The 141,982-nt window shown below is 40.5% G+C and overlaps 12 protein-coding genes and 1 long non-coding RNA gene across 14 annotated transcripts; 10 read left to right on the top strand and 3 right to left on the bottom strand.

Moving 5' to 3' along the window:
- The first annotated feature begins 51,703 nt into the window (after positions 1–51,703).
- zgc:162816 (uncharacterized protein LOC571260 homolog) lies at positions 51,704–63,725 on the top strand. Of its 2 annotated transcripts, none has more exons than XM_034138245.1 (10): positions 51,704–51,773; positions 58,564–58,719; positions 58,820–58,949; positions 59,968–60,118; positions 60,213–60,393; positions 61,021–61,139; positions 61,245–61,371; positions 61,764–61,826; positions 63,237–63,342; positions 63,431–63,725. In XM_034138245.1, the coding sequence occupies exons 1-10, from the start codon at positions 51,751–51,753 to the stop codon at positions 63,518–63,520; spliced, it is 1,146 nt and encodes a 381-aa protein (XP_033994136.1). In that variant the 5' UTR covers positions 51,704–51,750; the 3' UTR covers positions 63,521–63,725. The 2 variants fall into 2 exon arrangements, with proteins under 2 accessions (XP_033994136.1, XP_033994137.1); XM_034138246.1 differs by lacking the exon at positions 51,704–51,773 and adding an exon at positions 53,417–54,018.
- Positions 63,726–64,476: 751 nt separating this feature from the next.
- Positions 64,477–71,192, top strand: orc2 (origin recognition complex, subunit 2). Its single transcript, XM_034137158.1, has 16 exons — positions 64,477–64,559; positions 64,768–64,839; positions 64,970–65,125; positions 66,069–66,155; positions 66,284–66,373; positions 66,467–66,498; positions 67,125–67,182; positions 67,262–67,554; positions 67,648–67,757; positions 67,841–67,973; positions 69,295–69,391; positions 69,473–69,619; positions 69,692–69,863; positions 70,628–70,689; positions 70,786–70,904; positions 70,997–71,192. The coding sequence occupies exons 2-16, from the start codon at positions 64,770–64,772 to the stop codon at positions 71,078–71,080; spliced, it is 1,710 nt and encodes a 569-aa protein (XP_033993049.1). The 5' UTR covers positions 64,477–64,559; positions 64,768–64,769; the 3' UTR covers positions 71,081–71,192.
- A 681-nt stretch (positions 71,193–71,873) lies between these two features.
- Positions 71,874–74,023, bottom strand: cfap410 (cilia and flagella associated protein 410). The gene is made up of 7 exons (XM_034137933.1): positions 73,796–74,023; positions 73,627–73,645; positions 73,429–73,475; positions 73,053–73,282; positions 72,753–72,903; positions 72,556–72,655; positions 71,874–72,473 (listed from the first exon to the last, which is right to left on the bottom strand). Exons 1-7 carry the CDS (start codon positions 73,870–73,872, stop codon positions 72,309–72,311), a joined length of 789 nt encoding a protein of 262 aa, XP_033993824.1. The 5' UTR covers positions 73,873–74,023; the 3' UTR covers positions 71,874–72,308.
- Positions 74,024–74,242: 219 nt separating this feature from the next.
- Positions 74,243–76,265, top strand: rpl37a (ribosomal protein L37a). Its single transcript, XM_034137932.1, has 4 exons — positions 74,243–74,334; positions 75,064–75,192; positions 75,374–75,456; positions 76,124–76,265. The coding sequence occupies exons 1-4, from the start codon at positions 74,332–74,334 to the stop codon at positions 76,185–76,187; spliced, it is 279 nt and encodes a 92-aa protein (XP_033993823.1). The 5' UTR covers positions 74,243–74,331; the 3' UTR covers positions 76,188–76,265.
- A 2,006-nt stretch (positions 76,266–78,271) lies between these two features.
- On the top strand, positions 78,272–82,443 carry pecr (peroxisomal trans-2-enoyl-CoA reductase). The gene is made up of 8 exons (XM_034137931.1): positions 78,272–78,412; positions 79,296–79,429; positions 79,515–79,680; positions 79,936–80,017; positions 80,994–81,090; positions 81,177–81,287; positions 81,688–81,799; positions 81,890–82,443. The coding sequence occupies exons 1-8, from the start codon at positions 78,301–78,303 to the stop codon at positions 81,970–81,972; spliced, it is 897 nt and encodes a 298-aa protein (XP_033993822.1). The 5' UTR covers positions 78,272–78,300; the 3' UTR covers positions 81,973–82,443.
- Positions 82,444–82,803: 360 nt separating this feature from the next.
- On the top strand, positions 82,804–84,367 carry ndufb3 (NADH:ubiquinone oxidoreductase subunit B3). The gene is made up of 3 exons (XM_034138254.1): positions 82,804–82,901; positions 83,940–84,068; positions 84,156–84,367. Exons 2-3 carry the CDS (start codon positions 83,941–83,943, stop codon positions 84,304–84,306), a joined length of 279 nt encoding a protein of 92 aa, XP_033994145.1. The 5' UTR covers positions 82,804–82,901; position 83,940; the 3' UTR covers positions 84,307–84,367.
- Positions 84,368–84,453: 86 nt separating this feature from the next.
- Positions 84,454–95,095, bottom strand: LOC117489022 (UDP-glucuronosyltransferase 1-1-like). The gene is made up of 9 exons (XM_034138253.1): positions 94,466–95,095; positions 93,963–94,026; positions 93,741–93,889; positions 86,883–87,010; positions 86,129–86,222; positions 85,816–85,944; positions 85,645–85,732; positions 85,322–85,541; positions 84,454–84,925 (listed from the first exon to the last, which is right to left on the bottom strand). The coding sequence occupies exons 1-9, from the start codon at positions 94,985–94,987 to the stop codon at positions 84,655–84,657; spliced, it is 1,665 nt and encodes a 554-aa protein (XP_033994144.1). The 5' UTR covers positions 94,988–95,095; the 3' UTR covers positions 84,454–84,654.
- A 2,202-nt stretch (positions 95,096–97,297) lies between these two features.
- LOC117488616 (uncharacterized protein C22orf31-like) lies at positions 97,298–98,933 on the top strand. Its single transcript, XM_034137624.1, has 4 exons — positions 97,298–97,306; positions 98,042–98,149; positions 98,293–98,528; positions 98,645–98,933. Exons 1-4 carry the CDS (start codon positions 97,298–97,300, stop codon positions 98,871–98,873), a joined length of 582 nt encoding a protein of 193 aa, XP_033993515.1. The 3' UTR covers positions 98,874–98,933.
- A 7,853-nt stretch (positions 98,934–106,786) lies between these two features.
- On the top strand, positions 106,787–108,366 carry LOC117489040. Its single transcript, XR_004556562.1, has 2 exons — positions 106,787–107,182; positions 107,266–108,366. It is a non-coding gene; the product is annotated as an uncharacterized LOC117489040 (long non-coding RNA).
- Positions 108,367–110,656: 2,290 nt separating this feature from the next.
- LOC117488395 (C-X-C chemokine receptor type 4-like) lies at positions 110,657–112,556 on the top strand. Its single transcript, XM_034137254.1, has 4 exons — positions 110,657–110,949; positions 111,067–111,275; positions 111,368–111,651; positions 111,744–112,556. The coding sequence occupies exons 1-4, from the start codon at positions 110,935–110,937 to the stop codon at positions 112,337–112,339; spliced, it is 1,104 nt and encodes a 367-aa protein (XP_033993145.1). The 5' UTR covers positions 110,657–110,934; the 3' UTR covers positions 112,340–112,556.
- A 5,060-nt stretch (positions 112,557–117,616) lies between these two features.
- Positions 117,617–128,733, top strand: mcm6 (minichromosome maintenance complex component 6). The gene is made up of 18 exons (XM_034137253.1): positions 117,617–117,836; positions 117,989–118,135; positions 118,887–118,997; positions 119,135–119,222; positions 119,326–119,487; positions 119,803–119,968; positions 120,082–120,230; positions 122,385–122,535; positions 122,638–122,779; positions 123,257–123,398; positions 123,477–123,584; positions 126,147–126,302; positions 126,440–126,568; positions 126,666–126,830; positions 127,406–127,529; positions 127,650–127,865; positions 127,957–128,096; positions 128,194–128,733. Exons 1-18 carry the CDS (start codon positions 117,739–117,741, stop codon positions 128,299–128,301), a joined length of 2,502 nt encoding a protein of 833 aa, XP_033993144.1. The 5' UTR covers positions 117,617–117,738; the 3' UTR covers positions 128,302–128,733.
- A 561-nt stretch (positions 128,734–129,294) lies between these two features.
- si:ch73-71c20.5 (DUF4748 domain-containing protein) lies at positions 129,295–130,877 on the top strand. The gene is made up of 3 exons (XM_034137252.1): positions 129,295–129,382; positions 129,502–129,745; positions 130,377–130,877. The coding sequence occupies exons 1-3, from the start codon at positions 129,340–129,342 to the stop codon at positions 130,546–130,548; spliced, it is 459 nt and encodes a 152-aa protein (XP_033993143.1). The 5' UTR covers positions 129,295–129,339; the 3' UTR covers positions 130,549–130,877.
- A 37-nt stretch (positions 130,878–130,914) lies between these two features.
- Positions 130,915–140,156, bottom strand: tmbim1a (transmembrane BAX inhibitor motif containing 1a). The gene is made up of 12 exons (XM_034137251.1): positions 139,891–140,156; positions 136,281–136,634; positions 135,528–135,604; positions 135,352–135,416; positions 135,213–135,266; positions 135,077–135,127; positions 134,949–134,988; positions 133,583–133,620; positions 133,405–133,492; positions 133,215–133,310; positions 133,081–133,134; positions 130,915–132,972 (listed from the first exon to the last, which is right to left on the bottom strand). The coding sequence occupies exons 2-12, from the start codon at positions 136,627–136,629 to the stop codon at positions 132,823–132,825; spliced, it is 1,062 nt and encodes a 353-aa protein (XP_033993142.1). The 5' UTR covers positions 136,630–136,634; positions 139,891–140,156; the 3' UTR covers positions 130,915–132,822.
- Between the last annotated feature and the right edge of the window lie 1,826 nt (positions 140,157–141,982).

The following is a 141,982-nucleotide window of genomic DNA, read 5'->3' as shown; positions in this document are numbered from 1 at the left end:
ATTATATTCAAATATTGTATTACCATTTTGCATAATCAATACTTCAACTTATTGTACTTTCAAGTTCATTTTGATGCTAATATCTTTGTACCAAAACGTTGAAATTGTTATTTTCTAAAACATGAACTGTATAGCTAACGTGAATGAATGGCCACTTCCGAGGTTTATCCACTCATGGACACCGTAAGAGTTACGTGACCACAGCTCTCGAATCCGTGTATCTACGGTCCATTTGTTTTTCTTTATTAAACAAGTAAACGGAAGAGCGTCTGCGAGGCGTTTTTGCTTTTTGCTTTTTACCTTACTAAATGGTCAAATGGTCCTTGGAGCGAGGGGCGGGGCGAAACTCACGGAAGTGATTTCAAAACAACATGAGCAACTCTCATAGGAATGAACGAGGCCCCGCCTCCCACGCTGTATCCAGTTCTTATTATAGAGTGGCGAAGTCCCTCCCCTTCCGGTGGACCTCCATGGGACCTTATTTCGGAAAAATTATGTATTGAAGTCAATGGAGAGAGAAAGATTATCTTTCGATCCCGTTTGAATTGTGCCACGAATTACACATATGATGTTTGTCAATTTAAAAGATAATTTTGCAAGTCAAAAAAATAAAAATGTGTCGTAAAACTGTGAAGTAACACATTTGTTTGTGTGAAACGCTCAATGAACTACATCTCTGGTCAACAACACACGTCACCAAGATGGCCGTCACTACTGTCTTGTCAACAAAACGATTGACTACCCTCACTATCACCACAATGAAACACGTCCAGAAGAATGTCATGCAAAGCTGCCTGCCTGCCTTCCTTTGATTCTCTCTGAACTGCCTGGTCGTTTTAATGTTTAATGTCAACATGGGCGTAGGAAGCATCCTGAATGTGGGGGGGACATTTTTAACGGGGGGTGTGGGGGCGAAAAAATATATAGATTTCCTGTATTCTGGTGCATTTTAACAGGTGGTTTGATACTTTTATGTGGCTATACTAGCATGAGGAAAATGATGGGTACATTTTGTAATTTCATCCAGTAGTAAAGAAAGGAAACATATTTGATTATTAATTCAGAGCTGTCTTTTTGAATTAATAAAAAGCAGTTTAAATGTTCATTTTTTGTAGATTTATATACAACAATAAATATTTGTGAGTGCATTGAGAGATATTGTTGTGGAGAGTCATTTATATATAAATCGCAAAATACATTTGTGAATCCTTCTGTGAGCATTTATTAATATTGAGACTGATCTGACTCCATACAGATGTTAAGTTCACCTAGGAATGGTATCATTGACTTAAATGTTAAAATAAATGTTGCTCTTCTGTCTATATTGGTCATATGATGCCCCTTGACTGAAATGTTTCCTGTTCAATATCCCCACTGATTTCCTTAAAATCCTGGGATGAGAGTCCACATCACAATTTACTCTCAACTGTCATTTCCCTTTCATCACTCACCTCAGCAATGGACCTCTCTCCACTGTCCCTGTATTCTGCCTCTGACTCACTCTCAAGTGCCTAGATGTCAAGAGAGGTGGTGAAGTGATAATTATTTATTGAGCAGTATACTCTTTCACATTGAATCATAACAAGTCATACTGAATGTAAATACAACTGACTCTAAAGTAAGTCCCAGTCTGTGACATTGGACATTTTGAAGACTCAAATTCCCAAGCAGTAGGTAGAATATTAGCTAGTAATGTGCACAGAAAATAAATAGTTAACTGAATACTGGGATGGAAATAGCCTATAAGCACTCAGTAAAACATAAACACACACAAAAAGCTTCTGAATGATAAGAAGTATAATTAAAACATAATGCACATTACCATTTTGAGAGAGAGTACCTAAGTTAAAGAACTCAGAAAATAATCTCTTATCGAACTGAGGCTCCAGTAAAACACACTGACTGCGTCTCTACATGGACATCAGTAAGCCGTTTATGAGTATTATCCCGGTTATGATCATATTGGGGATATGGTGTTTACATGAGCACAGAGAGATCGGGTTATTCATGTTCCCTGTTTACATGATAAATATTAGTAACCTGGCATTTCGATGCCTTTTCTCATCTAAACTATTCAGTATTTGTATCTCTCTATCATGACATAAAGACGAAATTCCTCTCCAGAAGTGAGACGCCGCCATCACTGTTAACTGATTAACTGCTACCAGCTGATGACTTACTTTCCTCTTCTTTGAAAAAAATGTTCTTATGTCCATGTTGTCTGGGGGAGAAAACATATCAAACCAAGAGATCGTCAGCTTTGATTTTCGCTGTATTAACCATTTCCTGAACATTTGGTCTGTGTGCCTTACCTCCGCTACCGGCATCGCTTCATACAACAGATCTGAGCTGTCCAACTATGACAACACTCCTTGAACATGCGCGCGCTATGTGAGAATCTGCCTTGGTACAAAGTAGCAGTGAAAACATGGTACGGAGTTTAATTGATTTGGGCATTCTCTCAATAAGCAAGTGGAATGGATTTCATTTGATAGTGAAGCACTGACACAGCGCTCTACAAAGTGCGGCGAGTGGATAGACCGATTCACGGACTTTCCACATAGTAAAAGTGGGGGGGTCTAAACTAATCATTTGAAAAAGTGGGGGGGACTTTAATGGCTGCGACGCCCATGAATGTCAACCATTTGTGCAGATAGCATGAAGTAGAAAAGATCGTCGATGCTAGCGTTAGCGTTAGCATTTCTCCCCCGGGCTTAAATTGTGTATTATAGAATGATCACACCGGTGACAGTACTCTTCAAAGGGTTCACGAAATATGACTACTACTCTTACTGTTTAACATTTTGGGTTACTTAATGTTACTTCATGTTAAGGCTAATAAAAATGACAAGGCTGTAATGCTAACTAACGTGCTAGCTACTAGCTAGCTTGATTCAGACACAAAAAAATGTGTCGTAAAACTGTGAAGTAACACATTTGTTTGTGTGAAACGCTCAATGAACTACATCTCTGGTCAACAACACACGTCACCAAGATGGCCGTCACTACTGTCTTGTCAACAAAACGATTGACTACCCTCACTATCACCACAATGAAACACGTCCTGAAGAATGTCATGCAAAGCTGCCTGCCTGCCTTCCTTTGATTCTCTCTGAACTGCCTGATCTTTTTAATGTTTAATGTCAACCATTTGTGCAGATAGCATGAAGTAGAAAAGATCGCCGATGCTAATGTAGCGTTAGTGTTAGCATTTCTCCCCCGGGCTTAAATTGTGTATTATAGAATGATCACACCGGTGTGACAGTACTCTTCAAAGGGTTCACGAAATATGACTACTACTCTTACTGTTTAACATTTTGGGTTACTTAATGTTACTTCATGTTAAGGCTAATAAAAATGACAAGGCTAAGGCTGTAATGCTAACTAACGTGCTTGCTACTAGCTAGGTAACTAACTTGATCCAGCCACTCCTGGTCCTTTCATCAGACGGGAAGCGAAAGAACGAGCAAGACCCATTGCTGGTATGATAACAACCTGGTACTAAGCACACAGGCATCTTGTTAAAGTTATCTTATCTTAGCTATCTCTTATTTAGTGGAGGAAAACAATTGTGACATCAGTTATGACATCACTTACGCAACTCTGGGATTTGTAGTCTTTCTAGTTGCGTATTTTTCATAGTCTTATATTTCAACAGTTTTACGACAAACTGTGACTTTTTTGACATGGACATGATTTTTTAAGATTGACAAACATCATATGTGTAATTCATGGCACAATTCAAACGGGATCGAAAGATACGTTTTCTCTCTCCATTGACTTCAATACATAATTTTCCCGAAATAAGGTCCCATGGACCGGAAGTAGATGGGCGTGACTTCGCCACTCTATAGAGTTTAAAAAATAATTTCCATGTCAAAAAAGTCACAGTTTGTCGTAAAACTGAAGTAACATTAAGTAACCCAAAATGTTAAACAGTAAGAGTAGTAGTCATATTTCGTGAACCCTTTGAAGAGTACTGTCACACCGGTGTGATCATTCTATAATGGCGCGTTTCCACTACACGGCCTCGCTCGGCCTCGCTCGGCCTCGCTCGGTATGGCTAGGCCTCGTTAGGACTGGCTCACTTTATGGCGCATTTCCATTACAGTTTAGGAACTGGGCTAGTATCTATAGTAACGCAGTGTAGGCGGAGCCGTGACGTCATCTTCAATGAGAACCCCAGAAAAACAACACAGCCGTTAGCTGTTAGCACTCAGAGCTCACAGCTCCTCATATATGTTCAGAAACTAGACAAAAGTTAAACAAGTACAAACCACAGACTGCCTGTGTCATGGCGAATACAGTCGCTGCTTTATTTATGTCTGTATAGGCCGTTGTTGTGAATGTGGACGGTCGGAGCATATACTGCATTAGCTTAGCCAATCTCCATTTAGAAAACACGCATTTTAAAAGGTTTTTCGCCTGCCGTCTGTCTGCAGACTTGTCAAAGCATTAATTCATGGTTTTTACTAACCGGTATCAGTATGTTGTTACTTCGGCATCATTTTGAAACGTGTATTACAATTAAATCACGGTCAAATATGTCCATCTTGTTGTAGTTGTAGCCCCCTTGCCAGCGATTCTCTCTCTAGTTTAGCATACTCAGCCCGACTCAGCCTCGTTGTCTCTGGCCCTAGACCCACGATTTTATGAGGCCAGAAAAACTGTGAATTAGGACCCGCCGGCCGGTACTAGGCCAAGTGGAAACGCAACCAAAAACGGGCCGCTGACGTCACAGCCCTCTTAAACCGTGCTCCGCGCTGTAGTGGAAACGCGCCATAATACACCATTTAAGCGCAGGGGAGAAATGCTAACGCTAACGCTACATTAGCATCGGCGACCTTTTCTACTTCATGCTATCTGCACAAATGGTTGACATTAAACATTAAAAAGATCAGGCAGTTCAGAGAGAATCAAAGGAAGGCAGGCAGGCAGGCAGGCAGGCAGGCAGGCAGGCAGGCAGGCAGGCAGGCAGGCAGGCAGGCAGGCAGGCAGGCAGCTTTGCATGACATTCTTCTGGACGTGTTTCATTGTGGTGATAGTGAGGGTAGTCAATCCCTTGTTTGGCAAGACAGTAGTGACGGCCATCTTGGTGACGTGTGTTGTTGTGCGAGACCAGAGATGTAGTTCATTGAGCGTTTCACACAAAAAAATGTGTTACTTCACAGTTTTACGACACATAATTTTTTTTTTGACTTGCAAAATTCTCTTTTAAATTGACAAACATCATATGTGTAATTCGTGGCACAATTCAAACGGGATCGAAAGATAATCTTTCTCTCTCCATTGACTTCAATACATAATTTTTCCAAAATAAGGTCCCATGGAGGTCCACCGGAAGGGGAGGGACTTCGCCACTCTATACATCCATGGCCCCATGATCACAAAATGACCCCTCTAGAGTGCCAAGGACCTCATATTATGTATGTCAGACTCATTAATGTTACATCACCCATTATAACAATTTGTTTTCCTTTTTTCTCTTCTCTTAACTGAATAGCCCTGTCTTTAAGTATAATACAATGTAAAGTCCTTTTCCTGCACCATTTTAAGGCTTCAAAACAGGCATTTTTACTGTATGTGTTTGGAGAAATTACAATAAATGGCCCAGAATTGTACTTTATAAACTCTGAATCTTGTGGTGCTTGAAGAAATACACACTGGCTAAGCCGGCCAGGTTATATACAGATGTAGCAGCTTATTTCAGACTCCAGCTTACAGCTTCCTGCCTGCTACCTGCCAGCTACCTGCCAGCTACCTGCCTAAGACCAGTATCTGGGAATGTTAAGCCCGCCCACTATTTTCCAAGAGGGCGTTGCCAGATTTTCAATTTCAGGATTTAACCAGGAGATGGCGCTTCATTCACAAATACAGAAAGACAATTTTTCATGGACTTTCAGTTTTGTTTAGAAGAGCATTTGAACACATCAATATTTTAGATCAAATAAAGTATATCTAATCTTGTAATTCAATAATATATAGTATTTATATATTAAATAATCATAATAATAATGTAAATGTTTACATTACACTTCTTTATTTGTCATGCGGTCTACCTACGCTGTAAAATGTATTATCTCTTCGATTTACACACGGCATCTATTGCACTTCTGTCCATCCTGGGAGAGGGATCCCTCCTCTGTTGGTCTCCCCGAGGTTTCTCCCATTTTTCCCTTTGAAATGTGGGTTTTTCTCTGGAAGTTTTTCCTTGTACGATGTGAGGGTCTAAGGACAGAGGGTGCTCATACTTATACTGATATTCTGAACAAACTGTGCTGTTGTATTTGCTGTAAAGTGTCTTTACTGTAGGGTATTTTTATTATATGTACAGCACTTTGGCAACAGAAGATGTTTTTCTTTAAATTGAAGTTAAATGCATCAATCTGGTGCACTTTGAGGGCAAAATTAAGAGATTTATGGATACAGCTCTCAACACTCATATGAAACAGAACTGTTATAATAATGATGAGAAACTATGAAATAAGAAATGAATCAAATTAAAATGTAATTATCATATCATATATTATATAGTGTATTGTATTATTAAGTAATATCATACATTAACCCCATTATAGCAGATGCCACATTGAATGGATGAACACATTTATGCATCAATAATTATAACAGAGTATTTCTAAATACAAGTTGTAATCTAATCCTCTTATTTTACACAATTGACAGAAGTAGTGTTACCAATCCCGCTTCAATCACATTAGTATGCATAAAAAAGTGACAGGTCACACCTTCTAAGTCCCGCCCCCTAATTATGCTAATGAGCCCCCTTTGATATGCTAATGAGTCCCTTTGTTCGAGGTGTTATCGCGTACAGGTGTTACATCCTCCCGGTAGCCCCCACCCCTCTCAGCCCCCACCCCCCCTTAGCCCCCACCCCTTCTCAGCCCACCCCCCTCCCCCTCACATACAGGTGTTACATCCGCCCTGTAGCCCCCACCCCTCTCAGCCCCCACCCCTCTCAACCCACCCCCTCCTCTCCCCTTACAGTAGGCGTCACATCCTCCCTGTCGCCCCCCACCCCTGAAGATAGTGAGGGGGTGGAGTCAGTCATAAAAATAGAAATCTATGCAAAACTAGATAAAAGCCAGTCATTTGAGCTTTGAAACAAATTGATATGATTCGATATTAAACCAACTAATTATAGTAGATTAATTAACTATTCAAACGTGTACAGTAATTTACAATAACACGGGAATAATAAACGGGTCAGCAACAGCGGGTCTCCCCCGTCAGATTAGACTTTACTAGATTAGACTTTACTAGCGTTTATACCCATATCGATCAGATCTAGCTAGTTCTAGCTAATGATATGACTACCTGCTTATTAAAAGACACCTAAACAATAAGCGTGCAATGCAACGGGGTGAGGCCACAAAGTATAGTACAGCATTATGCATTTTGTTTACATGCCCACCGGAACCCCGAGGCATTACCAACAGATCAACGCGCAATCAACCCATACAGGACATCTCTTGCTACACATTATGTGTAGACATTATAATTGACTATTCTTGTCTGTCACATACTCTTTTGTCTGTCACACACTATTCTTGTATGTCACATAAGTGGCGCAACTGATGCGGTATTGCGCTAAAGGGGGCCAGTCAAGAAACGGGTGCAGTATCTGTGCCGGGTTCAGACCCTCCGTCTGAGGCTCTTCATGAAAAATGGAGTCTGGGTGTGTGAGACTGTCTCCCCTCATAAATATATGTTTTTTAGATGCTTTACTTTTTGATTTCTTTCATATTATTTTAACACAACATTACTTTTTTCATATTTTTCAACATACATATATATAACATATATATATTTTTTTTTCTCTCCATTATATTTTTGAATATACAGTGATTTTTATCAAAATACAACATGCAACTATTACATTATACAATATTACGACTTTTTGCGATATTTTCAACACAATATACCTTTTTTTTTTGTAGGGCTTCAGGATATTTGGCATGTCATGCCTAAAACCGGTGTCATCTTTCCTGAAACTGACGTGCTGTCCGTTTTACAAACAAGTTATCTTTCTGCTTCTTCCCCCTATGAATTTTCCTCCCCCGTCCCTCTTACTACAGCCATCACAACAGCAACCAAGTCAGATCTGTGAAATTAAACACCTCTTCCCAAAGCGTGACTTCCCTATTGAGGGAGTGGGGCAGTGGGGCCTAACCCGCTTTGGCCAAATATACTAACATGCAGAACATATGGTATGTTTGAAAAAAGACTAACCATCTATCCAGTTCAAGCTGTCTTTAAGATGTGACATTGCGCTCTGACTTTTCCCCGTAAAATCGTGACAAACTATTACTTATTAAATTTGACCTCATGCTGCTTGGTTGAAAATGATAGATGAGCATTTACCAACAGATCAACGCGCAATCAACCCATACAGGAGATCTCTTTCTACACATTATGTGTTATCACTATAATATCATGTCATTATTTAATGTTGTTTTGTTTGTGTGTGTGTGTACAACGAAGTCTCTTTGAGAGGAAAATTATAATTTAAAGATCTTAATACCCCCTTATTGTTTAATTACTTCACACAACTATTAAAGAATCCCTATATGAAGTTACATGAGGCTACATTTACTGGTGTGCTTCCCTAGATGATGTAAATAGTCTAAGTGTCATGTTAGGGGGGCATTACGGACCTCAGGAGTCCGCCCTTGGAGGCTTGGAGAGCGGATAAAGAGAGGTGTATTTACTGGGGTTGAGCCCTGGATGATATAAATAGTCCACGTGCCATGGAACTCAGGAGTCCGCCCTTTGAGGCGTTGTTAACATTAATGCTTTTTGCTTTTGTTTTTGTTACTAAGATACTTTTTTAGCCTTATGATAGGATGAACTTAAGCTGTAGTCAATAAAGACATGTTTAATAGAGTGTTGCTGTTAGAGAACATACCTGCGCAGCACTCCACCACGTCTTGGCTTTGGCTTCATGGCCTTCACTGTCCTCTCCCTTTGAGTTTTTTCAAAGGCTGGGATACATTTTTCCAAATGATCACTTGTTACATGGTGACAAACATATGGTTATATAACCTTAAAGAACTAACAAAAAATAATTAAGTATTTGCAATGCATAAACATAGAAGTTATCACTGTCAATATTATTCACCTGGGCATTAGTGGGCTTGAGGGTCTCAGGGAGCGTGGACAAAGTGACTTGTCTCTGTATTTGAGGATTCTCAGTGCAGGCACTAACAGGAAGCTGCTGTGCATTAGTGGAGAGTCCTCTGAAGGCAGCTGTTATTTCATTCACACACTCATCTGCTACCTGCTGACTCCTCATAGTAAGTCTAGCCAAGTTAGCTGTTAAGTTGTCCATACCATCGCTTGATAACTGGTAACTTTTGATTGACAGTCCAGCCATGGCAGCTGCCAACTCGTCCATATAATTCTTAAGAACGTGGTGACAATACTACAAAAAAAGTGTATATATTAGGTCAGTTAACCTTGAAGAGCTAAACAGTTCAAGTGGTAAGTAACTAAGTATTTGCAATGAATAAACATAGAAATTATCACTGTCATATTATATAATCACTTAATATGTGTAAGGTTTTAGTGTTTGTCTATCTGTCTTATTGTGACATGACTCTGCTCTATCTTTCCAGGTGTCTGCACTTCCTGTCTTTGTGTGTCACCGGTCAGACTGATTGTTGTTCCCGCCCCTGATCGTGTCCACCTGTGCCTCATTACCTAATGTGTGTGTGTGTGTATATATAGTCCTTCTCTCCCTTTGTCTTGTGTTGGTTCGTCTTGTCTCTTCATGATATCCATGCTGTTACCAGAGACTTTGTAAATACCTAGTTGAACCTAAGGATTCTTTGGAAATGTCCTAGTAGATCCTAGAAAGACTTTTGAAACGCTTGGTGATCTTTATGAATAAAGACTATTACCAAAGCAAAGGAATCGAGCATCTGAGTTCTTAAGGAGCCCTTCGTGTCAGAACGAACCAACCAAACAAGATGGACTCAGCCGATTCTACTACAGTGAGAACGGCCCTGCAGGCGCAGGGTACACGCCTTCATCAACATGAGGGACAGCTGTCAGCAATCAACCAAGGGGTCCAGGATTTACATGCTCGTCAAGACAACTTTCAAGCTACGGTGACGACAGAAATAAATCTACTGGCTGAAAAGATGCGGGACATACTGACTCACCTCGTGGCAAACCCTGGTGTTCCTGCGGCAGAGTTTTCCGGTTCAGCGGGGGTCGGGTCTGCTGATATCCCCGTTCAAGTACCCATGCAGTCACCTACGATCCGTCTCGCTTCGCCGGAGAAATTCTCCGGAGACTCTGGAAACTGTCGTCCCTTCCTGGTACAGTGCGATCTCCACTTCAAACACCAGCCCGCAGCATTTCCCACCGATCAAGCTAAAGTAGCTTTTATTGTCTCTCATCTGACGGGTAGAGCGGAAGCCTGGGCAACAGCGGAGTGGTCCCGGTGCTCGCCTGTTTGTCAGTCATTGGAACTGTTCTTGGATACCATGAGCAAGATCTTTGATCAGATATCACCCGGGAGAGAGTCAGCGAGAGCCCTGGTGAACATTAAACAGCGGCAGAGGAGAGTGGCGGATTACGCAATTGATTTCCGTACTCTGGCAGCGGAGAGTGGGTGGAACTCGGCGGCTCTCTTTGATGCTTTCCTGCAGGGGTTAGCGGATCCCATAAAGGATCAGTTAGCTCCATTACAGCTGCCTGAAGATTTGGACTCGCTCATCGCCATGGCTATCCGGGTTGATCAACGTCTAGCTGATAGACAGCGGGAAAAGGGAAGGAATGCAGTATCCACTCCACCTTTCAGACGGGAGTTACCGAGGGAATACTACACTTGGCAGAGGAATTCCCAGACTTCATCTCCAGAGCGATCAGCGCCTCCTATCGCCGCGGAGGAACAGATGCAGCTCGGAAGAGCCAGACTCACGCCGGAGGAGCGTCAGCGCCGTCTACGGGAGCGGCGGTGCTTCTACTGCGGCCAGCAGGGTCATGTTTCGGCAGCCTGTTCGGCAAAAGATCAGGCTCATCAGCAGGAAGGAAGACGCTGGTGAGCCGAGTGACTTCCTTCGACTCTCCAGTCAGAAAATTAATGCAGGTACGAATCAAGCTTGGGGATAAGACTGTGACTCAGGATGCATTAGTCGATTCTGGGGCTGATGAGAGTTTGTTAGACTGGGAGCTGGCTAAGAGTTTGAATTTAAAGGTTGTACTTTTAGATCAGCCCTTAGAGGCTAGTGCTTTGGACGGCCGCCTTTTATGTACAGTTACTCATCGCACTGAGCCCATGGTATTAGTCGTAGATCAGGAACATCGAGAGCAAATTAGTTTTCACTTATTTAACTCTGCTCAACATCCTCTCATTTTGGGGTACCCATGGCTTGTTAAACACAACCCTCACGTTGACTGGCAGACAGGAAAGGTGAAAGGGTGGGGGGTTGAGTGCTCTCGTTCATGTTTAACCAGTGAAACAGGGTTGAGTAGCAGACCTAGTAACTTTAAGCAGGGGTCAGGTAATAGCAGTGACATTTGTTCTAAACCTTCTGACTTTCCTGACTTGTCTAAAGTTCCTGGTTGCTATTCAGACATTAAGGAGGTGTTTAACAAAACACGAGCTACTTCATTGCCTCCCCATAGACCGTACGATTGTCCCATAGAACTTCTGTCGGGCTCTACTATTCCCAAGGGACGGCTGTACTCTCTTTCTGGGCCAGAAAGGGAGGCCATGAAGGCATATATCGATTCTTCACTCAAGACTGGGTTGATTCGGACATCTTCATCCCCAGCAGCGGCAGGTTTCTTTTTTGTGGGAAAAAAGGACGGGACATTGAGGCCCTGTATTGATTATAGTCCGCTAAATCAGATCACGGTCAAGAACAGATATCCCCTTCCACTCATCTCTACGGCATTTGAACTATTACAGGGAGCTAAGATATTTACCAAGCTTGACCTAAGGAATGCTTATCACCTTGTGCGCATCCGGGAGGGGGATGAGTGGAAAACAGGTTTCAATACACCTACGGGACATTACAAATATTTGGTGATGCCTTTTGGACTTTGTAATGCACCTGCTGTTTTCCAAGCTCTCATTAACGATGTGTTAAGAGATTTCCTGAATGTTTTCTGTTTTGTGTACCTCGATGATATTCTCATCTTTTCTCCAGATGAGAATACTCATATTAACCATGTTCATCTTGTTCTTCAAAGACTCCTGGCTAATCATTTGTTTGTGAAAGCCGAAAAATGTGAGTTTCATGTCAACTCAGTATCATTTTTGGGCTTTGTGATTTCCCCTAACAAGATGGAAATGGACCCAGCAAAGGTCAGTGATGTGGCAAATTGGCCTACGCCAAACTCCAGAAAAAAAGTTCAGCAATTCTTGGGGTTTGCTAACTTTTACAGACGTTTCATACGCAATTTCAGTGCTATTGCCTCTCCTCTCCATTCCCTTACCTCTCCCCATGTTCAGTTTGTGTGGAATCCACAGGCAGAGAAGTCCTTCATGGATCTGAAGAGGAGGTTCACCACAGCTCCTATCCTGACTGTACCTGATCGCAACCGACAGTTTGTGGTGGAAGTAGACGCCTCTAACGATGGCGTTGGAGCTATACGGTCTCAGATGTCAGCGGGGGACAATAAACTTCATCCGTGTGCCTATCTCTCCCGTAAGCTATCTTCTGCTGAGAGGAATTACGACGTGGGAAATCGGGAACTCTTGGCTGTGAAGATTGCTTTGGAGGAGTGGCGGCACTGGTTGGAGGGAGCGGAGCAGGATTTCCTGGTATGGACAGATCATAAGAACTTGCAGTACATCAGGAGGGTAAAGCGCTTGAACTCCAGACAAGCCAGGTGGGCTTTATTCTTCAACAGATTTAGCTTCACTCTGTCTTATCGACCTGGTTCTAAGAACGGGAAACCGGACGCTCTCTCCAGAGTTTTTGATCCGGAGCCAGTTCCCAAGACTCCAGAACCCATTCTGCGGTCAGACCGGGTGATCGGGAGTGTGACCTGGCCCATTGAAGCTAAGGTAAAACAGGCTAATGGAGAGAATCCTGTCCATAAAGGTTGTCCTCAGAATCGCCTGTTTGTTCCTAGGACACTTCGTTCTCAGGTGATTCATTGGGCCCATACATCTGTCCTTTCATGTCATCCTGGAACCAAGAGGACCCTTTTTATGGTGAAACACAGATTCTGGTGGCCTGCTATGTGGAAGGATGTTGCAGAGTATGTGGCAGCTTGTCCTGTGTGTGCTAGAAACAAGACATCTCGTCAAGCTGCGGCAGGTCTTCTCCAACCTCTGCCCATTCCCCACAGACCATGGTCGCACATTGCGTTGGACTTTGTGACAGGATTTCCACCTTCGGCAGGTAATACCACAGTACTCACAGTCATTGATCGTTTTTCCAAGATGGTACATCTCATCCCCATGTCCAAATTACCTACTGCCAAAGAAACTGCACAGGCCATGTTGTCCCATGTTTTTCGAATACATGGTTTCCCTAGTGATGTCGTTTCAGACCGAGGCCCACAATTCGTTTCACGTTTCTGGAAGGAGTTTTGTCGCCTGATCCAAGCCACTGTGAGCCTGACATCCGGATACCATCCCCAGTCAAACGGCCAAGCGGAGAGGATGAATCAGGAAATGGAGACATGTCTGAGATGCCTGGTGTCCCAGAAGCCTACCACCTGGAGCAAACATCTGATCTGGGTTGAGTATGCACACAATACCTTACCCACATCAGCCACCGGAATCTCTCCTTTCCAATGTGTCCATGGATACCAGCCTCCATTGTTCCCGGAGCTCGAGCAAGAAGTTACCGTACCATCAGCACATGCTCTGGTTCGCCGCTGTCGCCGGGTATGGAAGGGTGTTCGCCAGATGCTGCAGAGAAGTGCGACCCGCATGAAGAGTTTGGCCGACCGAAAACGACGTCCATCTCCTAGATACAAGGTCGGACAACGAGTGTGGTTGTCCACCAAGGACCTTCCTCTTCATGTCGCCTCCAGGAAACTGGCCCCCCGGTTCGTTGGTCCATTTCCCATTTCAAAGGTTATTAATCCTGTTGCTGTTCGCCTATGTCTCCCAAAGTCTCTCAAGGTCCACCCCACGTTCCATGTCAGCAAGCTGAAACCAGTTTTAGAAAGTAGACTGGTCCCCTCCTCCACACCACCTCCACCTCCTCGGGTCATCGACGGAGGTATCGTCTATACAGTGGAAAAGATACTGTCAGAAAGAAAGCGGGGTAGAGGGAGACAGTTCCTGGTCGACTGGGTAGGGTATGGACTAGAGGAAAGATGCTGGATCACGGGCAGCTTCATTGTCGACAAGACTCTGATCACGGATTTTGACAGACTACGGTCTCAGGTTTCAGGGACGTCTGGAGTCGTCCGTAAAAGGGGGGGTACTGTAAGGTTTTAGTGTTTGTCTATCTGTCTTATTGTGACATGACTCTGCTCTATCTTTCCAGGTGTCTGCACTTCCTGTCTTTGTGTGTCACCGGTCAGACTGATTGTTGTTCCCGCCCCTGATCGTGTCCACCTGTGCCTCATTACCTAATGTGTGTGTGTGTGTATATATAGTCCTTCTCTCCCTTTGTCTTGTGTTGGTTCGTCTTGTCTCTTCATGATATCCATGCTGTTACCAGAGACTTTGTAAATACCTAGTTGAACCTAAGGATTCTTTGTAAATGTCCTAGTAGATCCTAGAAAGACTTTTGAAACGCTTGGTGATCTTTATGAATAAAGACTATTACCAAAGCAAAGGAATCGAGCATCTGAGTTCTTAAGGAGCCCTTCGTGTCAATATGGAGATAAGTAAAACTGACACAGACAGTTTAAACTGCTTGTTAAAACGCTATTGCTTATTGTGTTTTCTCAGCACACTAACATAAATAAGGATGTATAATATAAAAAACTAGAAAACGATATAGTATTTTCAAGTCTTACTTTAGTATGGTAAAATTAAGAATAAGTCACATTAAAGTGTGTCATGATTTTCCGTAAAAAAGTCAAGTATAGTTTGTCAAAAGAATATGAAAAAATCATTTTGTAGAGTAGTATGTTGAAAATCTCAGTGTTTAACTGAACACACCTACATGTGATAACGCCTCGAACAAAGGGGTAATTAGCATACAAAGGGGGGTCACTAGCATCAGTGGGGGAAAGGTGCTACGGGAATGAACTTTGAGGAGGGGGAACTTGTAAGAATTTCCAGCTTTTGAAGATAATTATATGGTACCCGTCCTTACAGCTAAACAAATCCTATGCCAGGTATTCTACAGACCACAAGAAGCACAAGAAGCCCCAGAAAGTATTACATTCAGAGCTAATAATGGTGAAACCGAAGAAGAAGCAAAGCAGATTATAATCGTTGCGGGTGAAAGGATAGAGAATTTGCAAGTGATGTTAATGCACTTATCTGATATAAAAAAATGCATTCATTTACTTCCAAGAGACCCCTAAACATCTACTTGGGCAATGTGAATTGAACGATAAACCGATCACTGTAAATGAAACGCGGAGAGAAGCAGCAGTGCAAATCGTTAAGTCTATTACCTTGAATGCACTACGACATTAACTTGGTCAAATGTAATATGTCTTTCTGAAAATGTGGCGAATGGTGTGTTTTTCAATTAAGCAACCATAACAAATGAAAATGTGTTTTATTCTTGCTTTCATATATAGTAATAGTATTAACTCCTTTGACTAGACTGTACTAAAATAAGACGTTTCACTGTTAAATAAAAAAATGGAAGTAGAAAATCGAGATAATGATGAGGTTCGTTATGTATCCAGTAACTATGAACAGCAGTTGAAAATGTTATTTAACCCTTTAACTCTAATAGACAAATCTAAAATAGCCTCTAGCTTATCTATAAGTTTGTGATTTTAACACTTATTCACTGACACAAGGCAGATTTTGGCTTTTTTCTCATGCCAAGATACTTTTAGACACACTTTGAGGTATGCAAAACCTTAAAACTAGAAAATGAAGTACATTGTCTGATTAGATTTTTTCTTAAAGACTGTTTCTCTAAAAGGCAAGTTTTGTGATTTTTAACACTTATTTACTTTTTTCTCTCTTTTCTTGTGTTACCAAGATACTTTTAGATACACTTTTGATGTATGCAACACTTAACAAAAGGGTATAATATGAAGTACTTTGTAAGGAATGGGGGTTTCTTTAATACCCCGTTTTTTTATTTTTAAAAACACTTGTACAGTTAAATAATGTAGGTTTTCTCTGATATTTTAGTTATTTTCAGCTACCAAGATACTTTTTTGATACACTTTAATGTAGGAACATTTGGCAACTGGTAGAATGTCAATTATTTTTGTAATAAAATGTATTTTCTTAAAGACTGTGACTCTAAAAGGGGAAGTTTTTTTTTTTTTTTCTCCCGTTGTCTTTCACTTACTTTTTTGGATACAGTTTTATGTATGACAACTTTACAACTGGTAGAAAGTTAAGTACTTTTTCTGAACAGATTTTCTTTAAGACTGTGACTCTTAAAGGTAAGACAATCCAGTTTTATGGAAGTAACTTAAATTATTTTTTTTTGTTTTTTCTCCTACAAAGATACTTATAGTTACACTTTAATGGATGCAAAACTTTATAACTTGGTAAAATATTCATTATTTTGTAATGAATTGAGTTTTCTTTTTTGTTTTTGTTTTTCAACATACTATTGTACACAATGACTTTTCCATATATATATATATATTTTTTTTCAGACAAACTATACTTTTGACTTTTTCCGTAAAATCGTGACAAACTATTACTTATTCTTACATTTGACCTCTTGCTGCTTGGTTGGAAATGATAGATGAAAAAGCTACAAAGCTTAAAGAACTTTTCTAAAAACTCTCAATTCTACAGATGACTCCCCCCACTCAACGCAATAAGTCCACCCCCCACTCAGCAAATCATCTAAAACGAAGGACCCCACTAAGACGCCCGTTGAAAACTAGCCAGGGATCTGAGAAAAACCAAGTCTCCCCCCGCGAGATGCAGCCAGGAACAAACTCCTGGACTACTATCGTCCCCAGCATTGTGGACACCCAAATCTTGCAATACTACAGCTGCTGATGTTACTCCTGGGGCCAAGACGTCTCTGTTTTTGAACATAGTGAAATCGGAGTTGGTTGATATTCTGGAGAGGGTGCTGCATCGGTACAGAGAAGAAATCTGCAATGGATCCCGAGTCAGTCACCCCAGCCAGAGGCAACACGATTGTGTGAATGACATTCCAGAATATTTCTTCAGAAACAATTACAACGCGTTAATGAAAAAGACTTTGGCTCGCCGACTTCATTACTGCGATTGACCAGAGTCTTAATGATATAAACATTTACATAGCTGAATGAAGGATCCAAGGCGCTTCGGAGGCTTTTCTGCACAATCTCAAAAACTGCAGACGCCTCAAGGAGAGACTTGAAAAGATCCACGCCGAGCTGGATGGAGAGGAAGAAGACTAATAACCAGCGGTTGATTTGAAGCCGGGGATTTTTTCGATACTTTGACTTTTCTTTAAAGTAAAATAAAAATGGGTAACTACTATGGAAAACAATCTGTATTTATCTATCAGAATGCAGTCAATACCTGTTTAATAAGTGTGTTGTTGATGACGATTGAAAACAGAATGAGTAGTGATCCCCGTGTAAACAGAACGGCTGAAGTTTGTAAACTAGAAGACATTTTGGATATCGTTCATTCTGGCAGTACTATTCCGGGTCATTGGGAAACGATTGTAAACGAAACATTTAAAGTGGTACTGGAATCTTCATTTTCCGAAACATTCTGTAACATTACCGAAGAAATGAAACAAACACCAAAAGTGTATCATGTGCTCGCATTGTATGCTCTGTTTGTAGATGTAATGCATCTTTGTGTCAAAAACAGCATACACATGAATACTTTGGCCGAAGTGCAAAAACTCCATTATAATATTTCCCTTCATCTGGGGGATTCTATGCTGGAAAAGATCCTGGGGATGTTGCAATCAGTATAAATGTATTATTGATTCCTATGGGGTGAAAACAATAAATTGTAAATATGAAATTCTGCAAATAAAAAAAAGTGTTTTTTACATTTAAAAAAAACTTGTCTTCAAATCATAGTATAGTATTTCCTACATATCATTTTAAAAAAGAGTCACAGTGTAGAATGTCCAAACATTTAATTTAAAAGTACTAGTATAGTATGTTAAAAGTATCTTGAAAAAAGTCCAAGTATAGTATGTAGTTAAGAAATATATTATATAGTTTTGTCTGCAATGTCAGTATAGGATCTCTAATAAAAAAATAAAAAAATGAGAGAAAGTCATAGTATAGTTTGACAAAAAGATCCTGAAAAAGTCATGACACTGTGTGTTGAAATGGTTTTGAATAAACACATCAGTATTTTAAAAAGTAAAATTGTATCAAGTGCATCAGACAACTCAAATTACTCCATTTGAACCATATTATAAATAAGTAAAGAATGGTCATAGTATATAGCAGGGGTGTTTAATAGTTTTCTGTGTGTCGGTGTTTCAGTGTTTCAGTGTTTCAGTGTTTCTGTGTTTCAGTGTTTCAGTGTTTTGTGTTTTTGTGTGTCAGTATTTCAGTGTTTTGTGTTTCAGTGTTTCAGTGTTTCAGTGTTTTGTGTTTCTGTGTTTTGTGTTTCAGTGTTTTTTGTGTTTCAGTGTTTCAGTGTTTCAGTGTTTTTGTGTTTCTGTGTTTCTGTGTTTTTGTGTGTCAGTGTTTTCAGTGTGTCAGTGTTTCAGTGTTGCAGTGTTTCAGTGTTTTCAGTGTTTCGTGTTTCAGTGTTTCAGTGTTTCAGTGTTTTTGTGTTTCAGTGTTTCAGTGTTTTGTGTGTCAGAGTGTCAGTGTTTACAGCCTTTCTTTGCTCTGATCAATCCCCAGGGATCCTCCCCTGGAAGGAATATAGCAGGATGAGAGAAAAACATTTAAAAAAAACGTATCTTAGAAGTGGCTATAACATTTGATGCAATTCTAAAAGATAGTCAGATTCCTAAAAAGTTACAAACGGATGCTGGAAAAGAATTATTTGTTTCTTCAGCAAGGCTTCAAAAATCTTGTTAAATAATTCTTTTCCAAAAAACTTCCCCTTTTAGAGTCACAGTCTTTAAGAAAATACATTTTATTACAAAATAATTGACATTCTACCAGTTGCCAAATGTTCCTACATTAAAGTGTATCAAAAAAGTATCTTGGTAGCTGAAAATAACTAAAATATCAGAGAAAACCTACATTATTTAATTGTACAAGTGTTTTTAAAAATAAAAAAACGGGGTATTAAAGAAACCCCCATTCCTTACAAAGTACTTCATATTATACCCTTTTGTTAAGTGTTGCATACATCAAAAGTGTATCTAAAAGTATCTTGGTAACACAAGAAAAGAGAGAAAAAAGTAAATAAGTGTTAAAAATCACAAAACTTGCCTTTTAGAGAAACAGTCTTTAAGAAAAAATCTAATCAGACAATGTACTTCATTTTCTAGTTTTAAGGTTTTGCATACCTCAAAGTGTGTCTAAAAGTATCTTGGCATGAGAAAAAAGCCAAAATCTGCCTTGTGTCAGTGAATAAGTGTTAAAATCACAAACTTATAGATAAGCTAGAGGCTATTTTAGATTTGTCTATTAGAGTTAAAGGGTTAAATAACATTTTCAACTGCTGTTCATAGTTACTGGATACATAACGAACCTCATCATTATCTCGATTTTCTACTTCCATTTTTTTATTTAACAGTGAAACGTCTTATTTTAGTACAGTCTAGTCAAAGGAGTTAATACTATTACTATATATGAAAGCAAGAATAAAACACATTTTCATTTGTTATGGTTGCTTAATTGAAAAACACACCATTCGCCACATTTTCAGAAAGACATATTACATTTGACCAAGTTAATGTCGTAGTGCATTCAAGGTAATAGACTTAACGATTTGCACTGCTGCTTCTCTCCGCGTTTCATTTACAGTGATCGGTTTATCGTTCAATTCACATTGCCCCAAGTAGATGTTTAGGGGTCTCTTGGAAGTAAATGAATGCATTTTTTTATATCAGATAAGTGCATTAACATCACTTGCAAATTCTCTATCCTTTCACCCGCAACGATTATAATCTGCTTTGCTTCTTCTTCGGTTTCACCATTATTAGCTCTGAATGTAATACTTTCTGGGGCTTCTTGTGCTTCTTGTGGTCTGTAGAATACCTGGCATAGGATTTGTTTAGCTGTAAGGACGGGTACCATATAATTATCTTCAAAAGCTGGAAATTCTTACAAGTTCCCCCTCCTCAAAGTTCATTCCCGTAGCACCTTTCCCCCACTGATGCTAGTGACCCCCCTTTGTATGCTAATTACCCCTTTGTTCGAGGCGTTATCACATGTAGGTGTGTTCAGTTAAACACTGAGATTTTCAACATACTACTCTACAAAATGATTTTTTCATATTCTTTTGACAAACTATACTTGACTTTTTTACGGAAAATCATGACACACTTTAATGTGACTTATTCTTAATTTTACCATACTAAAGTAAGACTTGAAAATACTATATCGTTTTCTAGTTTTTTATATTATACATCCTTATTTATGTTAGTGTGCTGAGAAAACACAATAAGCAATAGCGTTTTAACAAGCAGTTTAAACTGTCTGTGTCAGTTTTACTTATCTCCATATTAAGTGATTATATAATATGACAGTGATCATTTCTATGTTTATTCATTGCAAATACTTAGTTACTTACCACTTGAACTGTTTAGCTCTTCAAGGTTAACTGACCTAATATATACACTTTTTTTGTAGTATTGTCACCACGTTCTTAAGAATTATATGGACGAGTTGGCAGCTGCCATGGCTGGACTGTCAATCAAAAGTTACCAGTTATCAAGCGATGGTATGGACAACTTAACAGCTAACTTGGCTAGACTTACTATGAGGAGTCAGCAGGTAGCAGATGAGTGTGTGAATGAAATAACAGCTGCCTTCAGAGGACTCTCCACTAATGCACAGCAGCTTCCTGTTAGTGCCTGCACTGAGAATCCTCAAATACAGAGACAAGTCACTTTGTCCACGCTCCCTGAGACCCTCAAGCCCACTAATGCCCAGGTGAATAATATTGACAGTGATAACTTCTATGTTTATGCATTGCAAATACTTAATTATTTTTTGTTAGTTCTTTAAGGTTATATAACCATATGTTTGTCACCATGTAACAAGTGATCATTTGGAAAAATGTATCCCAGCCTTTGAAAAAACTCAAAGGGAGAGGACAGTGAAGGCCATGAAGCCAAAGCCAAGACGTGGTGGAGTGCTGCGCAGGTATGTTCTCTAACAGCAACACTCTATTAAACATGTCTTTATTGACTACAGCTTAAGTTCATCCTATCATAAGGCTAAAAAAGTATCTTAGTAACAAAAACAAAAGCAAAAAGCATTAATGTTAACAACGCCTCAAAGGGCGGACTCCTGAGTTCTATGGCACGTGGACTATTTATATCATCCAGGGCTCAACCCCAGTAAATACACCTCTCTTTATCCGCTCTCCAAGCCTCCAAGGGCGGACTCCTGAGGTCCGTAATGCCCCCCTAACATGACACTTAGACTATTTACATCATCTAGGGAAGCACACCAGTAAATGTAGCCTCATGTAACTTCATATAGGGATTCTTTAATAGTTGTGTGAAGTAATTAAACAGTAAGGGGGTATTAAGATCTTTAAATTATAATTTTCCTCTCAAAGAGACTTCGTTGTACACACACACACAAACAAAACAACATTAAATAATGACATGATATTATAGTGATAACACATAATGTGTAGAAAGAGATCTCCTGTATGGGTTGATTGCGCGTTGATCTGTTGGTAAATGCTCATCTATCATTTTCAACCAAGCAGCATGAGGTCAAATTTAATAAGTAATAGTTTGTCACGATTTTACGGGGAAAAGTCAGAGCGCAATGTCACATCTTAAAGACAGCTTGAACTGGATAGATGGTTAGTCTTTTTTCAAACATACCATATGTTCTGCATGTTATGGCGCATTTCCATTGCAGCGCGTAGCTCGCTTTAAGCGTGCCGTGTCGTGCCGTCCCCTTTTTTGGTTGTGCTTCCACTAGGCCTCGTTCCGGCGCGGCACGGCGCGGGGCCACTTTTTCCCCTCTTTTCTGGCCCTAGAAAATTGTGGTTCTATCGGGGCCAACAAACAGGGCTGAGTCGGGCTGAGTATGCTAAACTAGAGAGAGGAGCGCTGGCAAGAGGGCTAGAACTACAACAAGATGGACATATTTGACCGTGATTTAATTGTAATACACGTTTCAAAATGATGCCGAAGTAACAACATACTGATACCGGTTAGTAAAAAACCATGAATTAATGCTTTGTCAAGTCTGCAGACAGACGGCAGGCGAAAAACCTTTTAAAATTCGTGTTTTTCTAGATGGAGATTGGCTAAGCTAACGCAGTATATGCCCCGACCGTCCACACTCACAACAACGGCCTATACAGACATAAATAAGGCAGCGACTGTATTCACCATGACACAGGCAGTCTGTGGTGTGTACTTGTTTAACTTTTGTCGAGTTTCTGAACATATATAAGGAGCTGTGAGCTCTGAGTGCTCACAGCTAACGGCTGTGTTGTGTTTCTGGATTTCTCATTGAAGATGACGTCACGGCTCCGCCTACACTGCGTTACTATAGTAACTACCCCAGTTCCTAAACTGTAATGGAAGCGCAGCATGAAGTGAGTCGGCCCTGTTAAGGCCCAACGCGGCCAAGCCGTACCGAGCCGTACCGAGTGTGGCCGAGGCCGACCGTGTAGTGGAAATGCGCCATTAGTATATTTGGCCAAAGCGGGTTAGGCCCCACTGCCCCACTCCCTCAATAGGGAAGTCACGCTTTGGGAAGAGGTGTTTAATTTCACAGATCTGACTTGGTTGCTGTTGTGATGGCTGTAGTAAGAGGGACGGGGGAGGAAAATTCATAGGGGGAAGAAGCAGAAAGATAACTTGTTTGTAAAACGGACAGCACGTCAGTTTCAGGAAAGATGACACCGGTTTTAGGCATGACATGCCAAATATCCTGAAGCCCTACAAAAAAAAAGGTATATTGTGTTGAAAATATCGCAAAAAGTCGTAATAATGTATAATGTAATAGTTGCATGTTGTATTTTGATAAAAATCACTGTATATTCAAAAATATAATGGAGAGAAAAAAATATATATATATATGTTATATATATGTATGTTGAAAAATATGAAAAAAGTAATGTTGTGTTAAAATAATATGAAAGAAATCAAAAAGTAAAGCATCTAAAAAACATATATTTAAAAAAGTAATGTTAGTCAAGTCAAGTTATCAAAACTGCATTGTTTCATCGAAACAGTGTTAAAATCACAAACTCTCCATTTAGAGTTTGATTCTTGAAGAAAACTCAATTCATTACAAATGAATGAATATTTTACCAAGTTATATAGTTTTCCATACATAAACGTGTATCTTACAGTTCCTTTGTGAGAGAATTACTCACAAATTGCAGTATTTTATCTGTTTTATGTGCACTGTTGGAGGAGCCTGTGACCTATGTTTTTCATTGACATATCTACACTGTAGCTAATGGGCATATGCCATAAAGCCTTGAAACTTGAAACTTAAAATGATCAGAAACTGCATTGTCTCACTGAAAACAGCTCTAAAGAAAACCCAATTCCAATAAAAGTTTTAGGTGACTTAGTGAATGAGAATTAACAGCTGATCGCAAGATCAGGAGGTGACAGGCAGGGGGGAGGGGAGGGGGTGGGAGGGGGTATGAGGGGAGACAGTCTCACACACCCAGACTCCATTTTTCATGAAGAGCCTCAGACGGAGGGTCTGAACCCGGCACAGATACTGCACCCGTTTCTTGACTGGCCCCCTTTAGCGCAATACCGCATCAGTTGCGCCACTTATGTGACATACAAGAATAGTGTGTGACAGACAAAAGAGTATGTGACAGACAAGAATAGTCAATTATAATGTCTACACATAATGTGTAGCAAGAGATGTCCTGTATGGGTTGATTGCGCGTTGATCTGTTGGTAATGCCTCGGGGTTCCGGTGGGCATGTAAACAAAATGCATAATGCTGTACTATACTTTGTGGCCTCACCCCGTTGCATAGTGACGCTTATTGTTTAGGTGTCTTTTAATAAGCAGGTAGTCATATCATTAGCTAGAACTAGCTAGATCTGATCGATATGGGTATAAACGCTAGTAAAGTCTAATCTAGTAAAGTCTAATCTGACGGGGGAGACCCGCTGTTGCTGACCCGTTTATTATTCCCGTGTTATTGTAAATTACTGTACACGTTTGAATAGTTAATTAATCTACTATAATTAGTTGGTTTAATATCGAATCATATCAATTTGTTTCAAAGCTCAAATGACTGGCTTTTATCTAGTTTTGCATAGATTTCTATTTTTATGACTGACTCCACCCCCTCACTATCTTCAGGGGTGGGGGGCGACAGGGAGGATGTGACGCCTACTGTAAGGGGAGAGGAGGGGGTGGGTTGAGAGGGGTGGGGGCTGAGAGGGGTGGGGGCTACAGGGCGGATGTAACACCTGTATGTGAGGGGGAGGGGGGTGGGCTGAGAAGGGGTGGGGGCTAAGGGGGGGTGGGGGCTGAGAGGGGTGGGGGCTACCGGGGGGATGTAACACCTATACGCGATAACACCTCGAACAAAGGGGCTCATTAGCATATCAAAGGGGGCTCATTAGCATAATTAGGGGGCGGGACTTCGAAGGTGTGACCTGTCACTTTTTTATGCATACTAATGTGATTGAAGCGGGATTGGTAACACTACTGACAGACAGTGTTATTTGTACGTCAATAGTCATATATTGTCATCACCTTTTTGTGTGAAATAATTAATATTATTATTATTTCCGCCCACTGTTTGGCGAGCTGCATGAGAAACTGACGGGCTGTCAGGAGAGAGAGAGAGGGAGAGAGGAAAAGAGAGGATCCGTTTCTCCCGTGTTATTATCCAAAGTTAATGTAAACTTTTGAATAATGTACTTATTATTATAGTGATGAACATTAAAAACAAAGCACGTTGGCTGATTTTGGACCCCCTCACTATTTGTTTTCACTACTTTAATTAAATGTTTGATAAGTGCATGCAGATCACAGTACAGTATGCTCGTTCAGTAAAACACGTACACAGATACATTATTTTGTATTCCAAAAATCAGGAAGTAAAGTCCCCTGGTTTGTGACAAGAGCCGCGTTCACACCAAGTACTTTCCTGTACTTAGTTCCGGCACTAAGAGCCCCGGCGCTTTTAACCCCAGGGCACTTAGTACAGATCGCGTTCACACCGGAGTACTTTTCCCTGAGGGAAGATTAGGCAAATGAGCCGCTGACGTCACTTCTTCTTCTTCCGTTTTGGCTTTACTGGCAGGCCACAAACCACTTCACGGCGAGTACAGTAGGTGGCGGTATGCACCTTAAAGTTGTTTGCAATCCGCTGCAAAACAAGAGAAGAAGAAGAAAAACTTCCCGCGTATACTGCGACGCCCACCCACTCGCTGTACATTAGGCGTCTGTTGTTTACCTTCCGACCTCAGACATGATGGAGATGGAGTCGACTGAAGTTGTGCTGTTTGTGCTCATGTTATACAGCTTTGTAACTGAGTTAATGCAGCCTGAGCAACTTGCGTACAATCACAAACAAGCCGAGCACGAGTGGTGGTGGAGAACGCTTTTGGCAGACTGAAGGGCAGGTGGCGGTGCTTGATGAAAAGAAACTACTGCAAGATGGACAAGATCACATTCCAGGTGGCAGCATGTTGCATATTACATAACCTTTGTGAAAGTAATGAGTACAGGGACGAATGGACTGCCTTACCGGCGACCCAGCTTTATGAGGCATCTGAACAGCGTGTAAATTGTAAACATTTTGACAATAAAGCTGATCTTTTGTACAGTGATTTTGTTTCCCTTTTATTTTCCAGTCAAGACAGGCAACATTACAATAGGGTACAGTGTGGCAATATAATAACAATAAACTGTGCCAGGTGTGTTGTATGCACAGTAAATAAGCTCAGCAGCAAACCCACCGTTATTATTTATCTTCCTGAGACCCGCTGCATCCGTCTGCCATAAACATACATGTTAGTTTCGGCCCATAGTGGACTCCATTTTGTGTTGTGTAAAATGGGGGGGGGAATTAAAAGTTTGCAAATCCCCAGAGGACAATCATAAAAACATTTAGTTTTAGGTCAAATAATATTTAAAATGATATAAATTATCATATTTGTGTATGTGCCCCTGCCATTCCTCCACAAGGTTGCAACATTGATGATAAATAAATGACAAATAAAGCTTTGCCAGTTTATAACCGATGAAACATGATGGTATCAGAATAATCACTTACATGTGATGTATAGGATGCTACGGTCACTAAAGATAAAGTGTCAGGAGAAATAAGCAAGCTACAGGATCTGTTTAACAATAAATAGAAGTTCACATTTTTTATGTAAATAAAATAGAAGTTGTACATGTAAATTAACATTATCAATATAAAATAAAGTGTCAGTTGTATCAAGACTATAATAACAGTAATAACAATAATATAAAATGAACTGGTGAGCATCTTGTCCTCCGTTTCCTGGGCCTTGGTGAACAGCACCATCTGATCCCCGTGCATAGACTCTTTCACCACGGCACGCCGGTCCTCCAACGCCTGGGCGGTGTCAAAGAAATTCGCATCCCGTGTCCGCTTTCCTATGAGGGGAAAATAAGCAAGATACAAGATCTGTTTAGTCGCCATGTAGTTTTACAACATACTAGGAATGTTTTTTTGGTATTTTCACAAATAGAATTAAGGTTTCACAAATCTGAAACTGTGTTATAAAGAATGTTTAGCCTCTCTGGGATAATCCAGTCCAGATTTGATGAGTCTAGGTATAGTGGTTTTAGATCAGGACCTGGTCTAATGTGGCCAGGATGCGAAAAAGCACTGAAATCTCCCTTTTTTGTATTTTCACAAATAGAATTAAGGTTTCACAAATCTCAAACTGTGTTATAAAGAATGTTTAGCCTCTCTGGGATAATCCAGTCCAAATAAATCGGCTATGCAGCGATTTAAGAGGTTCAAACACGGAGGATTGTGCTTCATGTATGCTTGAATTTTGTTTAATTTGTTGAGGCAAGTTTTCGTACCGGAAGTCATGTGACCTCTAGCCCTGATGTTTACAATGTTTGTGTGAGACATTTGTAAATGCCGGTCTTGGCGAATACGTTTTCACGCTGTTTCATAATTGTACCAAGAAGGAAATAAACATGATTGTGAACATCAGTTCGATGCGTAACGTTCTTTCAAGACAAAGTTACAGTGTGTGTACCTTTGCGTTTGGTTGCTGGTAAGGGGGGCGAGCTAGCGCTGTGATCTAGAATGCAAAGCTCGCTTGTTTCCAATCCCGAGAGTTGTCCATCCTCGCCTGAAACAGACGATTAGTGCCATGAGTTAGTGAAGCAAATTACAGAAACACTACACAGTTTTTCATAAGTCAAAACGTTTTCATACAGCCGAGAATATCTAGCTAGCTAGATGTAGCTAGCTCGGGGCCGGTGTTAGCCTATTCCGCCTAGCATGGCTAGCTTGATCTACTGAGCAAATAAAAGTACATCTGAGACCATTATTGTGCAGATTAAAACCCCAGTGCATGTAGTTGATTTTACCTTCGTCGTGGTCGTCATCGTTGGCCACTGAATCCGCCGTTTGTAGTCCTGCCCGAGTTTCTTTATTTTTAGCCGGTGTGTGCCGTGGGGCTGTGCACATTCCCAGGTCGAGTGAAAGCTACTGAACTGGCTTCAGTGCATTCCCTGGGTCGCGTCCTCGGCGTAGATCTCCAGAAGCGCCGACACCTCCTCATCATTTCTTGATACTTGCCATAACTGCTTTCAAAAACAAACCCAACGCTCCGTTGGGATTTTGTAGCGAGGGAAAACAATGGCGTCTCCACACAACATTTTTCACAGTTGTACGGGCGTGGTTTGCAATTCGCCCAGCCAATCAGCACTGGGGCACTTTTGGAGCACTTTTCACCCACAGAAAAGTACGCTCTCTGAGCTGGCTCTAAAAATGGGGGTAAAAGTACCCGAGATTAAGTACGATTTTTGGTGTGAACGCGACATAAGGGGTACTCACGGAACTAAAACGCGAAAAGTACGGTGAAAGTACTCCGGTGTGAACGCGGCTAAGATGTGAAGTCAACAGATAGTCACTCAGAGGGGGGTACTATTTCTTTTCAAATGCATATAGGCAATGCCATTCATTTACATGTAGGCAACACTGCCCTTCCAGTCAAGAATTTGAATTTGAATGGGATGGGGAGACGTGTATGATTAAAAATGAGTGGCCAAACTAGGATTTAGGCCCCGCTCACACGGGACCGTTTGCGTTTATGCACAGTATGCGTATTCAAAAAAGTCTTCCGTTCACATGCATTTGTTTCATTTAACGTGTCTGTTCAAACGAGGCCGCTGGAAACGCTGTAGTACATATGCTGGGACTGTAAGTGGCGCTGTAACTTCCGCCAAAATACACCAAAAGCCGCGAAGAAGAGCAACCGAGCAGCCCCGCTGCAATGTTGCCATGGCTACCCTTCTGTTTAAGCCCCAAAACTGAAACTGAAACTGAAAGAAACTGAAAGAAACCGAATCTGTGGATATTGCATCCCGGCCAAGAAGCACGTCTCCGTGGAGAGGACGGCTCAGAAAGAGAGAGATATTCTCTACAAACACCGGGTGAGATCCTCCTTTGTCAATATAATGGATCAATGCATGAAATCTGACTCTGTTTATTTTGTTTAAGGAGTATATTGGGCGTTAACAATTCTGGTTTGCCTTTTATAATATTATTTCATTCAAGAACCCCTTGTGCGTTTAATTAACACAGCTATTTTTGATAGTTGCTACAGCAGTGAGCAGGAGAGGTGGGGAGAGGCGGGGCTATCGTTATTTTTTCAGGAAATATTCGTATCGAGGTGATTACACGGACTCGGTTGACCCCCCAGAGCGTTTCGTTTGCAAATCTATCCACCTTGGGACCCGTTATTGTTTGTGGGGTCAGTTTCTATCGGCCTCGTGTAAATAATAGGGCTATACGCACGCGAAACTATGCAGATACAAGCAGTTTTCTCCTCGTGTAAACGGCGCCTTAGTTTTTCAAAAGAGAAAATGCAGATATTACACTCGGAAAAGAAATGGTAGACATATCAGTACTCTTAGTGCCAAGTTGTCTCAGACAATCTGCATTTCCTAATGTGGGACAGTTCTGTGCAAAAAGTGGGACACTGAAAAGTCTATGTTAAAAAGCCTCAGTCACCTTAATTCATGTAATGAAAACATCTCAGGTCAGTAACACTGAAAGCTAAATGTGCAATACCATGTTCAGCTATGTTACTATTTATAATGTTATTGTTGTTACAACAGAAGATGTTTTTCTTTATATTGAAGTTAAATGCATCAATCTGTGACACTTTTATTTTGTAAGATAGCAAGGGGGGGCATATTGTGATAACCAGGCCTGTCATAAAATGCACCCCACCCAAAAAGATGTTTGTATTAATCCCACCCTCAAGCATTTTTTAGGGTATAGTTGTAGGACTAGTACCAATGAATGGAGCAAGTTTCATGAATGTGACACTTTTATTATGTAAGATAGCAAGGGGTGCATAACGTGGCAAAAATATGCTGACAAAGACTATGTAAACATATATTTTGATTATTATATGACAAATATGTAGAATTAAACAATACATTTTAAAGCACGTGTATACAGACAGGACGTAACAATAATAACAAAAAAAAAAGATTAAAAAAAACAAAAACTGAAAAGGAAGTGACGAATGAATTTCGACACCACTACCATCAAATACGGAGCGAAAAGTTTAACCACAAGAATCAAGACTATATGAGCTACCACTAAACAACTCACAGTCTGAAAATTACCATTAATAAAAACCCTGAACGTTTACTTTTCGTTTTAAACATCGTTTTAAGGTGTAAACGTGTCATTTAGGAACTGCGACAGCATAAATATGCGAACACAAACCTACAGACTGCTGGAGAAGAGATATCACAGGGGGGGGGGGTTGGGACACACACATTCCGATGGCCAATTAGTTTTAAACAAAGAGTATACTCAACATAGGCCTACAGTAGGCAGGGGGGTGGGGGCTGGTGAACGGTATGTTCAATGTTTGTAAACACTGTGACATTTTGACTTTATTTGATCATTTCAGTTAAAAACTAACGTTCATATTTCTTTTTTTGAGTAGAGCAATATGAATATGTTAGTGGCTGACCCAGCCCCATGGTCTGTCACAGTAGTGCAGGAAAGAGAAGTGCACTGTTTTGCCTGGCTGGACCTGTAATTTACAGGAAAGGAGTGCGCGCTACTAAAGAGCATAGACCGTATATATAAAGAGACGCGCTACCATGGAAACCAAACAATGGTGTAGCTGTATTCAGGGCCGTATCCAGGATTTGCTAAATACCGAGGTCCAAACATGCTAGAGGGGTTCGGGGGTGTACTCCCCCGTGATTTTTGGGATTTTCATGATCTAGTTAGGTGCTTTTTAAGTCCTGTGGGGGGTTACAAATGGATAATATATTGATTTCAAACCATGTGAGTGGGCTGCAGCATAAATTATTTTTGAAAGTGTAATGCATAAGAATCAGTTGATTGTTACTATTAATGATCTGGACATGCAGAAGAGGCTAACATGATCCCAAAACATTGTCAACATTCATTTTTCATGTCTCTCTCCTTTCCATAACCTGCAGCCTCTCTTCCATCTTCTTTAGTCTCTCTGTCTTCTTCCTGTTCATTACTCTCTCTGTCCTCTACTCTTTCTCTTTGTTCAATCTCTCCCTCGTTGTTCACTTTTTGCTCCTCCTCACTTGTCGCTCCTGCCAGTGAATTAAAAGCAATTCAGCAATTTAGTTCATTTCACTTGTTTGCATTCTTTTTTAAATAAAAATCTGTTTTGTTTGATTCTCAAAAGAGAACAAAGATGTAAGCAAATTGTGTTTTATACAATTGTATGTTATTATGACATCATAACTGCAATAGATATGCCTATTGTCTATATTGTAAATGAAGATAGATAGATAAATAGATAGATAGATAGATGGATAGATAAATAGATAGATAGATAGATGGATAGATAAATAGATAAATAGATAAATGGATAGATAAATAGATAGATAGATAGATAAATAGATAAATAGATAGATAGATATATCTAGTTATCTTAATAACCCCATCTATCCATCTATCTATAGATAGATGGATAGATGGGGTTATTAAGCCTACATTCTTTTGTGTGACTGTACCTGCAGTTCCTCCCTGACTTCCATCACTTTCTCTCTCTCTCTTTCTCTCTGCCTGTCCCTTCCTTACCAAAGCTGAGCTTCGACTGACGTAGTCTTTTCATTATATCTGAGTCAGTGTAAAAAGAAAACAATACAATGTTATATCTTCAATGTTTTTACTCAAATTGAAATGAAAGAAAAGCATTACAACGTTTGTTAAAAGGTAATCCTAAATTCTGACATTGGATGAATGTAATTAACTTTAGCTCTCTAGCTAGTTTATTCACGCAATTTAAACCAAAGTAGCCTATAGCTGCAATATAAGTTAGTGTGCATATTGTCGGACTAACGTAGTGCGTTCACACAGGATCTGCTGGTCATATGATGTCCTGTGAGGAACAGAAACACAAGCAGCCCACTGGACTCACATCTCTAGACACCTAATCACTCCTCCGCTGCTCCGATACAAGTCCGGGGCCCTTTCTCATGTCTTCAAATGTCCCTCCTCGACTCCCCTCCTCGACTCCTATCCTCGAGACTTAGTCCCGCCCACAGGAGATGCGAGCGGAGGAGCCGAGGAGGGGAACCGAGGAGAGAGGAGGGGAAGCAGCAGGTGGTTAGAGAAATGAGAACTCCTCTCCTCTGAGCGGTCATTTTAAAGAGACGTCCATTAATGATGACAGGAGGCACAGCAGCCCTCTGTCTGATGGACAGATGTGTTCATGACGACTTATATATTTACTTTTAATTCATTCACAGTGCGGTATAATGAGACAATAACAGGCTACAGATGCGGACATACACACAGACACACAGACACACACACACATATATGTATATATTTATATAAATATATACAATTTCAGAATCAAACAGAGCACTCTCATAATAACGTAACACTATCAGAGACTGGATATATCCCCCCCCCTCTCTGGTCGCTACAATGAGGGAAATAAATGACGGGCCAAAAGTTTTATTTACAAGTATTACAAGTAAGCAGAGGACACCAAACCAACTGAGACCTGTCTGTCCGCTGCATCTACCCACACACTGTACCACACACACCTACACCACACACACGCACCTACAGCTCCTAAAGCATATCATCAGGCTACAGCCGTTGTGTATTTTATTATGTGAAGCACTAAATGGTTTTAGAAAAATATCGACTTTGTTTGTAGATATCTACTAAACTAAAGCAAATAAAGAGAGTAGGCCTGTTATACTGAGTGATATGATATATATTATACACACTGCTCTGCTTTCTGCACGGACCTCACAGCTGTTCTCACTGTAAACATCGCGTCGCGATGAAAGCAGTTAATAAAATAATATCCAGGGGATGCATGCAGAGCTGTCATTGGCTGAGATAAGTCCGGCCGTGCGTCTCGACTCTTTGAAACATCTCTGTTGCCGGAAATGCATCCACGAAGGAGCCGTGGAGGACTGTGGAGGACCCATCAGTGTATCCTCGGTTATAGCTCCTCCAGAGAGCCTCCTCGACGCTCGATGCTCGGTCCTCGATGTGCATTTCGAGAAATGAGATGTCCTTCAACATGGCGCGCTAAAATTAATTTCCGGGTCACTACCGGAGGACCGAGGAGTCGAGGAGTCGAGGAGGGACATTTGATGACATGAGAAAGGGCCCGGGCTGCGGTGGTTTGTTGATACATGTCTTCTTCTTCTGTTTGCTTTAATCGAGGCTACATAGTTATGCAGCGCCCCCCATTGTCAGTAAATGGAAGTACTACAAAGAACCCCGTTTAGTGCCGTTATTTCACAAGTTTTTTTATACGCAGCTCGGAAATAATTACCGAGGTCCGGACCTCGGTGACCTCAATGGTGGATACGGCTCTGGCTGTATTGAAGTCCGAGTGGAAACAGTAGCATTTGGAGCGTTATGTTTGAATGAAACAGCCAGGTCGTGACTCACACAAAAAAAGTGTTACTTCACTAAGCTTATAAGCTTGTAAGCTTATCACTAAGGCGCCGTTTACACGAGGACAAAACGGCTTGTATCTGCATAGTTTCGCATGCGTATAGCCCTATTATTTACACGAGGCCGATAGAAACGGACCCCACAAACGATAACGGGTCCCAAGGTGGATAGATTTGCAAACGAAACTCTCTGGGGGGGTCAAACGAGTCCGTGTAATCGCCTCTATACGAATATTTCCTGAAAAAATAATGATAGCCCCACCTCTCCCCACCTCTGCTGCTCACTGCTGTAGCATGGCCAGTAGCCATCTGTAACGATCAACTATCAACACAAACAAAATTAAACAGTCCGCTCTGCGATACACCAAAATTGTCTTTACTGCCTAATCCAGGCCATTATTGTTCATTGCTCCTGCGCCCGTCGGCGGCAAAAAGAGAAATGTTTGTAGGCCTATTCAGGCTATAATCCACACAAAAAAAGGAAACACAGGACCGGCGTGTCCCAGAGGAGCGATCTCACCCGGTGTTTGTAGAGAATATCTCTCTTTCTGATCGCGTCCTCTCCACGGAGATGTGCTTCTTGGTCGGTCGATGCAATATCCACAGATTCGGTTTCTTTCAGTTAACTTCCCCGTTGCATTTATCCATATATTTACATGCTGAGGAAATTACTATATCCCGCTGAATACCAGCAATCGCCACACACAAAATAACGATAGCCCCACCTCTCCTGCTCACTGCTGTAGCATGGCCAGTAGCTACTGTCAGTAGCTACTGCTAGTGCTACTGCTACTGACCATGCTACAGATGTTAGTGCAAAATCTACAGCTCCTCTACCACAACCATCAGCAACAAGTGGACATGGAGAATTACATGAACTACTACATGTTGCTAAATCCACCGCGGGGCATAAACAGAAGGGTAGCCATGGCAACATTGCTGCGGGGCTGCTCCGGGGTCTTCTTCGCTGCTTTTGGTGTATTTTGGCGGAAGTTACAGCGCCACTTACGGTTTGTCTACACAGCAGCGTTAAAAAAATCTTGAAACGCTTCTGCCCATTCACTTTGAATGGGGTGACGTCACTTTCTCTCACTTTTCGCCGAAATGCATTGTGGGCAGGCGAGCGGAGATTTTCAGGATTTTCAGGATTCAAAGTTGAACAATGTTCAACTTTTGAGGCTGAGGTGGAAGCGTCAGCCAATCAAATCCCGTGTACGCAAATCTGACAGTTCAAGCTCTAGCCAATCAAACGGCGTGTATGCTGGGAGAGACATACCGCAGGTCATTTCCTCATATTCCAAAAAATGGAGGAGAAATTAGCGGTAGCGAATCAATCACCCGGTGCTTTATGACCAGACCTACCGGGATATAAACCGGAGGAGCCAGGCATGGAGGGAGGTGGCAGAGACAGTGGTATGTTTTCGCCTGTTTTGGGGAGTTTATATCCAGTTTACTTCGGGCTTTTTTGCTTCGTATGTCGCGGGCGGGAGATTCATGTGATTGGTTGTTCGCAAAAAATCCCCAAGCTTCAGATATGCCCACCTCCAAGATTTTTTTAACGCTGCTGTGTAGACGTACCGTTACAGTCCTGGCATATGTACTACAGCGTTTCCAGCGGTCTCGTTTGAACAGACACGTTAAATGAAACGAATGCATGTGAACGGAAGACTTTTTTGAAAGCGCATACTGTGCATAAACGCAAACGTTCCCGTGTGCACAACGCCTCAGAGTAACCTACAGTTAACTTAACTGCTGGAGAAGAAAGATCAGGGGGGGGGGGAGAGAGCTGTGGCTGATGGGCCATTAGGTGTGTAAACACACAGCATTCAGGCTGCTTTTACACGGGAACGTTTGCGTTTATGCACAGTATACGTTTTTAAAAAAGTCTTCCGTTCACATGCATTCGTTTCATTTAACGTGTCTGTTCAAACAAGACCGCTGGAAACGCTGTAGTACATATGCCGGGACTGTAAGTGGCGCTGTACTTCCACACGAGACCGCTCAAAAGCGCTGGACACGCTGTAGTACATATGCCGGGACTGTAAGTGACGCTGTAACTTCCGCCACAAAATACACCAAAAGCAGCGAAGAAGACCCCGGAGCAGCCCGGAGCATGGCCCGGAGCAATGTTGCCATGGCTACCCTTCTGTTTATGCCCCGCGGTGGATTTAGCAACATGTAGTTCATGTAATTCTCCATGTCCACTTGTTGCTGATGGTTGTGGTAGAGGAGCTGTAGATTTTGCACTAACATCTGTAGCATGGTCGAGCTGTAGATGTTGTACTAACATCTGTAGCATGGTCAGTAGCAGTAGCACTAGCAGTAGCTATTGACAGTAGCTACTGGCCATGCTACAGCAGTGAGCGGGAGAGTTGGGGCTATCGTTCTTTTTTCAGGAAATATTCGTATAGAGGCGATTACACGGACTTGTTTGACCCCCCAGAGAGTTTTGTTTGCAAATCTATCCACCTTGGGATCCGTTATCGTTTGTGGGGTCCGTTTGTTACGGCCTTGTGTAAATAATAGGGCTATACGTAAGAGAAACTATGCAGATACAAGCCGTTTCGTTCTCGTGTAAATGTGGCCTCAGACTGTTTAAAAAACGGTAACAACGGACAATTTTTCTTAGCGGATGCATGTCAATTTAAATCAATACATACAACTATTTTTTAAGTCAATAAAAACATTTTCTAAATCCATAAAAGCATTTCAATTAATATTGGGAGTCATGTTGTCACTTTGAATGTGGCCATGTAATAAGCAGGATAATTTGCAGCGACTTGGTCATTGTGGGGAAAAATAACACCCAGGGATCAAGATCCCTCCGCTACGCGTCGGGATCCTGATCTGCCTGACAAGGCTCCATTAAAATATAAATATTTTTAGTGAATTACTGAGTTTAGGCACGTTAATAACGTTTTAATTAAGTTGAATACAGAATATTCATATTTGTCAGTGATTTCATGTCAATTCGGCGAACATAAACATAAATGATCGTGGTGAAGATGATTAAATTAGGATAAATAATCGAGAGCCGGCTGCATTTCCTCTCGTTCGTTTTTTTCGACTAAACAACATTATTTTGTTAAATAACAACATGGTGATGTTTTGTAAATGATTACATGTCTTATTTAGCACAGACTATGATACTATCCGTGACATATGGATCTTAACAAAGATCCGCTATACAGTAGTACCAGACATACTGTACATCAGGGGCGTCGCCTGGACCTGAAAACATTCGGGGCTTAGCCCACAGTGGCGGCGGCGCAACAGTGGCATTTTTCACTGCAACATTCCCCACACGCACACACACAGTACACCCGCGACTGTTACAATGAAGGCTCGATAATCAGCTCACGGCATATAGGCAGGGGTAAAGTGGTATTTTTTATGAGTGGGGGGCTCACCTCCTCTAGGGGGGTCCGGGGGGATGCTCCCCCGGGAAGATTTTTTTTTAAATATTGAAGTTAAAAGCATCAATCTGGTGCACTTTGAGAGCAAAATGAAGAGATCTATGGATACCTCTCTCAACACCCATATGAAGCAGAACTGTAAACAGATGTACTTTTTCTTTATGGATATTTTACTAATCACTCCCCTTTTAAACTCTATTCTTGTTTTATTGCCATATAGTATTTCATAACTGTTTTTCCTTTATTCTCTTATTTTTTTTATAACTATAATGATCATATGAAGGTGTGCCGCGGAAATAATCTTTTGAATAATTTGTGACCAAACCGTTTGAGACCCACTGAGATAACTTAGACTAAAGTTAACTATCTACACACACACACACACACACACACACACACACACACACACACACACACACACACACACACACACACACACACACACACACACACACACACACACACACACACACACACACACACACACACACACACACACACACACACACACACACACACACACACACACACACACACACACACACACACACACACACACACACACACACACACACACACACACACACACACACACACACACACACACACACACACACACACACACACACACACACACACACACACACACACACACACACACACACACACACACACACACACAAGCTTGAATGACACAAGCACACGTTTATTTCCCTGCAACTCTCTGATTGGTCTGGTGTCATGCCTCTGTTGCATTCACTGAACACGGGAAATTACAGTGCTGCCGTCCTCTCTTGTGTCATGATGAGGTTCACGTAAAGCACGGTTAATGTATTATATTATTGAGGGAGAATTTTCCGGGGCTACAGAAAAAACATTCGGGGCTAAAGCCCCGGATGCCCAGGCCAGGCGACGCCACTGCTGTACATCCAGCTTACTGTATCGAAGTTGATTTCACATGAGCTCCAGTGTGGAACCCCACTGCACCCCCTGGTGGATCAATGATCCATTGCAGAAAAAAAATGAAGAGCAGCTGATTTGAAAAAACAAACTCAAGAGGCGGCTGAGTTGACCGCAGTGCAGAATCGCTGTAGTTTAAATCTCCTAACAATGTTGTCCATTTTAGACATAGGCTAATTATATTTACAGCCCTTAATAACATTCGTTTTCTGGGCTCAAAGTGGCCTATGGCTAGGCCTCGTTAGGCCATGTTAGGACTGGCTCACTTTATGCTGCGTTTACAATACAGTTTAGTAGCTGGGGCAGTAACTATAGTAACACAGTGTAGGCGGAGCCGTGACGTCATCTTCAATGAGAACCACAGAAAAACAACATCAGCCGTTAGCTGTTAGCACTCAAGCTCACAGCTCCTCATATCTGTTCAGAAACTAGACAAAAGTTAAACAAGTACAAACCACAGACTGTCTGTGCAGTGTTTCCCCTATATACAAATAGTGGCGGCGCAGCGCCGCTGCTGAAATATGCACGCCGCTGCTAGGGTACCCAAAAAAAAAAAAAAAGAATATATTTATTTTACATTTTTGTTTTTTTAATTCAAATAATCATAAGTGGCGACCCTTTTTCATTTTTGATTGTTTCTTATGTGGATTTGTAGTATTTATGTTAGTGTATGTTCAATAAAGGTGTATTTTTGCTAAATCTTGAGACATTGCCACCAGAGATGGGGTCGTTACTAAAAAAAAGTAATATATTACATATTACTTTAAAAAAAAGTAATATATTACACTACTTCGTTACTCTCTACATAAAGTAACTCGTTACTTTACTCGTTACTTTACTCGTTACTTTACTCGCAGGGCCGGCCCGCCCCTCCCTACAGGCAGATCACGCAGACTGCTAAAGTTTCAAATGTTCTCTTTAGTTCAGTTTCCATTGTCGCATAAGACTGATCCAGATAGCTCTGACTATGGCTGTCCTCTGTCTCCTGCTATCTGTATTTTGCGCAGTATATCTCTGAACGATGCGATGGTGATTCCACTGTGCAAATGGGCAACATTACCTCTACTATGAAGGATGCCACAAGCCTGTCCATCTCTGCTTTGGTTACCGGTCCTCCAAATTCTAATTTGTGCTGCTTCGATCGGCGGCGGCGCACTCACAACATCCTCACTCTGGGTTCGGGGGTCCTTAGCTATTAGCTTCACCTTAGCATGTGTTCTTTGCAGGTGTTTGTTGAGGTTTGACGTTGTGTTTGCAGCAGTGGATAACAGCTTCTGGCCTGGACACAGTTTGCACCTCACCGTCACATTCCTGTCTATTCTTCGGACGAACTCAAAATAATGGGCATACCTCCACCCCTCGAAAGTTATCGCTAACTCTGCCATGTTTATGCAGCAGTGCACGTGGAGATGTGGACGTGCAAGTCGCGCAGATTACGTACATATAAACCTGCGGCGGAAACCCCTCTTGTCTGTCAGTGTGATTATGACTGATTTTATAAAAGTAACGAAGTAACGCATGTCGGGGCAATGTTAGTAACTGTAGTGTGATTACTGAATTATAAAAGTAACGCGTTACACTACTCCGTTACCGACAAAAGTAATATTATTACAGTAACGCGTTACACCCAACTCTGATTGCCACTGTATGAACTAGGCAGGGCACATTTGTTGGCATAGGGCGCCAGATCTGGGGGGCGCTGCGCTGCTCAGTGAGGTAAAGGACTCTCTGAGTGTTTAATTTTAGTCTAAGTTATCTCAGTGGGTCTCAAACGTTTTGACCACAAATTATGTAAACACATATTTCCAAGGCACTCCTTTCTAATTATTAGGATAAATAAAAACAGGTTTGAAATCATTCCAATGTACACTATAGGACAGTAAACCAAAAATATCGTTTAAAGTTGGAGAGATACAAAAATATGCATAAATAAATAAATGTTAACTAGGTCAAATAAGATATGAATGAACCACAAAAATAAAATAAGTTACATTTATTTGTTATTGGCTATGGTAGGTTATTGGTTATGTTCATATACTTATTTGATTATTAAAATGTAAACCGATCTTTTTCATATGGGTGTTTTGGAGTTGTACCCCCTAGATCAGGTCTCTAGTAATTGTGTGCTCAAAGTGCACCAGATTGAAGCATTTTACGTTAAAATGTTCAAAGAAATCTTCCCGGGGGGGTATACCCCCGGACCCCCCTAGAGGATGTGACGTCCACCCCCCAATTCAAACATGTTCATACAATACTGAATACATTTGAAGCCATTTTGACGTATATTACCTATGTCAATAAGTTTCTGTTTTTGTAGTGTATTTGTCTTTTGTAGAGATTTTTCATTTATTCTTTATATATAAAATCTCGCCTAGGGCAGCAAATTGGCTAGAACCGGCCCTGGTACTAGGCCTCAAGAGCCTTTCTTGTGCTGGCAGACACATAGAAACAAATTGGCGGGGCGCACTTTGCACGTGCACACACTAAAAAATTCCACGCGCTCCGCGCTCACATTATGCTGGGCCCACATGCCTTAGCACCGCTGCTATGACTCCATCCTAGGGGAAACACTGCTGTGTCATGGCGAATACAGTCGCTGGTTTATTTATGTCTGTATAGGCCGTTGTTGTGAGTGTGGACGGTCGGAGCATATACTACGTTAGCTTAGCCGATCTCCATTTAGAAAACACGCATTTTAAAAGGTTTTTTGCCTGCCGTCTGTCTGCAGACTTGTCAAAGCATTAATTCATGGTTTTCTTTTTACTAACCGGTATCAGTATGTTGTTACTTCGGCATCATTTTAAAATGTGTATTACAATTAAATCACGGTCAAATATGTTCATTTTGTTGTAGTTGTAGCCCCCTTGCCCGCGATTCTCTCTTTAGTTTAGCATACTCAGCCCGACTCAGCCTGGTTGTTGGCCCGGAAAGAACCTCGATTTTATGGGGCCAGAAAAACTGTGAAATAGTACCCGCTAGCCGGAACTATGCCAAGTGGAAACGCAACCAAAAACGGGCCAGGCACGGCACGGCACGGCACGGCACGCTTAAAGCGAGCTCCGCGCTGTAGTGGAAATGCGCCATTAGTAAGGTAAAAAGCAAAAAGCAAAAACGCCTCGCAGACGCTCTTCCGTTTACTTGTTTAATAAAGAAAAACAAATGGACCGTAGATACACGGATTCTCTCGCTCGCATGCTGGCAAGAATTTGCGTAAATTACACCGGTACCAAACGGTAAGAATCCGTGTATCTACCGTCCATTTGTTTTTCTTTAATAAACAAGTAAACGGAAGAGTGTTTGAGAGGCCTTTTTGCTTTTTACCTTACTAAATGGTCTAATATGGTCATTGGAGCGAGGGGCGGGGCGAAACTCACGGAAGTGATTTCAAAACAAAAGCACTCGTGTGCTTGGAACTGTGATAATATTATAAACAAAGTGAATTTAGCGATCACAACGAAAAAAGCCAAGACACATATTGAGCCCAGAAAATGAATGTTATTAAGGGCTGTAAATATAATAATCCTATGTCTAAAATGGACAACATTGTTAGGAGATTTAAACTATGCAGCAATTCTGCACTGCGGTCAACTCAGCCGTCTCTCGAGTTTGTTATTATTTTTTCGGCCATTAGTTCTTCTTGAGATTGACACTGTTGGACTCAGTACTAGTGAAACAACTCCCACAAGTACTATGAAGTACTTTTACTGTGTACTTTTTGAGTAATCCTCTGTCAATGTCCCCTCCTGAGTACAAGAATGCATGTTTCTTTGCTATTTTGAATAAGCGTTAAAACACCTTTCTTCATGAGACTGATATTGTTGGAGAGAGTATTTTAAGAGGATGGTAGACATGATATCAGCAATACTTCCAGTCAGTACTCCAGCAGCAGCATTTTTACCCCTTGGAAAGTCTTTAGAGACTGGCCTGGATAGCTGGTCACAACTATCCTTCAGCAAAGTGACAAACCCTTGTGACTCTTGTTGGCCTCTTATGACAATGCTGTCTTTTAAATAGGATTATTTCTCTGCTCCTAGTTCATTCCTCTCAGATTCTTCCATCAGTCCCAGTCATTGCATGTCAGTCAATAGAGCTTCGATGTGTCCAAATCAACTAAATGTTTTTTGTGAGTGAATGCCAGAGCTAAATTATAGATTGTTTGATTGTGTAATTACAAGGTGAGAGAAAAGAAATCCACATCCTCCTACTAAACTTGTTTTATTTACTTGTCCATGTTATACTTATATACTTACTTGTATTAGAACATTTGCATGTTGAACTACATGCTGGATATCTTCCCCAGCCTCAAGGAAATACAATAAAATAAATGGATTCATAATTTTTTTTAATGGATACAAATGTATACATTAATAATGTTGTGTGCAAACATTTCAAATTTAAATACAAAAGGAAAAAAAGTTAACTTTTGAAATGATTTCTCACAAAAACCTTTCTAAATTATAGTAAATTATTAAAAAGGGTTTAGTCAATATACGTTTTTCTGCCTAAAATAGTTGAAATTGAACGTAAACTATATCAAACACCACATCCATGGCAATTAACCCATTTTGCCCGCTATTTAAATTGACTTTGGTTGAAGTTAATAACAATATTGATATATTATATAGATATATAGATATATAGCATATCATTGATGCAGTCTTTCTGAACACTTTTAAAATAAAATACTGCAAATGAAGAATATTTGTAATGTTCTGCACAGATAGTGCCTTAACTTGAATTTGAAAACACGTGGCAACTTTATTAATACAGCAGATGAAAAGATTTGTGGAAGGATAAATTCTTCATGGGCTTCAATGGCTCTCTAGATAAAGGGCATTTTATGGTTGCTTGTATAATCCTCAGATAGTGGTTTGTTTAAATAACTAGTTTAACAGTTCCAAGCAAACGAGTGATTTTGTTTTGAAATCACTTCCGTGAGTGAGTGAGTGAGTGAGCCCCGCCCCTCGCTCCAATGACCTAAAGTTTAGAGTCTAAACTCTAAACCATAGACTGTATATATAAATGGACGTAGGGTCCGTGACGTCACCCATAGGATTCTGCAGAGTTGCCGAGAAGCCCTTAGTAGGCGGAGTCGGCCACTAACGGCTCGACAGTGACGTCTGAGTCTAACTCCCGCCTGCTCCAGCCTGCTCCAAATAAGGGCAAAGAGGCGGAGCCGAGGCGGGACCTTCTTCCTCCAGCTGGGAAGTAACAGAGCTAGCTCAAGCTAAGAAGCTAAGCTAACATGCTTCCCCATCAGCACACTGCCGTCACATTTTACGTTTCTAAGGTAAGCGGACATGAAACTATTCAGCAAAACTATAAATAATAATCTAAGTTATTGAGTTTTTAGCATAATACTTCAGAATCTTAAAATCCCTTAACGTTTGTATGCAATGTGCTAAATGCAACACTGGAATCAAGCAAATATTAATATGTTTGCATGACATTAGTTATTTATATTTTGCTATCACTTAATTATACGTTTAATACATTTAAGTTAAGCTAAGGTGCATGTGATGGTAGATAGTTAGTGCTCTTACCTGTGAGGCCTCCTCCAAACAGCATTATAACCAGACTGTATCATTAAAACTATAAGTACCAGTTCTAGATCCTTGACTTTAGACAAACAATTCAAAAGACAAAATGTATTTAAAGACCAATCTTTATTTGAAGGTGCCTCTTAACCTGGGATATTAGTTATACAGTAATAGTATTGACAATCTAAAAAAACTGAGCAACTCAACAGTCAACTTTATATTTCTTATTGTCTAAAGCATTTATTATTTTCATTTTCCCCTCTCATATTCAGTGTGGACGGATTGAGACAGCGTGGTGTCCAGAGAGCTGCAGAGACTTCAGGGAGAAACCTCCGTGTGATGGACGTCCAGTCTGTTGGTTTGGAGAGGACTGAGGGTCGTTCCTCTGCGAGAAGGACCAGGCCTGATGGAGGAGCCCATGCTGGGCATAGCTGATACCAACTGCACAGGCCTTGTCTGTCACTTTATTTGACTAAATGTGTTTACTTATACATTTAATAGGTTTACACCTTCTGTCCATATGTGCTTTTTTATTTAAAACATGTTTGATTAACTTTTGGTTCAGATTTCAATAAATTGAATTTGTATTTGAACTCCTTTTGTCCATTATTCTTACTGAAAATGTTAGATTACACATTCACATCTGACTGAAGATTGGCCCCATTTATTTGCGTTGCAAACTCTGCGGTACAAGGTACATGTTGTGAAGCTCATAAAGTGAGGCAAATAGAATTAATCAGCTGATGGAGTGTAGATGTGGAAATAGGTGCATTCGATCAGCTGACTTCACAATAAAAGTAGTTTCTTAGTGAATGTCCTGTACTGGTCTTAAAATCTCATAACATCAGCTTTTAATTTTCCTCTTGGATGTTCTTCTTGACCCTCAGAGAAGGAGAAAATGTTGAGTTGTGTCTTTCAGGCATGTCCTTTCCTAACAAAAATTACAGGAAACATAAAACATATTATTGCAGAACAAGTGTGTTATTTATTAAAGAGGTGTGCTTGTGTTTAGGGGCTGTAGATATAATTATTTTGTAATTGTAATGTTTTATTTTATTTCAACAGTGAGCTACAAAGACAATCAGATTATGAATGAACAGTATGACATTCATCAACATTGAAATATATTTTATTATCAAAATAATATTTAACTGTTATCAAAACTTAGTGCAACTGTAGAAGCTTGCTCTGTTCTCTCACTGAAATCATAACTTTTACCACGTTTTTTACAGACAATATTGAGAGATAAATAGCAGTTGTCACTAATAGCTTTGCCTTCAATACCTTAAATTAGAAAGCTGACAGTCATATTGCTTGTTAACATCTAAATGTAACCCTTTGCATGGAAAAAACCCTCAACTTCACTGATGTGTAGGTGATCTAGTATTTAGTATTGTTTAATGGAATGTATATGAGTGTATTAAAGTCAATACTTCATTTATTTAAACCAATATCTTTCTTGATTCTTTGTACAGTAAGAAAAAAGAGTATTTGTACCTGTGCTGAAGTTCACTGCTGTGAGGAGTCCAGTTCTGTCTCTCACTCTCTGGTCCATCCTGTCTGCATCACCTGGAAACTTTAAACAAACAGATATATATGTAAAGAACCATGTGTACAAACAATATAACTTATTCTCTTCTGTTGAACATGTTGGATTGTGTATTGTCCGAGTCAGTTAACTTGGTTTAGACCAAGCGGCAAACTCTGGGGAAGAGCCGGGACGCCAATGCGGAAGTGCCACAAACTGCAGTTCATATATTGGCCGATAGGCGCTGACTGCAGAAAGGAGCAATTTCCATAGAGCCCCATGTTAAAATGCCCAATTTCACAGCCTAAAAAAACATGTTTCTACCTATGGATCCAATAAATATTATTATGAATATAGTTAGATTCCACCTCCATGATTATGGATCTGTGAGTGAATTGTTTTCTAACACGACCCTTTTATTTATATTAGGTCTTAAAGTTTTTGCATAAATTAGGGCGTGGTCACATTGAGTGACAGCTCTGTCAGGTGACTGCTGCTGTTAGCTTTTTGTCTCTCTGCTAGCTGCTCCGTCTCCGTGAAGCTACAGCGACTCTGCCTGGTCAGTTCATCCAGGGAACACAACTTGACCCCGGCCGTGTTTGTTTGTTCTTCATGCTTATATATCGGACTATTGTGACTCGCTCTGCGGTTAAAACAGACGGTGCATGAATGCCGTTTTGCGGTAAGTGAAATTCGAGTACTTTATTTATGTGTTTATGATTTTAATCAGCTACGTAATGAATGTTAAGGCTTGGTTTAACGTGTAAGCGAGTGGTAGCTACATCGGTGCTAACGATGCTAATCGTATCCTCCAAGTTAACTTAAAACCATAGACTGTATATATAAAGGTTAAAACGAAATAGACAAGTGTTAAGCGTTAAGTGAGATAGTACTGTAGAACAAAAGGCTTCTGTTTGAGGTTGATAAAATAAGGTCATCCTTGTAACTTAGAGAGATATTTTATTATGTAGGTAGGAACTGTATGCATCGCTAAGGTTAATTTAAATTGGCTATGCTCAAGTATGTAGACAAGCTAACGTCGAAGTAGTGTATGTGAAATCAACCTCACAATAAGATGTGTGTATATTACAATTATTAATGTCATATTTCAAGATGATTACTTAGATATTACAATATGGTTGGTTGAGCTGGAGTTCATTATTGAGCTTACACGTTAACGTCACAGTCATCTGAAGAACGAACCCAAACGTTGTTGTTTTTATTAATTGCATTACCAAATTGGTATCAAATAAACAGTAACACAACAGCATTGGTAACACAACTTCCAAAGTTACAGTAAAATAAAAAGGACCCTGACTCGGACAATACACAATCCAACATGTTCAACAGAAGAGAATAAGTTATATTGTTTGTACACATGGTTCTTTACATATATATCTGTTTGTTTAAAGTTTCCAGGTGATGCAGACAGGCTGGACCAGAGAGTGAGAGACAGAACTGGACTCCTCACAGCAGTGAACTTCAGCACAGGTACAAATACTCTTTTTTCATACTGTACAAAGAATCAAGAAAGATATTGGTTTAAATAAATGAAGTATTGACTTTAATACACTGATATACATTCCATTAAACAATACTAAATACTAGATCACCTACACATCAGTGAAGTTGAGGGTTTTTTCCATGCAAAGGGTTACATGTTAACAAGCAATATTACTTTGTCAGCTTTCTAATTTAAGGTATTGAAGGCAAAGCTATTAGTGACAACTGCTATTTATCTCTCAATATTGTCTGTAAAAAACGTGGTAAAAGTTATGATTTCAGTGAGAGAACAGAGCAAGCTTCTACAGTTGCACTAAGTTTTGATAACAGTTAAATATTATTTTGATAATAAAATATATTTCAATGTTGATGAATGTCATACTGTTCATTCATAATCTGATTGTCTTTGTAGCTCACTGTTGAAATAAAATAAAACATTACAATTACAAAATAATTATATCTACAGCCCCTAAACACAAGCACACCTCTTTAATAAATAACACACTTGTTCTGCAATAATATGTTTTATGTTTCCTGTAATTTTTGTTAGGAAAGGACATGCCTGAAAGACACGACTCAACATTTTCTCCTTCTTTGAGGGTCAAGAAGAACATCCAAGAGGAAAATTAAAAGCTGATGTTATGAGATTTTAAGACCAGTACAGGACATTCACTAAGAAACTACTTTTATTGTGAAGTCAGCTGATCGAATGCACCTATTTCCACATCTACACTCCATCAGCTGATTAATTCTATTTGCCTCACTTTATGAGCTTCACAACCTGTACCTTGTACCGCAGAGTTTGCAACGTCACAAATAAATGGGGCCAATCTTCAGTCAGATGTGAATGTGTAATCTAACATTTTCAGTAAGAATAATGGACAAAAGGAGTGCAAATACAAATTCAATTTATTGAAATGTGAACCAAAAGTTAATCAAACATGTTTTAAATAAAAAAGCACATATGGACAGAAGGTGTAAACCTATTAAATGTATAAGTAAACACATTTAGTCAAATAAAGTGACAGGCAAGGCCTGTGCAGTTGGTATCAGCTATGCCCAGCATGGGCTCCTCCATCAGGCCTGGTCCTCCTCGCAGAGGAAAGACCCTCAGTCCTCTCCAAACCAACAGACTGGACGTCCATCACACGGAGGTTTCTCCCTGAAGTCTCTGCAGCTCTCTGGATACCACGCTGTCTCAATCCTTCCACACTGAATATGAGTGGGGGAAAATGAAAATAATAAATGCTTTAGACAATAAGAAATATAAAGTTGACTGTTGAGTTGCTCAGTTTTTTTAGATTGTCAATACTATTACTGTATAACTAATATCTCAGGTTAAGAGGCACCTTCAAATAAAGATTGGTCTTTAAATACATTTTGTCTTTTGAATTGTTTGTCTAAAGTCAAGGATCTAGAACTGGTACTTATAGTTTTAATGATACAGTCTGGTTATAATGCTGTTTGGAGGAGGCCTCACAAGTAAGAGCACTAACTAGCTACCATCACATGTACTGTACCTTAGCTTGACTTAAATGTAATAAACGTATAATTAAGTGATAGCAAAATATAAATAACTAATGTCATGCAAACATATTAATATTTGCTTGATTCCAGTGTTGCATTTAGCACATTGCATACAAACGTTAAGGGATTTTAAGATTCTGAAGTATTATGCTAAAAACTCAATAACTTCGATTATTATTTATAGTTTTGCTGAATAGTTTCATGTCCGCTTACCTTAGAAACGTAAAATGTGACGGCAGTGTGCAGATGGGGAAGCATGTTAGCTTAGCTTCTTAGCTTGAGCTAGCTCTGTTACTTCCCAGTAGAGATGGGCGAGTCCTGATTCATCCGGATCATTAACCCGGATCCTAGAAATGAGCTGGTCATGACGAGTCTCCCCTCTCCATTAACCCGAGTCCTTGAGTCCCACACTTGGTGTGACGTACAAATTAAAACTATAAATTGCGTCACTCGCTACTCTCTTTATAACATGTAAAATCACATTACAACGTACCCCAAGTCCATCTACCTACCCTTTAGCAAGTATACAGTCACAGGATAGCTGCCAGAAGTGATCGTTTGGCTCAGGGGAGGGGACGCGGATCAGTGAAACTTCCTGCAGACTCGTGGGGACTCAGAGGAGCCGACGGCTCCAACAGCAGACTCGCAGATTCGCAGATTCGCAAATCCTGACTCGCTGCAACACACAGCGGATCAGACTCGTGCGGACTCGGAGCCGTAACCGTATAGCAGCAGATCCAGAGATCCAGCAGACTCGTCGTCATGCACGAGTCCACACAGCAGACTCGGATTCGCAGATTCGCAAATCCTGACTCGCTGCAACACACAGCGGATCAGACTCGTGCGGACTCGGAGCCGTAACCATATAGCAGCAGATCCAGAGATCCAGCAGACTCGTCCGTCATGCACGAGTCCACAGCAGACTCGGATTCGCAAATCCTGACTCACTGTGTGTGCAACACACAGCAGAGCAGACTCGTGCGGACTCGGAGCCGTATATAGCAGCAGATCCAGAGATCCAGCAGACTCGTCCTCATGCACGAGTCAACAGCAGACTCAGATTTGCCAAATCGCAAAATAACCCTTTTTTTTGTGATCAACATTTTTTATTAAAGCAAAATACACTGTGTAGCGGAGGTTAATATAACGTCAGTTTAATAGATAGATAGATAGATAGTACTTTATTGATCCCAAATTGGGAAATTGTTGTTGTTACAGCAGCATAAGGCATTTTACAATAAAACAAAACTACAAAATATACAAGAATAGAAATAAAAATAAAATAAAATATAAAATATAAAATATACATGTCGAAATAGAAAATATACATGCAGATATTATATATATATATATATATACAAATATATATATATATATCAAGGTTCAAGGTTCAAGGTTCAAGGTTCTTTATTGTCAATCTGACATAGCTACAGAGTAATTATGCAGTTGAAAATCTTATGTCACAGGCTTCTCCAACAATGCAACATAATAACATAACATAATAACAATAAGAGCATGAGCAATACAAAAATAATAATAGTTATAAAAATGAAATAAAGTTATGATGTGGAATAGTGCAGTATGAGTCTATATACAAGTTATTGGAATGATATATATATATTAGGTATTAGATACATACTACTGAGTAGCAGTTGAATGTTTGAAGTTGTTTCAACAGTTCAATTTTTTAACAGTCTCACTGCCCGCGGAAAGAAACTGTCTCCGAATCTTCTTGTCCTTGCCAGGATGCTGCGGTAACGTCTGCCAGACGGCAACAGAAAGAACAGTTTGTGGCTGGGGTGATGGGGGTCTTTGATAATCCGTAGTGATTTCTTCCTGAGCCGCTGGGAGTAAAGGTCCTCCATGGATGGCAGCTCCGTCCTGGTGATGTGCTGTGCAGTTTTCACCACCCTCTGTAAAGCCTTACGATCGAGGTCGGTGCAGCTGCCGTACCAGGCCGTCATGCTGCCAGTGAGGATACTCTCTATCGTGCACCTGTAGAAGTTGCAGAGTATCCTGGAATCCATTTTGAACCTCCTCAACCTGCGGAGGAAGAAGAGCCGCTGTCGAGCTTTCTTGGTGATGGTGGTGGTGTGAAGAGAACATGTCAGGTCCTCAGTGATGTGGACCCCAAGGAACCTGAAGCTTTTGACTCTCTCCACCGTAGTCCCATTGATGGCGATGGGGGCGTGTCCCTCTCCCTGCTGCTTCCTGTAGTCCACAATCAGCTCCTTTGTTTTGCTGATGTTGAGATGGAGGTTGTTCTCCTGGCACCAAGATGTCAGGTTTTCGACCTCCTCTCTGTACGCCGTCTCGTCATCGTCTGTGATCTGGCCGATGACGGTCGTGTCATCAGCAAACTTCACGATGGTGTTGGAGCTGTGTGTGGCCACGCAGTCGTGGGTGAACAGGGAGTAGAGGAGAGGGCTGAGCACGCAGCCTTGAGGGGCACCGGTAATATATATATATATATATATATATATATATATATCCATATATTCAAAATATATGGAATAATAATATGCTCGTGAAATGCAACAACTTTTCGGTTTCACCAATAGGATTTCTACGGTCTTGGTCATGCTGACTCATATGACTCATATGACTCAAATGACTCGTATGATCCGGATCTCTTCAATGACTGACTCAGAAGACCCTGAGTCCGTAAAATGATCCGGATTTGCCATCTCTACTTCCCAGCTGGAGGCAGAAGGTCCCGCCTCGGCTCCGCCTCTTTGCCCTTATTTGGAGCAGGCTGGAGCAGGCGGGAGTTAGACTCAGACGTCACTGTCGAGCCGTTAGTGGCCGACTCCGCCTACTAAGGGCTTCTCGGCAACTCTGCAGAATCCTATGGGTGACGTCACGGACCCTACGTTATATATACAGTCTATGGCAGGGGTCGGCAACCCCTGGCACGCGTGCCAGCATTGGCACGCGTGCCAGCATTGGCACGCGGCACCGTAACCAGTGGCACCCTAGGAATAAGTGGAATAAGTGTGCAAAATATTTAAATTGTATTTTCGGATCCTGAACGAGACCGCCGCCAGAGCGCGTCTCCCCGCACGCAGCGCAGCCCCGCTCTCTTTAACTCCAGGTGACTTTCTGCCGCTTTCCTCCGTGGTGCAGGGCTGATCGTTTCACCACAGAGGAAAGCACTTCACAAATTGCAGTACCCATAAGGAGCTTTACAAATGCCGCAGTTTTTGCGTGGCTGTGTCTTTAGTTGAAAGCCCAGTGGCGATCTGCTCATCTCTCATTGAAATAATATGCTACAAAGGGGCGGACTGGCCATCTGTGTGTTGAACTTTCCTGTCGGCTCCCAGACCGTAGTCGAGGAGGGCAGAAGCAACAAGCTTCAGGTTCAATAACCCACTTTAGCTTAAATGACTGGAGAGAGGCGAGCTCTTCTTGGGAGGCCGTTGCATTTATTTAGCTGTTCTTCTGTTTCACAAAATACATCACAGACCTGTTTTTCTGCTGCCTCGTTTCACTTCCAGAAACATACACACGCTCGCTCACTCTCGCTCTACCATCCACACACACACATGCACACGCCACACCCCTCTCTCTTAAAGGGACAGCGATCTCATCTCACTCTGCATGACCCTAATATCATAATATGTGTGTTCTGGAGAATCACAGAACGGACGATCGTCCTTATTATTATGCCGTTTAAACCAGGACCACACACTGCTTCCCCGCAGCGAGGCCCCCCCGCCCTCCTGTTGATAGTTCATGAGCGTCAAGCTCCTCAACCCCCACCCCCCCCCGTTGATAATTCTCGATCGTTGGCACGCTGATAACAATCTTTTTTTTTAATGGCACTTCATATCAAAAAGGTTGCCGACCCCTGGTCTATGGTCTGAACTTTAGACCATTTAGTAAGGTAAAAAGCAAAAAGGCCTCTCAGACGCTCTTCCGTTTACTTGTTTAATAAAGAAAAACAAATGGACGGTGGATACACGGATTGGTAAGCCATTTATATTGATAATTGCTAGCTCAATGCTAAATCTGCTTTGATATAAATGGGAGGATTAATAAAGTTTGCTACGTTAAAAAAAACATTTGATACATTTCTCAAAAAGTTCAATTTAAACGCTCTGTGCTGTTTGCAAATGCGTTACGTAACTTGTAATGTATGTAAATGTACATATTTACCTAATGTATGTATTTACATACTGTATGTATTTATATACATTACAAGTTACGTTGTTACGGTTTAACTGGTGGCGCGGGGAACCCGTGATATTCTATAACTGTAGGAATGTGTCAGGGGCGTGTACTTTGAGGAGCCATTGTCGAATAACCAGGAAATACACATGTCGATCGCTTGGTATATTTGGCTGGATAGGTACACTTTGATGCACATTCAGTACCAGTGTGTGAGGTTGTGGTTGCGATGCCGATATCCACTGCGGTCAAGCCAGCCTCCACTTGGGAAAACGCAGTCAAGCCAGCCCGCACGTGATATTGCGGTGCGCGAATATCCTATGCATTACGGTAGAGTCCTGGAAAAACTGCCTTCAAATTAAAAGCGCTTACTCGGTCAATAACAAATACACCTAAAAAACATACCAAACATATTAAATTAAGAAATATGTACTATATAATGTGATCAATCATTATTTAAAACAAACTACGTATAACTACCACATTATAAATGAGTGAATGTAAAACTTAAGGAGTTTCAAAATAAAATACCTTTGAAGTCTCATATATGAGCTATCATGCCTCTGTTTTTAGATAAGAATAAAACAAAAACTCTCCAGTATCAAATACTTATTTCACTCCAGGGTGATAGCAGGACACCCCAACTAGTCACTCAGAAAAGATCAGGACATTCTGATGTAGATTTCCAAAATAAAAGACCTTTGAAGTCTCATATATGAGCTATCATCCCTCTGTTTTTAGATAAGAATAAAACAAAAACTCTCCAGTATAAAAGACTCATTTCACTCCAGGGTAGTGACCAACTAGTCACTCAGAAAAGATCAGGACATTCTGATGTAGATTTTCAAAATAAAAGATCTTTGAAGTCTCATATATGAGCTATCATCCCTTTTATTTTTACCCGGAACGAAATGGAAGAATCAAATGGACAATGACGTATCTCCAACGAGGCGTTTTGGGGAGGTATTTTCTGTGTTAGAGTTTTACTCGCTACAGGGTGTACTTTGAGGGTTTGTGACTCTGCAGACCGTTTACATGCATAAAAACCTTCATAACACACAAGGGGACGGGTAATAACCGGAAAAGCATGACACCTCTCCTTTAAAATGCTGCTTGGTCATTCATTTTGGTCTCCGCAAACAATATTATTCTTCAATAATCCTCTATTCAAAATTATAATTCAGTGTCTATCGACATGAAAATAACTAAAAAGTTCATGCTGGACTCAAACCCAAGTCCCAACAGCAAAAAGTCCTGCGCGTTGTGAGTGAGCCACGAATCAATGACATCTTATTTCATCACAGCTCAATTTCACACATTAACATTGTTAAAAGATTCAGAAAAATGCAACCCAACCATCATTTATAATGTGAGCGAATTTATGTACACTTTAAGCCATATAATATACATATTATAGTAGGCATTTGCTTTTAAATAGTATACTGACTGAGGTCTGTATCAAGCCTCAATAGACCCACCGAGATCAGATATCCTAGTTTATCAGCCTGCGAGCCCACATTATGTTTTGATAAGAGGTCATTCTACATATAAATGTATTCCAGTGCACACATTAAGTTATATAATATAAATATAAAATATACAAATCAGGCCATGTGTTTCGTTATGTAGTATAATCATCACCGACAGATGGAAAGACAACAATAACAAGGAATTCATATTAATATTACCAAGTTACACAGAAATAGATACAAAATATAAGAAAAAATACCACAAAGATAAAAACATAAACGTTAAGATAGAAACGAAAACATGTTCACAGCAGAGTAACAATTATGAATATATGTGTTTGTAGTTCTCAACGTATGTGAGTATCCTCGTCATTCGGTTTGTGTCGCTGTATCGATGCATAACGAAAGTTAACCAAGTAAACTGTCACATCTTATCTGGATAAGTGCTGCAAAGTGCAGAATACCGTTTTGATAAGGATCGCTGGTAGATAGCAACAGAACAGAAGTCGTATCACAATTTAACCTGGGCGGATCACAGCTCCACAGCTGAAGACTTCTCCACGCTGCTTTCAAACTGTGAGTAAACTACGTGTGCTTCACTTGTAGGCTGTCTGAAGGTGTACACAGGTCTCAGATGGACTTGGTATCCAGTGGCGTTTTTATATGTACAAAAGTGGTGGGGCACAAAAAACGTAGATGATTATATATAAGCTTCTGCAGTGAGGTTCATGGCTGGTGAGGCACTGGGTCGGTCAGTGTATGTTTTGGTCATTGGATTTTCTTTTCACAAATGGAAATTCAAAAACAAAAAACGACTGGATATTTGATTTTCGTTTTCAAATTGAAAAACCAAAATTGAAATACAAGGCGTTTTTCTTTATCACGGTCAAAAAGGGATTTACTAAACTTAAAAAACGGGATGATTTTCATTTTCTACTTCTCAAAACAAAAAATAAAATCACTAGAAAACAGAAACAAAAAAAAACCCTGTTTTTTCATATTCTACTACCGGAAGTTGTCTTTCAAAATAAGAGCGCAGATGAGGACGGTCAATCCGTGTATCTACGGTCCATTTGTTTTCACAACGAAAACAGCCAAGACACATATTGAGCCCAGAAAATGAATGTTATTAAGGGCTGTAAATATAATAGGCCTATGTCTAAAATGGACAACATTGTTAGGAGATTTAAACTATACAGCGATTCTGCACTGCGGTCAGCTCAGCCGTCTCTCGAGTTTGTTATACTTTTTTCTGCCATTAGTTCTTCGTGAGATCGATCCTGTTGGACTCAGTAGGCTAGTAGTATAACTACTCCCACAAGTACTATGAAGTACTTACTGTGTACTTTTTGAGTAATCCTCTGTCAATGTCCCCTCCTGAGAACAAGAATGCATGTTTCTCTGCTATTTTGAATCAGCGTTAAAACACCTTTCTTCATGAGACTGATATTGTTGGACAGAGTATTTTAAGAGGATATGGTAGACATGATATCAGCAATACTACCAGTCAGTAGTCCGGCAGCAGCATATTTACCCCTTGGAAAGTCTTGCCCGCTATTTAAATTGACTTTGATTGAAGTTAATAACAATATTGATATGATATAGATATATAGATATAGCATATTTGATGCAGTCTTTCTGAACACTTTTACAAATAAAATACTGCAAATTAAGAATATTTGTAATGTTCTGCACAGATAGTGCCTTAACTTGAATTTGAAAACACGTGGCAGCTTTATTAATACAGCAGATGAAAAGATTTGTGGAAGGATACATTCTTCATGGGCTTCAATGGCTCTCTAGATAAAGGGCGTTTTATGGTTGCTTGTATTATCCTCAGATAGGGGTTTGTTTAAATAACTAGTGACATTTTTATAAATATTGCAAAAAAGGGCTCCAAAAAAAGGCATATATCCTGGCCGGCTTAGCCAGTGTGTATTTTTTCAAGCACCACAAGATTCATAGTTTATAAAGTACAATTCTGGGCCATTGATTGTGTCATTTCTCCAAACTCATACAGTAAAAATGGCTGGCTTTGAAGCCTTAAAATGGTGCAGGAAAAGGACTTTACATTGTATTATACTTAAAGACAGGACTATTCAGAGAAAAAAGGAAAGAAAACTGTTATAATGGGTGATGTAACATTAATGACAGACATAATATGAGGTCCTTGGCACACATTTTGTGATCATGGGGCATCACCCTTACAGCATCAGGACAATATCATATGGAGTCAGACACTGGAAGTGTGCTGGAGGCGTTGACTGGGACTGATAGAAGGATGAGGCTGATGAGACTGAAGAATCTGCGAGGAACGAATTAGCGGCTGAGAAATAGTTATATATTAAAAGACAGCAGCATCATAAGAGGGCAACCAGAGTGACAGTGTGTTACTTTGCTGAAGGATATTACTACTAACAATACATTGAAGTAATTTTACTGTGTACTTTGAGAAATCCTCTGTCAAAGTCCCCTGCTGAGAACAAAATCAAGCCACTTCTGCTAAGTTTGATGAGGGAATTATTTTTTGTTGCCATTAGTTCTTTGTGAGATTGATCCTGTTGGACTCAGTACTACTGAAACTACCCCCACAAGTAGCTACTATGAAGTACTTACTGTGTACTTTTCCAGTAATCCTCTGTACCCTCCCGAGTACAAGAATGCATGTTTTTCTTTTAATAAGCGTTAAAAAACATTTCTTCCTGAGACTGATATTGTTGGACAGAGTATTTTAAGAGGATGGTAGACATGATATCAGCAATACTTCCAGTCAGTACTCCGGCAGCAGCATTTTTACACCTTGGAACTTCTTTAGAGACTGGCCTGGATAGGCTACTATGGAGGGGACTCTGACAGAGGATTACTCACAAAGTACACAGTAAAAGTACTTCATTTCATTTCTGGTAGTGTAGCACCCATAAGGTTGAGGTTGTCTACCTGCACATGCATGTTTATACCACAAGGGGGCAGATCACCTGATGGTTCATCATTGTTTTATGCTGGAGATGAACAGAAGAAGTGTGTCTGTGTGTTGTGCTTTGAGATCGTTTGAGATGCTGACATCTTGCACATGTGCCTTGTGGAAGTTAATAAATGAAAGTTTTCTACACCTATAATACCCTTGCGGTCTGAGTGGTGTAACAGTAGCAGTCAAATTAGTACAGAGTCCAACAGTGTCAGTTTTATTAAGAACTTGTGGACAAAAATATTTGTATCACTCATTGAATATAGCAGGGGAAAAAATGAAGAGCAGCTGATTTGAAAAATCAAACTCGAGAGACGGCTGAGGTGACCATGGTGCCAGAAAGCCACAAGTGGGACAGCTCTGTCCCACTTGTGGCACAAACATACTCTAGAGTTTTTTACCAAAAGTTCTTAATAAAACTGACACTGTTGGACTCGGTAGTTTGACTGCTACCAGAAATTAAGTACTTTTACTGTGTACTTTTTGAGTAATCCTCTGTCAGAGTCCCCTCCATAGTAGCCTACATAATGTATGTTTATCTGCTATCTTTGATGAGTGATAAAAAGACAATTTTACCATTAGTTCTTAATGAAATTGATACTGTTTGACTTTGTATTAGTTAGCCTACTACTACAATACATTGAAGTAATTTTACTCTTTACTTTTTGAGAAATCCTCTGTCAAAGTCCCCTGCTGAGAACAAAAATAAGAGCGCAGACGAAACTCACGGAAGTGATTTCAAAACAAAAGCACTCGTAGGCTATGCTAAAATCACACTTTGAATCCTTACAGTATCCTGTTGAAGGAACTGTGATTATTATAAACAAGGGGAATTTAGCGATCACAATGAAAACGGCCAAGACACACTTTGAGCCCAGAAAATGAATGTTATTAAGGGCTGTAAATATAATAGGCCTATTTCTAAATGAACATATGTATATAGTATATATATATATATATATACATATAGTATAGTATATGTATATGTACTGAACACGTAACATGAACGTGCCGGGCGGCGCGGTCCCGTGGGTTAGATGCATGTTCATAATGCAGAGGGAAATAACTCTCAGAATAACGTTATTAGCACATTTTTACAACTTGAGGAACGAATGTTTTTAATAAGGGCTATACAAGTGTTCATACTGGGTAGTTTATTTAGTTTAAAAAAAAGTATCCAACGATTTACAGACCACTCTTTCCCCATGTAAGTCAATGGGAAAAAGTGTTTCCGGGCCTGGCAACCAAACGGAAATGTAGTACCGCCGTTTGGCCACCACGAATATTTTCATCTGAGTCCGGCGCACTTCCTGGGGGCTTGGAGGGAACCCATGCGCAGCTTACTTCCGGGTTTTAGGATGCGTCACTGCACCTCTCTCCTCTTCACACACTACACTTTTCGCGGCACACGTATTTACAGCCAATCAGTTCTGAATTATGTGAGATGACGTATGGTGGGGATGGCAGCTCAGTGCCCCTATGGTCATTATTTCTTTGCCACACACATTAAATAGAAAAATACTCTGAGCATGCGCAGTGTAGTTTTTACAGTCACCATTCACTTTAGACAGTGTGACGGGTTTTGTCCCACATGGCTCAAAACGGATCAATAGGCACACTGTAGACACTAATTAGAAGAACACAGACTAAAACAGCAATGTACACACAAATCAGATGATTAAACATGATCTTAACATATATTTTATATATTTATTATTATTATTTTTATTTTTATTTTTTATTTTTTTGTAATCATTATTTTTAATACTTTCTGCTGACACTAGGTGGGGCTGTGCCTGCCCCTAATGACCAGTCGCCACTGTTGGTATCACATTAAGAACGATATTCAGTAACCAGTCTATGGCCCTGCCCTGACACATACCGTTATAGAATATCACGAGTTCCCCGCGCCACCAGTTAAACGTATAACAACGTAACGTATTTGCAAACAGCACAGAGCGTTTAAATGACTTTCTGTGCCTATGCACTCGTATACTTTCTCTGATATGTATACCAGTGCATGTTTTATGAATAGTGTCACTGTCACTTAGTATCTGATTGGAAACCAAACCAGTCTTGCATAAGATTTTAATTGCACAGGATCTGGTGTGTGTGTGTGTGTGTTTCTTCTTTTTGTGTATTTGTGTGTGTTGAAGTGCTGCCAGTATGAAAGAGAAGGCCCTCTCCTCTCTGTGCACCCCCGCTCTGGTGGTGGATGTGGACAAAGTGAAGAGAAATGCCCAGAGGATGATCGAGCGCTGTCAGAATCTGGGGGTCCAGCTTCGGCCCCACATGAAGACCCATAAAACCCTGTATGATAATAGGCGCAGTGACACACACTTAAACAGTACATTTACACAAACCAGTCACATGTAATGGATGCTGTGTGTGTGTATCTGTGTTTATGTGCAGTGAGTGTGCTGACATCATGACAGGTGGATCACGGAGGTGCATCGTGGTCTCCACACTGGCAGAGGCCTGTTTCTATGCCGACCATGGGTTTGATGACATCCTCTATGCATACTCTCTTCCCTTTGATAAGGTCATCTCAACTCACTCATAAAGACCAGTTGTATAGTAACTGTAGTGTTTTTTAAATATTTGAAAAGTGACAACAATTAATAAAATAAAAATAAATGTGCATCTTCAAATCCCCTTGATTAAGAATGTACTGTAAATGCAAACTATAGCTACATAACTACATAAAGTAATATAACTTAACACGCTATGAAGACATTTTGACAGCTCCAATTGGAAAAGCACATGATAAAAAGGTTTTAATTCAATCTATTTAGTCGCTTGTTTCAGTTTCAGAGTCCCGGTATTCACTGTAAACTGAGCCATTGTCAAGTTATAAATTAAACCTATTCCTACTATGTGTGGAAATGTCTATACTGTACACATGGGTAATTGGGGAGGTGCTTACATCTACATATAATTAAAACATTGCTGAAACAGCTGACACCTATTCAATGACAAACATAGAAAATGATATATATTTTATGGACAAAAGTCACAGTTTGCACAAATGGTTAAGTTAATATCTTGCAAATTAACTGGAGTACTGTATGTTTTCTAAAAGTATGAAGTATTAGATTGGGAATATACTTTACTTGTCAGAGCATCGAAAGCACATATTGTGAATGATAGGACTTTTTGCCTTCCAACTCATACATTTTATGTTTAATATCAACATGCAGGACATTACAATCACACATTTGATTTATTTTGCATTTATTTTCTTACTGTATTACACTGTACATTTCAAGCAATGTTCTTGCTTTATAAAGAATATCTTTATTAATATGTTTACAGTACTGTATATTTCAAAATACGTAATTTACTTATTCACTGTTGTTTTACATCTTAGTACAATGTGCACTTTTTCATTTATTTAGGTATGTATAAGAGATTATTATTTTATTGTATTCTAAAATGGAGCAACTTTTAGTAGATCCACTTGCTCCATGGGGATAAATAAAATATTTCTGATTCTGATTCCAATTATCTTTGACATCTCACACTCACACTAACGTATGTCTGTGTGTGCGTGCTGACAGGTGGAGCGCTGTGCCGACCTCTCAGAGAGGCTGGATCTCTTCCAGATTTTACTGGATCATCCTCATGCTCTGGATGAGCTCAAAAAGAGACCCCTGAGAGACGGTCGGCTGTGGCACGTCTGGCTCAAACTGGACTGTGGTAATGGGAGAGGTAAACACACAGAACAACCAGGACACGGCTCATCAATAACTGCTGAAATGTGGTAGGTCAGTGTCAGCTGATCTTCTGTTTGTCATCTGCGTAGCTGGGGTCCTGCACTCGCAGCCTGAGGCGATCAGGTTGGCTCAGGCCATCGTTGGGACGAAAGGTGTGGAGCTAACAGGAGTGTACGCTCACTGTGGGAACAGCTATAACTGCAGAGGAGTGGAGCAGATTCAGGCCGTCGCCCAGGAAACCACTGACCTGACTCTGCAATTCATGGAAAAGTATGGCATAAAAAATATGGTAAAATGCAATTAAAGGCCAAACATGTCAAGGTTCAAGGTTCAAGGTTCAAGGTTCTTTATTGTCAATCTGACATAGCTACAGAGTAATTATGTAGTTGAAAATCTTATGTCACAGGCTTCTCCAACAATGCAACATAATAACATAATAACAATAAGAGCAAGAGCAATACAAAAAGAAAAATAGTTATAAAATAAAGTGATGATGTGGAATAGTGCAGTACGAGTCTATATACAAGTTATTGGAATGATGATATATATATATTAGGTATTAGATACATATAACCTGTCCACTGGCATATACTAGTTTTAGTATTTAAGAAGTACAGTTTCTTTTCTTTTTTTATGATTGTACAATAAAGTAGAATAAAGTTTAGATAATAAGAAAGGTTCTTTACTTTCCCTGCAAAAAATCAAAAACTGGGTTTATACAACTACTTAAAAAAACGTCAACCTATTTCAAAATTCAGCTTTGATATATTAAAGATGCTCTTATCAATATTTGTAAAAATGATTTATCTGTGTAAATGAATTGTGAAAAAGGTAATGCTCACTGAGATGTATCATCCAGCTCTGATTCATTCTGTGATCTTCTCTTCTTTTGTTCAGACTGAAGGCTTCTGGGATCACCTGTAAGTCCAGCATTGGCTCCACCCCTTCCTGTAGTCACCCAGTAAAAGACATGGGGAAGCTCAGCGAGGTGCATCCTGGGAACTATGGATTCTACGGTGTGTATTTATGTATTTGAGTCAGTGTACCAGTTTGTTTATGCTGTTTTCTGATTGAAGTTAGTGAATCTAGAAAAATGATGATGTTCTTTTTCTGTGTTGTAGACGTGCAGCAGTCTGTGATTGGCTCGTGTACTCTGGAGGAAGTGGCTGTGAAGGTTCTGACGAGAGTCATCGGACACTGTCCTCACAGGAACCAACTCCTGATCGACTGTGGATGGTGCGGACTCAGGTACCTTTATCAATATTGTTTTCCATTTTTAGATGACCTTAACTTTGAAGATGTCAAACTTCACACATAAGTTGCTAGGAAAAGGATGAATACATATATATATTTTAAGTATTTCCCCTCAATTGTATGGAAGAGCATTATGGCTATTACATAATGCAATACTCTCTTCGGATCTTGAGAATAAAGGTGAAATATTGAGAATAATTGTTGAACTTTTTTGAATATGTCAATCGAGTGTCGCTTGTACTTTTTTTGTTTAGCTCAACGCTTTAAGCAGATACATTTACCATATTTCTATCTCACTACTACATTACTGTTGTTTTTATTTCATCGTTGTGGGTATCTATTGTTTTCATATATTCTTTAAACACTTTTTTGCTTGTTGCTCTCAGTCTAGACGGAGCTGGAAAACTTCCCACTGGATATGCTGTGATTGAAGGACACCCAGACCTCAAGTGAAGCTACCTACTATTTTCTGTAGTCTTAATACTAATTTAGAAGGATGCCACAAAATGACCATGTATATGTCAATAGCACACATTGTGTTAACCTTGTGTAGTGCAAACAAGTTTTTTTTTTTCTCACATGCGAAAAACAGAGAAAAGTCTAGATCAGGGGTCGGCAACCCCTGGCATGCGTGCCAGCATTGGCAGGCGGCACCGTAACCAGTGGCACACTAGGAATAAGTGGAATAAGTGTGCAAAATATTTAAATTGTATTTTCGGATCCTGAACGAGACCGCCGCCAGAGCGCGTCTCCCCGTTACCTGCAGAAGGAAGCCATGCACTCAGCGCAGCCCCGCTCTGTTTAACTCCAGGTGACTTTCTGCCGCTTTCCTCCGTGGTGCAGAGCTGATCGTTTCACCACAGAGGAAAGCACTTCACAAATTGCAGTACCCATAAGGAGCTGTACAAATACCGCAGTTTTTGCGTGGCTGTGTCTTTAGTTGAAAGCCCAGTGGCGATCTGCTCATCTCTCATTGAAATAATATGCTACAAAGGGGCGGACTGGCCATCTGTGTGTTGAACTTTCCTGTCGGCTCCCAGACCGTAGTCGAGGAGGGCAGAAGCAACAAGCTTCAGGTTCAATAACCCGCTTTAGCTTAAATGACTGGAGAGAGGCGAGCTCTTCTTGGGAGGCCGTTGCATTTATTTAGCTGTTCTTCTGTTTCACAAAATACATCACAGACCTCTGTTTTTCTGCTGCCTCGTTTCACTTCCAGAAACATACACACGCTCGCTCACTCTCTCTCTCTCTTAAAGGGACAGCGATCTCATCTCACTCTGCATGACCCTAATATCATAACATGTGTGTTCTGGAGAATCACAGAACGGTTAAATTCGGCATCATGTAAGTTGCGCTGACAGGTCCACACACTGCTTCCCCGCAGCGAGGCCCCCCCGCCCTCCTGTTGATAGTTCACGAGCGTCAAGCTCCTCAACCCCCCCCCCCCCCCCCGTTGATAATTCTCGATCGTTGGCACGCTGATAACAATTTTTTTTTTTTAATGGCACTGCATATCAAAAAGGTTGCCGACCCCTGGTCTAGATGAATTGAAAAATAAATGGGTCTGTGTTTAATAACAGCAAAACTATATTAAAACATTTGTTTCAATTCAATCTTTAGCAGCGAAAATTGATCTGTTTGTAGTGAGCAGTGTGCTGCATACACTAAACTTTATATTTAACTGCACAAGATGTGTGAAAGTTGGTAAATTGATGTTTTGATATAGTTTGTCTGTTGTAAAGTGCTGCCCCCATATACTTAAATGAATCACGATTTTTCTCAGTTTTTTTCTTATTCTTCGTAATTGTTCAATGTAAGATGGGATGAGTTATTCATATAAAATGTTATATCTCCTCTAGGTTGTTGTCTATGACCCAGGAGCACGGTCGAGTGGAGCCCATCTCAGGGCCGCTGGACTACAGTAAATTCCCCCTGGGCTCTCTGCTCACACTGATCCCCTACCATGTCAGTACACTTCAATGAGTGAAGAGTTTAATGCCTTATCCGTTTCTTGTCTCGCTCGGGTTGACCCTGTCTCTGTTTGTTTTCACAGTCGTGTGCAACTGCAGTGATGCATCCTGTGTACCATGTGCACTCTGAGGGCCGTCTGCTGGGCAAGTGGACCCCGACACGCGGGTGGTGAACAGATAGCTAACTTGTCAATCATGTCATTTGTAATTAATTCCAGAATATAAGTGTAGAGATTTTCCAAAACCACTGATTTAATAACACTTTGCGTACTGTGTAGACATACCTCCCTAATGTTTTGTATGTGAAGCAATTTGATGAAAAAATAAACACATGTATTATGCTTTTAAGTGTTTAAATGAATAAAGGCTGTAGCACTATGTTGTCTCCTAATCATTCTATCAATGCAGTGTTTATAAATGAGTCATCATGTGAACATTCTAAGACCAAGACGGCAGCAACATATGCCAGCAGGCAGTTTTTGGGCTTTCACTGATGCTACAGTAAGCCTATTATCTCTACGTGATAGCTTGATTTTTATCTCCAATATGTGTAGCCTAGATGTGTCATGTATTTTTTTCATACTCATTGAGTTTTTTACACAATTTTTTGTTTGTAATTGATATCTAGTTATCTAACTGGGGATACTAATAAATACCTTTTTATGGTATTCTTTTATGAAAAAGTGTGCACTGACTACTGTTTCTCTTGATTACTGATGGTGTTTTTTTTTTCCGTAAATTACTTTTGGTTTCAACTTCTAATTATTTTGTAATTGTAATTATTATTTTGTAAGTAACATGTAACCAGTAACATGTTTGAATAGTTTCTTGAATAATATCTCAAATATGTCTAAAAATTATAATAGGAAATCAATATAAAAAACAATATGTATTATAACAGTGGTTTACTGCCGCCTTATTATTTTGTATCATTATTCACTAGTTGTGTTTGCTATTTTTGTTGAAAATAATCATCAAACGCTGTCGTCTCAGCAGCAAGGAGCTTGGGAACCACTGTACGAAGTGCATCTTGGGAAATGTGGTTTTTAGTAAAGCTTACATTCTGATTGGCCACCATATGACCTTTCACTTGTCACGTGGTTTAAAAACTTCAGGAGGATGGCGCGGAAAGTTGTCACACTGCACTGTGTAGCTCTCAGTTTATATTAGTTTTGTTTACATTTCCCTTGGGCGACAGTGACTCTTTTTCTGGTAAGTTATCATAGTTTGAACATATTTATTCTGTACGTGTTCCGTTTTTCTTCTAGACATTCATGTAAATCCACAGCGAGACTAATTTAACGTAACTTACACCACACTGTACTGTCTGTATTGAGTTTGAATGTATAGTTTGTGTGAACTGTAACTTAGTTAGCTTTTAGCTAGCTCCTGTCAAACTCTATACTGTATTTCTCTTTAGCCATGAGTGTGTTGGAGGTGAAGTTCATTGGTGATGGAGATGCTCTGGAGCACATCGTGGACAAACAGGAGGGTATGTACAACACTTAACCTCTATCCTGCTTAGATATGTTGTGTTATGAGCATTATATATACACAGTCTTTGGTAATGAGCAGATGGCTAACTCCTCTGTTTTACTGTCCGTTTGTGTGTGTAACTACAGGTGTCCCGAGCAGCAGTGGGGCTGTCCAGAAGATGGTCTCGTTTAAGAGGCCAGCTGGACGTCGGCCCAAAGAGGATGCACAACATGATGGGGATGAAAATGTATTCCTTGATGAGCAACATTATATAGAAGCTCTAGGAACAGAAAATGCAGAAGGTACTGTGTAATTATTGAATACATATCAGGGGTAGTAAACCTTGCCACTAGTCTACTTGTCAGGTTTTTTCCCCCAGCTCTCGATGTGTTTGATAAGGTATTTTTATAAAGCTTGCTATTAAATCATTCAAATCAATACCCTTCTTTCTCTTCAAAATATTTGTATTAGTTTTCTTGTTCAACACGGAATTCCCACAGATGGGCTGAAACAGTATCACAATGCAGTGAGTTGTACAAACATGTAGCATTACATTCAAAAAGTAAAGACATTTTATAGAAAATAAAAACACCACCAGCTGCAAAGACTTGTGAACAAATAATTATGCCGGAGATAAATCAATACCCTTCTAACACTAAGAATACACTAAGTTGCCAGTTTTTTAAGTCATTATTAGGTTATAAAGTGTTTGTTTTTGTTGAAACTGTTTTGAAGAGTGTGTGTTACTGTTGGCATCTTCTATTGTGTAACACTATTCACCACATTTATAACAAATGTACACACAGTATATTATTCCACTAAATATATTTTCAAAACTACAATGGCATGATATGAAAATATAATGTTTGGATTATTGTGGATAAAATAGTACAAAAATACTATTTACAATAACACGATAATCATCTTAAAATATACTGAAATATATTATTATTTCCCGGTTTTTATTTGAACAGGCTTTATTTTTCACTTCTCCGCCATTATAGTCGTGATAATGGAAATTCGCTCTGATCAACTTATTATGAGCGTTTTTTATCGCCATCTAATATAAAATTCTATAACGTCCGATCACTTTTCACAACTGATCCACGCTGGAATTGACCAGCTCCAGCTCTACTGGTACAGCGTGAATTAGCACAAGTCCATTGAGTTTGTTGCTGCTAATCATATGTCAATTATTATTTGATCGGACACATCTCAGTTCCATCATTTTCCTTGCTTTCACAGAAGATGATGAGGGAATGCACAGAGTGGCTGGATCGTCCATTTTCTCCTTTCAGAAATCCAGGCGTGGACACAGCATGGCCCTGACTGGTGAGAGCCTCAGTCCTCTTCTGTCATAACACACAAACTCTCTTTTATTGCATGACACCAGCTGCCTGAATCATGTGATTATTCCTTTAGATTCCAGGATTTAACATACTTTGTGTTTTTGTAAATAGCAAGTGAGTTGGCCAGGACTCCCGGGAAAAGCGTGTCCTTCGGCTCAGCCCCCGACATTGAGCCCTCGACTCCTACCAGGAAAGGCCGCAGTGAGTTCAGCACACTTCACTATTTTAATGTGTCCATTCTTTGCTCTGACTATTAATATTCAGCTAAATCCACTTTTTCCTCTCTCTAACTAGACAACAAAGGTGAAAGCAGGACGCCACAGAAGGTGAGACTAGAAGGGATTTTTAGCTTAATAAGGTATGTCCACTTAAAGGGCTTGTCTTTGCCACTGACAGGCTGATATTGTGTATGAATACATTTTTGGAAGGACCCCTTGGAGAGATAAAATGTTTTGTTTGTGTCAAAACCAAGTCTTGCCCTGAGAAGACTGGTTCTGAAATCTCACGAGGCTTCAACCTTGACGAAATTGGCAAAATATTCAGCCAGGACATTAAAAAAAAGACTTTTTAGATAACACTGAGCTACGCTTTCTGTACTCCATAACAACAAACTCTGACAACACCGTTGACGTTTCCAATGTTGTTTTACGCAGACAACACTATAACAAACAGTTGGGATCAAGCGAAAGTAAAACACACATTTTGTTACTCTGTAGGATTTTTCCATAATGTTTTCAGATTATGTATTTCAAATGGATTATTATATCAATTTGGACCTTTCAGTGGCAAAAATAAGTACTTTTAGTGGACAACAGGTTGAATAATATCAAAGTTACCTGTTATCTTCTTATATTCACATCCAGCATCATTGTTTTTCGTGAGCAGATGTGATTAGGTGAAATTGCTGCAGTGTCAGATGTTTTCTCATTATTTCCTGTTCTTTTTCTATCAGAGCAAGAAGGTTCAGTTTGTCTCCACAACCCCCCACAGGCTCAGGAAGAGAATCACCAGTGAGTGTAACATTCATAAATTCTCTTATTGCTCCGATATTTAAAGTTGGAGTACAGCTAAGCTCTTTGATGCTTTCAGCTCCAAGCGTGCAAGACAGCGATAGCGAGCTGTCGCCCTCTGACTCTGGGGAGGACGACGATGAAGACGGGCTGGAGGAAGAAAAGAAAGTGAAGAAAGAGGACAAGGAGAACTTAAAGACTCCAAAAAAAGGATCATCTGCAGCTCTCTACAAGACCCCCGCCAAGAAGAGCAAGTCCGAAGCCCTCAACCAGCCCAGTATGGTGGAGGAGTATTTCGAAGCCCATGGCAACTCTAAGGTGTTGACGTCAGACCGGACCCTGGAGCGGCTACACACCCCCAAACTGGACAGGGTCAGTGACAAACAGCCTGTACTTCCATTTATTCAACAAGCTGCTGTGTTCCCGTGTTTTAAAGCTGCATCCTCTTTTTTGTTTTGTCTACAGGAGATGTTGGGGCAGCTTTTAGGGGAGAAGCCGTCCTGCTGCGCCAAAGAGATCCAGCAGCTCTACAGCAAACACAGAAAGCACTTTAGCAAATGGATGTTACAGTTACAGTTGAGTGTGGTTTCCTTATTCAATGTTTTTTTTATTTTATTTTTTTATTTGGTACAAGTGGCTGTGTGTTTTGTTTGTGTAGGTTGGGATTCAGTGTGATCGTCTACGGTTTGGGCAGCAAAAAGTCTCTGCTGGAGGACTTCCGTGTGTCTCACTTGGCTCAGGAAATCCACCTCGTGGTCAACGGATTCTTCCCCTCCATTACTCTTAAATCGGTCAGTGTGCACAGGAAAATGCTTTTATTGGTACAGTGTATATTTAAGCAATAGCTCGGGCCGAACCACGCCCCTTAGCTGTGATATAATGAGCATATATCACGGCCTGAAGTGAGCTATTGCTTTTATAAAACGGTTACCAAGTGTGGCAATATGAAAGAAAAATACACACTCTAATTTAAATAGTTTTTATTAGTAAATAATGATGTTCAAAATAAAATAGTCCCTCCGTTGCCTTCTGCACAAAACAGTGCGAGGTGGTTGCTATGCAACAACACTAACAGCTAGCGAACATATTAGACAGACAGCGTTGATCGATTATTTAAAAAAACTGTCCAGCATCAGTAGAATGGCTTACGTGGTTACTTGTATAGGTTGAGGTTGTAGGCTCAGGCTGTTGCTTGGCGTGGCGAGAATATTGCTCCACTTTCTCCGGTCCCCGAGATTCGGCTTCCAGTAGCTCTGGAGAGAGCTTTCGCACCTGTGGCCACTAACGGTCATAATTTCTCTGCTTTGTTTCAAGACCCGCATCAGAAAGCTTTTGAATGGTGGTACTTTTCCAGTTGGTCTACCCGCTCTTCACGTAGCTCTGCATGTCGTCGTTTAGGTGCTTTTTTCTCTGGAGATAGGCACTGCTCAATCCACTACTCCATAGTAAGACCCCCCCGGAGGTCGAAGTTAACCTTAAATGTTTCCATCTTAAGCTTTGTTAGTTAGTTAGTTTCGTAACGGACGTAATGTAACAGTTGTAACGGTTGTAGCTTTTCTCAGACGCGGAGGGATACATGACTTGTGAAAAGTAACTACAATTCTACCCGTGATATACGCTCATTATATCACGGCTAAGAACCGACAGATTGCTTGATTTGACTTGTCCGTTTTATAACAACAATTAAACTGCAAAGGAATGTGCATGGATCGGGGCTGATAAGGCTGGCAATCTTTAGTTTTCTTATTTCCTATAAGGAAAAAAGCCAGCAATAGATCATTATAAAAACATGTTATTTGCATAGCACTTTTTAAAGGACGTTTTTTTAAAACAATGTTTACGTACAATAAAACCATAAAACCCAAAAGTAGCAACATAAAAAGGGTAATGCAATATGAAAACAGATACGACTAAACATAAAAAAACAAAGACGAGGTTGATAACAGATCAAGACTTTTAAGAACTACAGGTGCATAGGAATTGTATCCTACTAGTATTATTTTTACTCCAATTATTGTCTGAGAAACCAAATACATGTTTTTTCTTCAATGTGCTGAATATTTATTAACGTTTTTCCCCTTCTATACTCATCATAATATGCTTTCATTGCAGATCCTAAATGCTCTGACATGTGAGGCTCTAGAGCACGAGGGAAGTTTCCGGACCCCCTCAGACCAGATCCACTTCATCGCTCAGACCCTAAAAGACAGTAAGTGTGACTGTCAATTGTTTCCAGTTATAAAGCCAATGTTTAAATTATGTGTTTTACAATGGAAGCATCTACTTGCAGGCCCAGACCTCCATCTGTACCTGATAATCCATAACATCGATGGATCAATGCTACGAGGAGAGAAGACCCAGAGTGCACTGGGGCAGCTGGCATCCCTGCCCAACCTGCACTTGGTGGCTTCTTTGGACCACATCAACGCTCCATTGGGTGGGTGTTTTCTAGTGTGTGTGTTTATTCTACTCAAATCAGTATTTGTTGCTGACTTTCTCCTGTTTCCAGTGTGGGACCAGTTTAAGCAGAGCCAGTTCAACTGGCTGTGGTGGGAGTGCGTGTCCTTCCAGCACTACACAGAGGAAACGTCTTATGAAAACTCGCTCCTGGTGCAGCAGACCGGCGCTCTCGCCCTGTCCTCGCTCACACACGTGCTGCGCAGCTTGACACCCAATGCAAGGTACCAGCATTGGCTTTTTTAGATTAAAAGTTTGGTCTATGAAGCGATAAATATATGAAGTGTCAGAAAATTGGGAAACATTTCCATAGTTTCTCAAAGTGGCTTTAAATGTATTTTTCTGTCATTCCAAAACCAGAACATATTCACTTTAACATATCAAGAATGGAAGGAAATCTCCATATTTTTTGCATGAAAATTGTATTTAACTGATAAAGGGGTCCTATTATGCAATTTTTTATTTTGTTTAACCGTAGTGTGTTATATAGGTTTTTGTGCATGTAAATGGTCTGCAAAGGCTAAAATCCCAAAGTTTCTCTTCCACACACTCCCCCCCACACCCCCTGCCGTGATTGGACACCATTGTTTATATCCGTGACATAGCTATATAGCACTTGGCTTCTATTGGCTAGCACTTCAACACATTGTACATGATAGGCTAAGGTGGCGGGACATCTTAAAGAGGTGGATCAATCACCAGAGCTGGACAGCTATACACTTGCGCTATTATTGACTAACTCTCTAACAGAAAAATAGAGCACGTTGTGAACAATAAAGCATGTAAACATGTCACAGAAGAGGAACAAGATATTATGAAACCTTAAAATTAGCGTAACAGGGCCCCTTTAATCAAATATCAATATAAGTCTGGAATAATTCATCTGTTTCTTGATTCGTCTTTACAATTCTATGCTATTTAAACCTTGATATAATTCACTCTTGAATTGCTTTAGTTTTTTATGGCTTTGTTTTCTTTCTTTTCGCAGAGGAATTTTCAAACTGTTGGTGAATTTCCAGCTGGAAAACAAAGACAACCCTTCATACACAGGTGCACACGCAAAGCTTCAGCATAATGTAACAACTTCTTCTTAAAATGATTGTGTGTAGATTTAAGATTGTAACGTATTTGTATCGCTGGGTGCAGGATTGTCATTCCAAGATTTCTACCAGCGTTGTCGAGAGTCGTTCTTGGTGAACTCCGACCTCACGCTCAGGACTCAGCTGACCGAGTTCAGAGACCACAAACTCATTCGCACACGCAAGGTAGAGCCCTGTTTAACTTAAGGATTTCCAACCTTTATTGGCTGCCATTGCTTTCGGCAGACTCACTTACAATTGTTCCCATGACTCACCAGGGTGCAGATGGAGTGGAGTACCTGATCGTCGCTGTGGATCCGGGCACGTTGATGGATTTCCTGGAGAACGAAGAGGGGGACTGAAAAGAGAGGACTTGTGTAAATCTGCTACTGACTCTACCAGCAAATCAATATTTTGGTTGTTTCCATCACTGATATAAATGCCCTCTTGAATAAATCTAATATTTGATGTAAAGTTTCACTTGTCAATAATGCCCCCATTGTTGCACTGTGACATTTACACCTTGTGCTTTAATGTATATGTTTTCAGACAGCATCTGTTTAATTAAAACACTTTGTGAGTTATGCAATTTCATCTCTTTAATTACAGCAATAGATTGACATTTTGCAAAACGTACATTCTTTTGTTTGTTCAAGGCAGGTAGGCATGCTGCGTTAAAAAAAAGCGCAATTAAAGGGGCCCTATTATTCTCCTTTTCAGGTTCATATTTTAATTTTATGCCTCGACGTTAATGTTCAAAAAGCACTTGTTTTTATGGTACAATGTCTCAGAACGCTAGCCAATAGAAGCGTGAGTGTTACATTGTGTTACTATGAAGGTTTCTCAATGTAGCCTGATATATATTATATGCTTTAGGAGGTGTGTGTGTGTGTGTGTGTGTGTGTGTGTGTGTGTGTGTGTGTGTGTGTGTGTGTGTGTGTGTGTGTGTGTGTGTGTGTGTGTGTGTGTGTGTGTGTGTGTGTGTGTGGGGTACAGTGCGTAGATGCGGCGGACAGACAGGTCTCAGTTGGTTTTGGTGTCCTATGCTTACTTTTAATACTTGTGAATAAAACTTTTGGCCCGTAATTGACGTCTCTTTAAAATGACCGCTCAGAGGAGAGGCTTTCTCATTTCTCTAAACGCCTGCTGCTTCCCCTCCTCTCTCCTTGACTCCTCCGCTCGCATCTCCTGTGGGCGGGACTAAGACACGAGGATAGGAGTCGAGGAGGGGAGTCGAGTAGGGGAAATGAGAGAAATGAGAAAGCTTTTATATCACGGAAGTAAACAAGAGTCCAATGGGGATGTTTCAGGCAGGGGGGGAATGTGTGGGAGAACTTTGGGATTTTATTCTTTGCAGACCATTTACAAAACCCCAAAAAGCATAATAGGGCCCCTTTAAGTACTACTCCACATGTGTAAACTGTAACAAAAAGGAAAGAGGTCAGTGAAACATTCCATGCATTGCATTTGTAAGGTAAAAGATAAAAATAACGGGGAGGGTGATTTTTATAATCCCTTTTGTCAGTGAGGCTAGGGTTGATGCAAAGAAGGCGAGAGAGTCTTGCAAATGATTCCATGCTATGAAATGTTTCAGTGTTGGATCTCTGCACTTTTCTGTGTCTGCAGTGAATACGTCAGTGTTTCTGAATCCAGCATGTAAGTCTGCAGTCTGTTTGTGGCAGCTGTGTGCACAAAGCGAAGCTCCTCTTCATCCAAATCCTGCAGCAGCAGCAGAACTGCATCGAGAGTGTGTGTCTGAAAAATAAAAATAAAGTTATAAGGGAGATAGTTCATCGCTTTTTAATTCTAGAAAGCATTGTTCAGGTGAGAAGTTTACCCTTTTCAATGTCAGTTTGTTTTCTCGGGTGGATGGAGAAGAGAGGGAGGGGAACTTGTCTCTGGAGAGGAGTTTCATTCCCAGCTCTTCTCTGATTTTGCTGAAAAATATGAGAAATGTGTTTTTCTCAATATGTCGACAGCACTTTGACAGATTTATGATTTTATTTCTTTGTGGTATCAATCCAAAAGTCTTACTTGGTCTCCTCCATGTTATAATTGAGCGGGTCATTCTCTGTCTCTGCCTCTGGATGTCCGTTGGTTGAAAGCTGGTTTTGGACACTTCCTGGAGGCGTGTTGACTTCTTCACCCTCCACGAGAGCAAGTGCAATCTCATCCTCTGTCACCACTGCAAACACACACACTGATGATTCATCCAACCCTCACCTTGTCCTCTAAAGTCAAACCTTAGCTTTGCAGATTTTGCTCCAGTCAATAGCTCTAATGTTTTTTTTGTTATTGTCGGTGCAAATAATTCGAACACAGGCCCACACACACCTTGGTTGTCGAGCTTCTGGAGGCGAGGCAGGCAGCGCAGCACTGTGAGGCGGTACTGGCTGGAGTCAGCTCCACAACAGGGGTTCTCTGCCAACCACAGCACCCTGAGGCGCGTCAGTGGGCGCATATGGGAGAGCTCAGAAAGGGAGGGGATGCTGTTCCTCCTCAGGTAGAGCTCACACAGAGACAGGCAGCCAGCCAGAGGAGAGAGGGACGAGATGCTGTTGACACTACAGAGAGGGAGAAAAAGAGAAGACGTCACAGACAGGATTCACTGATCATCTCAAGATACTGTGCAGATGTAACAAATTATATTGTGTCAGTGACGTGTGTGAATGTGTCAGAAAGAGACACAGCAAAGACTAAAAAGACCAACCTAAGTGTCAGCACCTCAATGTTAGCTATTTGAGAGAAGATGGAAATCTGGGAAGATAGAGCATAAGGGTACACTATTATAGCAATACTTGCATATAACTTTAACTTAACACTTACTTAATAATAAATATACCTAGCAAAGTCATTTAAGCATTAATAGTATTACAATGCTAAACCAGAATATCATATCAATACTCACATCAGTCAGGTTGCATCCCCTGCAAAAACAAAATGCAGTGTGACGTTACTACAAATGCGACGTATACAAAATGAGCTGGACTTGTCGACCATACGCCTCTAACGTTTACCAAAAACCTACAAAAACGACTTACGTACGTTAACTATTATTTTCAAATGACGACACTCACCAGCAGTTCAGTTTCTTCACGCTCTCCAAGTCGGAGGCCTTAGCCTTCGCGAGAACCTGTTTCCGTGTTAGCTTCATAGCATAAGAACTGACTTTGCCTTTAAGAAAGAATATTTTAAATGCACTAAATGTTCACAAGAAACAAATGCCGCATTATGACAGGCTAAGTCGACAAACATTTCAACTCAGCAGCAAAGGAGCAAGGATGTTGTTTCACCCCATGAGTGCGCGTGCGCGTATCCACCGACGCGTCCATAGTTACAGTCATTTCCGTCATTATATTTCTATAATATTATCCGAGTTGGTGGATAAATGTATTATTATTTGTTGTTATAAGTATGCAATAATAAAATAACTTGTTAGGGTTAGAAAAAAGGACCGGCGTATTTTATACGTTTCATAAAAGTAGTTTTGTTTTCGTGTCATTTCTCTGCATTCTTTGGAAACTCAAATTCCCACAATGCAACGTAAACGAGTGGGTAAATCGCGCCTGCGCGGTGAACAATCCCTCTTTGGACCTACGTCTCCACTGAAACGATGGTGAGCCGAAAATGTCCCCTTGCTAATCCGTGTCAATCTACCAATTCCTGAGCTAATAATGATTTAATCACATATTTGAAGGCTTCACAATGTTCTTGTTTGTTATACCTGCCCGTTATTTGTGCCCATTTTGGGATTATTTCACCAGCAAATACGATGTTTTCATGTTCTAGTGAGACAGAAATGGCTGCCACCATTGCTACTCACTGAGACCATGTACTGGGTGGGCTAGGCACATTAGCATTACTACTATATTCCTTGCTTACTTGGAGGACCCTCAGGTTTAAAATTAAAGCAAACGTAAATCCTTTTTTTCTAGAGGGTTGTAGTCCCCAAACCTGTATACACTGTTGAATTGGTGTAGGTTAGCTCGTTGGATAGCTTGGTTAACGGAAGCTAGGCTAGCTGGTTACACCACTGCTAACACAGCAGCCTGGTTCTACGAGTTTCACAACTTAATGGTGTAAACTCATTTAAAAAAGCTGCAGTGTTGTGACATGTGGTCGTCCTTTGTAAACTCCTCTGTAAGAAAATGTAATCCTTAAAACTAGACTGGCTTTTTGTATAAGCATAACTAGAATATTGTGCAAAAACTTTGCCCCTGTAGTAACAGTTGCTGCTTAAGAGTTTAGTGGCAGTAGCGGCTAAATATATCAGAGGGGGTTTTGCTTCTGCAGCTGCATTATTGTTGCATATTTTGAACATTTTATGTGTTAATGTTGTTCACAGGCCAAGCGTACCAAGAAGGTGGGGATCGTGGGTAAATATGGCACGCGTTATGGCGCGTCGCTGAGGAAGATGGTTAAGAAAATTGAAATCTCCCAGCACGCAAAATACACCTGCTCTTTCTGTGGCAAGGTAAGGTCAACTATAAAATCCACAAACTGCTCCAACTAACTTGTGATCTTATTCAGGTTCATTTAAAGTGTATATATTAATGTAAAGAAACACTTAAAACCTGCAGCATATGTAAAACATTTTTATATTTGGATATCGTGTATTTGTTGACAAGATACCACTTTTAAATGTATTTCGACAGACCAAGATGAAGAGGAGGGCCGTTGGCATCTGGCACTGTGGGTCCTGCAGGAAGACCGTGGCTGGAGGCGCCTGGACATACAAGTAGGTTTCTTTTTACTATTTCATATTGAGAATGAATGTTTTAGGGCGGCATCTTCGGCTGTTGCTAAGCCTGATTCCCCTATCAACAATTCTATTTTGTGTCAAGGGTGATTGTACATTTCCTAATTTAATATGGTAGCAGCCTTTCCCAGACCACAATAGGAAAGATTATTGGATTGCTTTGCCAATTACCATCAAAACCTTAAATCAACATCATTGCATTGAGCATTGTCACCGAACCACAAAGCAAGCAATCTTTTAAATGAAGAATTTTTGGGATTGTGGACAGCTACGTGCTGATGTAAGGGATTTTCAGGAATGTTTTCCAATATACTGTTAATAAGGTTATTCTATAAGGCTACGGGTAGACTTCATAAGAAGAAAAAAGGGTTGCATTGTTTTTTATATTACCAAAGGGAAAGTGTTTTTATATTGAAAAACTAATGCAACAAAACAAAGGCAAGATCACCTAATGGAGTTTTTATGTGAAAGTTATTTTTAAAAAGGACCTTCATGAATGCGGCAACAAGTTTTTTCTTTACTTTTTTTTTAGAGAGGTAAGCTCCTGTTGAAGCAAGGGGCAGCAATTGGATAGCCAAGGTTTAAATTATTGAATTATAATGCATACACAATGAATAAGTATTAATGTTGTTTTTTGTCTTTGCAGCACAACTTCAGCTGTCACAGTCAAGTCTGCGATCAGGAGGCTGAAGGAGTTGAAAGACCAGTAAACCTTGGGACTTTTTCTATTGTTTAACCCACCCTGGACATGGCCACAACATCAACAAATAAATCTGTCTGGAGCGGAATTATTGTGTCTTTATCTGTTTTATAATGTAGCAGTAAAATCAAAACGTGTGTCGCACTAGAGATCAGGGTTCCAATGTCAAAAGGTGTTCCAATGTTATAAGAAATGTGTATTTAATAGTGTCTTTCTGGCCTGCGCTCTAATAACTTTTTATACTTAATCTATTGCTCTGCCACATTACACTTTGCCTGTTTTAATCTACAGCGATTTTAAGGAAATAATGAGTACTGGAATAATTCCTGCAGTGAGAGTGCTTGAAAAAATTACTTACTGGTACTTTACAGTGATTCCCCACCAAAGACTATATATATATATATATATATATATATATATATATATATATATATATATTCCCATCATGGGGTAATTCTGAAGTTGCCAGGGAAGTCCGTAGGAAAACTAGCGTAGCTCCACTAACTTATTTTTTTTTTTTTTAAATACTGATTTTAATTACAAATGTATAGTTGGTAAGGTTTAACCTTAATCTACATGAAGCCTTATGTTCAAAACCAGTTTGCAAGAGGGCACAGAAGTTCAACTGGTAGCCAATAGTAATTACAATTTTAAAGATTCAACTTTACACAAAGTAGTAGACCAAACTATTATAAATATCGAGATCAATTGTATTAGATCAATTAATCCACTTTAATCTCAAAGTAAAACATTTGGAGTCAAAGGGGATGTGAGTTCATCTGACGGGAGCCTCGGCTGAAAACTGGGAACAATTGCTGTGCAGGATCCATCAGGGTGTATCATTTAAATAACAGTGGATTTTGTATCATGTACATTTTCATATTTTAATGAAAAAACTTAACCCAATGGTCTGTGCCTACAAACTCATTTAAACATCAATTTACAGTATTAATGTAGACCAATTAATTAGGGCTGTCAGTCGATTAAAATATTTAATCGTGATTAATCGCATGATTGTCCATAGTTAATCGCAAATTAATCGCACATTTTTTATCTGTTCTAAATGTACCTTAGAGGGATATTTTTCAAGTTTTTAATACTCATATCAACATGAGTGGACAAATATGCTTTATATGTTTTATCATTTGAACAATGACAAATATTCTCATGAATATTAAACACAACAACCTCTGAACATTACAAATATTCGCCTCAATTCAACCTGGAACCTCTCATACAATAATACAATACTGTGTGTGTGTGTGTGTGTGTGTGTGTGTGTAGATCGTTGGAGCTATGTGCAGCTCAAGGCATATATGCTCGAACGGGAGCTGCAATCATGTTGCGCGTACTGAGTGTGCTGACTTTTCGTACAATGTCCCACTGTCTGGCTACCTGCATAAAGTCAAGTGCTCGGCGCAGTTGTCGGCGAAATGTCATTGAAACAGCTCCTTATATCCGTTAGCGCAGCTAGCTAGCACCGGATGCTAACAACAACAACAACACGTAAGGTGTGCATCGCTCGCGCGAGTCGCGCCGCGCCACACACACACACACACACACACACACACACACACACACCCTCCCGGTCCTCCCGATGGCCAGTCCGGGCCTGCCGGTGAGCGTGGAAGTGTGGTCTGCCACAAGCGGGCGGCAGGAACGGGGCTGTCAGCATCAGCTTGTACAGTAGATGGTATTTTAAACTCGATGCGCTCTGAAACTACGGCGGCCGAGGACAAAAAATACACATGCGTTAATCGCGTTAAAATAATTAGTGGCGTTAATTTTTTTTTGCGTTAACGCGTTATTAACGCGTTAACTTGACAGCCCTACAATTAATACAATACAAAAATTCTAACCAGCTTTAGATCTGGTACTAAACGGTTGGAATCATATTGGTTAAGATTGATAGTAAATAAATCAAATTGAATATCCATGGCATATAAGAAACAAAGAAAAAAATATATAGTTGAATTTATAATATTCCACTAAGTTCCTGTTGTATTAACAAGGTCAATGCAGAACAATGTCAGTTACACTCCTAAAGAGGGCATCATTTAAACCGAACACAGCTGCTGTCCACCAGGGGTCGTGTTCCCCAGCAGCAGCGTCAAGAAACAAACATGGCGGCGTCCAGTGTCTTCAGACCGGGCTTGTTCAACCACAAAGTTGCAATAGTAACGGGCGGCGGGACCGGGATCGGTAAAGCTATATCTGAAGAGCTGCTGGAGCTCGGTGAGTGATGTGGGGTGCTTGGGGAACAGAGTTTTACTTTCATAGAGCTGAGATTCAGAAGTGAACAGCGACTGACTGACAACAAGAGCCAAGTGAACTTCGACACAGATACAAGAAGCCATGTAGGCTACTGAATTCTTCAAAATGTCACTCAGTTTAAACCATAGACTGTATATATAAAGGTGTATACACTGTGCAGGCAAACTGATTACAGCTATCAAATGAAATTCTGAATGTTAAAAATGTATCAAAATTCTATTAAATTAAATGCTTTATTGGCATGAATGAAACAGGGACAATATAGCCAAATATACCCACATCTAATTCCAATGCGATGGGGTATAAAGGCAGTAAAAAATACGAGTTTATAAATAAATGCCACTCACTTACTGGAGTTACATTCAGTACAATGGTGGTGGGTGTGTGGGTTAAAGTTTAGCTCCAAATAATCCATTAATGATTTCCAAGTTCTCTCAAGTGAACACACCATGAAGGACTCAGAAACTCAAGGGATGTGTTTTGTACATTTGAAAATAAATTCTGAATAAAATATATTGCATGTGAACAGACTATACACTTTTTTTTACCAAAACCCTAAAATACAATGTAGTAATGACATTCTAATAATGAAGACACACAATGACATTTTGATTTATATATGTCAGTAATGTGACTAATTGTTTAAAGGCAAATAGAACAGTTTGAACAGGATTTCTGAAAATGACATGACTTTATAATGCAGTCTCTAGGAAAATACACTAATGCCATTTATAGATATCAAAGATCTAATACGATATTTTGTCTCATATAATGTTATTGATATATAACCCAGCCCTCAGTCAGTACTGTAATCCTAGTTTTTGAAGCTGACTGTTGTCTTCAGGTTGCAATGTGGTCATCTCCAGTAGAAAGGTGGAGAGGTTGGAAGCAGCAGCTGAGGAGATGAGACAGAAGATCCCCGCCTCCAGCCCGGCGCGTGTCACTCCTCTGCAGTGTAACATCCGAAACGAAGATGAGGTGAGGACCTGCACTCACCCTCAGGCTCACATTACTTCATGCTGTTGCTTTCAACAGCTGATTTTCTGTTTTCTTTTATGCCCAGGTGAAGGATCTTGTGTCGTCAGTGCTGAAGCGGTACGGTAGGATAGACTTCCTGGTGAACAATGGAGGAGGTCAGTTCAGCAGCCCGGCAGAACACATGTCGTCTAAAGGCTGGAAAGCTGTGATAGACACCAACCTGACGGGAACCTTCCACTGCTGCCAGCAGGGTAAAGACGCTAACACAGCCTCAGTGTGTGTTTGATAAGCTAACACAGCCTCAGTGTGTGTTTGATAAGCTAACACAGCCTCAGTGTGTGTTTGATAAGCTAACACAGCCTCAGTGTGTGTTTGATAAGCTAACACAGCCTCAGTGTGTGTTTGATAAGCTAACACAGCCTCAGTGTGTGTTTGATAATCTAACACAGCCTCAGTGTGTGTTGGATAAAAAGCTCAGTGTGACTTTTATGGTTCTGTCCACACAGTGTACGCCGCATGGATGAAACAGCATGGAGGGGTGATCGTCAACATCATAGCTGACATGTGGAAAGGCTTTCCGGGGATGGCGTAAGCAGCAGCACCGAACACCAAATGAATTCACACAATAGTTTCCATTTAGTTAAAACACAAAATTAATCAATATTAATGAGTGCAATTCCAAATTGCAGTCAGCGCAATATTTGGTAAATACAAAATATGTGAAAATTCTGAATGAAGCATTGTGGTGCTGCAGAGAAGTCCAGGCATTCAAGTAATTAAGACATACAAATAAATAAAAATAGTGCAAGAAGAAATACAAATGAAATATTGCGAGGGAAACAAAGGTGCAAGTACAATGCAGAAAGAAGTAAACTATATGTATGTAAAATAGATTAAGACAGAATAAAAACCAATGTAAAATGAAATACTGTACAGTGGAATACAATACTGCATATTGTAAGGATATATAAGTTAACTGTAAACAGATGCATGAGAACTTTTCCTAAGTGATCATTTGAATGTTTTTTCAAAATTGCTAATTTCCTCATATATCTGAAATAAATCACAGTGCAAAGTTAGTCAAACTAATTGCAATTAGTTATTTCCTCTGTATTGTGAGTTCTTAATCCCAAATCTTAAATTAAATTCATGATACCCTCAAATAGGTATTTTCCTTGCGTCTTAATCCCTCCCTCTGGGGCTGTATGATGCAAGAAAACCATGTGTGGAGAGGGAAAAAGAGAATGTTTAATAAGAAAAATTAGGCGGATTTTGGTTCGTTTTATTGTTCAGATCTACAATAAACACAGATTTTGAACTATATGGTAAATCAGAAACAAAAAAAACGTTACATGGGATTGATGCATTTGACTGTAATGTATCATATCAGCTACAGCACTCCCTCAATGAGGAAGGCTGCTCTCGTGTATCCTTGGCATCGATACTCAGAGATCTCTGCTTGCTCCTCAATCCTTGATTTCTTACCAGAATCACTCTGGTTCAACCAATAATCAAGGAGCAAGACTTTGTATGATGTACTTACTGAATCTCCTCTCACTTACAGCCACACAGGGGCAGCGAGGGCAGCAGTGGACAACCTGACAAAAAGTCTGGCCATCGAGTGGGCAGCTTCAGGAGTCAGGGTCAACTCTGTCGCACCTGTAAGTACAGACCATGAGTAAACACAGGATAATTGATGAAGGTGTTTAATTTGTAATTAAAAAGCTGTGCTTTTCTCTGTTTGCAGGGCACAATCTTTTCCAAAACTGCAATGGAAAACTACAAGGATCTTGGACCAAGTCTCTTTAAGATGTCTATTCCATTTAGCCCCGCAAAAAGGCTAGGGGTACCAGAAGAGGTATAACCATCATTCTGCCTTCCAGCTTTAAAATAAACATTACAATACATGTCATTTGTTAGATGCTTTTATCCAAAGCGACTTACATACATTCAGTACTGTGGACAATCCCCACAGGAGCAATTTGGGGTGAAGTGTCGTGCCCAGGGACACAACGACATGCTGACTGCAGTGGGACTCGAACTTGCTATCCCTTGATTCGAAGTCCAGCACACTACCCACTGAGCCACAAACTAAACTATCAGAAATCCTTTATTTGTTCCAAAGCGGGCAAATTTAAAGTGTTACAACAGCAAAGGGGCAGTGTATATTGAAAGCAAAAATAATAAAAGTAGGCTAACAGATTAAAGAAAAGTCTTGGCTATATCTAATGTTTTTTTGTACTTGTTTCTTTGTTCAGATCTCATCAGCAGTCTGCTTCCTGCTCTCTCCTGGGGCCTCCTACATCTCTGGAGACACTCTGAGGGTTGATGCAGGACAGAGTCTGTACCACTCCATGTGGGAGATACCGAGTACGTATCAACACTACGGTTTATACTTTATACCACACAGCACACTATTTTGTGTTCTAAATTATTGTCTTTTTATGTTTCTTTCTCCAGACCACAGTGCATGGCCTGAAGCTCCAGAGGGGGAGAACCAGGAGGCTATGAAGGAACTACTCAACCCCAAAAGCAAGCTCTAATTGTCTGAGCCCATGGACAGAGAGCTGATGGGTACCACAAGCAATGGGAAGAAACAAGACACCATAGTGGCCCGGGACTAAGATAGTGTGATTTATTATAACAAATTCTGTACATAATTGTATTTAATAATAGCTATACAAGTGTCTGATTGTTTTTTTGGTAATGAGTTGTGACAGAGCACTATATAAAAAAATTTCAATGCCTTTGTAAGTTGGTAATTAACGGTGCTATTTGACAAAATTGCATTATTTGCAAATGGAGACAAAAGACAGAAACAACGATGGAAAATTACAATAATATTTTAAATATATGTACTGAGGCTGTTCAAGGCTGCTCATCTTTGATATTGTTATGAAATACAGACTTTATATGTAAATGTAACATGTTTCCTTTATTTGTCCAATATTTAAGGGAAAACTGAAAATTAAACATAGTACTGTCAAATAAATAAAATATTTGAATCATATAAAGTGTTTATTTGGACAAAGACATTGCCCTTGATAGTTGAATTGGATAGAAAGTAAAAGAATAATGTATATTAGAAATACAGTATTTGTAAAAAATAGCTTGTCTTACAATTTATTAGATATTACAACAATAAATAAAGGTATAGCTCTACTTGTAAAGGTGCAAGACGCTTTGTTTTTTGGTCCAGCGTGCTTTGCTGTAATATTGGCGTTAAACAACTTTAGATTAGTAACAATTAATCCAGGAGCTGTTCATTAGACATTACGTTTTAGTCAAGTGTATATTTTATTAACATTTTCTGAGGGATTCCTTTTTTCTTAGATATAGATAGATATTTTTGGTTCACTCTCCAACACAGTAGGTGGCGGTAATGTATTGTATCCCTGGTGTCTACCTGCGATAAAACGCTGAAGAAGAAGAACACTTAGTCCTGCTACAGAGGTCACAACAAACCACTCAGGTACAGTGTTATGCTTTTTAATGAATATGTTACATTTCTAAAGCATCTTTTGTTGCTCTTTCACAGTGGCTGACAACGGTATCTTAACATAAATAAAGCTGTAGATAATGCCTCATAGAGCAAATGCTGCAATTGTATGGATGTTGGACAAGCTGACGTTAGCACGTTAGCTAACGAAATGCTAGCTGAGGAAACGCTGTGTACTTTCATTAAACAACGATTTTTTTCCTATTCATTATGTACACATCTTTACTTTAGTAAGACACGTAACTTGAATGACACTGTGTATAAAGAAAGCCAGTCATGAATAAAGTAGGGCATGTTTCAAATGTTCAATAACGCTTAACATCATTGAGCTTTGACAGGTTCAGTGTTTGCAGGTGCTGCGACCAGATTGTTTATTGATTATTTACGAACAACAGTAAACATTCAGCAACATTTAAATCACTGCCAGAGATTGCTTCACAGCTAGTTTACATCCATTATTTCAAAGATCAAAACATCAACATTACATAATGACAATGACTGCCTAAACCGAGTGTTATAAAGTTTGATTTATGTGCCATCTTGCGTCCTGAGAATCTTAGAAAAGCTTAAACAGGTATTGAGCCAGTGTAATGTAGACAGGTATAAGACAATAGAAAACAGCCAATCACATCAACCTCCATATTGAATGGCACTAAATAGTGTATAACCTGAGACCAGTTATATGCTTATACAATGAGCATAAGCATAACATAAATGGTTCGTCATTACAAACAAACATTTTAATGCCATTTAAACATGGTTAAAACCTGGTCCCACATGTACATTTCTAGATGTAAACAGACATGGAAACCAAAGAGTTAGCAGTTTTCACTTCTACATAAGCGGAAACATGTTTGAGCCTGTTTTAAACACATATTGTGGATCATTGACATATTGTGTGTCCTGTAAGGCTTGTTTCTGACAACACATTTCTCAAATAAAAGCAAATAATAATATGAGAGGTTCAAGTTATCTATGGGTGATTACATATTAACATGTATCTGTTTTCAGAATGGGAGGTGACCACGGGCACAACAAGCTGGTCCTGCCAGACTGGCGGCAGTGGAAGATAGAGGGGACCCCACTGGAGATCGTACAGAGGAGGCTGGCATCCAGGGGCCTCAAGGATCCATGGGGACGGTCAGTGTTTCTACCAAAAGTAAATATAGCTGTCTCCCATTTAATGAATCGGATTACTGACTATCCTTTCTTTAACTGTCCCTGTAGCAACGAGGCTTGGAGATACAGTGGGGGCTTTGCTCGTCCTGTCACTCTGCCTGAAGTGCTTCTGAAAGGATTCAAGTGGGGCTTTGCCGCCTTCGCTGTTGCTCTGGCTGTAGAGTACACCTTCTTCCCACCAAAGAAGGGTGGACACTAACGCTCAACCCCAGACTCTAATAATCTGTATTTTCTGTTCATTAAATGTTTTCTGATCACTCCATGGCTTCCCTTATTCTTCTTATTACATTACATGTCACTTTTTAGATGCTTTTATCCAAAGCGACTTACATACTCAATACTGTGGACAATCCCCACAGGAGCAATTTGGGGTGAAGTGTCTTGCCCAGGAACATAACAACATGCTGAGTGCAGGGTGGTTTGAACCTGTGACCCCCTGATCCCAACACCAAGGCTCTATCCACTGCGCCACACCCTGTCCCATCTTTAAACCAAAACAAATTTAACATACAGTACATTTTTATTTGAACATGCACATATAGAAAGACTAGTCCTGCTTTCTCTTCCTGCTCAGCTTCCAAAAGATTAGTTTAAAACATTTTACAGTCAGGATTACAAAAAACAGCACTACAGTAGCCAGTAGTGCTATGACATCCAGGCAGTAGTACTGGATCCAGTTGAGGCCATGGACGGCAGCTTTAAGATGTTTTGCCCCTTTGTTCCGCATCACATATTCTGTCCAGTACACAGAGAGGTCGAGTGGGTCGACCAGCCGGTCTTTATGGAGATCAGACAGCTTCTGCACGTTCTCTTTATACCTGGATAAAAACAGATTCATGGCAAGAGTTGAAGAATACAACATGGAGGCAAAGTTATCAAAGCACATTCCAAACCAATTTTTTTAAAGCGACCCTATTAGGCTCAGTTTCATGTGTCATATCTATTGTGACATGTTTACATGCTTTATTGTTTAAAAGGTGTTTTATTGGCGCCAGCCAATAGAAGCACGAGTGTGACGGAATGATTTCACTGTTAGGGAAGTAAACAATGGACTACAATTGAGGCGTTTGAGGCAGGGGGGGGAGTGTTTGGAAGAGAAACTCCCTCTGGAGGGAATTTTACATGCACACAAACCTATTAGCACACTACAGGAAAGGGAAAACCCAGAAAAATATACTAGGGCCTCTTTTAAAGGAGCTTAAGTGTCCCCTCACCTGGTGTCGTTGATGACCTCATTCAGTCCTTGCAGAAGGATCTCTGTAGTTATGTCAAAAATATCCAGCACAAGTCCGGCTCCTCTGCTCGCCAACCTCTGCGCATTGTCAGGCTGGTCCCCCCCAAGTGGCACCATCACCATGGGAACAGCGTGACACAGTCCCTCGAACAGACCATGTGAGCCGGCGTGTGTGATGAAGGCCCGCACTCCAGGATGCGCTAACACACAGATGTTGGATCTTTTAAGTTATGTTATACATCATTGGGAAGTTTTCAGTCGCGTGCTTCACATTTCAGGATGTGTTGCAGTGGATTTACCCACCTAGCAGGTCATTCTGAGGAGCCCACTTCATAAACTTCACGTTTTCTGGAACATTATCAGGAACCGGCCCAGTGTATCTCCATACGACCTATCAAAAATAATGCATTGCCCTTTGAAGATAGTTTGGTTTGAATTGCATTTACGTATATGTTTACATATATGTTCCTGTACCTTCTGTGGAATCTGTCTGAAGGCTTCCAGGAAGACGGAGGTTGTCTCTTCAGGCAGATCTGACACCATAGTGCCCAGAGTGAACACTACAAACCCATGTTCTCCGTCTAATAACCAGGACTCCAAATCCTGCAACACACACACACATAGATGCCAGGGTCAGTGAGAGTTTTTTTCTTTATTATATTCTTTTCAGAATGTTTATTTAAGTCCAAATCAATTTGAAATGCCATTTTTCAAGATGGTGTCTCAATAGAATATGAAACAATTTAAAATCTACAGTTAATTATTGGATCAGACACACAGGCCTTACCTCAGGCAAAGGATTCCTCACATGGCAGTTAATTCCGCCAACTAGCACCATATTAGGCATGAGTGGCCGTGGGAACTCCAGCGTGAAATCAAGCCTGTTTAAACACAGTATTTACATATTTATGTAAATAATAAGTCTAAAATATTTTATAGTTTAGTTTGATTCAGTAGCACGGGACAACAGAAACACTAAAACAATCATTTAACAAAGTACTTAGATCCTTTCCTTAAGTAAAGGTAGAATGGTCTTAAAATCCCCCATTACATGTAAAAGTTCTGAATTGAAATGTCATTTAGGTAGAAGTACTATCAGCTATAAATAAAGTACTCAGTATGCAGAATTGCTCTTTTTTTACAGTATTATCCTATTATAGAATATTATATCATCCAGTTTTATCACTAACAAATACATGTAAGAGCATTTTAAAATAGTAGTTTGCCAATTTCAGCTACTTAAAATACCGGGTAGATTGGTATTACAGTACTGTATCATAACATATCAGCATATAATGTGTATTTATATGTAAAAGAACTTTGAATACGTGGAATATTTGTCTTTTAAATGTAGAAAAGTAGAAGTATAAAGAAGCAGAAATTAGAAATACTCATGCACGTGCAATTTAGTCGAAACAGTACTTGTGTATGGCACTATGTTGGTAAATAAACTCTGTTACATTCCACCACTGGTAAAGTCCATCTGCAGTTGATGAGTATTCTTTTCCAAAATGTCAATAAATAACCTTTGTACATGTTACCTCAGCAGCCAGATAGCCGATTCTGACAGCATTTCAGCCACGCCCACCTCCTCCCCCAGGAACTGATAGGCTAAACTGTCAAAGTGCCAGTACATCAGTCTGCAAAGCAGCGGCTCCAGGAAAGCCACCTGTAGGTCAGAGGCATCAAACAGCAATTAGAAAATGCATTTCCTGCTGAAAATGCGTGTGAATGCTGTACACTGTGAACATTTGTGGCTGAATTTATATATATTAATATTTTATTAGTGGAATGGTAAGTGTGTTGCTGAACTTAGCGGAGAAATGCAGAAAAGTGAAATGATTTAATCAAATTGTTACAGGTCAAATGCATTGCAATGACTTTGTTGAAAACTTGAAAGTGAAATGTTAAACTGGAAGAGTAGGAACAATAGTGAAGAAGCTTAATATTTAAAAGAAAAGGTTTAAAAAAGGTATAAACAACAACATGTATAGCCTCAATGTCCTGAAGTAGCTGAATAATTTAATAGTTGAATGGTTTATAGCTGAAAGTAGGCTGAGTTAGATATTAAATGTAAGTAGTAGTGAATGAATGTGTATTAAGAAGAGAAAAGAAAGTAAAAACGCTTTGAAAAGCATCAGAATATTTTAACTGCAAACTTTTGAACTAAAACCAAACGTCACCAATAATGTATAAAATATGTGGAACGTGTTGAAGTCAGTATGAAGTCTCCATCAGACAGAATAAGAATAGGCTGAGACAGTCTTTAAACTCCAGTCTGTTTGTTTGTGTTTGAGGTGACTACGTTATGAAACACCTGTGTGTGTAAGCCCAGAGATCAAAGGTTACCATGGTGATGACATTATGAAACACCTGTGTACGTGAGCCCAGAGATCAAAGGTTTCCATGGAGATGTGAAAGGAGAGCCTTTCCATTGTTCTGAATGAGAAATAAACCTCTTACATTTCTAACTATAGTTTAAAAACGGTAGCTGCTTTCGGTTAAATGTCAACGTGTGAAGCATGTCCTGGGCCCTTTCTCATTTCTCTAATTTCCCCTCCTCGACTCCTATCCTCGTGTCTTAGTCCCGCCCACAGGAGATGCGAGCGGAGGAGTCGAGGAGGGGAACCGAGGAGAGAGGAGGGGAAGCAGCAGGCGGTTAGAGAAATGAGAAATCCTCTCCTCTGAGCGGTCATTTTAAAGAGACGTCCATTAATGATGACAGGAGGCACAGCACTCAGTCTGATGGACTGTGTTCATGATGACTTATTATTTACTTTTAATTCATTCACAGTGCAGTATAATGAGACAATAACAGGCTACAGATGCGGACATATACACACACACACATATATATTTATATATATTTATATAAATATATACAATTTCAGATTCAAACAAGTATGAGAGCACTCTCATAATAACGTAACACTATCAGAGACTGGATATATCCCCCCCCCCCCCTTTCTGGTCGCTACAATGAGGAAAATAAATTACGGGCCAAAAGTTTTATTTACAAGTATTAAAAGTAAGCATCGGACACCAAACCAACTGAGACCTGTCTGTCCGCTGCATCTACGCACACACATACACACACTGTACCACACGCACCTACAGCTCCTACAGCATATAATATATATATCAGGATACAGCCGTTGTGTATTTTATTATGTGAAGCACTAAATGGTTTTAGAAAAATATCGACTCTTCATTTGTAGATATCTACTAAACTAAAACATACAAATAAAGAAAGTAATGTAGGCCTGTTATACTGAGTGATATATATTATACACACTGCTCTGCTTTCTGCACGGACCTCACAGCTGTTCTCACTGGAAACATCGCGTCGCGATGAAAGCAGTTACTAAAATATTATCCAGGGGATGCATACAGAGCTGTCATTGGCTGAGATAAGTCCGGCCGTGCGCTGCGACTCTTTTAAACATCTCTGTTGCCGGAAATACATCCGTGGAGGTTCCGCGGACTGGCGCGGAGGACCCATCAGTGTATCCTCGATTATAGCTCCTCCAGAGAGCCTCCTCGATGCTCGATTCTCAGTCCTCGAAGTGCATTTAGAGAAACTAGAGAATGCAATTCCTGAATAAATTGCTAGTGGGAATGCTTTATGCTGAAAAGCTGACGCTAAACTGCTATGCTGAAATGTAATGTGTAAGATGAAAGTGAAGAATTTAGATTGAAATGATACATGAATACTGGGGGCTTGAATGTGTGATGAGAGAAGAAAAGAAAGTAAAAATGCTTGGAAAAGCAGCAGAATATTTGAACATAATACGTTTAGATGCGTTGATGGCGGCATCTTTACCAAACCTGTGCATTTTTGGGCCGTTTGGAGCATTTTCACTGAAGTTATGAGAAAACCGTGTTTCATGGTGAGCATTGTGTTGCCATGGAAAACTGTCCTGTAGATGTCTTCACGGCTGGACTGTTAGCACACGTGAAGTTTGAGCACTTTTTGAACATTTTCATAGGAGTTATAGCGACATCGTCTTTTATGGCGAGGGATGCGTTTCCATGGAAACGGCATATGGTGAGATCTCAGATTTGGCGTAGAGCTGTTGAGGCATGGACCGGTGATATACAAGTGAAGATTGGGGGACGATTGGACCGTGTCCACTGGACTTACAGCGACATCGTGTTTCATGACGAGTGATCTGTCGCCATGGCAACGGCATTTGATGACACCCCATAATACGCTTAGATGCGTTGATGGCTGCATCGTTACCAAACCTGTGAAGTTTTGGGCCGTTTGGAGCATTTTCACTGAAGTTATGAGAAAACCATGTTTCATGGTAAGCATTTTGTTGCCATGGCAACGGCATTTGAAGAAATCTCAAAACTGTCCCGTAGATGTGTTCATGGCTGGACTGTTAGCACACATGTGAAGTTTGAGCACTTTTTGAACATTTTCATAGGAGTTAAAGGTGGGGTAGGTACGTTTGAGAAACCGGCTCGAGATACACTTTTTATTATATTCCATGGAATGCTCTTAACATCCCGATAGCAATGAATGTCTTAAGTGCTTTGACAAAAAATCCATTAAAAAAATTAATCTGTGGAAGCTGTAGTACTGTAAAAAGCACGACCAATCATTTTAGCTGGCCCGGCTAAAATAACTGGATGGCCTACCTGCCTGTCAGCCTTCCATCTGTGCACAAACTTATCTCGTGCCCTCATTGGTCATGTGCACGTTCGTGTGTGTTGGAGGAGGGGCTCTGTAAGGAAGTGGGAGATTTTTTCCGGCTGTGTATTTTCAAATTCTAGCACACTCGAGCTGGTTTCTCCAAAGTTACCTACCCCACCTTTAATGTATAGCGACATCGTCTTTTATGGCGAGGGATGGCATATATATGGAAACGGCATATGATGACACCCCATAATTGACGTAGAGCTGTTGAGAGCAGGACCATTAACCACTAGAGAATGCAATTCCTGAAGAAATTGTTAGTGGGAATGCTTTATGCTGAAAATCTGACGCTAAACTGCTATGCTGAAATATAATGTGTAAGAAGAAAGTGAAGAATTTAGATTGAAATGATACATGAACACTGGGGGCTTGAATGTGTGATGAGAGAAGAAAAGAAAGTAAAAAGGCTTGGAAAAGCAGCAGAATATTTGAACTGCAAACTTTTGAACTAACTTGATGGTGAATGATCTGTCGCCATGCCAACGGCATTTGATGACATCCCATAATACGCTTAGATGCGTTGATGGCTGCATCGTTACCAAACCTGTGAAGTTTTGGGCCATTTGGAGCATTTTCACTGAAGTTATGAGAAAACCGTGTTTCATGGCGGGCATTGTGTTGCCATGGCAACGGCATGTCCCGTAGATGTCTTCACGGCTGGACTGTTAGCACACATGTGAAGTTTGAGCACTTTTTGAAAATGTTCATAGGAGTTATAGCGACATCGTCTTTTATGGCGAGGGATGCATTTCCATGGAAACGGCATATGGTGAGATCTCAGATTTGGCGTAGAGCTGTTGATGGCAGGACCATTAACCATTATCTGAAGTCTGCTGCTCTGAATGTCAGTTGGAGTTATGACATCATCGTGTTCCATGACACAGGTGTTTATATTTGAGCTAACGAGGTGTCCAGAGATCAAAGGTTTCCATTGTTCTGAATGAGAGATAAACCTCTTACATGTGAACGTTTTGTTGAAGAACCGTAACAGATATCGGTGAAATTTCAAAGCGTGAAGCATCTCAAGGACCTTGAGTATCTGAAGTGTGCTTTTTGTGTACTTTCGGGTCAATAATGTGGCCTTTTTGGCAGATTAACTAAAGGTGTACGGCTGCTGCTGTGAGGAAATATCAGCCTGAAATTACAATGGGCTTTAATGGAGACATGTTGAAAGTTTTTGTCACTTCATGACCTCAAGAGGTATTTTGTTTAATTATTTTTGCTTAATTATTTGTCATTTTTCAAGCTACGAGATGTTTTCCTACGTTTGTCATGAAAAATTATGTCTCAGGAATGTAGGATTTGGGAATTATGGCAGTTTTAAAAAAAAATATGAAGGCAAATTTCAAGATTTCCTACACTCTAGCTGTGACATCACGCACTCTAGTTAATGTTAAAATCTGAAGAAGGCCTCTGTACCAAGGTCTGAACAATGTTTAATATCTCTAAAAGTAAGAATCAGATTTAAAAGTTGTGTTACACGAATAATGTCAGAAAGATGTCTAACATTTTAAAGTTGGAATGAGGTTTCTGAGTGAAAGTATGAAGGAACAGTTAGCAGTTGAAGTCGAATGAAGATTGTGCGTCTGAAGTGTGCTTTTTGTGCACTTTCGGGTCAATAATGTGGCATTTTTGGCAGATTTACTAAAGGTGAGCAGCTGCTGCTCTGGGGATAGATCAGGCTGAATTTACAATGGCTCTTAATGGAGACATGTTGAAAGTGTTTGTCACTTCATGCCCTCAAGAAAAAGAAATGTAAGGCGAATTTCAAGCTGTCCTCCACTCTAGCTGTGACATCACGCACTCTAAGCCTTAACGAGCTGCGCAATACACACTCATGTTAAAATCTGAAGAAGGCCTCTTTACCAAGCTCCAAACTAAGTTAAATATCTCAAAAAGTGTCAAAGATATCAAAAATCTGAATAAGATTTTAATAGCTGAAGGTCTTGTGATCATTTTAAAGTTGGAATGAAGTCTCTAGCTGAAAGTATGTGGAAGGAGTAGCATTTGGCGCACGGTGTAGTTAAAAGAGGATTTGAAGGTTCCTCCCATTAAGTTACATGTTAAAAAAAGAGTTTAAAAAGCTGAATATTTCAAAAAGTATAAAATATGAAAAAGTTGAAAGTTTCCCATCATGTGCTGAAAAGGCTGAACATTTTGATATTTTAATGGTTTCTGTAGCTGAAAGTAGGCTGAAGTTGTTCGACGGCAAAATATTGGTTGAAATAATAATAATAAGAAGAAGATGATTAAACCTGTTTCACACCATCCCCCCGGTACCGGGCGGATAAACGCGTCATTTGCAGGAAACAACGTCTAAGGAATCTTAATATTGAATAAAACTATGAATGTGTTATATCCATGTAACGGGAAGAAACTCAGCTAACTGATCTTTTTAATTTTTTTTTTCAAAAAAAACCCACAATGCTAGCACTCAGCCTCTGAATTAGCCTCGATCGAAAAAACGGAACCTACAAAGGCACTTAAACTCACTCATAACTCCCTTATTACTTATCCTAGATGCACAGCCAACCACTCGTTTTTGGTGTCCTGGAGACACTGAATCTGTGTAAAAAACCTCAACACTCAGTGATAAACATTCGCAACGCTATAAACGAAAGCGTACATCATCACATGTGGAGCTAAGTAGCTAACAAACGTAAATATGGCTTACCTTGGTCAAAAGTGGTCTTCAATGGCATTAAAACGATAAAAAAACGATGCTGCAGTTAATCCATAGGTTCATCCTATGTGTCTGTGCCTTCTTTGAAATTATTTCTGATAATCCATAAGCAATACAACTGCGTTTTAGTTTCCAAACTCCAGAAGGAGACATTCCTCCACTTTGGTTTCGTTTTCCACACGCGAAGCGCCCACATTTTTTCTTTACAACGTGTGTGTGAGTGGGCTTCCCCCTTCGATTCTATTGGCTCTAACGGTCACAAGGGTATGTCAACCAACCAAATCGACCAAGGGGGGCCAGAGATAGGTCAAATCCACCCAAATGACCCCAAAAGTGGGTTTTTTTGGCTAAATCTCTCTAAAAAGGTCAAATTTCACTTGTTTTGCATCAATCTTGATACAGGGTACTTATTATATGTTGTACTTTGGATTCCTAAAGCTTTTAGTCTACTAACCCATCATCCAAGGGTAGTTTTCACTATCTGTAAAAAATAATTTTTGGACAGACAATATAATTTACAGTTTTTTACTATGTAAAATCTGAATTTTCTTTAAAATAAAAAACATTTATATTGATTCTGACACTTCTACATCCAACTCACAGGTTTATCATTACTTTGAGAACAAAGATTATTAATTTAACCCTTTTAGAAGGGAAGATATGGTCATTTGTTCTGGGAATGTCATTTTCGAGCCTGAGACCTGAAAAACAGGCTCAGAGTGGAACAGGTTAAAGATTTGAAGAACTATAGTGGAATGCTGTTGCACAGCATTCACACTAATAAACCAGTTAACAGAGTAAGGCATAGAAATCAATTACAGTAGTGAAAGTTACATTTTAACAGTGCTGAAACCAAAGTCATGATGACTTGGTAGACAGGAAGACATATAGTGGCATGATAATAGAGGCAAGTTATACCATGGCAACATCTCAAATACACCTGAATATTTCTGTAGAATTATAGAGAAAGGGAAAGAAATGAGAGCTATAAAGAGGGATTCATTTGCTCACCAAAGTGTTGATAGTCCTCTCCTTGAAGTTCATTTTATCCGTGTTTTTTGTAAAGAAACGTGGCACATATGAGGGAGGGGATGGGCAGCCTGCAGACTTCATATCCATTGAACATGGAATTCCTCTCAGCAAGTTTATTGTGGGGAGACCTGCAAGTGATGACTGGTGAGAAACTGTGCGGACATATGAGAGCACAAATAATATAAGGGTTGCAGAACTCACCCAATTTCCGAGCTATAAGAGAGCCTGTGGGCACCATGGGGTCTGTTAGGACGGCATCGAAGTTCTGCAGAGAGACACGGTCCGAAAAATAGACTACAGGGTCAAAAGCAATCTCTAAAACCTTAATAATTGTGTTTATTTAGTGCTTTCTCAGCAGATGATTCGACTTATGATAGTAAAATAACACGTTGCAGGACCCTGAGACAGAAGAAATTAAATGGAATTTGGCCACCTTGAACAGTATATGCACTATTAAACACTCACACACATAATAAAAAATGTCATACTTAAATGTTAAAAGTACATACTTGTTACACTCATGCATGATTTCTACAGAAAATGTCATATTTGTCTAACCCTAAGCCTAACCCTTTTTAAATATTTCCATTTGATGCATTAAACCAGTAGTTCATGAACTTTGTTTGCCTATGACGCCACTAAAAACAGATTCTGGTTGTCAATATTTGTATTTTTTTGTTTTCAACCTCTGTTCTTCCACTCACCTGCTGTGCCAGAAGTGAGATGACACTTGCATTGAACAGTAGGCTCTCTGCTGTGGTGTGGATGAAGCCCGTAATTCTCTTGATTTGCGAAAATCGCGTTGCCACCTTCTCCGTGAAAGACTGTGCTGATTTTTTCATCACGTCTATGTGTGAAGACATGACATAATCAATGTGAGCCCGGTCATAAGGAACAGGATAGGTCAAGGTATCGTAGTGTTTTCCTGGACCCATCCGAATGCTGACCTCTGGTATCACCACGGTGACCCGGTGTCCACGGCGACCCATTTCTTGGGCAATGGCCTTTATACCCACCCAGTGACTCCCATCCATGGGTACCACCAGCAAATTGCCCAAGTAACCGGAAGAAGCATTGTCCCTTGCAGGAATGTTGCTGGTCGCTGCAGCCTCTTCTGTCTTGAGCTTCTCTGGTATGGAGTTTTCTGCCATGGTCTTATCTACAGCACCACTTACTTGCATATCCACGTTTAGAAGCAGGAACAAAAACACTGCAGATTTCCACATTGTTCTCTCTTCTGTGTCTGCAGCTCACTGAATCCAACAAGAAGGAAAAGGTGAGGCAATGTAAGTAAACAATGGACATAAACCCCCCCAACACTTTCTCTATGAATGCTTGTGTAAGCCTTCACCGCCCTCAGGTTCCTTTGACTGGGTTGTTGAAATTCCTCTGTGACTGAGCAGAGTTGTGTGCGTTCAAAGTCCTCCCTTTAACAAGAGAGCCAATTGCAGTCTTCAACTTCTGTCAGTTTGAGGCCATAAAGTTCTAAGAACCTGAAGTTTTGTAACACCTTTTCACAGTTTGTCCCTCCTCTCCAGCTGCATGCCTGAAAATGTCCCACAATAACATAGACCGAACAGACTGATTTGACGGGGACCGGTATGACTTGTTGTACACTGTTTTGTGCTTGTATGGTGAGAGAAGCAGACCCCTAGTGGAGAGTACCAAGGAGTTATTTTACCTGGGTGGCTTTTTTTAGACACCCCCTTGTTGTGATGGGTTTAGCAGGACCTTTATATACAGTTTATGGGTAGGACGGGTTGTTTTGCTGTGATTGGAAAGCTCCATGAGCCCCTGCAACAGTCCTGATTCCCAGCTTGGGCAGCATTAAAATGTGCATACTTTTTTTTTCTTGTCTTACAGTATCTAGTGCAGCTGCCATTACATATGATATGCATATTATCGGGACATACTATCTAGTCAACAAATTGGACCTTGAATTTTTTGTAATATAACCGCTGTACAAAGGATTTGTGGGTCAGAATAGACAAAAAAACATTATTGCGACAAGATGTGAAGGGACATCCTTTTTTGACATTTGACATACGTACTATGTATAGGGACATGCTAAACCTTTTTTGCCATTCAAATTAGTATGGTAATAAGGAGTATTGGAAGGCACAAGGGGACAGTATAAAATAAGTGGTGTACTTAATGTGGCCTCACTTATAGGTTTAAGGACTACGTTTTTAACGAGGCCACAAGTTTGGCATTTTGGCAATCACCAACTTTTTTAACCAGAAGTGACACAAGAGGGTTGAGATAGCTAGGTCACAATCAGTGGTGTAAAGTAACTAAGTACATTTACTCAAGTACTGCTTAAATAGAATTATGAGAGACTTGTAAACATATGTCTATGTTTGTTCTGCCTAAACTATTCTCACTGGGTTATTAAAAATGTTCACAACATCATTTACTTGAGTATTACATTTGTTGGTACTTTGTACTTCTACTCCACTACAATTCAGAGGTAAATAGTGTACTTCTACTCCACAACATTTATTTAATATCTTTGCAGATTTGGATAACAAATGTGAAAAAATGTTTTACCAGCTTTGATAACACTTTAATGCATCAATAATTATAATCAAAACATATCATATATATTATTCTGCATAATGAGTATGTTATTATATTATATTTTGATGCTAATACTTTTGTACTATTACTTGAGTAACATTTTTGAATGCAGGACTTTTACTTGTAACAGAGTATTCCTACACTCTGGTACTTCTACTTTTACTCAAGTACTTCTACCACCTCTGTGAATATATGAGAGTGGTGTAAATCTTCTCATAACACCTTTGTCATTAAAACAATCAAAAAAATCCATGTTATGGTCAGTCACCACGATATGGTTCATTCAGAGGGACATTCAAATAAAAGAAAGATCTAGATTATATTTTACAAAAGTAGCTATAAGGAAAGTTGGAAGTTAAATATTTTTCAACAAGCTGCACAATTGCTGTGTGAGTAATTAACGAGGGAACGACCACAACAACAGGTAGGCTATGTAGTCCTACCACTAATAGTTCAATAACAAGTGCTGTCGTAATTTATATTTCCATAGCGTTTTGTTTTCGGGGTAAAGATAAAGATAAACCATTGACTGATATCACTAAATATGGTCTCTGCTGCACTGCATGCACATATTTGGAGTTATCTCTAAGCTAGCAAACTGAAAACTGCGTGTAATACTCCAGTTCAATACCAGTTATACAGATTCATTTTTATTAATTTTACCTCAGGCTGATAGTATAAACTTTATATTAGAGGCAAAACGTGACTGCGTGCACAAAATGAACGTAGAGGATTCCATGGTTGCCATGGTTTGACGCAGCACTAGCGTCAATATCGGATCAATATTTAAACCATAACAACCTGAAAACTACCTGAAGACGGTCACAAAAAATATTTTCTCCGCTTTCACTCGACGTTTCTTCCAAATTATCGCTTCTACTCAAGTATTTTTACATCCCGACAAGAGTCACAGACCCCTGATAGTTGTTATTACACAGAGAAAACCCACTTTCAGTATGGAAAATGTAAGATTTCATTACGTTCATGTCCCCGTTGTTTCCAATGTGATTTACCGTCGACATTTTCAGAAACCTCATAGTTTACTGATGTTTAACAAATCATTTAGGCTCCTGTCATGATAGGTACCATTACACAAAGTTGATATTACATTAAGATATCGCGGCTATGCCACTGAAACGATTCAATTAATGAATCAATGCAGTACGAAATACCAAAAATACACATTAATTAATCTAAACAAGACGAATATAATAACACATAAATGTTGTATATTTATCTAATACAAATCATTTATATTAACTTTGTAGGCTATATCACCCAGCTTCAAGCTGAAATACATTAATATTGTGACTTTGAATGTAGCTAATTAAAGTAACTCTGAAGTAGCCTACTTTAACGTAGCATTTTTTCCATTAGACGGAAATATCCTTAATATATATAGACACGTCACATATGTGTCACTAAAGCACAATATTAACTGACATGAGGGCCTGAAGGTGGGTCTTGTTTTGTCACCGGTCTTGATGAGGTGTTCAGACTTTGATTATATGTTTCATATTCCTTCATTTATGTTTTTTATCTAACAACCACATCACGTTTTGCCCAGGTAATCTTGCAGCACATAAAACTAGCAATAACACATTTGATTTTCCTATTACGACATGACAAAATATTAGAAAAAGGTAAATCCTGCAGGTACTTGTTAAGCCTCATCCTAACATGAGTGTGTGTTATTGCAGGGTCGAGTGCCCGTCCTCCCGCAGGAGAACCAGACAGGAAGGAGAGTCTCTGCACGCCAGAGGAGGCCTGCAGTCTGCAGACAGTGTCCCTGCTGCAGGGACGACCAGGTGAGACATCTGATCCTCAACTCTGTTCCTTGAAATTGTACACGGTTTAATCTTCAAGAGCTGAAGTATTGTTTCCTTAATTATAAAAGTATTTTGTTAAGTAAGAAGTTTGCTAGAGTCTGACATCCTCTGACCTTCTCCAGGTGCCACATACAAAGCGCCGGCGCCCTGCCCGTTCTGCAGACCTTCCCCAGAAAAGGAAGCAGACCTCCGCGGCTCTTCCTCCTAAACCTGCTGACCTGCCCCCTGTCTCTAATGTGGCCCCCAGCCCCCGGACCTCCACTGCTCCCCTGCACCTCGACAACCCTATCAGGATCCACAACCGCTCAGTCGAGGAGTACCAGCTCATCTACCATGAAGTTGTGGATAACATGCTGAGGTACGTTGTGTCACAAATAAAATGAGTCAGTTCATTTACAGAGTTTCCACTCTCTTAGAAATCTATCTCTCTGTTTTCCTTCATCATAAAGATTTATTTTGTGTTTCTCCTCTCAGGTTCCCGAACGGTCTCCTGCGTCCATATAGTTTGGGTCTGGGTCGTCGTATCAAGCAGAAGCTGTGGGAGCGACTGGACCGTCCGATGTTCACAGAGACAGTGGATGAAGATGGTCTGGTCCATGTGGACGTGTCCTACGGTGCTGGAGTCCAGCCTCCGCTCTTCAACGTGGATGTTTCTGGTGAACCAGAGCCCGAATATCCACCAGCAAAAAGGGCAAAGCACTAAGACACACTCTCATAAGCTGACATGTCTAAATAACACTGTGCTTTAAGTTTAGTTTAGTTTTTTTAAGTTTCATTTTTAGTAGTTTTAAGTATTGAAGTTAAGTTAAGTGTTACGTTTTAAGTATTAAGCATAAGTATTTAGTGTTAAGTTTAAGTTTTTAGTAATAAGAATACGTTTTTAGTAATAAGTACAAGTATTAAGTGTTAGTTTAAGTATTTAGTAGTAAGTATAAGTATTTAGTGTTAAGAGTAAGTGTTTAGTTTAAGTATTTAGTAGTAAGTATAAGTATTTAGTAGTAAGTATAAGTATTTAGTAATAAGAGTTTAGTTTGAGTTAAGTTTACTTTCATTGATCTTAATGTATCTCACCACTGATGAATTGTCTTCCTCTGAATCAGTTCATGCTCCTCTGTTAACAGTCTTCTCAATCCAGCTTCAGCCTCAACAGCAACAGTTATCACCTGCCAGAACACCTGCTCCACCCTCCAGCCTCCACCTGTTACTTCTACCAGACAAAACATCAGCCTTGAGCTGCAGCCTGTGAAATCAAAAACTCCTCTCCACCTTCAGCCACTGTCACTCTGCTGCCTCCATCCTCTACCAGCAGCTTTACCAACAAACTGCTGCCTCACTCTCCACCTGCAGCCTCCGTCAGCAACCTGCAGCTGCCGCCTCCACCTGCAGATTCTGACAGGTCACTGCAACCTCCACCTTCAGCCACCTGAAGACGACCACTCCCCCTGAAGATCCCCAAAGAAAGCTGTGGTCAAACCTCCACCTATAGCCTCTATAAGGAAACCTGCACAGATGCTATCCTACTGCCATTTGGAGACCTGAGTGGAACAGCAAGGACCAGAGAAACACACGCAGATATAGTCTTTCAGTTAATATGCAAAAATATATCTGTGTTATTAAAGCTGCGCTTCTGTGTTTACATTCTGTTCACTTCTTTTTCTTCTCACAGGTGTTTTCATACGTTGTGTAAAAGACTGAGCACACACTCCTCAACATGAACCTGACTGATTGTGATGATGCCTTCATGAAACAGAAAGAGCTCTTCTTCCTCCCACTTGTACGTACAGTATAGCAATATGACATTTTAGGTAATGGATTTTTTAATGCAAGTTTGGTGATGAATGCTATTTTAATGCAGCACCTTTTCTTTGTGTTTTCTCCAGGCCTTGTTGGACTTCCAGATCCAGAGATGCTTCCTCCTCCTCCCCGTCCTGCATGTTCACCCCTCCTGCTCATCACCAGAACAAAAAATGTCCCTCCCCATCTGTGCAACCACCACCAGTTTCTCCACAAGCCGATTCATTGAAGTCCAAAAATTGCATTGACGCTCCATCCGAGACTTCAGTTCCTTACTTTTCCAACAATGCCCCCTGAAAAGACATTTAATGTGCTCTTTTTCTGTGTACTTTAAGCCTCTGCACTGTTTTACAATAAAGGAATTATTGTCCGCAACCATCTGCATGTGCCTTTCACTTTCTATTAAGTCATTATGTCTGCACTTAGAATTGTTAATTAGCCCTAGTAAAGGGTTTTTAGTTTCTTGATTTCTTTTTGGTCATTTGAAACAGCCTGTCACTATCGTTTTCAATCTCTACTAACTTGAATAAAAAAACGTACCATTCGTATGTGTAGATCAGAGCTCTCTCCTGAGAAAGTGTTGTTTAAAAAGTACCATTCACATGTTACTGACTAAATATTTGTAATTCCCTATAACTCCCAAAGTTAGCAAAATAAATGAATTCAACATTTTTTTATATTGTGTATCCATCCAGTGTTTTGGAATAGAAACAAATAATTGTGTTCCTTATGGTGATATTGAAACATCTGATCACCTTTTCTTTGTTTGTATGCTTTATGAGGACTTATGGCCGAATGTACATTACTTGCTTTTCTAAAAGATTCATGGTTTCCCAAACCTGTCTTGAAAGAACATTCTTTTTCACTCATTTTATCCAATCCAAAAAATGACTTTTTAATTAATAGTAGGCCTATTGTTATAATCTGTATTGTATCCACAAGTCTAATACAATGAATCCTACTTGAATGTATTTCTTCATTTTAGCCTTTAAGTTAATGAAGAATAAAAATGCAACAAAATGGTTTAGTAATAAACAAGCATTAAACATCTTCATAAAACATGGTCTTAACAAAAAATGTACACTACGTGGCGCCATTTCTCTCTTTGTCCACACAGCCGTAGAAGAAGAAATCAACCCGCGCTACTCTTCTGCTCACCGCGCGCATCTTCAGACAAACAACCGTCCGAGCTCAACAAAACTCGAGCCCTAGTGGTTACAAGTAAGCGTCTGGCTTCCTTTAGTTGAAGAAGTCATGTTTGATCACGTAGACTTTGAGCGATCTGAGGAGCAGTAAGTTTTAGAGTCATAGTTTCAGTGCTGACGATCCCGGTGCTAATGTTGTTCTGTTGTTGTTTACGGTAGTACACCTGACCTGGACCATGACCCACCAGACTGTTCAGTGTGTGTCAGTTAGGGACTTCATGAGATAAAAACAAGGCTAAAGCGGTATAAGGAACTTTCCAGAACATGTAAAGTGCATGTGACACCCGTGTCACGGTGGGTCCTTATGGGTTAATAATATGGATCATGGACATTTTCGAGTTGTGATCGTAAAGCAAGCTCTTGCTCTTGATGTCCTGTTCAGACCTAGTTTCAGACCACATATTACTACATATAGTTGTATTTAATTAGCTGTTTGTGTGTGTTCTTAGTTGAAATCAACAATGTATGGTGGGGGATAAGCTGTGAAAACAACACCTACTATATGTACAAGAAGGTGGTGTGTTACATAACAAACATGTCAGGATGTTCTCTGATTTAAAAAACAAACCTTTATGCCAATCTTTGATTTTGAATCATATGAAACAGTGACTTGACAATTGAGATCCATCAGATGAAGGATCAAGATCTAATTTCTAACATTGTGCCTTTGTTATTCTTCTACCCAATCGTCATCGTCATTAAATTGTTTTGTTGTCTTTGTAGGCCGGCCTCTGACAGCGAGTATGAGGCAGATGGCGTGGAGTCGTCACTGTCCACAAGAGTAGAATATCATTGGTAGGACCACATGAAAACTTTTTTCTAAAAGCCAACACAGAAGTTGGCATCACACTAGTTTCCTTGTCAAAAAGCCAATAGGGTTTTTTATTGGAGTCATTGAAGCGTTGTCAAAAACACAAATGTATGATACTTGCACATTTTTCTCAGAAAGTTAATCTTCACAAGTCAACACACATTGTATGATTTCTGAAGCTTAAATGGAATCCCAAGAAGTGTAATGCTAAAGTTGGGCTCATGGGCTCTTTATCACAGGTCATTTGAGTATCGTCTGAAGTGGAAAACATCCATGTTGTCCCGACGCTCCTCAAGTCTAGCGAAGGCCTCCAAGAAGATCGCCCAGAGAAGCCCCAGCCCGGATGAAGAAGTTATCCAGCGCAAGCTGAGGGGTAGGACAAAGAGGAATGGGCTGAAGAAAATAGAAACTAGTGACAGCAGAGTCCATGCAGAGGAGTGGAGGGGCCGCGACATCCTTGACGTCATTAACGGCACACTTGAGGCTAAAGGTGTGGGAGAGGAGGATGAAGAGAGGTTTGTAGAGGTGACTGATGAAGGAGTGGATGATTCAGATGCAGACTGTGTCTCTGTAAGCAGCAGCAAAGTGTCTGGTCCTTCCCTCCCCCATAATGCATCTCGAAGGAAACAGCTTCTCTCACAGGGCTTGTGCACAGCCTGTAGGAGCCTCTTCGAGAAGGCAAAGAACTTGGAAAGACCTATGAAAGACAAACTCCTGGACAATGGTGAGTTATTCTTTGTTCAAGCAACAGTGGATACAGTAATGTATGTGTTGGGAAATGTGCACGTGGTACCCTCAAATATTAGTACAACAAATAGGGATGTCCCGATCACCTTTTTTTGCTCCCGATCCGATTCCGATCATTTGATTTTGACAATCTGCCGATACCGATTTTTCCCGATCCGATCTTTATGCAATGCATTAAGAGAAAAAAAAGGAGAAAAGCATTCAAGTTGTCCCTTAAACCCCACGTTCTTCACCACAGATAACGGCTGGTCATCCAACGCGATGAATTCAGCTATCTTGGCTGTTTTTTTTTTGGCCTTTTCACTGTTCTGGGGCAGTTTCTCTTTCCTTTTAAAAGTCTCTGAAAGTGTTGGTTGTTTCAGTGCCGTTACCTGAGTGGCCGCTGTGTACTCGTTGTGTTGTTGTTGTTGTTTGTTTCTCAGGTGGCATATTAGATTGGTCGTGTTGAACGTAGCTCTGTTCTTTCCACCACGCGGAACCTCCGCCTTGCAAACATTGCATCTGCCTTCACTTTCAATTTTATAATACTTCCAAACTCCTGACATTTTCTCTGTCCCGACTCCCGAGTCACCAGCTGAACGTAGCCTCTCGTTAGCTTACTGCTACTATTAGACACTGCGCCCTGCCCACTCTGTTGCCAGATTTGAGAGAAATAAGCAACCAGAGGCCTGTACTACGAAGCCGGATTTTCGCTTAGCCGGCTGACTTCAGGGAAAACTCGGGCTTTCCGGTCCTACGACGCTGGTTCTCTTTTTAGCGGGCTAGATCTCCATGGTAACTTATGCTGAGCGCCTAACCTCCTCGGGAGGAGGTTAGGTTGCAGGCTAAGAGATCAACTCAGTGAAAGCACCGCCTGCTGACCAATCAGAGCTCCGTGTGCGGAGTTTAAAGCGATCAATTCATATTACAGGATAGAGGAAATACAGAAAAACTGCCGTTGCAGGAAAGACGGCCGGCAAAAATCAACTGACTGTGTGAACGTGAAAATTAATAGAATATCCCCTCCCATCTTCAGAGCAATCTGACTATTATAACATTAGCGTTAAGAAAGCTTACTTAAATATCTGCCACGACATAAGTAACCAGATCAGAGTAACATTAAGTACAGTCCGCGGCACTGTGAGTGCAGACGTCGATGTGTCCCATTATCATTCATATCATATCACATCATAATGTATCATATATTTCCTTATCTGAGTCAGCTTCTTGAGCCGTATCTGGCCGTGCAACACTCACAGTGTCACATACTGTATGCAGAAGTATTATTTTAAGCAACACATTAAGTTGACGAAACACTCGAGTCAAATGTAATTAAAGTCAGATCGTGTCTTAGTGATATCATAAACCTGTTAATGTACGCATTCAAACGCTTTTTCTTTTACCAGCTGTATTCACCTTGCAGGTGCAGCTATGTGGCTTTTATCCTGGATAAAGTGTTTAAGTCATGGATGTTTAAAGTTTAACTTCTTCATATTTGACAAATATTAAAGTTCACTTTTCATTCAGGAAGTATGACGCTGCGCTGTCAGTACGCTTGTCCATGTTTGAGATTGGTCGAATGCTCCAAATACCACCCCTTTCATGTGAACGTGCACCTAACTAGATAGGACACGGCTGGCTTGAGCGATCCACTTGATATCCAGCGTCGTAGTACAGTTTAGCGAGAGCGCGTATGTTTTGGATTGGGCCAACCGGCTAACTCAAACATATCCAGGTTAGGAAAATCCGGCTTCGTAGTACAGGGGGGTATACTACGAATCTAGTTCAACATATCCTGGATATGTTTTGAGTTATCCGGTTGACTAAATCCAAAAAAAAAACGCTCTCGCTAAACGATACTACGACGCTGGCTATCAACTCGATCGCTCAAGCCAGCCGTGTCCTATCTAGTTAGGTGAGCGTTCACATAAAAGGGGTGGTATTTGGAGCATTCGACCAATCACAAACATGGAGAAGCCGTGTACTGACAGCGCAGCGCGTCATATATTTCCTGAATGAAAAGTCAACTAATATTAGACAAATATGAAGACGTTAAACTTTAAACATCCATGACTTAAACACTTTATCCAGGATAAAAGCCACATAGCTGCACCTGCAAGGTGAATAGGCTACAGCTGGTAAAAGAAAAAGTGTTTGAATGCGTACATCAACAGGTTTATGATATCACTGCTGCCCCGTCTAAGACACGAGTGGATCTGACTTTAATTACATTTGACTCGAGTGTTTCGTCAACTTAATGTGTTGCTTAAAATAATACTTCTGCATACAGTATGTGACACTGTGAGTGTTGCACGCCAGATACGGCTCAAGAAGCTGACTCAGATAAGGAAATATATGATACATTATGATGTGATATCATGTGATATGAATGATAATGGGACACATCGACGTCTGCACTCACAGTGCCGCGGACTGTAGGCTACGTAATGTTACTTTGATCCGGTTACTTATGTTGTGGCAGATATTTAAGTAAGCTTTCTTAACGCTAATGTTATAATAGTCAGATTGCTCTGAAGATGGGAGGGGATATTCTATTAATTTTCACGCTCACACAGTCGGTGATTTTGGCCGGCCGTCTTTCCTGCAACGGCAGTTTAAACTATATTTCCTTTCTCCTGTCATATGAATTGATCGCTTTAAACTCCGCACAATGAGCTCTGATTGGTCAGCAGGCAGTGCTTTTATCCTGGAACCTATCCTGCTCCGGAGGCTAGCCGTTCAGAATAAGTTATCTAGCCTGCTAAAAAGTGAACCAGCTTCGTAGGACCGGAAACCCCTGAAGTTAGCTTGCTAAACGAAAATCCGGCTTCGTAGTATAGGCCCCAGGCCTCTGGTCTATGAAAACAAGCCCAAAAGAAGCAACACATACATGATGTTGTGTAATTTTAAACCAAAACTAAGGCCTCAGGATGACATTAAGACGTGAACATGGTCATTTTTGTTTTGTAACATTAAATGAAATAATACAAATATTTTATCAAAAAAAAAAAATTCCCGATCTCCGATTTTTTTCTCCCGATTCCGATCTTTTGAAAATCACGTGATTGGCTCCGATCACGTGATCGGATCGGGACATCTCTAACAACAAAGTATCGTCACAGTCAAAAACACAAAGTCCTTCCTGGCATGCTATCAGCCAGCCGTGTATATAGTGAAATGGTGATTTCCAAATATTTGCGACTTCAATAAAAGTTATGATGCAATTGCTGTAAATGAAGGCTCAACGTAAAAAATGTATATAATAATTCTTTGGACATAGTTTTCTATTGAGACCTGCATCTTTTTATTGATTCAACTTATCCAATGAAGTCGATTCTGAACCATGTGCTTGCATTGAATTATGAATAGTATAACGTTCTATATTTCCCTTTTGTGTCAACTACCTCTGTAAGCATTTCTGTTTTTCAAAGCCAGTTTCATTACTAGTTTTGCACTATTGTTTTTAAATATCTTCCACATTTACACATGATACACTCATCTGTCACAAGAGGTGCATCTCTGCAGCGTTTACTCTCAGGGTGCATGATAACATGTTTAACCTCTCCGTTTGTACTTGTACTTAAGATCCCAGTCCCTGAATGTGACGAGTGGTTCCTGATCAAGAGCTGGAGACCGAGGAAGCTGCCTAATGAAAGGAGGTGTGTGTGTGTGTGTGTGTGTGTGTGTGTGTGTGTGTGTGGTGTGTGTGTGTGTGTGTGTGTGTGTGGTGTGTGTGTTGTTTGTGTGGTGTGTGTGTGGTGTGTGTGTGTGTGTGTGTGTGTGTGTGGTGTGTGTGTTGTGTGTTGTTGTGTGTGTGTTGGTGTGTGTGTGGTGTGTGTGTGGTGTTGTGTGTGTGTGTGTTTGTGTGTGTGGTGTGTGTGTGATGTGTGTTTGTGTGTTGTGTGTGTGTGTGGGTGTTGTGTGTGTGTGTGTGTGTGTGTGTGTGTGTGTGTGTGTTGTGGGTCCTTTTTTCACATAAATTTACCACTGATAACATAACATACAAAGTCGTCCAGCCAAAGCTAGCATTTGCTCAGATTGTTTTCTCTTATAACTTTTGATCCAAATGTTTGATGACTCAAATCTTTCAACTTTTAAATATACAGCAATAAAACAACGGGGGATATTTTGCCACTTCATATACCTGTATAATATGGTCCATTACCTTGTTTTAAAATTGCAGATTTCTCTAGGTTTAAAAGTTGTTTGGGATAATATTACAGGTCTTGTTGGTTTCAAAAATGTTAATGCATGAATGTTACATCGTATACCTTTTTACAAAAGGAACACCTGTAGCTATGCAAATACAAATGCTATCAGCTCTTTATAACTGCTGTATTTCAACAGGAAGCTTCTGATCCATGTACAACTGGTTAAGAAAAGACTTAAGGCCACAAATGGTGCAAAGCGGAACTCTCAATGTGGGGGAAAGTTGGAATCTTCAGCCTGCACAAGACCGCACTGCTTCCTCCAGAGGTAACGTCAAACACATCACCTTTAAAGCAGTAAAGCTGCAATGAGCTTGTTAACATGACAAATGACTTCATCATTTGTGTCAGGAACCTTAGACGGTGTCTCAGAATGCCAATGAAACAAATGAAGAAGAACAGGGGGAAGAGGAGAAGAGTTGGTTCACAGGGTCGTCGTGTGGCGAAGCAGCAGCGTCTCCACAGCAACCATCACCTCCAAAACATCAGTGTTAGCAGCACTGATGAGAGCAGCATTCTCAGCGCTGGTTTGGAAGGTCAGATTGATCAAGAAGACAGCGATGAAGATGAATCGAACACAAATCTGACTGTTCAGTTGATCCCCGCCAACGTTTCCCTGGAACCCACCGAGCCCAGAGAGCTCCCATCCAATCAGAAAGCAGTGAAAAAGGCGTGTGAATTCAGAGTCTTGCTTGCCCAGTTGCGCAGCAACAGCAGCATGGTCATTAAAGAAAGTCGTTAGCTAAGTGACTCTGTTTTATTTAATAAAGCTTCAGGAAGGTATTCAAGCCCTGATGTAGCTTTTACTTGTTAAGTTTGTGGTTTAGCCCTCCTATTTTCTCTGTTCTAAACAGCAGACTAAATACTTGTTCTTGATGTTTCTGAGTTTAGTAGACCACTGATACAGTTCCACATACTTGCATGTTATTTATTTATTGTTAGCAAGTAGTTTAATTCAACACACAATGTATGCTGTTTTTACCCAATCCCTAGAATAGACTGACCAGACCAGTAGACATACATGAGTACCTTAGTAGGATGAACTATATAACTAACTCATGATCCATTTTAACAGACTAATCCAATGCTGTTTTGAGTTTGAATGTGTGAAAGTATAACGTGACAAAACAAAGTATTCTAAAGAATAATCTATTTTAGTGTTGTACCACAATGCAGATAGTAAGGATTTTTGATTCTTACATATTTTCTTATAATTGCAAAACTATGTTTACATTTAGTACGCAGTATACATTTGGGACACATTATATCCTTGACCTGTCTGTATATAAAAAAAAAAGCCTGTTTACTAAGTATGTTAAATGCAAGACAGTTCCAAGTGGGGGGTGTGTAAACATAAACTCTTTTCAGGTGTTGGGCAGTGTTGTTAGACGCACTCTGTTAAAGCCCACATGGTGGCGCCACTTAATAAAGGAATCAGCACTGAATACAGTATATCAGCCTTGTGGGATTAAGTGTGTTGACGTTACATTTTTTCCTTTTTCTGAAAAAGATATACCGTATGTTAATACTATACATTACATACCAATAAATATGTTTATATATATGTTTTTTAAATCAGTCGTTTGAATTAATAACAGCAACAAAAACAAAGAATGTTTTATTCTCTACTTTTTGTTTACTGTAATGACACCTCTAATTTAATTATAATTAGGAATTTAAAAGCCACCTTTTGGGGCCCTACTAGCTCATTTAAGATTCCTTATTTGTATTTTCTGCCTCTACTTTGACATGTTTATATGCTTTAATGTTCAAAACGCTCTTTATTTTTCACCTCTTTTCACCCTCTGTCTGAAACCAGAGCCCAGTCTGCTCTGATTGGTTAGCTGGCCGGCTCTGTTGTGATTGGTCAACCGCTTAGAGTTGTCCCAAGCCTATCACCTACAATGTGTTGGAGTGCTAGCCAATAGAAGCGCGAGTGTGACAAAGTGATATCACTATTTTACAGAAGTAAACAAAGGAGTCCAATGGAGGCGTTTCAGGCAGGGGGATTGGGGGGGGGGGGGGGGGGAACAATGAATGAACAATTTGCATGCACAAACGTATATAACACACTTAAGGTAAAGGGAAAAAAAAGATAACAATAGGGCCTCTCTTTTAAAATGTTAGTTATGTTACTTTCCTCGCTTGGCTTTGGTTAACATGCAGCAGCAAGTTGTTCCATAAGGACAACCTGTATGGAATTTATTTCCAATAACACGAGTAACAGTACACATGCTCGCTCTTGTGTTCCATTATGTTTCCAACCATGTCAATTTATAGTTCATACATTCCAAGTCCAAGTTATATCATTATATATAAATGGAAGGAGCATGTCTGATAACATCATTTCAAGTTACTTGCATTTTATTTTTAAGCTTTTGGAAAAGGGGCGCTGGAGCAATGATGCAAGTTAGAGATTATTTACATTAATAAGGAAAAGGTAAAGCCATATAAAAACTTAAGCCATTTCTATATTGAAAATGATGAGATTTAAAACTAGTTTACTATTCAGCAGGCCCTCTGTTACAAGAAATCATGTTTACCAAGTTGTCTAAATCATTTGATGAGGATAAGTTGTTTTTGTACCTCATCAAAGTTGTTTTCCAGAGATCTGTGCTGATACCAGTGAGTGTGGAGGAAGGGTGTGGAAAAGGAGCGAGAGATAAGGGACTGAGAGTTGGGTCGGAGTTTGTTTTGGGACGTGTTGCTGTTTACTCATGGGATTATTGTACTGTTGGAGGATTGGGATTTCAAATCAAAACGGCGAGTGCCAAGACAGGAAATGTGTCTGCTGACCAACACCAAGGATGTAGAATATACAGTTTCATTGTAAACAACTAAAACATTCATTATAATTAAATGCCTTTAATTATTAATTAAATCACTTTATTAAACTTGTTGTCAATAAGAGCAGCAGCTGTTTCTCTGAGCTGCCTATTTACATTTAAAATGTTCTTTAAATCAAAACGATCATGTAATGCTGAAGCAAATTAATTGTGAGGTACAACTTAATTCAATATTTTACTTATTTAAAGACATGAGGTAAAATAGATATTGTCAATTGTAATTCCTTATTTGACTTATGGTTTTAATAATGCATTTAAAATAGTTTATTCGAAACAATTTTTTATTTCATAATCATAGTATGCATGATGCATACTATGCATCATGATGTCACATACAAATACACTATTTGGTATCGACAGAAAAAGGCTTTAAATATCACAGGCCAGTACTTGACATGTTACCTAAGTTAATGTGTTTGTTCTGTTTTGCCCAGTGAACGTGTACATTATGGAAAGCATATGTCTGCATCTGCCAGTGGGCCATCACAGGTAACATAATAACATGTGAATTAAATTACTAGAAAGACTTACTCACATACATATTACATACAATAATATGAAGGTATAACGGTAATAAGCCAAAAAAGATATCAGCGAAAACTTAAATATAGTGAATCCTCTATTTATATTACACACTGTAAAAATCCAGTTTCACTTTTCAGAAGGATGTGCTCCTCTAGCTCACAACTCAGTTATAAACATGTTGTTATTTTGCCCTTAGAAAGTTGACTCACACTCACACACTAATGTGTTACTGATAGTGACAGATCAGAGGAACTCATAAAGTAAACTTGGCTGATAATCATCTCCAATTCACTTCTGGTCTCCCGTGCTGAAAATCCTGCTGCTTGTGCTGAGCTTACAGAGCGTGCAGTTTGGAGGGACACAAACAAACACGGTCTGTTTCTCATCTGCAGTCTTTCCTATTGCCAATAGGTTGTGATCATGACAAACCAGAGGTCTCAGGGCCAAAACAATTCATGCAGTGCACACGCAAACTCAGTATCCTGTGATAGAACCATTATCAGCACCTGACACCTCGAAAACAGGAAAAACGTTTCAGCAGGAACACAGATGTTTTGGAGTGTTTGGGGGAGGAGCATGATCGCAACTATATATCCCCTGCAGACAGAAATCTCAACTTCACTCCGTCTAGAGAGGGACTGCCTCCGTCATGTCTTACTATGAGGTGAGTTTGTGATGTGTGGTCAAACTAAGCTTTTAAGTAGATTCACAAATCTGTGTTTACAATCGATTGTTGCTTTCTCCTTATGCTTCCTGTCTTTAATCATCATTGTCTCCCCAGCATATCGTCTTCGACTACGACCTCAATGACACAGGCTCCGGCTCTGGCTCTGGCGACCTGGCGGCGGATCTGCAGGAGCCCTGTGACGTGGAGCAGGTGATGACTGCTGACCTTCAGCAGGTCTTCTTGCCTGTGGTCTACGCCCTCATCTTCATCCTCGGAATCACAGGAAACGGGCTCGTCGTCATAGTGCTGGGCTGCCAACGCAGGTGAGATGATGTTTATTGTTGGTGATCTGGTGAGTTTCTTTGTGTCATTGACCAATAAGATTAATGGTTTTCCCTCCTGTGTTGGTCTACAGGTCAAAGTGCAGCCTCACAGACCGGTATCGCCTCCATCTCTCAGCAGCTGATCTCCTGTTTGTGCTGGCGCTGCCGTTCTGGGCCGTGGACTCAGCCCTGGCCGACTGGCGCTTCGGTGCGGCCACCTGCATCGGTGTGCACGTTATCTACACGGTTAACCTGTACGGCAGCGTGCTCATCCTGGCATTCATCAGCCTGGACCGCTACCTGGCAGTGGTCCGAGCCACGTACACAAACACGGGGGGGCTGAGGCAGCTGCTGGCACACAGACTGGTGTATGTGGGTGAGTGTTGACAGACATTATTTTCCCCATGCAACTTCTTTGTTCTTCCCCCCACAGTCTCTTATGTTTTGTTTCTTCTTCTTCTTCTACAGGTGCCTGGTTGCCTGCTGGCCTCCTGGCAGTGCCAGACTTGGTGTTTGCGAGGACTCAGGAGGGAGGGGAGGGGGCCACTCTGTGCCAGCGGTTCTACCCAGCAGACAACGCTCCTATCTGGGTTGCAGTCTTCCGTCTCCAGCTGGTCCTGGTGGGTCTGGTGATCCCGGGCCTGGTCCTCCTGGTGTGTTACTGCGTCATCGTCACCCGGCTGACTCGGGGTCCGCTGGGGGGCCAGAGGCAGAAGCGGCGAGCTGTCAGGACCACCATCGCTCTGGTTCTCTGCTTCTTTGTGTGCTGGCTGCCCTACGGAGTGGGCATCTCTGTGGACGCCCTACTGCGCCTGGAGGTCCTGCCCCGCGGCTGCACCCTGGAGGCCGTGCTGGGCGTGTGGCTGGTGGTGGCTGAGCCCATGGCCTTTGCACACTGCTGCCTGAACCCCCTGCTGTACGCCTTCCTGGGGGCCGGGTTCAAGAGCTCAGCCCGCAGAGCCCTCACTCTAAGCCGGGCCTCAAGTTTAAAGATTTTACCAAGAAGACGCCCAGGGGCCTCCACCACCACAGAGTCCGAGTCCTCCAGTTTACATTCCAGCTAGTGTTTGCTTCTGCTGCATGTATATATATACTGTGTATATAAGTGTGTGTTTAAGGACATTTACACAAAAGGTCTGAGAAAGTGAGGAGCAGTCTGCTGGTTTACGACTTGTCTTCTCCCTCCATGTGGGGGTTCTCCTGTAAATACTGTTTTTAGACATGATTTTGGTGCTGCTGTGTGTATTGATGTTTTCTAATAAAATATACAAAATACCCATATGTGTGAAAATGTCTTTTGTTATGAAATAGGTCTCTAGCTTCCTGAGTGAAACTGTAAATTCCTGTCTTGTACTTAAAGCAATGAACCACAACAAACAATCATTCTCATTGGGGGAGATAGATATCATTGATGTAATTACTTTAAAGCCAAAACGACATACTGTAAACACTTCAGAGACTACTAAGCAAGCTAATGAGATGGCCTTTATCATAGAAAACACATTGCAATGGGCCAAGAATGGTGGAATAGTAAAATGGCTGAATCAAATCTATTTAATCTCGCTCGTGGTTTAATTTTAAGCCGACAGCAGTGTCCAAGGTGGCAAATCACGATTGTTTTTTGTTGTACTTCGTGTTTGGGGGCAGAGTGGGTGGTTAACAGATACATAGCATTAGAAAAACAGTGTTGAAATGATTTGGCATTGTGGCATGTATTGTGTTCCTATCTGTATTATCATCAGCCTGTCTTCATTTGTAGTGATTCAGGATCAGTCAGCCGCTACCTGCCATCTGAATCCACTGATCCGGAGCATGGGCACGGTAAAGTTCTTTCGAAAAATGAAACTGTGCTTTTCTCAAATGGGACGTTTGGTAGCCAGGTGTATCTGAGTCACATGTTTTTGTCACTGTCACTGTCATGGTTGTGCAGATCAACAATGATGATATAAACAGTTTGCTTCTTCTACGTGAGAGAGAAGGGAGCATAAAGGGGTCAAGAGGTCCATTTTGTCAGTACTTAAATGCACACGCATGTATACAAAGCACTTCCCACATGCCTACTTCCACTTGGAAGTGTGAGAAACAGAAGCTGGAAGTTTACCGTGTCCTGTTTCCTGGAGCAGAGCTGAGGAGGATGAAGATGAGAGTTGTGAGAGACAAATAGGAAGAATACAGTTAGTAAGCAATAAAACGAAGTCTGGATTGTGGCATCACTGTAACTCTCACAGGCTTTATATATGCAGAAATGTGTGTGTAATCACTTCATTCATAGTCAATATATGGAGGAAAACGTATAGTACCTTTTCATATATTTTGTTCCCTGTCTCTCTCTCTATAGCTGTCATTCACACACATACACACTCACACACAATTCTCTTCTATTCATAGTGTATCCAAAACAGGAAAGACTTCCTGCTGCAGCTCATTTTAGGAAAAACAAGCAGCTAAAACAATCAAACACCAGAGCAGCTCTTCCCTCACCAACACACAGAGCTGTTATAGTATAAATCAGTTTACCAACATGCACGAGAGACACTGAAGGACATCGGGAAACAGCAAGTAATATGGTGATGTGTTAACATATAGATAGTAGATCTGTAAAGTGTTAAAAGTCAGGATGATGGTATCCTTACATGATCATTTCATGAGCCAATTAGAAATGTCGCTTTTGTTGCTCCAAGTTTTAGATTTTGATTTCACGTGCATTAGCAAACCATTCACCCTCAGTCTTGTCCTTTCTATTAGAAGCAGCAAATTGAGGATATTTATTCCAAAAAGAAAGGAAAGACTTGACCAAATACATGATTAACTCACTGAGTATAACCTATAACAATGCATTTAGTCATTCATTTTAAGCCATACTAGTGAAAGAATGGTCCCAAAAATAATATTAAAGGGGCCCTATTCTGCTCATGTTCCTGTACTGTGAAATGCTTACATGTTTTAATGTTCAAAAAGCTCTTTATTTTTCTCATACTGCCTGTGCTGCAGCACCTCTTTTCACCCTCTGTCTGAAACCAGAGCCCAGTCTGCTCTGATTGGTTAGCTGGCTCCGTTGTGATTGGTCAACCGCTAAGAGATATCTGTCTCCTTAGCCTATCACGTACAATGCGTTGGAACGATAGCCATTATAAGTGCAAGTGTGACGTAGTGATGTCACTAAGTAAACGAAGGACTAAGATTTCAGGCAGGAGGGAGTGTGTGGGAGAGAAATACTCCCTCTGGGAATTGTAGCCTTGCATACCATTTACATACTCAAAAACCTGTTTTTTATTTACTTTTACAAAAAACATGTGATTTATCTTTAACTTGGAATTTCACTCAACTGTGCTGAGTGGCATGTATGTGCAATGTAAACATGTGTGGACCTGCCTTGATAGAGAAGAGCTATGTCACATGCCATGTTACTTATTGCTACTTGTTGTCAAATTACGGGAGCTGTGTGTTTCCTTTTTGAATTTTTGAATGTAATCGTTTATTTAGCTGGAACAATGCACAGTAATGAACACTTAAAACATTCAAATGTATCAAGCGTAACAGTGCAAGAGAAGATACCCCTGTGTTAAAGTGCATTTAGTGGTGATTGCATGTCTGTTTGTTTCTCAACAGCCATCAGTCTTCAGTAACTGAATCACACGCTACACTTGACCTACTCACTGTGCCTGTCCGAAAAAAGTCAAATGCTGAAATGCTGCTTAACGCCACTAACACAATGGAAATGTGTCACAATGTGGATACAAATACACCAGGAAACGACTCATTTGAACCATCTTTCTCCTCTCCTCGACATATCCTGCAGCTTTTATAACTGTTTGTTCCCATCTTGTCGTTTTTCACCTGTTTCAACTGAGTTTTTACTACAGACTGTTTAATCCCTACCGTGTTCTGATGTGTGTGTGTCGGTGTGTGTCTGTGATTGTAAAATTGGTAGTAGAACCAATAATGGTAGGCCTATCAGTGATGGAATGTAAATGTACCTAAATAAATACATAACGTACATGTACATGTGTGTGTGTGTGTGTGTGTGTGTGTGTGTGTGTGTGTGTGTGTGTGTGTGTGTGTGTGTGTGTGTGTGTGTGTGTGTGTGTGCTGACGTGTGTGTGTGTGTGTGTGTGTGTGTGTGTGTGTGTGTGTGTGTGTGTGTGTGTGTGTGTGTGTGTGTGTGTGTGTGTGTGTGTGTGTGTGTGTGTGTGTGTGTGTGTGTGTGTGTGCCTACAGATGGTCCGGTCCTCTCATATTCAGACAAGCTGAGCTTCCTGCTGCTGAACAATCGTGGGAAAACCAGAGGTCAAGACAAAAGATGAAATAAAGAGGGAGAGAAAGACTGGGTTGCATCCAAATGGCCAGCAACAACTTCCTGCTTTGTTCCTGGTTGATTCATACAATGTGACAGGTGAAACCAATAGCCCGCCGGGAGCGTTTGTATTGCCCTCAGCAGGTGGACATGTGAGAATAATGTGGGAGCAGAAATAGATATTAATGGAAAAATACACAGATGGTGCCTCGACTTTATCCTGCAGAAGCTGATTGCAGACTTTTTGTAAATGATTGTGAATGATAAACACTCTGTAAAATGTAGCTGCAATCACATTTAATTACATATGATGTTTACATTGTTTTTAAATGGTCAAATCGCAAATCTAATCAAAATAATTTCGTCTTGAATCTTCATTTGTAGTACCAATTTGTAATTGGTATTTCAATCAGGAGTGACTTTGTTTTGATTTAACAATTAGTATTTTTTGCGAAGAATACACAGAAAAACTTTCCCTAACTTCATTTGAAATAAAATAAATTATAAAGACTTTCTCCTTAAATGTAAATAATAAATGGATAAACACAAATCAAATCAAACTTTATTTATAGAGCACTGTTTGTACACAAAAGGTTGCACAAAGTGCTTCACAAACCAAAGAAATACAAGAAAAGTCTATCCCCCCTTCCAAGCTAATTAACAGAGTATCACATAACTTCATGATTAATATAAAAAAACGTAATACCAACATAGGTCAACAAACATAGGATTAGAATACATAAATACAAATATACACAAATAAATCTTTATATACAATATTTCACAGTAAGGTACATTTTGAGAACATTTGTATGTATTCACGATTCAAATGAGCACATAATTGAGTATTGAGTGGGACAAAGAGCACTGATGACAGCAGGGAGTTTGTGTTCCCTGCCATTATAACCTGTTCTGGTGCATAGCTGTTTCTTTGCTGTGGTTAACAAACAGTCTTCTCCAGTGGATCTTGAGTCAAGTTGTGCCAACTTTGTGTTGTGCAGAATACCAAGAAATGTGTTTAGAAAACCATCCGCTCAGTTTATTGCAGCCAGTAAGTAATAAGTGGTTAGAAAGACAAAATAAATGACATTTGGAATTGCAGCTTCTGCAGTGCAGACAGTTTATATTGGGATTGCAATGAAAAAAATACATATTTTAGAGATTATCAGCACCAATGTGTAACCAAATGTTATCTTATTTTTGACTAAGTATGTACATTATAAATTGTATACCATTACATTGGCCTTGCTCTGTAAATTACCTCAACATGTGAAAAGATCAGAGGTGGGAGAAGTACTCAGATACTGTACTTCCCACATCTGGAAAAAATATACATAATGGTCAAGGTAGATATGGTTACATGCTGCTGACATAAACAATGAATATCATTATTGATCATGAGTATTGCTCTCTACAGTCACTGTGAGAAAATAAGTGAATGAAAGTAATATTGCAAGTGCTAGAATGATCATTTAGACTCATGATTCTTCACTGCCCTCCAGTGGTCACAGTGGGGAACGGCAACACTACAGTGGTTTACACATATCCACATGTATTTATCTATACAGTCTTTGATATGAATATATTCACATGTAATAATCTTAGTAATGATTTGTACATGCTGATAGGTATTACCCTTTATAATAATACTGGCTTGTTATCTTCTACACCAGCTATAATGGTAGTCGCACTTATTGTGAGTGTTTAAGGTTAATTTAGCATTCATTTTTGCAACACTTGAAACTATTTTGAAGCTATGATATAATCTGTATTATTTCAAATTAATATAATGCAAAACTGTTCGACAGACACACGAGCACAGACAAAGAGAGAAAAAACGACAACTTTTTTTTCTTCACCTTTTTTTCCCCTGAACTTTATTGGTTTTGTTTTGAAGCAGGAAGCGTGCGGCGGGAAAAAGCAGAAGAAGCCTGCGTCGTTTCACATATTCCCTCCTGATTGGCTAAAACACAGAGAGTATTATCATGGCATCACCGATTGGTCAAAATCGGCGCGCCAAACGTCACGTGTCACTGTTTTCGCGCGAAATAGTTGCTCTGTTGTAGAGACTGTAGCGTGCTGAGTGTGTCTGTCCGGAAAACAGCGGCACGACTCTGTGTTATTCTGAACGTTTTTTAGTCTTTTATTCCTTTTTGACGGTGTTTCAACATGGATGTTGCCACAGCAACCGCGGAGAATGCCGGAGAGATTGTGAAAGACGAGTTGGCTGAAAAATGTCAGAAGTTATTCCAGGCTTTCTTAGAGGAGTAAGTCAGCCAGAAACAGGCTTCTTTGTGTTGTTGTCGGCCAAAACGCGTTGATGCATCACTTTTTAAACACTCTTCATCAGTTACTATTGGTCAGCTGGTGGTTATTTATCATATTTAGTAACTTTTCTTCTGCCTGTATCCGTGTGCAGGTACCAGACCGGGGACGGGGAGGTGAAGTATGTCCGTGAGGCCGAGGAGCTGATCAGGCCGGAGAGGAACACGCTGGCGGTGAGCTTCACTGACATGGAGGGCTTCAACCAGGAGCTGGCTACCACCATCCAGGAGGAGTACTACAGGTGGGCTGAAACCAGAGTATAAACCCCAGTTCGTCCTGTGAAACAGAATGTAGCCCACTTATACAGGAAATGTAGAAGTGCAGACATTTTAACAATCTGATTACAACGAAAAACCCTGCATCAAAATCGATCTTAAGAAAAAGTACAAAAGTATTAGCATCAAAATATACCCAAAAGTACCCACTATGTGTTATGGTCCATTTCAGAATCATATATATTAGATTACTGTATTATGATTAATGATGCATTATAAAATAAGAGATAACATATGACGTACTTTATTAATCCCAAATTGGGAAATGTTTACATTGCAGCAGCATAAAAACAACAAAACAAAACAACGCATTGCACATAAGTAGACATTTTAAGAGTAGAAATAAACAATACTACAATTAAACATCTCAAAATAGAATTAAAGCAGCATTATGCTTCAATCGCAGCTGGTAAAGGGAAACATTTCCATCCCATTGCATTAAAGTCCTCTTTAGTGTCATTGTATGTCTTGATTTGATATTTAGAGTATTATGCTATAACATAGGGAAAAGCAGGAAGTGTCCATATTTGAGAGAGTGAAAACAGCACTTAGTTTGCATGGAAACATACTCCCTTATTTCAAAGGTTGACGCTTATTTTTCTGTCGATCAATAATGCAACCATTTGTAGCAGCTCTATTAAAAAAAAAAAACATTGAGTGATTTAACAGCCATGGAGATGCCGCTGTGTATTCACATTTAAATGATTCTGTTTGCAGAGTTTACCCCTTCCTCTGTCGGGCAGTGCGCAACTTTGCTCGGGATCACGGGAATGTTCCTCTCAACAAAGAGTTCTACGTAGCCCTGGAGGAACTGCCCACCAGACACAAGTAAGACACAGAAAACTACTTAAATTGTGTGTATCGTGCTTTGATTTTAATCAATCAAATTACAATAATGTTAGATTTAAGCGTCCAATAATTAATTCTAAGGAAATATATCAACTTCTTCCTTGTGTGCGATGTAGGATCCGTGAGCTGTCATCCATGCGCATCGGCACCCTGGTGAGGATCAGTGGTCAGGTGGTGAGGACACACCCAGTCCACCCTGAACTGGTAAGACCTCCATCATGCACCAAATAATAACAGAAGAGCTACGTGATTACAATTGGGCTGTTCCTCTAGTCTATAACATTGTCTTTTTGTTGATTTTTTGCAGGTGAGTGGCACCTTCCTGTGCATGGACTGCCAGGCGTTGATCAAAGATGTCCCCCAGCAGTTCAAATACTCTCCTCCCACCATCTGTAGAAACCCTGTCTGCAACAACCGCAGCCGCTTCCACCTCGACACGCACAAATCCAAGTTCATCGACTTCCAGAAGGTAACTATAGCTGCTTTCCCTCTGGACAAAAAACCTACTGACCTCTGGCTTTTTTGTTTCACCGACATAACATAAATAGAACATACATGGAGATGCTTACCTAACTGCACCTGTTGTACATCAGGGATAATTATGTCCTCCTTGAACGCCAAAAGGGCAAACCATTTCTTGATGCTATCAATTTTCCTGGCTTTTTGTTTTTAGCGGAAAAGGTTACCAATCTGCATTTTTCGAAGTGAATATAATAAGATAAGCAACAGTATAAAACCTCTATGTGATGTATGGGTGTGTGAACTTGACTGTCTCTGTGTGCAGGTGCGTGTCCAGGAGACGCAGGCGGAGCTGCCTCGTGGTTCGATCCCCCGCTCCCTGGAGATTGTCCTAAGGGCGGAGGCTGTGGAGATGGCTCAGGCCGGAGACCGCTGCGACTTCACCGGGACCCTCATCGTCGTGCCGGACGTCTCTCAGCTCACCACTCCCGGTACGATTTTTGGACAGACACTTTGAGCCTGAAATTCACCTGAATTGTGAAAATACTTGGAACAAATCATATTGCACACCTCATGACTGTTTGTATGTGCGTCCCGTCCACAGGTGTGCGCGCAGAGACCAGCACCCGGGTCCCTGGAGGGCCACAGGGCTTTGAAGTCGATGGTTTGAAGGGACTGAAGGCTCTGGGAGTCAGAGAGCTTTCGTACAGACTGGCCTTCCTCGCCTGCAGCGTGGCCCCCACCAACCCACGGGTAAGACACTCAAGCTAAAAATGAAGCATTTCCATATGGTTTCACGATATCAGAAATGTAGCAGTCTATACCTATAATTAGGGATGCTCCGATCGCCAATTTTGGGGCCGATCGCCGGAATCAGTATCGACCGATCGCCGATCTGATCGAGTGGGTGGGGGCTATGGGGATCTTTCATTTAAAGTGATGTTTAAAACTCAGTTAATGGGGCTCATTCACTGGAGGTTCCACAAACAACAACCAACATAATTATTACATTCAAATGAAGTACATTATTCAAGTTTCGTTAACTTTGGATAATAACACGGAGAAATGAGCGGAAGCGCTCTCTTTTTCTTTTCCTCTCCCCCTCTCTCTCTTTCCTGACAGCCCGTCAGTATCTCCTGCAGCTCACTGATCCAGTAATGAGTGACCCGACAGTGAAGAATAAATATATTTATATCTAGTTTAGCTTGTTCCAGAGGTAGATAAAATAGCTAAGTGTGTTAGGTCTAACTCTTAGTGTGTGTTTTGCTCCGCTCACCGGTCCGTCACAGCGGGTGGAGCTGCAGGATTTCTGCTTCACACACACGTTGCATTCCGCTATTTTACTGTCTTTTTCGGACACCTTAAAATACTGCCAGACTGGTGAAGCCATTTTGGCGAGCTTGTTTTGCCGCGCACAGAGAAAAGTGTCATGTATTTGACGTTATGTGATCGGCTCTCCCGATTGGCCTTTATAGAGAGCACTGACCGATCGGCAGAGTGAATATCGGCCGATCGATCGGAGCATCCCTACCTATAATGATGAAATATAGGATAGATTAATTTAAAAAATAGCTTTGATTTAAATAGAATCTTGGCGTTAGTTAGATCAATAAACATCATACACCTTTTTTTAAATGCCTGTAAAAACAACTTCAAGAAATTGCAATTATTCAAGTTCCTTAACAAAAAGCGACACTTTACAAATTGACATTGAAACACATCATTACAATGTTATAATTGACCTTTGCCCGATACTCATTTTTATTAAAAAGAGCCTGAATGCATCATCGTTTTGTTTAGGGACACCTATGTTTGTGGTTAGCTCTGTTATTGAGCCAACAGGACAACCGCTTATGTCAACTTACATTTCTGCTCCTGATTTAAACGCGGATGTTTTGTTACCAACGTAGCATTATCAGAGGAAGAAAGAGAGTGGGTCCCCTTAGCCGCTTTCACACCAAGTACTTTGCCGTACTTAGTTCCCAGCACTTAGTTCCCCCATGGAACTAAAGAGCAGATCGCGTTCACACCGGAATAAGTTCCCTGAGGGAGGATTACACAAATGAAGCCGCTGACGTCACTTCTTCTTCTGCTTTGGGTTTACTGGCAGGCCGCAAACAACTTCACGGCGTATACTGCCACCCGAAGTCCCCGGCTGGAAGTCCCCGGAGTTGGGGACTGGCTTCAGTAGAAGCTGCTGGGACTCCCAGCAGCTTCTACTGAAGCCTTCCGAGTAAATCGTCAGAACGCCGACACCTCCTCATCACTCCACCGCTCCCATGTTTTTTTTTGTGTTGCCATAAGTTAGTCTCTCTCCGTTGGTGCGAGGGGCTAATGCTAATAATGCTAATGCCAGCAAATACAATGGCGGCTTCACAAAACCTTTCAGTTTTACGGGGCGTGGTTTGCAATTCGCCCAGCCAATCAGAAATTGGAACTTTTTTTCTCCCCAGGAAAGTACCTGCTCTCTAGCAGGGACTGAAAAGGGGGGGAAAGTTCTCATGAACTAAGTTCTCTTTTTGGTGTGAACGCAAAATCCCAAGAACTATCGGAACTAAAAGGGAAAAGTACTCCGGTGTGAAAGCGCCTCTTGAGAACTCAATAATGTGGTTACTACTTCCTTCTGGACCTTAAGGCTCAAGTGCTCGATTCAGTATGCACTTTGCTAAATGACAGTTGTACAAACATGCAAATAAAATGTTCTATATTTTCTCTTAATGCAAGGACGCCCTTAGTTTGGAGCCTTAATTCCATTTAGCTTACCTGGGTCCCCTCAAGTTAGGGTTAGACCTTGACAACATACAAACTCCTTGGCTCTTGTGACATCCCTAGCTATCATCGAAACCAAATAAGCTACCAAAGCCCCGAACATGCCTGGTGTTAAATTCTGTTTTTGTCTTGTTGTAGTTTGGTGGAAAGGAGCTGCGAGATGAGGAGCAGACAGCAGAGAGCATCAAGAGCCAGATGACGGAGAAGGAGTGGGAGAAAGTGTTTGAGATGAGCCAGGACAAGAACCTGTACCACAACCTTTGCACCAGCCTCTTCCCAACCATCCACGGTCAGTGCTCCACCCCCACAACCAGCATTTATTTTGGATCCAGGGAAGTTTAGTCAAAGTGGTTCATTGGGATTTTAGTTAAATGGCGGCTGTGATTTCCAGGCAACGACGAGGTGAAGCGTGGTATCCTGCTGATGCTGTTTGGAGGCGTTCCCAAGACGACCATGGAGGGCATCTCGCTGAGAGGAGACGTCAACTTGTGCATCGTCGGAGACCCCAGTACTGCCAAGAGCCAGTTCCTCAAGTATGTGACACAACGCGGACAAATTCCCACACCTTGCTTGACGTTGTATTCCTTAAAGGGAATCATGCTCTTTGGGGTTTCCTGTAGTGTGTTATATAGGTTTTAGTGCATGTAAATGGTCTGCAAAGGCTAAAATCCCAAAGTTCCAAAAGAGTAACACACGCTTCTATTGGCTAGCGCTCCAACACATTGCACATGATAGTTAAGCAGATGACCAATCACAACAGAGCCGGCCAGCTAACCAATCAGAGCTGATAGGGCTCTGGTTTCAGACAGAGGGGGAAAAAAGGTGCTGCACCACAGGCAGGATGAGAAAAATAAAGACCTTTTTTGAACATTAAAGCATGTAAACATGTCACAGTAGAGGCACAGAATACAAATATTAACCTGAATATTAGTATAATATGCCTTTTTTTAATTGTGCAGCTATAACAGAAATTGATATGCACAGATCTGATATTGTAATTGTGTGTGCAGGCACGTGGAGGAGTTCAGTCCCAGAGCAGTGTACACCAGCGGGAAGGCGAGCACAGCTGCAGGTCTGACGGCAGCTGTGGTCAGAGACGAGGAGTCCGGCGAGTTTGTGATTGAGGCCGGAGCTCTGATGCTGGCTGACAACGTGAGTGTTGGAACGCAGGCAGTGAAGGACATTATTCAGAGCATTCAGTGGTATTAACAGCAAGTGATTCTCCTCCAGGGTGTGTGCTGCATTGATGAGTTTGACAAGATGGACCTTAAGGACCAGGTGGCCATCCATGAGGCCATGGAGCAGCAGACCATCAGCATCACCAAGGCCGGAGTCAAGGTACTGCTGCCAGATTTAACTAAATGCTAAAAACAAAAAATAGTTGTAATTACTATGAAGTTTTAAGCACTGAGAATCTAACATGAAAATGTCACCTTTTTTATACAAATAAAGTCAAATAGATTTGCAGTCAACCATAGAATAATGTCTGAAAGCAGCCTCCTGCAGGTTATCTGAAGTAACATTTTAAAAGCCTAAGCTACTTTGAGCTTTTTTATTGAGTGAGGTATTGTTCCGACTGGTAAAAAATAATAGTATATGTCTAGGGCTAGCTAGTTCTAGCTAATGATATGAATACCTGCTTATCAAGACACCTAAACAATAAGCGTCGCTATGCAACCGGGTGAGGCCGCAAAGTATAGCGCAGCATTATGCATTTGTTTACATGCCCACCGGAACCCCGAGGCATTACCAACAGATCAACGCACAATCAACTCATACAGGACACTCTTTCTCCACATTAAATGTTAGACATTAGAATTGACTATTCTTGTCTGTCACATACTCTTCTTGTCTGTCACATACTATTCTTGTCTGTCACATAAGTTGCGCAACCGATGCGGTATTGCGCTAAGGGGAAATTATTTTGACCGGACATTTTGACCGGAGAGATTTAGATTTGCCGGTCTTCAGCATATTTTACCGGTCAAAGTCCGGTAATTACCGGCTAACGGAAACTCTGGTGTCTGGTATGTGCTGTCTTTGTTGAGTATAAAACGCGTTTTCCGTCTTGTTTTGGACTACGCAAGCTCCTTGTTGTACTTACAATCCAAATAATGTGATTAGTTAAAGCCTTTGCTTATGAAGGAAAGCTCTGAAATGAAATCTCTTTTTGGAAAAAGTTTTGAAACCGCAGCAACAGTTTTAAATGAACACACAAGTAAAATAACGCCCTGTGCAAGGTTCAAGGTTCTTTTTATTGTCAATCTGACATAGCTACAGAGTAATTATGCAGTTGAAAATCTTATGTCACAGGCTTCTCCAACAATGCAACATAATAACATAACATAATAACAATAAGAGCATGAGCAATACAAAAATAATAATAGTTATAAAAATGAAATAAAGTTATGATGTGGAATAGTGCAGTATGAGTCTATATACAAGTTATTGGAATGATATATATATATTAGGTATTGGATACATACTACTGAGTAGCAGATGAATGTTTGATGTTGTTTCAACAGTTCAATTTTTTAACAGTCTCACTGCCCGCGGGAAGAAACTGTCTCCGAATCTTCTTGTCCTTGCCAGGATGCTGCGGTAACGTCTGCCAGACGGCAACAGAAAGAACAGTTTGTGGCTGGGGTGATGGGGGTCTTTGATAATCCGTAGTGATTTCTTCCTGAGCCGCTGGGAGTAAAGGTCCTCCATGGATGGCAGCTCCGTCCTGGTGATGTGCTGTGCAGTTTTCACCACCCTCTGTAAAGCCTTACGATCGAGGTCGGTGCAGCTGCCGTACCAGGCCGTCATGCTGCCAGTGAGGATACTCTCTATCGTGCACCTGTAGAAGTTGCAGAGTATCCTGGAATCCATTTTGAACCTCCTCAACCTGCGGAGGAAGAAGAGCCGCTGTCGAGCTTTCTTGGTGATGGTGGTGGTGTGAAGAGACCATGTCAGGTCCTCAGTGATGTGGACCCCAAGGAACCTGAAGCTTTTGACTCTCTCCACCGTAGTCCCATTGATGGCGATGGGGGCGTGTCCCTCTCCCTGCTGCTTCCTGTAGTCCACAATCAGCTCCTTTGTTTTGCTGATGTTGAGATGGAGGTTGTTCTCCTGGCACCAAGATGTCAGGTTTTCGACCTCCTCTCTGTACGCCGTCTCGTCATCGTCTGTGATCTGGCCGATGACGGTCGTGTCATCAGCAAACTTCACGATGGTGTTGGAGCTGTGTGTGGCCACGCAGTCGTGGGTGAACAGGGAGTAGAAGAGAGGGCTGAGCACGCAGCCTTGAGGGGCACCGGTGTTGAGAATCAGGGTGGATGATGTGATATTTCCCACCCTGGGGTCTGCCCGTCAGGAAGTTCAGGATCCAGTCACAGAGGGCGCTGTTGAGCCCGAGGTCTCTGAGCTTGATGGCCAGCTTGGAGGGCACAATGGTGTTGAATGCTGAACTGTAGTCAATGAACAGCATTCTCACATATGTGTTCCTGTTCTTCGGGTCCAGGTGTGAGAGGGCAGTGTGGAGGGTGAGGGCTATGGCGTCGTCTGTGGACCTGTTTGCTCTGTAGGCAAACTGCAGGGGGTCCAGAGATTCAGGGAGGGAGGAGGTGATGAATAATTTGACTAACCGCTCAAAGCACTTCATTATGATGGAGGTGAGTGCTACTGGGCGGTAGTCGTTGGGGCAGGTGATGATTGTCTTTTTGGGGACAGGAATGATGGAGTGTTTAAAACATGTGGGGACTACAGACTGCAGCAGGGACCTGCCCATTTCTATAGCACAACCTCAACACACTTAAAACCACATACTTGTTTTAAAAATCATTGTTCTAAGCCCAAATTAAAAGAACCTTCCAGTCAAATCTGCAGTAAATTAACTAGACTTCTCCGTCTCTTCAGGCCACCCTGAACGCTCGCACCTCCATCCTGGCTGCAGCCAACCCTGTGGGCGGGCGCTACGACCGCAGCAAGAGTCTGAAGCAGAACGTCAACATGACCGCCCCCATCATGAGCCGCTTCGACCTCTTCTTCATCCTGGTGGACGACTGTAACGAGGTAAGCAGCATAGTCTGTATATTTGTTTTAGTTTTACAATTTTAAGTGCGTTTTAATATTTTCTTACTTTCTTAAATCCTCTCTGCTCTAAATATCCAATTCTCTTAACGTTCTATCTGATCATGTGTGTATCCAAGGTGACGGACTACGCCATCGCCAGACGCATCGTGGACCTGCACTCGCGCATTGCAGAATCTGTGGACAGACTGTACTCTCTGGATGAGATCCGCAGATATCTGCTCTTTGCAAGGCAGTTCAAACCCAAGGTGCGCGTCTGCCTGCTGCGATTAAGCGTGTTAGCATCAGGTTAGCAATGTATACGCTTCTGATCGGTATTAACTGTTCCGTGTTCCACATCTGTAGATTTCCAGCGAATCCGAAGAGTTCATCGTGGAGCAGTACAAGCGTCTCAGACAGCGCGACAGCTCCGGAGGCGTGACCAAGTCGGCCTGGAGGATAACAGTGCGGCAGCTGGAGAGCATGATCCGCCTGTCGGAGGGCATGGCCCGCATGCACTGCTGCGACGAGGTGGGTGCCAAGAATGATTTGCTACTCAGCAAACACAAAGGGTGCACAGATGTTATCGAAAAAATTAAAGTTGTACACACTTGGATTCAGGACAAAATGTAACTCTTAAAGTGATAGTGTTGCATTTTAGGAGCCCTATTATGCTTTTTGGGGTTTTCCTTTTCCTATAGTGTGTTGAATACGTTTTAGTGCATGTAAATGGTCTGCAAAGGCTAAAATCCCAAATTTCACTACAGAGGGAGTTTCTGCAAGATTTCTGCTCATGTTTTAAACTTTCTGCACATTTAGACATATCCGTTTTCTGAGATGATGGGAATAAGCCAAACATATTTGGAGAAAGTCGTACTATTTAGAAAACAGTTGTAATTTAGTGGGAATAGAAGCCAACATTTTTGGAAGGCTCAAATCTCACCCTTTGTGAAGGTTTTTGCTCACATGTTAACTTTTCCACCTTCGATTGAATGCAGACTACTAAAGCTTTTCAATGGGAACCACATCCTGGACTATTAAACTACTTTTAATAGTTTTTCTTTGTACCAGGATTTTGACCTTTTCCTTTCTGTTAATGTCTTCAGGTGCAGCCCAAACACGTGAAGGAAGCCTTCCGTCTGCTGAACAAATCCATCATCAGAGTGGAGACGCCCGACATCAACCTGGGGCAGGATGACGACCTGGAGGAAGAGGAGCAACAGGAGGATGGTACTGACACACAAACGTGTACATGCACCTGCAAGGGCGCAACATAACTAAACTAGAGCTGAAGTTTGTTCCTGAACTGAAAAGACATCCAGGTTTCTAACACAAATGTTATCTCTGCAGGAAACGCCATCCCTAATGGAGTGAATGCTGTAAACGGTGTAAACGGCCACACAAATGGTGTCAGTGGGCCCACAAATGGAACTAACGGCAACACAAACGGTGTGGAGGGACACGCTGAGCCAGGCAGCCAGGCCAAACCAGCTCTCCGCCTGTCTTTCCCCGAGTACAGGCGCATTTCCAACCTGCTGGTCTTGCATTTGCGCCGGGCAGAAGAAGGTGAGACGCCTCTCTTCATACTTTTTGCAAAAATAAATTCTTAGTTATTTTTTTTTTTGGTCTAACCTTTTCCCTGTTGTCTGTGTTTCAGCTGAGGAAGAGGAGGAGTTGAAGAAAAGTGCAGTGGTGAACTGGTATCTGAAGGAGATCGAGTCGGAGATTGACTCCGAAGAGGAGCTGGTCAATAAGAAGGGTCTGATAGAGAAGGTCCTCCACAGACTGGTGCACTATGTGAGTCCACACGCTGCGAACATACAGCCATGAATGGAGGTCGTTTTGTGTTTGACTTCACGTAACCCTGTGCCTCTCTGCTTCCCTGCTTCCCCAGGATCACATCCTCATCGAGCTGTCTCCGTCCGGGCTGAAGGGCTCAGAATCTGCTGGCACAGAAGAAGTCGTGTTTGTCGTCAACCCCAACTACACCCTGGAAGATTAAACTTCACCCCTGTGTTTATGTTTTCTTCACTCCCCTTACAACTTCCATCCTTGTTGATATTTTACTTCAACAATAAAGTTGATGTTCAAGGTGTTGTTCAATGCTCATATGTAACGCATACATACCAGAAGCATCAGAGATGTTATACGACTTGTTTTGTACTGTACAGAAGATTCTGGGTCTCTTAAAAATAAGACATTCATAGTCAAACTGCTTTGTAAATATGCTGCTCTGTTCTCCAGTTGTTTGATGGTTTCTCTCTGTTTTGACCCTACGTTAAGGAAACTGCCCTAGAATTGTCCCATCGCTTATTCCACAACTGTATATTTGACATTGAGGCTCTATGGTTTCAATGTGATTTTGTAAAATGATGAAATAAATTGAATAAAAAAAGTTGCTTAAAGAAATAAAATATTGACAAACTAAAAGCTATTTGATGCTGTATCTGCCGTATTTAATTATAGCATTACACCAGTAGGTCTACTCGGTTGAAAATGACTTTAAAATATAAAAAAATTCTGTATTCTATTTTATGACAAGTTTTCGGGTCATAGTTTTTCTGATATTTCATCTTTTCAGTGCTAAGCCTTTTTTTCCCCAAAGATTACCGTCCTATAATATGAAAATGTTTTTTTATTTTCGAAATGCACTTTAAGTCGTTTTTGTGCATGTTTTTGACATGGGCCTACTATAAAAAAAAAAAAATCTGAACTTCTACGTAGCCTATGTTTTATTTCACAGAAATGTGACTATGACTGTTTTTCATACTATAGACCTATTACATTTTTCAATAGTGACTTATCACATTTGTATTTATAATAATATCATACTAACTTTTTTTTCCACGATATTTTCGACATACTTTATTGACTTTTTTCAAAATGTTCTATGGCTTTAAAAAACATTCTCATTGCTTTCACCTTTTTCATATATTTCGACATGCTATAGCTACCTATTTCTGTATTTTTTGGACATAGACTCTTTATACACTACTGCGCCATTGTGTTAACTGCGCATGTCAGACATTACTCAACAAACATGGCGGCGCCCTACGTGACAGCAGTCAGGACATTACTGAAAGGTAAAACACAGACATTACACATTTATTTGAACGTATATTATCCAACCTATCTTCTACAGAGGCTGTGCTACAGTTACTTGTCTAAATAATGTAACGTAGCGTTATTTTTTCCCTGTTAGGAGTTTGCTATGTTCCCGAAAGATGGCTCCTTACGCAGAGGAGCCGAGCCCCTGCAGTATGTCGGTGTTCGCAGCTACATGTCTCCCCTGCTGCCTCCCTGTGCAGCTCCAAGACCGGGGCTCACAGCAAAGCCGACCCACGCACAGACGACAGGAAAGCTGGGGAGCAAGAGGAGGAGGAGGGTCCTGAATACATGCCCAGGAGAAAGGCAAAGAATCCCATGATGCCTATTGGCTATGCCTGGTAAGTCTCTTCATTCCTCTACAATCCTTTATATTGGTAAAACACTTCAGACAACACCATTTATTTGACTGCTTCTGTTTTATTTCCACCCAGGCAGACTAGGTGTCCGATCTACTCAAATATATATATATTTTATTCAAACTGTTGTCTGCATTGTGTTGTGCTGAAAATAGCAAGGTCTGTCAATGTTGTTGAACCAGAAACTATGTAGAAATACAGTTATACAAGGGGAGGGACACTATACCCAGATTTGACTTGTATGTGCTTTTATAGTCATTAAAGTAAAACAATTGTTTTTAATTCAGAAGTACTGCAGAAACAACAATCATATCTTCTCCAGGGTAATATAATCTGCATTTTGATCTCTACACACACTCAAATAAACAGGGTGGACAAAATATAAGGGTTGCTCAGTTTAACAAAAATACTGAAACATTGCAATTATATCTTATTGTGACGTAGGTGTCTTCATAACATAATACCATACAATGAAACCTTTTGCATTTTCAAACAATTTGCTCCCCCTTAGTACTACAACATGTGGAGTGTTTCTCCATACTCTGCATCAATATGGATACTGCAAGTTTTGAGCACTGGAAAAAAATCAATATATTCAATTTCTTCCCTCCAGGATGATAGGCCTCCCTGCAGGTATCATCGGCTTCCTGCTGACCAAGAGAGAAGTTGACAAGAACCGACTGAAGCAGCTGAAGGTCCGACAGAGGATGAGGATGTCAAACGAAGGAGAATATGAGGGGAGTCGCTACCGCCAGCATAAAGAGGATCTCAAACTGGAGCGATGATGTATATGTATGGCTGCAATGTTATGCACATATCCTAAATGTCACCACTGAGACGTTGACTTCACTGCACTGCAGCAAAAAGACTGATTACAGAAGAAAACTTCATGAGTTTAAAAACCTCTCAGAGTATTTCTTTCTGAAGCAAAAACATGACATTGTGCTTGTGACAGCCATTTTGTTTGCTTCTTTTTGGGCAGACTTGATTTTTCCTGCTTATGTACAGAGATGCTTATAGATTACTTTGTTGAATCTGGAGAAAGATCATTTATTTGATTGATGCTGATGTTCGTTAAATATGATAAAGCAAATAAATGTATATTTATACAGAATTTGTGAAACCTGGAAAAATGCACATGAACACCGTAATCAAATACACATATTTATTTGATATGAAAAAGGCAAACATCATTGACATGTATATTTACAAACCCGTACCTCACACTGACACTCTGTGCTTCACATTCAACATGTCCATCGTAGCTGTTTTGAGGCAAGGGTTATATGTAACATGGGTCTATAACATAGCGTCTATACTTGTGGAGAAGACTAGCTGGCTGTGATTGGTCATTTAGGAGCATTTGAACAATGATCCATTAATTTAACAACATGGCATTGACTGTGTTATCCTGTAAGAAAAAAAAGCCCTGCTAGCACCTATGCATCTGACCGAGGTCTGACCATGACACCAGAATATATATATAAAAAAGATACTTATGTAACAATACTCATAAGTCTGTGGTAAAAAAAATGAATCTCTAATACATCTTCATTGTGAAGGCACTGTAGTGATGTAGAACCATATATATGTATGTTAAAAACGTGTGTAGTTACAATCAGATGCACCGAGCTATTTGGTGGGCAGATTGGTCACCAAAGTATCAATACTGCTGACGCTAAGAGTAGTTTTGAGTATCCAGACTCGCTAGAATCTATACCAAATGTAACATGTAACATGTGTAATGCACATACACACTAAAAGCAGATTTATTTTTCATCTGCTGTTGTGTGCATATCTGTTGAGCTCACCTTTCAAACTATTTACCATGAAATCCTACTTGGCCTTTGGACTGATGTATACAATTAAAGCCAAGTCAAAAATTGAGAAATATGCTTATAAAATTGCTGAGAGAAAGATGAGCCGATAGATACCAATCATGCCTGTCCTATGAACACAAAGCTACAGCTAGCTGGGAGGTAGTTAGCTTAGCTTAGCATAAAAACAAAAATGGGAGGGAAATGTTTAGCCAGAATTTGTCCGAAAGTTATCCACTTATCAGCACATCTCAAGCAAGTTCTACCTCTGCTCAAAAACTAAATATTTAAAATGAAAAGTTCAGGAAGTTGCTAATAGAGGGCAATAATAATTCTGGCATATCAGGAAAAATATGCACAACCTTAAGTATGTACACGTGATATTACATTTAAAATTTGTGAGCATTTTTTAACCCTCAGACAGAGCCAGACTAGCCATTTCTCCATTTCGAATCATTCATGCTAAGCTAAGCTAATTACTTGCTTGCTGCAGTTTACCCCATAGAACTATTACATCAACGATTCGGCGCAAATATTAAAGAAGAAATGCCTGATGTTGGACAAATATTTCATTGGTTAAAATGTAGTTAAAAGTAGGCTATTATAGATTCATTCAATAAATTAACCATGATAAGTTTTTACTCAACAATTAGGTATATAACCTGCTTTAAATACAAACAATCACTATCCTGGTCATTTAATTTGTTTGGTTATCTGCAACCAAATTTTGAGGCATTGCCTACCCCCACCTACTTTACTTCAACGCCACAAGAGACGGGTCTCTGTTTTGGCAAAATTGAGATGGAATAAAAAAAAAACAATCTATGCCCATTTTCTCTTTTTTTTTTTGTACAGATAGGCACCAGTCCATGTGTAGCAGAACATCATGAGAAGACACATTTGGAGACACGGTCTGCGTTAAAACATGAGTCCGGTAAGAGTGAATAAATGTTGCAGCTGGCAGTCCAGTGTCCATAGGTATCTACTGCATTTACATTGTATTATTAATACTCTTTTAAAGCCACTGATAATTTGCTTAATGCAGATAAAGATAAATATTCATTTCGGAAAAAGTGCATTTTTTTGTGCATAGGATTCACCTATGACAAAACCTTAAATTCAGCCCTTGACATTTGTATTATACGTCATGATTTTAATAAATGTATTCTGATTCTGACTGACAGCAAAAGCTTTAAAAAAAAAAAGGTGAGTTTGTTGTCATTTGTTTTCCCTTGGGTGCACTTATTTGGTAGAAGCACCAATAATCTGCAGCAGGAAAAGGAAGATCTGGACGATGTCGACGTAAATGGAGAGTGCGGCGAACACATACTCCTCTGGGCTGATGGAGTGCTTCCTGTTGCCTATCAGCAGCTGGGTGTGGTAAGCTAGGAACTACAAGACAAGCAGGAAACATTTAGACTAACACTGGAACAAGTGACACACAAAGTATCATCACAGGGTTAACAGTAAAGAAATAACATTAAATTGCATAATACGCACCAGAGTGAAAGCGATGGCTCCTATACCTGCATAGAGCATGTGAAGCCACGGGATCTGAAACAGCAAACAGTCGTTACAATGAAGGAAACTGGAAAAGCTTTCATGACGAAATTGTGTTTTTAGCCTTAACTCACATATTTGAATGACAGCACAATGGTTGTTATGATGCCAGTCACGAACACTACGATCCCCAGGACACAGAAAAGGCCCTGGCACTTTGTGAAGTCCACCTAAAAAGAGAAAACCACCAACAGCTACGTTAAAACACATGAGACAAAACAATACACTGTGACATTTGATCTGATGAGCACACACAAACCCCACCTTTGTCTGGAAGCAGAAGACGGTGACGGCGATGCAGACGACGGCAGTGATCCCCAGAGCGAGGAACACTGCTTTTGTGTCATAGTAACTAAAAACAAAGAGCAACACAGTTTGTTTTGAGGGACACTGACACTGTCCATGCAAATAAACAGAAGGTTTTTTTTTGTACATGTCTTACCTGGAAATTGATCCAGTCACATAGGAGAAAGCCAGGGTCTGTGAAAAAATAACAAAGGACATCTATTGGTCGATCTAAAATTACAGCGGCATCACAATATTCTAGAAAAACTAATCCTGTTACCGATTTAAAATCGCCGATTAAAAGCTACGAAAGGGCTGCACTAGGGATGGGACAATGTATGATGTTATTAAGGATTTCATTAAAATAAAAAGGGCATCCTGTTGAATGAACATTTCAGGGATATTATTAGTTATTACATGCCTATACTAATCATACTCGATTCTGATTGGACATTTCAGAGGTTGTTAATACTTGATAACACATCACTGCTAAGCAAAATAATGATCGTTGCTATGGAGGATCAAGGGAGAGAAGGAAAGAGGTTCAAATATGTAAAGTAAGTTAACAGTAACAGGAACACGTGATGGGCTCTGGCAGCGTTTAAAGACTTGTTAGTGGAAAATAAACCGAACAGACTTGGACAGATACAGAAAACCTGGATCAGTGCTGCCGTTCATTTTAAGTAACGTTGTTGTTTCCGCTGTTCCAGCCGTTGGTGCGCCGTGGAACAGAGTGTTCTTTCTTAGCGAAAGCAATACGATCATTCTTAAGTCAATAATTCATTTTCGTTTAATATTGGGAGTCAAGCCGTACTTACTTTATATTAGTAATACGAGTATTTAGAAAAGCGGTATATAAATGTAATGTATTCAAATTATTGTGAAATACATCATGTAAGACAAACAGACTTAAAAACAATAACTTATCTCACCATATGATTTATGGTTACCTTATATCACTTATAACAGATGTGTCCTATAACGCAATTTCCTAACTAGATGTAGGTTTAAGGGATTACAGTATGTTTTATGCCAGTGCCAGAGTTGTCAGCGTACTTTGATACTTATCTGAATATGGTATTGGATACTAGTGACATGACCTTTTTAATATGGACGCATGCTGAGGCGAATAAATTGAAAAAAAGGATGGTCCCCTTAAATAATAATAAAACTTGAAATATAACTGAAACATATTATTGTATATTCTAATGTAAAAAATTATATGAAATCCAGAAACGATCCCCACAAAGCTGAACAATAGCAGTCTCTACCAACAGAATAAACTGCGCCATGACATAATACATAAAGCCATTTTGAAATATGCAAACACAGCCTGATTCATGTGTGGTGGTGACTCACTGTTTATTACCAAAGACAAGCTTCTAACTTTGAGATGAGACCAGCCTAGTATGTGTGAATTCTCTACTCTAAGAATAGACTTGAACCACATCCAGGACACTGGCAGTAAAGGCAGTAATTACAAGTTTACACTTCCTGATTCATAGGTCAATCACAAGACTCACAAAGATGCTAAGCAGAATGACATTCCATGGGCACTTCCTCCTACAAAGAGGGTGAGATAATAAGATTAAATGCAGTTTTATAAATATTCTTTGCGCAAATATTCTTCAGAAAACGTTGTCACACTCACCTGGGGCCCTTACAGCAGACCAGCACAAGGTGGGTGATGAAATACACAGCGCTAAAACGAAAAAATGCAGAGATGAAAATATAACAAATACAAACTTTCATTTTAATTCTTACAAAAGATCCAGGGTAAGACTTACTATGATGCCCAGTAGAGAGCTGGGTTTTTCTGTACGAAAGATCTGACAGGTCGGCTGTGAGAAACAGAGGCAGAGTTAGCAGCGTGACGCATAGAGACACAAATGCAAACAGAGATCAAACCACACTCTATATACTCACACAAATGTGAATAGAGCCACAATAGATGTTGTGACGAGGAGCTGAGCAGCCAAAATCAAATACACCTGAAAAACACGCAGAAAAAAGGGAAATTACACCCTGTTACACATCTTTGCTCTTAGACTCAAATTAAATGATAACACACGACCGATTTTATTATGGTTTGTGCGTTTTACCTTTCTGATGAAGGCATGACGAATGCTCATACTATCGAAGCCGCTGCCCCTCGCCGCAAACCCATCATCTGGGTCATCTGCAGAAATATGACCACAAAGACTCACAGGAAATTCAAAGTTTAAAGCCAGGACAGAGAGGACATGATGTATGTATCTTACTCCATAAAAAAATGTATTCCCTTTTGACCGCTTTGTGGGATGCACTATTCTAAAATTACAATAAAAAAATGTTGATACCAAACAAAAAAATCTATGGGCCCTCTCACATCCACAATACATGGTCCAGATAATTAAGTTTGATATTAACCAAAATTACAGGTGTAAAACCCCCCAAACATGGTCCGGGCTACACATCTGTAGTCCATGCTGTATTACATTTGTAATAAAGTTTCACTTGTGAAAATAAATACTCAGTTATTTCCAGAGAGGATGCAAAAAGGATAGGAGAGGGCAATTCCACAAACCAATCAATGTGAAGCAAAGGGAGACGCAGCTCACCCGGGTGATGTCGACAGGACCCAGTCATGTCATGTGTCTTTAGTGCACTCGCATTGTTGCAATGTGAAATCAAAACTAACCAAATCAAATGTTTTAATTGCGACAATTATGTGAACCTGACTTGCTGGTGTTAAATCATAAGAAAATACAAAAGTCTATTTCCTGAATATATTTTACTCTTAATACTGAGTTTACGTTTTTTCAACTTTAATAAGAGTCTCAGAATTTGCTCATGCTCAGCAGTCCCAGTCTTACCAGAGCTCATGATATCTGATGGGATGTGCATGGGCGGCATGATTGGAGGGGGCATGGGGTAGCCAGCTCCTGGAGGCCCACCCGGCTGAGCCTGTCCTGGGTACGGGCCAGCAGGATAGCCCCCAGGTTGGCCCGGGTAGCCCCCAGGTTGGCCCGGGTAGCCCCCAGGTTGGCCCGGGAACATAGGGGTGTTCGGACCAGCGGGGTAAGGGGCAGAGGGCTGGCCCGGCTGGGGACCACCAAAGCCAGGGAAGCCATATGCTGGGGGTGGTGGGTATCCTCCACCCTGCGGGGTGTACAGCGAGCCCCGGGATTCGTCGTACCCTGGAGGGTAGTCTGACCTGGACATTTTACCTGTAAGCACAAATGACAGTTCATATTGCTATGTGCACAAGCTGTGAACAGATGGAGTGAACAGTAGGGAACACTTTGCCATGCCCTGATGTGGAATCAATATTACCTGCCAATGTCATCTTATCACATGTATCGCCCTACATTTGAAACTTGAATGTGGCTCTTATCTAATATTTTCATAAACATATTTGGAATAACTGTGTGAATGGGATTTAGCTTATTGTCATCAGCTCTTTGTTTTGGATTAATGCCTGCACCTTTGAGGTTTTGAGCATGTAAAAAAGCAACTGTTTGCTAGGGCAAGGCAAAACTAATGTATCTATATAGCGTTTTATATTTTATAGGCTATAAAGTGCTTCCCGCCAAACAAATCCTTCAGACGTAGTGCTAAAGAAATGCATGAATTCATTTGGCCTTTCATTTCATTCTTTCAAATAGACTGAAGGCATATCGTCTTTTTAATAAAGCTCTGTTACACCTCTCCCACCAAACCGGTTCCAGTTTTAGCTCTGTGCTAGTGTTTTTTTGGTTTGGATCTAGTCCGCAGTTTCGTAACCAGTTGGGTTTCCACCGCCCAGAGCCCAAGTAGTGCACCCTCATGACTTCACCACAACGGGGGACTGTCGGGTCAATGCTATTGATGCTTTTAATCGTACTAAGTGAGATTCAATTCAAGAAACACTTCTCCAACCTTGTACTCATCTCCAGAGTTCAGCGGTTCATTGTTAATGTATGTGGTTGAGCATAGCAGCCGCTATGCTGCTCTTCCACCCTTGTAATTCACTGTCTGACTGTCTCATAAGCCACGTGTCCTGATCATATTTCCTCATAGTGATATATTTTTTCCAGTTTGTATTGACACTGTTTGGCATCATAAGGCCGTAAGTAAAGTGTCTCTGGTATTAGATAGGTGTTGTAAGTAGGGATGCCAGAAACTGACCAAAATCGGACAGCCCTGGCAAATATTAATCGATTATTCGCCTTTGCCTTTTATAATATTATTTCATTCAAGAACCCCTTGGGCGTTTAATTAACACAGCTATTTTTGATAGTTGCTACAGCAGTGAGCAGCAGAGGTGGGGAGAGGTGGGGCTATCGCTATTTTTTCAGGAAATATTCGTATAGAGGTGATTTCACGGACTCGGTTGACCCCCCAGAGCGTTTCGTTTGCAAATCTATCCACCTTGGGACCCGTTATCGTTTGTGGGGTCAGTTTCTATCGGCCTCGTGTAAATAATAGGGCTATACGCACGCGAAACTATGCAGATACAAGCAGTTTTCTCCTCGTGTAAACGGCGCCTTAATTTGCACTTGTCAGTTCGAAGTAGTTCCACGAGGAACTCTTCTTTAACGTGCCGCTTTGTTCCTCTTTAGTTGTGTTGTTCTCACTGTTCTGTATATCGCCAACATAAATATTATCAAAACCTAACATATAAGCCATTTAAAAAAACAGACAGAGGTAAAGGCCTGTTGTCTTAGCAGGTGTTGGTCTAGGAATTTGTGTGTGCACATATTTATCTAACACTTAGATTTGGTTGGGTTATAATAATACTTGAGTTAGACATAAGGGATACATTTGGGCTTGTATCAGGTTAAGTTAACATATGGTTCTGCTTAGCACATGGCTCCTGAAAACCACCACTGGCTCAGGAACCACTACATGTTTCCCTGAGGGGAACTCTAACAATAAACCACATACCTACTCATACACATGCACACAATGTTGTCATATATGAGCAAAAATATTCCATGTTCCTACCATGAGTATAAGTAGAGCTGTGTTACTTAAACAGGACCCTTTAAGTGCTTTAAGTCATTTTTATTTTAAACATTTCTTCCAAAATGGATTTCCACATTTTGTAAATGATCTCTGACTCAATACAACATAAAATAAGCCACTATATTAAAGATCAGTGTTTGTAAGTAGGTTTCTTGTTGCTCCTTTATTTATTCACTGGAGGTTTTTAGGGGAATACACACAGTAAAGGAATTCAAGAGCTAGTTGACTCCACCTCATGTTGCCATTACATCACATGCAGAGCGCCAAGCAACCGGACAGAAAACACTGAATGGAAAAAGTGCTTCAGAGTATGTGCAGTAACAGAAAGAAACAGAGTGGACCAAGTATTGGTCATGAGAGGCAGTTTGAAATGAGAGGGCTGAAATGTGGGTGTAACTCTTCTATAGGAAAGTGACACACCAGTTGTTGTGGGTCGTAAGGTGGCTTATATTTGATAAGAAACCTTATTATTATTATACATCATCATGACCACCAAATACAAGTCCCCATCATCATGGTTGTGAGTCAGTGGACACCTTTGGATACCTAGCTTAGCACAAACTACAACTCAACCTGTTATGTATGTTATTTTATGTTCTAGTTGTGGAAAGTGTTTTGTTATTCCGACCATCCACGTTAAATAAAGGTTAGGGTCTGCATATATACAAAAAGGGAAGCAAGACTTTTTTGATACGATCTGGAGACCATTTAATCTGTTTCTGAAAGGTATGGAGCTAGCTGAAGATGAGGATAATTGAGTACTGACCATAGACTGTATATATAAAAAGGTAATAACTAGTGTAAACCTCATAATGTAACTTTTTGAGTTCATCTACAAACCGTGAAATTGCCTTGAATTGAACTAATTTGGCTGGAAATGGTATTCAATTTTTAAATGTATGATATGTCTTTGTATGAGGGGGTTCTGTTTTTTTTTTTTTTTAGACACTTATTTTTAATAGAACCATCAGTAATGTTATTGGTTACATCACCGATTTTCCTGGCCGGAGGAATCAAAATTCCTGCCCCATATAAAAGTCTATTTTTGGGATGGAAATTGCACTGAGCACTGCGGTAAAACAACCAACCAAACTGTAGTTAGTTGACAAAAAGTATTCGAGATGTTTGCTGACAGAAAATGTGCACCATCACAGTTTTTGTCCATTTCAGATTAAGAGCAACGTTTTAAGACAGCTGTGGGAAACATATCAGTTTAACTAAGGCCTTACTATAAAGCCTTCACTTTGGTATAAACAGGGCTAAGATGACTACACCCCCTGCCCCCCCAGGCCCCCACCATGGAGGACCAAACCTCAGCTCACAAAAAGCCCTTTCAGGTGCGAGAGGTTTCCACAAGCACACGCGAAGCTACACTCAAAATACACAACGAGCAACAACATTTAATATAGAATATATTTTGGCGATATTTAACCGCTGTGTAAACATGACAAATGTTTTAAAATTAGCTCCACTTACCAAGAAACAGATACCAACGAAAGAAACGCCTGTTGATTCCCCGAGGAGAACGAGCGAAGATAAAGTGTTTCCGGTGACGGTCACGCCTTTTGTTTACAAAGAGACCCCAAAGTGCTGAAATAATTATGTTAAAGAATTAATATAAAGTTGTTCAGCGGCCTGTCCGTCTGTTCCAGGGTCTGAGCTGCTGTAAGTTAAGGAACATTTCCTGGAAGAGAGGAGCAGCAGGGTGGAGTTCACAGGAATCCGTCACACAGGGCGGGCGTGTGTGTGTGTGTGACGTGTGTGTGTGTGTGTGTGTGTGTGTGTGTGTGTGTGTGTGTGTGTGTGTGTGTGTGTGTGTGTGTGTGTGTGTGTGTGTGCGTGCGTGCGTGTGTGTGTGTGTGCAACAAGGTTTGCAACAAGGTTTACCCCGGAAGTAAGTGGGAGGGACTTCGCCACTCTATAGAGTGGCGAAGTCACGCCCACTTACTTCGGGTAATGGGACCTTATTTCGGAAAAATTATGCATTGAAGTCAGTTGGGGAGAGAAAGATTATCTTTCGATCCCGTTTGAATTGTGCCACGAATTACACATATGATGTTTGTCAATTTAAAAGATAATTTTACAACTCAAAAAAATAAAAATGTGTCGTAAAACTGTGAAGTAACACTTTTTTGTGTGTGAAACCGCTCAATGAACTACATCTCCCGTCTCGCACCACACACCAAGACGGCAGTCACGTTGGCACATTTCACTTCTTTCTTTCAGAATGAGGCGAAAAGTATTAAAAGAGGTGAAAATCACTACAAGTCTGGGCATGTTGAGAGCTGTACATACACACAAGGGGAGTTAGTCGGTTCCGTAAGAGCCAGCATGCGGGACCGGGATTCTGGGATTTGTAGTCTTTCTAGTTGCGTATTTTTCATAGTCTTATATTTCAACAGTTTTACGACAAACTGTGACTTTTTTGACATGGAAAAGATTTTTTAAGATTGACAAACATCATATGTGTAATTCATGGCACAATTCAAACGGGATCGAAAGATAATCTTTCGCTCTCCATTGACTTCAATTCATCATTTTTCCGAAATAAGGTCCCATGGGGCGGAAGTAGAAGGGCGGGACTTCGCCTCTCTATATGACAGTTGGAGTCACGCCCCTTCTTGTTCAGTCCTCAAGTCTCTTGACCTGTGTGCATCTAATAAATAACGCCGAGATGAATGGCTAAACTTGAACTGTGAGAATAGTCACCTTTCTGCTGCAGAGAGACAAAAGGTATAAGTCTAAATCTGCTAACATACCAGAAATTGAAAGTAGTCATTATGCAGATTGGTCCATTTCAGAATAATATATATCATATACTGATTATAATGATTGATCATTAAAGTGTTATCAAAGCTGGTAAAGGTGCAGTTAGTTTTAATGACTTTGTATACTGCAGGGTAGCTGGATTTACTCCAGAGGCCTGTACTACGAAGCTGGTTCAACCTAACCTGGATATGTTTGAGTTAGCCGGTTGGCCCAATCCAAAACATACGCGCTCTGGCTAAACTGTACTACGACGCTGGTTATCAAGTGGATCGCTCAAGCCAGCCGTGTCCTATCTAGTTAGGTGCGCGTTCACATGAAAGGGGTGGTATTTGGAGCATTCGACCAATCTCAAACACGGACAAGCGTACTGACAGCGCAGCGTCATACTTCCTGAATGAAAAGTGAACTTTAATATTAGTCAAATATGAAGAAGTTAAACTTTAAACATCCATGACTTAAACACTTTATCCAGGATAAAAGCCACATAGCTGCACCTGCAAGGTGAATACAGCTGGTAAAAGAAAAAGTGTTTGAATGCGTACATTAACAGGTTTATGAAATCACTGCCCCGTTTAATACACGAGTGGATCTGACTTTAATTACATTTGACTCGAGTGTTTCGTCAACTTAATGTGTTGCTTAAAATAATACTTCTGCATACAGTATGTGACACTGTGAGTGTTGCACGGCCAGATACGGCTCAAGAAGCTGACTCAAATAAGGAAATATATGATACATTATGATGTGATCTGATATGAATGACAATGGGACACATCGACGTCTGCACTCACAGTGCCGC

This window comes from Trematomus bernacchii, unplaced genomic scaffold (assembly GCF_902827165.1).
Source record: "Trematomus bernacchii unplaced genomic scaffold, fTreBer1.1, whole genome shotgun sequence".
NCBI classification, from domain to species: Eukaryota; Metazoa; Chordata; class Actinopteri; order Perciformes; family Nototheniidae; genus Trematomus; species Trematomus bernacchii.
Note: the sequence above shows the minus strand (reverse complement) of the source record. Positions and strands in the feature narration are given on the sequence as shown.

Coding starts and splice junctions, on each gene's coding strand:
- zgc:162816 (XM_034138245.1), top strand. CDS start 51,751: ATGGACGGTGGATACACGGATTG. Junction 58,950..59,967: donor ACTCTCTTCCCTTTGATAAG/GTCATCTCAACT, acceptor GCGTGCTGACAG/GTGGAGCGCTGTGCCGACCT. Junction 63,343..63,430: donor TCACACTGATCCCCTACCAT/GTCAGTACACTT, acceptor TTGTTTTCACAG/TCGTGTGCAACTGCAGTGAT.
- orc2 (XM_034137158.1), top strand. CDS start 64,770: ATGAGTGTGTTGGAGGTGAAGTTCATTGGTGATGGAGATGCTCTGGAG. Junction 67,555..67,647: donor ACACCCCCAAACTGGACAGG/GTCAGTGACAAA, acceptor TTTTGTCTACAG/GAGATGTTGGGGCAGCTTTT. Junction 67,974..69,294: donor CCTCCATTACTCTTAAATCG/GTCAGTGTGCAC, acceptor CTTTCATTGCAG/ATCCTAAATGCTCTGACATG.
- cfap410 (XM_034137933.1), bottom strand. CDS start 73,872: ATGAAGCTAACACGGAAACAGGTTCTCGCGAAGGCTAAGGCCTCCGAC. Junction 72,904..73,052: donor CCAGAAGCTCGACAACCAAG/GTGTGTGTGGGC, acceptor GTGTGTTTGCAG/TGGTGACAGAGGATGAGATT. Junction 72,656..72,752: donor TATAACATGGAGGAGACCAA/GTAAGACTTTTG, acceptor CATATTTTTCAG/CAAAATCAGAGAAGAGCTGG.
- rpl37a (XM_034137932.1), top strand. Junction 75,193..75,373: donor CCTGCTCTTTCTGTGGCAAG/GTAAGGTCAACT, acceptor GTATTTCGACAG/ACCAAGATGAAGAGGAGGGC. Junction 75,457..76,123: donor GGAGGCGCCTGGACATACAA/GTAGGTTTCTTT, acceptor TTGTCTTTGCAG/CACAACTTCAGCTGTCACAG.
- pecr (XM_034137931.1), top strand. CDS start 78,301: ATGGCGGCGTCCAGTGTCTTCAGACCGGGCTTGTTCAACCACAAAGTT. Junction 79,430..79,514: donor ACATCCGAAACGAAGATGAG/GTGAGGACCTGC, acceptor TTTTATGCCCAG/GTGAAGGATCTTGTGTCGTC. Junction 80,018..80,993: donor AAAGGCTTTCCGGGGATGGC/GTAAGCAGCAGC, acceptor TCTCACTTACAG/CCACACAGGGGCAGCGAGGG.
- ndufb3 (XM_034138254.1), top strand. CDS start 83,941: ATGGGAGGTGACCACGGGCACAACAAGCTGGTCCTGCCAGACTGGCGG. Junction 84,069..84,155: donor CTCAAGGATCCATGGGGACG/GTCAGTGTTTCT, acceptor CTGTCCCTGTAG/CAACGAGGCTTGGAGATACA.
- LOC117489022 (XM_034138253.1), bottom strand. CDS start 94,987: ATGTGGAAATCTGCAGTGTTTTTGTTCCTGCTTCTAAACGTGGATATG. Junction 94,027..94,465: donor TCTCACTTCTGGCACAGCAG/GTGAGTGGAAGA, acceptor GTCTCTCTGCAG/AACTTCGATGCCGTCCTAAC. Junction 85,945..86,128: donor TGAGGAATCCTTTGCCTGAG/GTAAGGCCTGTG, acceptor TGTGTGTTGCAG/GATTTGGAGTCCTGGTTATT.
- LOC117488616 (XM_034137624.1), top strand. Junction 98,150..98,292: donor CCTGCTGCAGGGACGACCAG/GTGAGACATCTG, acceptor GACCTTCTCCAG/GTGCCACATACAAAGCGCCG. Junction 98,529..98,644: donor GTTGTGGATAACATGCTGAG/GTACGTTGTGTC, acceptor TTCTCCTCTCAG/GTTCCCGAACGGTCTCCTGC.
- LOC117488395 (XM_034137254.1), top strand. Junction 111,276..111,367: donor GTGCTGGGCTGCCAACGCAG/GTGAGATGATGT, acceptor GTTGGTCTACAG/GTCAAAGTGCAGCCTCACAG. Junction 111,652..111,743: donor ACACAGACTGGTGTATGTGG/GTGAGTGTTGAC, acceptor CTTCTTCTACAG/GTGCCTGGTTGCCTGCTGGC.
- mcm6 (XM_034137253.1), top strand. CDS start 117,739: ATGGATGTTGCCACAGCAACCGCGGAGAATGCCGGAGAGATTGTGAAA. Junction 120,231..122,384: donor TGGCCCCCACCAACCCACGG/GTAAGACACTCA, acceptor GTCTTGTTGTAG/TTTGGTGGAAAGGAGCTGCG. Junction 126,831..127,405: donor GCATGCACTGCTGCGACGAG/GTGGGTGCCAAG, acceptor TAATGTCTTCAG/GTGCAGCCCAAACACGTGAA.
- si:ch73-71c20.5 (XM_034137252.1), top strand. CDS start 129,340: ATGGCGGCGCCCTACGTGACAGCAGTCAGGACATTACTGAAAG. Junction 129,383..129,501: donor AGTCAGGACATTACTGAAAG/GTAAAACACAGA, acceptor TTTCCCTGTTAG/GAGTTTGCTATGTTCCCGAA. Junction 129,746..130,376: donor ATGCCTATTGGCTATGCCTG/GTAAGTCTCTTC, acceptor TCTTCCCTCCAG/GATGATAGGCCTCCCTGCAG.
- tmbim1a (XM_034137251.1), bottom strand. CDS start 136,629: ATGTCCAGGTCAGACTACCCTCCAGGGTACGACGAATCCCGGGGCTCG. Junction 135,605..136,280: donor ATCAGATATCATGAGCTCTG/GTAAGACTGGGA, acceptor ATATTTCTGCAG/ATGACCCAGATGATGGGTTT. Junction 134,989..135,076: donor GTCTGCTGTAAGGGCCCCAG/GTGAGTGTGACA, acceptor CCCTCTTTGTAG/GAGGAAGTGCCCATGGAATG.